Source organism: Vipera berus (assembly GCF_964194415.1).
Source record: "Vipera berus genome assembly, chromosome: 1".
Lineage (NCBI taxonomy): Eukaryota > Metazoa > Chordata > Lepidosauria > Squamata > Viperidae > Vipera > Vipera berus.
Genome location: NC_138202.1, coordinates 44,418,137 through 44,536,100, shown reverse-complemented (window position 1 = coordinate 44,536,100; position 117,964 = coordinate 44,418,137). Strand labels below are relative to the sequence as shown.

The following is a 117,964-nucleotide window of genomic DNA, read 5'->3' as shown; positions in this document are numbered from 1 at the left end:
AAATTGTGTGAAATCATCGTCTTTCCCTTGCATAGATTTAATTGCTTAAGGCTAGTGGGATGGTGAGGCATCTGTTTCAACATACACCACCATACAATATCAATTCTTTTGCCCCAAACTAACTTCCGGCACTACATCTTCATACCTTAGAAGAGCAGCATGGGAGTTGTTTTCTTGGACTTCAACCCATGTCTCTCCAGTATGGTAGGACATGAATGAATGATGTTCATGATCAGTTCCATTCCAAACAAATGCTGTTCAGTCCCTTGGAACAATTCTACTGGCGTGGGAATGTGCAGCATTGTTCATTTAGATTTATTTTTTTTAAAACCTGCCTTTATTATTTTTATAAATAAGACAGGGAACATACATTTCTTCCTGCTATTTTCCCCACAACAACCCTGTGAGGTGGGCTGGGCTGAGCGAGAATGGGCCAAAGTCACCCAGCCAACTTTTCATGCCCAAGGCAAGGCTAGAATTCACAATCTCCTGGTATCTAGCCTAGTGACTTAACCACTAGACCAAACTGGCTCTCATTTATCTTACCCAAGTAGTTTCTTGGCAGAAAAAAAGCAGAACTGAATAATTCAAAACAAATTCAATACTACTGTAGTAGCCTATGAATCCAAATTGTCTCACAGTAATTCAACTATGAGGCCAGACATGTTTTGGGTCCATGATGAATACAAGAAAACAGTATCATAAAGAAAGTTTGATATTGTTGATTTTATGTATTTTGTCTGTAAAAAAGTATGACCAGATTTGGTTATTTTTGTAGCTTTTTTTAAGATTGAATAGAAACATATTTTAGCGAACCTAACTGGACATTTTTATTCTGGAACCTGGAAGTTCATTTTAGATTGTTTCAAACTTCCTTCATATGTTTAAAGATGGTTCTAATAAAATAAAATGGCACATAATTTCTCTCGATATATTTAGGCATAATTTCTTCTCAATCTGTGCTCAAAAAATGAGGACAAAATATAGTGGAATTTTAAAAAGACATGCATTGTAATACACTAACCACAACGATGTGGTTGCTTCATCTATATTAAAGCAAATGCTGTTTTATTTAGCACCATGGGACTTCTTTGAGGGGAAAAAATCACAGTGGCACTGTCTTAATTTCATAACACAGCATCATGTCAACAGTGATTTTGGCCAAACAACATACTAGTTCATTTAGTAGTTTGTTCAAAACATAAAATTCAGTTTAAAGAAAATTATGCCCAAAAGATACATTCAGAATAGAACAACAATTGAGTTGGAAAGAACTAGATACCCCCAAAAGGCAAGAGAAAGGCAAAGAAACTGGTCCCTACAGTATTGTAGCAACAAGATCCTCAATTCAGAGAGGATTCTTCTCTCTTTCCAGTCTTTTACATTCTTCAAAATATTTCCCCTCCTGCTCATCGTAATGTGAGAGTTTATCTGCAGTAATTTGACCTACAATTACATTTTGCAGACTAGGAAGGAAAAGAGTATGCTTCACAAAAAAGGAGTAAACCCATAGTTCTCTGGCTTGTACATAAGATTGGACAGTGCAATATTGTGCCACTGATTTTTTTCACTCTCTCCTTCACTGGACTGGAATAGGTTATCCAAGATGTTTGCTTGTAAGTGTCATAGCTTATAAGTTTTATCTTCAGCTTAGATTTAAGAACATCAAACCACATACACAAACAGCAGGGCAACCATATAAATCACATTGCTTGCAACAGTCTATCCTTGTTCACATGAAAGTTAGCAAAATGCATGTAATTTAGATATTTAGAGGATGACTTCACTTTGCGGTACATTTTGCTCTGTAATGGATGCTAGTTGAGGCTATGGGTCATTCAAGCGCAGAACAGAGAAATCATTCTATTCTTTCTTACACCCCAGCCCTACCAAGTACAACTGGTAGAAGAGATCCCACCTGAGAAACAGACAAGAGCAGAATCCTTGAGCTCTGAGACCCGTTGTTGTTTCAACTCATTTCATAAACAGGTTCATCCATAATATTAAAATTCCACTTCTTCCTTTCTACCTTGTGCTGCACAAGCCAGGCCCAAATAAAGAGTTTCATTTTACAGAAAACATACACTAAATATTTTTTCACAGAACGTCAGAGAGCCAAAAGACAGAATTTAACTAAGCCTTAAAAATTAAAATTTGAATTTCAAAAACTATTTGGAACACACTTTTATAGACTTGGACTACCATTTCAAAAGTTAAAATCAATGCTTTAGGAACACCATTCTGCAAATTAGTGTACTGTACTGTAGCCACCAACACTTCCAAATGTATCTTCAGCCTTCCCTAATGCATGGCCCCATCCTTCCATTAAAGGTTTATGCCAAATATCTAACTTTCTGAAAAGCAATTTTGAAGAAGATAGTTTTTCAAAATGAAATGCTCGTTCAAGGAAGATAGGCAAAAGCCAACATCTTAAATGGATCATTTTCAAAAAAACAAAAACCCTGCTACTGTCACCTGGTAAAAATTGTATGGAAAACCGGTTCAGACACACAGCTCCCAAGTGGTGGAAAAAACAAGGAACATTGAGACTGCACACTGGAAATTAGCATCAAAGGTACCAACCCATCTGATTTTTCTGTTTGTTCTTTTTGCCATCTTGTTGATAGCTGCAGTCGTGTCCGACCCATCGCGACCCCATGGACAACATTCCTCCAGGCCTTCCTGTCCTCTACCATCTTCTGGAGTCCATTTAAGCTCACGCCTACTGCTTCAGTGACTCCATCCAGCCACCTCATTCTCTGTTGTCCCCTCCTTCTATTGCCCTCGATCTTTCCCAGCATTAGGCTCTTCTCCAGTGAGTCCTTCCTTCTCATAAGGTGGCCAAAGTATTTGAGTTTCAACTTCAGGATCTGGCCTTCTAAAGAGCAGTCAGGGTTGATCTCCTCTAGGACTGACCGGTTTGATCGCCTTGCAGTCCAAGGGACTCACAGGAGTCTTCTCCAGCACCATAGTTCAAAGGCTTAAATTCTTTGGCACTCAGCCTTTCTTATGGTCCAACTTTCACTGCTATACATTGCAACTGGGAAGACCATAGCCTTGATTATATGCACTTTTGTTGACAGTGTGCTGTCTAGATTTACCATGGCTTTCCTCCCCAGGAGCAAGCGTCTTTTAATGTTTTGGCTACAGTCCCCATCTGCGGTGATCTTGGAGCCCAGGAAAATAAAATCTGTCACTACCTCCATTTCTTCCCCATCTATTTGCCAGGAATTGAAAGGGCCGGATGCCATGATCTTGGTTTTCCTAATGTTAAGTTTCAACCCAACTTTTGCACTCTCCTTCTTCACCCGCAACAAGAGGCTCTTTAGTTCTTCTTCACTTTCTGCCATTAGAGTGGTATTATCTGCATATCTTAGGTTGTTGATATTTCTCCCGGCAATCTTAATTCCAACTTTTGATTCATCTAGCCCTGCCTTTCTCATGATGTGCTCTGCATATAAGTTAAATAGGCAGGGTGACAGTATACAGCCTTGCCGGACTCCTTTCCCAATTTTGAACCAATCAATGGTTCCTTGTCCAGTTCTCACTGTTGCTTCTTGACCCACATATAGGTTTCTCAAGAGACAAATAAGATGGTCTGGTACTCCCATCTCTTTAAGAAATTGCCACAGTTTGTTGTGATCCACACAATCAAATGCTTTAGCATAGTCAATGAAGCAGAAGTAGATGTTTTTCTGGAACTCCCTAGCTTTCTCTATGATCCAGTGTATGTTGGCAATTTGATCTCTAGTTCCTTTGCCTCTTCGAAATCCTGCCTGTACTTCTGGTAGTTCTCGATCCACATACTGCTGGAGTCTAGCTTGTAGGATTTTAAGCATAACTTTACTAGCATGTGAAATGAGTGCAATGGTGCAATAGTTTGAACATTCTTTGGCAGTGCCTTTCTTTGGAATTGGAATGCCATGAAGACCAATCAAATAATCTAAGCATCACAGAAACACTTTTTGACATCTCAACCAGAGAGTGTATAATGCAAAAACAGACATGACTAAAATTTAAAAGAAATATTTCTTAGAGTCTGCACCAAAAACACAGATCAATTTGACTTCTGGCTTAACAAAATATAATAATCTCAAAAGGACAAATAGTACTGCTTTGAAGAAATAGCTCCCATGTTGTTCAAAGTAGCATACTATGCTGTGTTGCATGACTGCCTGAAGCATGCATGCATCCATCCTTCCTTCCCTCCCTCCCTCCCTTTCTCTTTGGCACACTGTACAGCATAATGGAAAATACATAACTTTTTTGCTTTTCATATACACACTTTCCACCAGTCACTTCTGCTTTAATAAGCAAGCAGACTTTCTAATGTTAGCATAACGTTATTGGAGAGGCTGCTTTGGAGATGTTATCCAGAGGAAAAGAGAAATAAATCCGGTGACTCTAAAAAACATCCCTTTTTTCTTTTCTTTTTACTTTCTCGATAAGGGAATTAACAAAAGCAATTTTACAGCCACTTTGCTAAATTATGCAGACCAATTCCACATTCCACATTAAATCAAATTCTGTTTTACTCACTCCACATTCAATACCTTTTTTCTAAAATGAAAATTGCATGCTAAGCAGATAAACATACTGCTCCCCTAGATAAATAAAATATTTAAACAAGTGTTTAAATATTCATCTCTATTCACCTTGATTTCAACCAGAAGTAACAAACTGTTCCTTTAAAAAAATCATTCTGGAGTTACACTTCACAGATAACTACTTTCTGAAGTTTTGAGGAACTACATAAGATTTCCTACGATAACGTTTTCCTTTTACTGTACTATTTGACCTGGAATGTAACCCAACAATCATTTCCTACCGGAGGAGAATACAGCAACAGCTATAAATTTTGTCCTGGCTTCCACCATCTTATTTTCATTTTTTTTTCCCTTCAAAGATTTGCCAACTACTTGTTTAATGTACCACAAATTTTACCAGCCATTACCATCTTCCATTTAACTCTTTTCCCATTACAAATCTTAAACAAAATACTCAATTTATTTTATTGCCTGCTGTCTGTAGCCTGCAGTTTCTAGAGAAGGGCCCCACTTCTGGCAAAAAAAAAATAAAATAGCCCAACAGTCTCTTCTTTAAGTGCTTCCTTTAATGGCTTTTCTGATGCTGGTTCCAGTATAAAAATCAGCACACACACACACATTCACACACAGAGATTGAAATAAAAAACTCAAGCACAATGATGCCATTTATGACTACTCTATAGGCAGGGCACACTTCATTCACCACAGTCTATCTACAAGTATACATCAGTATAGCTTTCCACTCATAAAATTATGACCATCATGATTTTCAGCACAGCGCTGTAATGTCTTCCAAGGAACAGCAGTTGTATGCCTACAGTGAGCATAGTTTCATCGGAAGAACACAATGAATCATACCCAAATTTCCATTTCAAACCACCACCACCCCACATTTTCTTCCGCTTCGACATGAACTCTGCAAAAGCAATGTCCCGTTGTATACTGAATTTTTAAACTTCACAAGAAGCATGTAGTCCTGGAAGGCAAACCTCTGCTTCTGTAAACTCTTGCAAAGAAGTCGACTTTTGAAGTTGAGTGGAGAAAACTTATATAAGCCTCGAACTCTTAAGGAACTGGATGAGAACACCATAGACAAATGTGTATTGGCTTAGGGTTTGCACCATCATCATCCTTTGCTGCCTTAGCATTTCTAGCATCCTTGGAATATCCAGTGCCTAAAAAAACATACGCACAAGTTGGAAAATCATTTAAGTGGTGATAACAAGCCACAACAGATGTAGTGAACTGTGAGAATAATCGGGGAAGAACAGGAGGAGGAGCCGCAGCCTAGGCAACGATCAGAGAAGAGAAATCTCAGTCCAGAGGAGGCAGGAGGATGGAGAAAGCATCTCAAAAAGGCCCCTCCCTACTTGTCAGGAAAGTAAAGGGAAGGGAAGGGAAAAGTGCTTTCAGACGTGCAAGATTCTGCTACTGTGACAATACGGTAAAGGCAGTGTTAGCACTCATGGTTTTGGTTTCTTGTCTGAACTATCTTGAAGGGCTGACCACTATATAGACACTTATGTGACAAATCTGAGAGTTGAAGTCCACAAGTCACAAAAGAGCCAAGGTTCCCCACCCCTGCCCTAGAAGGTATCCCCGTTGACTCCCATAATCCCTAGTTTAAAAATTAAGAAATAACCTCATTGTGCTCCAGACAGGCAATCATGATTTCTGATAGGATGACCACTCCAGTTCTTCCTACGCCAGCACTGCAGTGCACCAGTAGAGGGGGATTGGGAATTGCAGGGTCTGTGGTACTGTTGGTATGGCGGCGTACGGACTGTATCTCTTCCAAATATGCTATTGGATCCAGAGGAAAAGAAGAAAGGAGAAAATATTTAAATTAGATATCACTGATATATTTTTTGGACTTTGCAGTAAGAGAAATGTATATCTGAATTCCAACTATGCATTGAACTATTCAACTTTTGACTTCAGAAATTAAACAAAACTAAGTTTAGTATTTGGATAGGAGATCTTAAAAAAAAACACAGGGCTGTAGATCTGGATAAGATGACGCAAAACATCCTGGAGAAAGATACTTCAAACCACTTCTACACTGCAGAAATGTATCTATCAAACTTTGATTCAAGAGAGAATTTAGCAGTGCTGCACACTAACGCTTATCTGGAATATATATCTACAGCTAATCCTCAAGTTATGACCGTGAATTGATCTTTTGTAAGTCATGCTGGTCATTCAACAGATCATCACGTGAGCAACCCTATTTGATGTCATTCTTTGCAGTGGTTGTTAAGGAAATCTGTGGTCCTTGAGTGAAGATCACAATTGTTAAGAGAACCCATTTTCCTCAATGGGTGTTTTTTTTTTGCCAGAAACTAGAAGCAAATGCAAGTTTCTAGCAAAATAATCATAAATCACAGTCACTTGATTGCAGATGCTGCAAATAGAAGTGCAGACTTACTGCTGAACACACAAATGTGATCATGTGACCATGAAGGGGGTATCAAAACTTCTAATCCAGGTTGCAAGTACCACCCAGAGAAGTCTACTGGATATTTGAATGATTGCTAAGTGACCAGTTGTAAGTCAAGGACTACCTGTATTCAGCAGGATGTAACATATAAATAAACATACATTTTGCCTTCTAACTAGGAATTTAAATAACTTATAATTTTATTCAATGAAATGTTGGTGTATTTCAGTAAATTTCAACCTTGCTTGCTCTTCACAACCTTCTGAAATGAGATGAATTTATTTACAGTACTTGTGTCTCCTTAACAACAATTCTCATTTTCTCCTAGGGGACAACTGTGATTAAAATGCAATGACCAATTTTTAATGACTAAAATTCCAAACAGAACAAAACAGCAGAAATGAAAACAAAAGTGCCTTATGGCAATGTGGGAGGAAGAGAGATTAAGGCTAACATACAAAATGCATGATTCTTTCATATTGCAATAAACTGTTTTAGCACAGAACCTAAACAACTATTTTTTATTTATTTTTTTTATTTTAATTCCATTTATATCCCGCCCTTCTCCGAAGACTCAGGGCGGCTTACAAGCTTAGCAGTATTGATGTTGTCCACGTATCATATAAACTGCATTTTCTCTCTTTCTTTCTCTCTCTCTCTCTCTCTCTCTCTCTCTCTCTCTCTCACACACACACACACACACACACACACACATACATACACACAAAGAAGCTGAAATCTTGTGAGGACATTAAAACTTACAAGATTTCAGTATTTTTACAATGTATTTCAGGACTGATTTGGCCTCTTTTTAAAAAAACATTAGGGTAACATTGGGTTAGGCTAACCTTACAATTGCACACAACAGGATTTAGATCACCATGCACATAGTGGAAGGTGTGCATTTAGACTTCATACATGGCCTGGGGAGCCATAGCTGTAAGGCAAAACTTAGCTATTCAAGGCTTTCTTTAGATATCCCCCATATCCCCAGCCTTTACAGACAGGCCTTTTAAAAATTTAAGTTGAAGGTAACCAATAGATTATATCCGTTTTCCATGCAGACAATTATCAGCCCCAGACCTATTTTGTTTCAGCAGGTTTCACATAATAGAAGAAATAATAGAAAATGAACAGTAAGTTAAAAAAGAAAAAAGAAGACGACAAGCACATACACAGAAACCCTTTTGTGTCTTCTGGGCAACCATGTTCTGGCCAGTCAGTATACTGAAGATGCCAAACTGTTCTCTCTTGTCCTGTGAGGAGGTGTTTGATCTTCAAACCTGTGGTGGCATAGCAACCAGAATCTGTCCGGAAGCGAGTGGTGATCTTGAATCTCCCATAGGTCACTGTGTTGTGCCTTGAACCAAGTCGTGGCCAGTATCGGAAGCTTTTCTCTCGGCCGCCTTCCTGCAAACATAAAGTCTATCAGCAAAAGAATAAAGAGGTAGCTGCAGAATGTTCCACAAGATTTACTTCTTAATATATTATTTATTATTACTTTTGGTCAAGGAGTTTACTAATTCTTCATCCCTTCATCTTCAAAGTATCTTTTCAAATATCTTGTAATCCAAATTGGGCTGGGAGTTGCACAGGCCAATGAGATACAAGCATCAGGAGACATCCGAATGTCTACTGTTTATTCCTAAAGCAGCTGCTTTCCAACTTGATGTCTTACAAATATATTGGAATGCAACTTCCCATATTTTCAGATAGAAAAAGGCAGACTGACAATTCAAGTAGTTACAGTCCTTAAACGTTTAAAAGGCACCAAACTAGCTGGTTTTGAAAGATTTTCCATACTAGTTTTCTATGTCATTTTCTAGAATCCAGTCAAGACAAAATCAGCTTAAACAGAAGGCTCATCCATACATTTGTTTCAAAATTATATTTTTGAGGGGTGAGATATGATTCAAGAAAATAGATTTACCTCTTCTGCTGTCACCATGGTTATAATGGCAACCCCTTGCTCCCATACCATCTGCCAGAAATCTTGGCATGTATTTTGCAAAGGACCTTGGGTTGCAATATAATCCCACTCCATGCCCCCGACACAGACCTGTAGAATAAGAAACAGGATATGGATGCCAAGATTATGAAAGCATACTGGTCCACAATGCAAGGGGGGGAAAACCCCAGCCATAGACATTTGTAAAACCTAAACGCTAAGAATGGAACAAAATAAATGTTTACTCTTTCCCTTAAACATGGTTCCCTCCATACCAATCAAGATGCTTTCTAGGACCATTACTTTAGGAGTGGGGACATGGGACAGGAAATGCCTTTTTTCAGTGGATTTTAGAGCGAAGATAAGGCTATGAAATCATTATATGCTTACATTCTTAAGCTGATATAGTGCCAGCTGCAATTCCCCAATCTATGCTTTTTGTTGTGTTGGACTGAAATTTTTAAAGCATGTTGAGCAATTAACTTATATACATATATCTATATCCATAACACTCTCTCTCTCTCTCTCTCTCTCTCTCTCTCTCTCTCTCTCTCTTTATATATATATATATATATATATATATATATATGTATGTATGTATGTATGTATGTATGTATGTATGTATATATATATATCCAGGGACGTGGTAGCTCAGTGGGTTAGGACGCTGAGCCTGTTGATCAGAAGGTCGGCAGTTTGGCAGGTTGAATCCCAAGTGCCGCGTAACAGAGTGAGCGCCTGTTACTCATCCAAGCTTCTGCCAACCTAGCAGTTCGAAAGCACGTAAAAATGTAAGTAGGAAAATAGGGACCACTACGGTGGGAAGGTAACAGCGTTCCGTGTGCCTTTGGCGTCTAGTCATGCCGTCCACATGACCACGGAGACGTCCTCGGACAAGCGCTGGCTCTTCGGCTTTGAAACGGAGATGAGCACCGGCCCCTAGAGTTGGAAACGACTACCACACATGTGCGGGGGAAACTTTACCTTTACCTTATATCTATATATCTATATATATCTATATCTATCTATATCTATCTATCTATCTATCTATCTATCTATATATATATATTTGTTTTCTGAGGTTTTCGCGGGTGTTTGTATGTGGATCTTTGGTCATTCAGAAACCTAACTACAGCTGCAACATCAGCCACTTTAAACCCCTCCAAACCACACAATAAGCAAACTGACACCCACTATAAAAACAGGGCACCACCACAAACACGAAGCCGAACAAAAGCAGCACAACTCACCAGCTCAGGTCTAAGGCTGGCAGCTGAGACCAGCCCATCCACTCAAAACACACCCCCACCCAATCAGAACACACCCACCATTCAAAACACACTCCCACCCAATCAGAACACACTTAATCCCCCACCCAATCAGAGCACACCTCCACCCACAGAACACACCCCCTCTGGCAGTTTAAAAAAGAGGAACAAACAGCCACATGCTTCTCCCAGAAGAAGGAAGCTGAAGCCACCAGCCTGATGATGATGGATGGGATTCCGTCGAAACGTTGCTCCTACACCTTTAGCTCTACGCGGGGAAAAAACCCGAATGACCAAAGATCCATATATATATATATATATATATATATATATATATATATATATATATATATATATATATATATATATATATATATATATATATATATATATATATATATATATATATATATATATATATATATATATATATATATATATATATATATATATATATATATATATATATATATATATATATATATATATATATATATATATATATATCTCCATATCCATATATATATCCATATATATATATATATATATATATATATATATATATATATATAGAGAGAGAGAGAGAGAGAGAGAGAGAGAGAGAGAGAATGAACTCAGATTTGGGGGAGGAGTGATATTTTAAGAAGTTTTTGAAATTTAAGTGGAAGATCTGTTTCTGAAGACATCTTATTTCTAACCTTACCTTAATGTGTGATGCATTGATATAACCTGTATTATTTTCCTTAGTAGGGACTAGCTCAACTCTGGTGTCATCATAAGGAAGCACATCCTGGAATCGGTTCCTCTCTGCATTTTCTGGGAGACAGGCTATTGAACAGTCGCCTTCTATCAGCCTTTTCTTTTGAATCCGTTCATATTCCGTAAACACCATCCCTTGGTCTAACCGTTGTTCCAAACCTTTAAACTAAAAATGTAGAAAAACAGATGGAATTAATAATTAATTAATAATAATTAAAATTATAAAATTCAAATAATTAAATTAATTAATAATTGATACAATGAATGAAGGTAAATATATATGTCTCAGGATAATGTTGCAGGATCTAGACCGAGGTTTAAGTCATCCGAGCTTTCAGACATGTGTTGGAGCCCATCCTCAGGGAACGTCTCTCTAGCCTGGATGCCAGCAAAAGTCCGAAAGCTCAGAAGACAAAACCTTGGATCCTGGTGACCGACCCAGATTGGATCCTGCAATTTCCCATTTTACATTTTCTGAGTTTGTCTAAAACATTCTTGCTTCTCCCCAGCCCTCCAGCCTGCCAAAACACTATCAGCTCTGGACCCAATAACCTTGGGTTCCCACAGCTGAGTTATTATTGTTATGACTAGCTGAACTCTCCTCCACATTCCCCCTCCCAGCATCAACTAATTCTAAAAGCAATAGAGAAAATGGCTGCATTTCCATCAGTTGTCAAAGCAAGAACATCCGATGTTAGCACTGTTGACACCAAAACAAATTAAACAATTTAGATGCACGTACAAATAAAACCTAGCAGTGAACTTCCAAACAGCCAATATCTGAAATGAGATGAAGCCAAGAATAATTTGGAAAGCTCAAGGCCATCATGGAACAGACCCTGAAATTTATTTAGGGCCACTGACCCCATTCTTACAGACACAGAACAAGGAATCAATATCAAAAGATTGTAATAATATAGTGGTTGGTATCTAGCATTTCTTTTAACAATTGTTTGCTGTATGAAGGCTGTCTAGGACAGAATCCCCCAACCTTTTCAGCTTTTCGAACTGGCGGGATGGGGAGGGTGTCCCGTGCACTCAGGGGGCAAGTGTCCATACATGCAGCTCCATTTGCATGAGCGGCATATGCACGTGCCTGTCGCTCACACAAATGAAGTGTGCATGCATGCAGTCGCCTGCTGCTTGAGGGGATGCACACACACAGGGTTGCCCACCACTTCCGCAATTCAATTCCAAAAGGCTCAAGGCCCGGTAGTGAGCTGCAGACCCCTGGTCTATCATTTTTTTTATTTATTTTATTTTTATTACATTTATATCCCGCCCTTCTCTGAAGACTCCGGGCGGCTTACAAGCTTAGCAGTAGCCTTCATTCTATGTATATGCCTGCTTATTAGGGCTTTCACACACACCCCAAGCGGCATTATTACAAAGTCAGCTTAATTGCCCCCAACAATCTGGGTCCTCATTTTACCTACCTCGGAAGGATGGAAGGCTGAGTCAACCTTGAGCCTGGTGGGATGCGAACCTGCACTAATTGCAGGCAGCTGGTGTTACTTAAGGAGGCATTAGCCCACTGCTCCACCAAGGCTCTTTCATATCATATCATATCATATCATATCATGGTATGTAAACATTTTAAAACCATTTTTAATGAAGAAACTATACAACTTGTGACTCGATCATCTTTTTAGAGATATTTCTTTATCTAAACAGAGAAATAGAATGACAAAGGACAGGCAAAAAAGCATTGGGAGTAGGGGGAATGTCCAACTTCCTGACAGCTTCCCCAGAGTTTTCCTGTGGGAATCTGGCAGAGACCAACATAAATTTCCCCTGCCCTGCCGGCAGATCAGTGGTTGCTGCTGGGAGGGTGAGGGACTAAGGGATCGTGAAACTGGCTGAAACTGTCACAGACATTGAAAATGAAGATTACATGTCCACAGTGGCAGTACAGCAGCAGCCAGTAATAGTAAACCAGCCACAATTTTTCTAAATTTTATTCTTTTGAGAGTCATGGGTTCTGGATTTTGGACACATTTTAAACATTAGCCCATTTGAAGCATGTTAGTTCAAAAATTGTTGCTCTATGATGCACTGTTTTGCCAAGTTAAAGAACATGGCAAGAGAGTTTTAGTAGTACATAGATAATTAAACTTAAATAAATAAAATATACATGTGCTCTAAGCAGTTAAAAGAAACTGCTGATTGACAAACTGATGACCAATCCTAATACTATTTTTGTGTCCAAACCCAAATTTGGATAGCCAAGTTTGAATAACTAAGCATTGGGGATGAATTTTCAAAACACAGACATATCCTAAGCAAACATCAGACCAACCCGTTCATCATTCGTTGCTCTGGGAGATTCTTCCTTCCCCTCGCTTGGCAGAGGAAGACGAGATAATGTTAGTCCGTTCAGAGCTGCTAACTTCAAAGGTCCCATTTTTTTAGCTTCAGCTCTGTTCTTTTTCATGACCTGCTGAAAGAAGACAATCTTTCCAAATACATTGTGATAGAAACCAGAGACAAACTGGAGGAGCAACAAAATTGTGGCTAAACAAGAATATGAACACTTCCCCATTCATGTCTGGTACTCTAAGGCTCTCTCTGTGTGTAGACATATAAATAATTTCTCCTCATGAAGTAATGAATCATAACATATTTTATATATATATATATCACACACACACTATCAGATATGTCAAACACAAGGCTGGATCCGGCTGGATCCGGCCCGGGAAGTGGTTTCATGTGGCCCGCGAAGCCATCCTGGAAACAGTGAGGGAACGGCCCCCACTGCCTTGGCCCTGGCCCAGAAACCCTCCTTCTGCCAGAGACCCTCAGATCTGTCCCACTCCTGCCCGGGCCCCCATAGGCACCCTTGATGCGAACGATGTAGAGCTGGCCACGCCCACCCAGTAGGCCATGCCCACCCCGGCCATACCCACCCAGCCCCCTGAGGGCAACCGCAATGCTGATGCGGCCCTCAATGAAATTGAGTTTGACACCCCTGCACTATATAAAGCTAAAGGTTTCCCTCTTTCCAGTCATACCATGTTTCCCTGAAAGTAAGACCTACCCCAAAAATAAGCCTTCGCTTGATTTTTGGGGATGGGCCTAATATAAGTCCTACCCCAAAAATAAACCCTAGGCCGTGTGTGCGTTCGTGTGTGTGTGTGTGTGTGTGCGTGTGCGTATCTGCCCCACGCACCCCACACCCTCTTACCATTGCAGCCTGCCTTTGCTCACCGGCCCACTTCTTCTGCGGTATCCCCCGGCCTGTATTTCACAGTCAGAGCCCTTTCCATTCTCAGCTACATCTGGGATGTTTGATATGTTTCAGTAGGACCGTTAAAAACAATTTCATGTGGATCTACTTCTATGTGAGAATTAATACGAGATCTCCATAAAGTTGACATGTACCGTATATACTAGCTTTCTCCAGGCCATGGAAGGGACCATAGCTTGAAAATAAACAATATTCTCTTCGTACCTTCAGTCCCATGTTCATTGCCTACAAATCCCATGCTGTCAAAAGGCAAACTCAGTAGAGACATATACTTACGATGCCACTGGGTCTCCTGCTTGGTTAATATGAAGAGCTTTTCAAATATGACATAAAAAGATGAAAAGAAGACAAATCTTGAGAAAACTCACCCCTAAAGGAGGCAGCCCTTCCACAATATTCTTCTTCCCTGACAGTAATTCAGACACTGGTCTCTTCTTTACAGAATCCTTCCGCACTCTATAGCGGGCAGAAATGGTTAAGTCAGACTCTGACACAGATGGAGTTAACAGCCCGTCTCCTCTCCTTACTGCCTGAGAGTCACCCATGATGTGTGTGGGGCTCACGTCTTTTACCCTCTTGTCAGTCTCAGTAATGTGCAATTTAGGCTCATGTATATGTAAAGGACCAGGAGATGAAGCAACGGAACTATAAGGGTAGTTCAATAAAGATTCAGTTGGATAACATGCCATTAGGGAAGAAAGCTGGGCTTTTCCATTGATGAATGGCAGGGCTGGATTAGCCTTACTTTCGTCTTCACATTCTTCCTCTTCTTCACTACTATGAATGAGCATTGTTGCATCTGAAAGAGATTTCTTATGCCCATAATTCACATTGTCCTCTTGCTCCTCGATTTCTTCTTGTTTTGCCTTTTCTAGGAATACAGAAGTCTGTGATCCAGACGGGATCGCCTTTGGATGAGCCACATCTGCAGTTGAGGCTGACATGGTTCTCTCTTTAATCCTCATGGCCTCAAAACTGTGCGCCAGGCCAGCAATTTCAATGCTGTTTCTCTTCTGCAACTGAGCATGCCGAGCTGATGTCAAAGGCTCACTCACTTCCTGAAGGGAATGGGCAACTGGCAGACTGTCCTCCTGGAACGTCTGAACAGAGTGATGGACCCGTCGGGTGATGAGATCAGGGTTACTATTACTGCTGTAGAAATGTCTGGATAGGTCTGGTGTGCTGTTAGCAGGTCGTGGATAAGGATAAGGAGGTGGAGGGCGGTATACTTGAGTCTTCATGATGTTTGGTGCAGGATATTCTTGAGCTTGCAATTGAACATTTGTTAATTCAGGAACGCTCACTGCTCCAACTACCAAGCGTCTTTCAGGGGGATAAGGATATGAGGACTGGCTGTGGAAGCTGTAATTCAGATTAAATGGGTAATGACCAGAATGGGGGGAAGCAAAGTTAGCATGTTCTCGGATTTCAGGCTGACTGTACACCAGGGCATCAGGCCTACTGTAAGCGTATGAATTGCCTATATTAAGGTTTCTCATGGAATGACTCTGTCTGTCTGAATTCATCATTCCTCGGTTTAGTTGCTTCATCACAGTCTCATAATCTGGGGTAGGCCGATAAGAAGGTGGTATTAGGGCACTATGTCGATGCGATGGGACATAATCTGAATGGAGGACATCACTGCCAGTAATGCTTGGGTTGGAGGACACAGGTGATGGCTGCATATAGTGCTGCAGGTTATTCAAGGAATTTGTGCTGTGAGCACTGTAGACACTGCCGTTGCGGATTCTACCATTATAGTCATGTGGCGCTCTGTCCAAGCTAGTCTGAGAATGGCAGTAATAGCCATTCTGGTTAGTCCCATAGAGATTATCTGGAATAGAAATGTTTGCATCTATTTATACCAACATGATGGTAGAAAGAGATAAAAAGCAGTTGCTATCACAATATCATTCTTTCGCTTCACCATTGTATTTTAAAATTAAAAATAAAGCTATGCCTTCATGGGTAAATAAATGACAACTTTCATTGTCAACACTTAAAATACTTAAAGTGCAAGATATCTAATTCCAGTCCACTAGCAAAAGCAGCTTCTACTTAATGAAATGTACAGATATTGAAATAAAACCAATATTGCAGATCCACCTACAATATTCTGTCTGCTCACTCCCCAGCCTTCCCATCCTGAGAAAGAAACCCTGGACTCTGTGTGTATCAGTGGTGGGATTCAGCCAGTTCGCACTGGTTCGGTAGAACCAGTAGCTAAATTTTGTTGAGTTCGGAGAACCGGCTGAACCCATGCTGCTTCTGGAAGTCCATTCTAGACCTGGTGGAGGCCTCCCATGCCTAGAATGGCCCACCGGAAGTGCATGGATGTCACTTCCAGAAGTCCATTCTAGGCCTTGGAGGCCGAGGCCTGCATCAATGCAGAGAACCGGATGTTCAGGTATTTGAATCCCACCACTGGTGTGTTTGTGTGTATGTGGGGAGGGCCACACGCACGCAGTCCTATGTGTGTGTGAGAGAGAGAGTACAGCAAGCAAAAGGCAGATGATATTTTCTTCCCAACATTCTCCTTATATTGTAATTAGCCACACAGAGTGCCCTTTTCAGCAGAACACAGTAAACTTGCTTAAAGACTTTTAATTGTCAACATTAGGAAACCTAAATGTTGCAAATACAGTATTCATAACAGCATACAACTTTAGTCTTTGACCCTCCACCCAGTGCTACTGTGCTAATGAGAAATCCTCCTCCCTACGTACCAGCTGAACAAGCTTTTAGTAATTAGTTCTTACTGTCCCTTTAAAATATGAACAGTATGACTATTAATTATAAAGTTCACTGATTCAATTTTGCTCTTGTATTTATTTTCCAGCTGGAAACTTAAAGTAATATGTAGCACAAAGAGAAACTCAGTGGTAGAATATAGATTTGATAAAAAGATCCAGGTTCAAACTCCAGAGTCTTCAGGTTTAAGGATGCAGATAGCACGTGATCAGGAGGAGTCTGATAGCAACTTTTCTAATTAACACATTTTATTGAAAGATATAGGGATGTAGTCACAAAAGGCACCAGCAGACTCCTCCAGATTTTTTTTCCACGATAGAAAACATGGCTCTCTTCCTACAATGTCTACAACAAGCTAGCACGTGATGGAATTTGAAGAATTTGGAGAACTTGGAAGGGTGTTGCCCATGTCAATAACCAACCGAATGAGACGAAAATTTGTTCTGAGACAAGGCAGCACCTTGTCTTCTTACATTAGAGCCATATAATCAGTTCCTTATTCAGGTACTAAGCAGTTTGCATGTTCTAAGCCAGGGGTCCTCAAACCCCGGGCCGCGGCCTGTTCAGAACTGGGCCATGGGAGAAATGACAAGCGTGCACACAAGTGGTGGGCAAGCGCACGAGAGCAACCTCCGCTCAAGTGGCCTCTGGTGACGCGAGTGGAGCTTCACGCACAAGCACAAGTGCCTGCTACTCGTATGAGTGGAGCTTCATGAGCAAGCGCAAGCACCCTTCACGTGCGCAAAGCTCCATTCGCATGAGTGGAGGCACCACCTACACAAATAGAGTTGTGCGCACACATGTGTGCCTGCCAATCATACGCCCCCATACCAGGCCCCCAAGTTGAAAAAGTTGGGGACCGCTGTTCTAAGTCATGTTTTATTTAACCACAGTTTACTGAATAAACTAGAGTTGTTGCATTTACATACTGTTTTATGTCTTTACATGAATCCAACCACTGATTACAGGTAGTCCTCAACTTACAACAGTTTATTTAATGACCGTTTAAAGTTACAACAACACTGAAAAAAGTAACATATGACTCTTTTTCACACTTACGACATTTCCAGCATCCCCTTGGCCAAGAGGTCAAAATTTGGATGTTTGGCCACTGGTTCATATTTATGACAGTTGCATTGTCCAGGGGACAGCTTTTATGACCTTCTAACAAGCAAAATCAATGGGGAAGCCAGATTCACTTAACAACTGTGGCAAGAAAGGTCATAAAATGGGGCAAATCTCATGTAACAAATGTTTCACTTAGCAATAAAAATGTTGGGCTCAGTTGTGGTAGTACGTCAAGGACTACCTGTATACCAAGAACTGTTTAACATTAACTATTAATGGTTCCCCAATAACATCATCCAAACGTTTTTCACATTTTCCAATTACGGTATTCCTTTGCGAAGTATTCCAGTTTCCTAAAAATGCTGAAATTTTACCTTGCGAGGTTGTATATGGTTCTGGGTAGTGTCCATTGTAGTGTAACTGAGGTGGTGGCGGCATCATATAAGGCTGTGGTTTGGGCTGCTAGAGACATATTGAAGTAGGCAAACATAGATAACAATTAGAAACAAACTTTACTCCAGTTCTAATATCCACATGCACTTTAAGTCTGAGCACAACAATATCAATTCAGACTAAATACTGTATTATAATTAAAAACTGCAAGAATGTTTTGCAGAAATGAAAGGGCTGGTACATATCATAGCTCCTGCCTATAAAAACAACTGAATCAGGATATCTGTATAACAAAATATAGAAATATGAATTTTATATAAAATATACTGCAAGCACCTTTCACTCTAGAACAGGGGTGTCAAAGTCGCCGCATCACGTGATGTGTCACAACGTATTGTGACTTTTTCCCTCTTGCCGGAGCTGGGGTGGGTGCGGCTTCTGTGTGACGCATCTGGCCCATGACCCGGCAGTTTGACATCCCTGCTCTAGAACTTGCAAAATTTCTATTAAGCCAAGCACAGACAAACAGGCCTTCCGGAGTTGTTGGATACAAGATGGGTGGCAAATAAATTTTATAAATAAATATACATTAATTAACTGTGGATTTGCTCAGGTGTGAAAAACCTGGATTGGTTAACAAAATCAGTACATTAGCAGTGTCCTCAGACATGAATTGCCAAGAAAGCCTAATTCAAGATTGGCTGGATAATGAATCATAGTTATGTGTGATTTTAGGAAGTGGATGTGAATTGCTTCTCCAGAAAAAGCAGCTTAGAAGAACCCATGCATCGTAAAAGGTATTAAGTTATATTGAAGAGAATTTTTAGAAAGAAAAGAATAATAACAGCTTGTTCCTTAGATTTTCTTCAGCATTAGAGATTTAAAATGAAATTTTATTAATTTATAAGTTAGATATCTGCTATATTCTTAGTTTCATTAATATAAGTGAGGCCACTTGAAAATATATTAAAGAGACTTTGAAATATGATAATTTTTATATTTTTTCCTATCCTATTGAAGCAATATTATATTGTCAGCGGAATGGATTGCCTACATGAAAGTCTTTCAAAATGTTTAGTCCTATGGTAAAATCCAAATTAGCATTTGTCTCATTTATTGCCAGATTTATTATCATCTCTCAATGTACTTAATTAGAGTAACTGACCAACTATGATTATCAACAGGTTAAATTCAAGGGATAAGGAAGAGATCAGGTGTGGAGTGCTTACCAGAGACAACCTGGAGGATGATCGCCTTCTAACTGGATTCACTGTCACTGTCTGAGCTTGTCTACAAAACACAATGACATAACACACATTTTGTAGTGACATCAATCACAGTGGAATCCTATTAATGTATAATCATAGATTAGTGCTTAGTGGCAATGTGTGTTTAGGACTGTAGTTTGCAATAATTCAAATTCATAAAATGATTCTTCTCCCACTTGCCACCACATTACATACGTTATACAGATTTAATCATCCACAGCTGGAAGCATCAAAATAATGTATGTTAGCTCTTCCAGTGGCAGTCAAAAAGACTGAATACTCATCAGATAACACAGCAACTTTTAATGCATTCATGTTAAAATACCTGGGGGAAAACCATTTAGATTTTCAGAAACACATCAGACTATGAAAAATGATATCCGAAACAATATTGTATTGTTGATGCTCAGAGTCACCTTATTGTATAGATGGGTGGTAAAATAAATAAATAAATGATATTGCTTAGACCTCAGCAGAGTACACCTGCTTGAACTGTTGCTAATTCAGCTACAACCTAACTACAAGTATGTGTTTAATCATAACTGGAGAATTTCTAAGCAAACTTCAAAATAATCTTCCCCTTTTCTTTGTTTGTTGATAGACTAAATTATGGGGATGGGAGATTTATTTTTGTCACATCACAATGCCATACGCAGTTTTATCAAACAGTGAACAGGACATACTGGTAAAGATGGGCAGCAGCATGCATGGCTAGATATGATACCCACTTTTTCAAGTAAGCCAGGCCTGCATTGATTGACATATCATAGCCCAGAGAAATCCAATCAACATAACTACAAATGGACCAATCTATTACAAATACATAGTAAGATATATAAGAATTTCATATAATGCTCCACATAGCCTGTTATAGCATTTGGAAAATAAAACAGTATTAACTCTAATCCTGTGATTTAAGCAACTTTGAAGAAAAATAGCAGGTATCATCTTTTAAGATTTCTATGTCATTAATTGCAATGTGTTTTTCTCTATAAAAAAAAATCCAAGGAGGAAAAGGAAATATATGTTTTTTGATTTGCAGCACTCAAACTCATCATCTGGAAGGAAACTATATCAATGTTCAAATGTGAAATGTAAGGTTTTTTTAATTAAGGCAGGTTAGACTGTTGTTACATGCACTCCAAAGTTCAGCTTACAGTCACTCACCTACACTCACAGGCCTGGAAATAGCCACCCTCATTGGATATTTGTTCTACACACATACACATATTCATCTACAGTTACATTCTCACCCACATTTACCCATGTCCTTCTTACCTAGGCTGGCAGGCACTAGCCAGAGAGTTAGAAGCCACCAAGTCTGGATCCAAAGACAACTCAAAGAATGGGAAAGCTTCAGGACCCTTTTTATCTCCCAAAAGCCTTGACAAGACTGGCAGCTACTCATGCCTTGTCCGGTAGGTAGGTGGAGATGGGATTATGGGGAGGGGTTTTCAGTGTGCTCAAGCCCCACTTCTTTTGTCTGCTTCAAGTGACAAATGTCCCTTTGTTTCTTTAACAACTTAGTTCCTTCTTATCTACCTCCCTTAAGCAATCTTTTAGAAAAAGATTCCTGGCTTTTGTGCACTCTGCTTACCATATCTTTAGGAAATGGCATCTTCAACCTAATGGATTATCAGTTGACTTCTCTCCCTTCCTCCAGAGATATGCAAATTGCTAACATTGTGATAATACAATATGTACTAGTACTGTATGGGGGAGGGCATCTGTGAAAATTATATTGTTTTAACAGAGTAACTATGGTTAAGATGTAGTTTATTTCTTGTCTAGCTTACAGCAACTATAATTTAGCAAGGCTCATTTTTGTGGTTTCTTTTTGTGCCATGTCCCAAACATGACAAGTACCATTAAAAAGAACATGCCAGGAATTTAAAACAGGAGCTATGGTTGTTCATTTAAAATCTACTGGTCTTGTTTATAGACTATTCCTCAGACCATGGCTAAAGTTGATTATAGCTTAAGACATGTGAATGGATGCATTCTAACTGAAATTCTTGGCTTTTGAACTTTCTCTGACTCAGCTCTGTTCTTACGTACAAAAGAAGGAATATATTGTTTTAAGGATTCCTGGAAAAAGTACAGAAGCTCATTCAAATATATATATTTTTTGCATATTTTGCATCCTGTATTAATTGGCCTTGTGACAGAGATCATTGGCTCATCAATAATGTTCTAATGTTTATCTACTCTTGCAAACATAAAGTTGCATTAAAAATTGGTCTAGCACGTTCAATTTATTCTGAAACCAAATGACAAACCTTTCACACCCACACCCACATTCTTCATTTGGGTAGGACACAGACAGATAGGGAAATGGTATATTTATTGGAATTCAATGTCCAAAGGGATAGCTTCTTTAAATCACATCACGGTGGCTGTACAAGTAAATGTGGGAGCACTATAAATATTAGACATGCAAAGTGTGCAAGAGGAAAGAAGAAAGAAAGAAAGATTTTGTGTTTTGGCTCACCCTTTGGGCAGAGAAGGACGAGAAAGGATTGGAAAGCGTGGAAAGGCAAGAATGAGAAAAGATTTCTGAGAGCCTTCTTCAGGCGAAGAATCTGGGGAGTCTCTAAAGACAAGGTACATGCAGACAAAACATAGGCAATGAAATAGCTCATTAAGAAAATGGACTATAAACAAATGTGACATCATAACAGGTTTTCAAGTTGGTTTCTTAAGGGTGTCATCTCTCAATGGTTAAGCCCCAACTCTTCTTAGGCAGCAAATATAAACTTGTTTTTACAGAAGAAGGGTTCTGTTAGACAGCAATGGAAACACATGTTCTGATTTTAACCAGTAGGCCTGAGTTAAAAGGAAAAGAATGATTACTGCTATTTTAAAATGTGAATTTTAAATTTACATAAAAGATAAAAACTCCCTTGAGTTGAACAACTCCTGTTGATTTCATGGACATGTTTATAAAGTTTTCCTGATAATAATACAGAATTATTTTGCCTCCTCATAACTAGAAATAACTAGAAATGCTAGCTGTGTGGATGAAGCAAATCAGGAGACAAAAACATCTCCTATAAAATAATTCAAATATTTACATGCTTAAATCCCAAATCCAATATTAGGCTGAGAAGAACTTTATTTGTTCATTTATTCTGAGAAGCAAACCTCACTACATCTAGCATATTAAGGTTTTATGAATCCTGTTCACGACCTGAAGCTCAGCGACATCTTTCATGAACAATTTTTTTTTCATAATTAACTTTGAACATTACATACAAATAGAGTGAATGTATGCAACTAGATCAAAAGCACCCTACAGACTCATTTTACAACCCATAGACTGATCAACACTGAAATTTTGGCAATTTTGGCTAGTACAATTAATCCTCCTTCTCTTTCTTTTACATTTTATGGCTTAAAATAGATGAATCCCCTCTCTCTGCAAAGGTTTTAAATGTTTCTAAAAGGAAATGGCAAAAAATGGGAAAAGATAGTCTATGAAGTTAAGGTTTTCTAGAACTAAGAGGTTTTACAAAGGTGCTTGATTATTTACACTATGGAGGGTTTTAGGTCACAGAAGGAAAAGAAAAAGCACTATAATAAGCATCACATCTGCTAACATGGCTGTCTCCATAGCTCCATTTCCATTTCTTAGCTATTCTTTGAAGCAGACTTCTTTCTTGTTTACATTTTTAAAAAAATGAATTTGAAAAATGTACTTAGTGCTGATACATTTTAACATGCCCGTAATGTTTATTACAAACTGTTTCCAGGATACCTATCTTTTATATGAAAAATGACATTCCATCATTCCTTGTAAAACATTTATTCACTACTTTGGCTTGTCATACAATTGATTTTATCAGAAACTTTATCAAAGCTATAGACCAAATGTCATTATGCATCTATCCATTGAAGAAATACCCTGATATATTCATTGTTTAAAAACAACAAATTTGACTGCAATAAATAAAACTTACTAGGGTTTGTTTATTTGTAATGTTCTTATTCTGGCCCTCAAATATGTGTGGCAAACTTACATTTGGGAGTGAACTGAATCTTTTTTTGCTTATATAAGATGTTTCTTTAAACACATTCTTCCAAAAAGAAGATACTGAGGAAGTAAAAAAAGATTAGCCGGGTGGAGATATGCAAGAATTAGTACCTAGGCAAAAGCAGCTGAAGCATTTAAAAAAAAAACCAAAAGTACAAAATGTTCAAATATGACTTAGGCAGAAGCCTTCCTAATTCACTGAATTATTTGGAAGATGAAGAGAGACAATCTTGTTACTACTTTTTTTCCCTCTGAACCTTCAGACCTAGTGGTATCCATCCTCATCCACACATCTTCCCTCCAGATTGATCCCTAAATATACATCTGGGAAAGAATCATTAAGTTATGTTACTATATAATCTAATCATTCTCAGCTGTCCCTAATGTCTCTACTTCAGAAGTTATTTTGTCTGATGCAATCTTCTGCAGAGGTATTCTACTATAATCTGGCAGAGATATTTTAAAACCCATTGGTTCTTTCATGTATATTTAATTTATTGCAAAGCACATATCCTGAAGACTTTACATTTTTTACTTATTCTAGAACAGACATGTCAAACACAAGGCCCGGGGGCCGGATCTGGCCCGTGAAGTGGTTTCATGCGGCCCGCGAAGCCATCCTGGAAACAGTGAGGGAACGGCCCCCACTGCCTTGGCCCTGGCCCAGAGACCCTCCTCCTGCCAGAGACTCTCAGATCTGTCCCACTCCTCCCCCATAGGCACCCTTGATGCGAATGATGTAGAGCTGGCCACGCCCACCCAGTAGGCCATACGTACTTTAGCCACGCCCACCCAGTAGGCCACACCCACCCAGGCCACACCCACCCAGCCCCCTGAGGGCAACCGCAATGCTGATGCAGCCCTCAATGAAATTGAGTTTGACACCCCTGTTCTAGAAGGAATTATATATAGATAGGCAGTTGATTATGGTGGGCTAAGGGACCAGCAAAGTTTCAGCATGTCATTTCCTACAGAGGCTAAGCCATGCTCATGGCATTTTTCTTTTGAAATCAGGCTGTCTGAAAGAAAACTATCTGGTAATGGGTTAAACAAGTAAAAACACAAATTCAAATTCTATATTGATTCAACTGTCTACCTTCTGTCTAGTCCTGATCTAAGGCAAATATGTTTCTGATACTGTATGCCCTTTCCCCCTCAAAAGGGAGGGCAAGCTAATAATATCTTTCCATCAGTGTTAGTCTCTGAACTGGTAAAGAAGTCAGAGAGTAAGAATGTTCTCACCCAAAATGCACTACACTTGGCTCTTCTTTATAAAAAACAGAACATGAAGAATGGATCAGCAGCATGATCCATCATTCTCTTTAAATTTATAAAGGGCTCACTAGAAGTATGATAATACAGAATGTGGCTCTTAAAATGGTGCTCAAACTGTCAGTTGGGAAACAGACACTGCTGTGAGGATTACCTTCTGATTTCATTAATTTATTTAGAAATCTAAGTAATGTGTCATTGGAGTTGATGGAATTTATTTGCAATTACACTATTGGATAATTTGTATAAGCCAGATAAAAAATAATTTTTATTAAATACATCACAGAATCAGCATTTTCTGTTAACAGAAGTGTATAGTATTGAGAAAAGGGATCCGAAATCCAGGGCAATGTCTTTACTTATAAAAGCTCAAGTTGTTCTTAAGATTTTTAATAGGCTACTAAAATACATGCTACACAGTATTCATTATTTACTTTTTTTTTCTAAAATCCCACAGAAACTGCTGCAAGAATTCTTCCTCTAGATTAGAGTTCAGCCTTTTTTCAGGAGGTGGGTGATGCTGTTTCATTTTAAGTGATAGCACAAGAAAGGAAAGGGGTTAAATTTTCACAAAGCTTTCAAATTTCATGGTATATTGGTGACAGTACTAGAAAATCACGGTGTCCTTTCTTTCAATTGAATTTTTTAAAATACATTCTGAGATTCTAGGAAAGCCATCTGACAATCTTGTAGGCATCTCAATGTTTATAGAGGTTATACTGCAAAACCATACACTAGTTCTTCTACAATAGTTCTAGTGTGTGCTACCTTAGTAATATTTTCTTACAGTTCAATCCAAGTCATTTAGTCAGCGCCTGCAGCAAGAAAACCTCTTTCACCATACACGGCTGCTTACATGAAAGCTGAAAGCAAAATGTCTAAGGTAATTAAGTCCCAACATCAGGAATATGCTTTCAAAAAGGAAATAAGTTAGCTATTTATAAATATCAAATGCAGTTAAGAAACTAAAAGATATGGTACTTACAAGCTACATTTATTTAATCTGTAAAATTTGTGTCTGGCTACACACATCCTCCACACGTATTTTGCTGTTTCCATATCTTCCTGTCAAACAGAAAAGATACACGTGAAACAAAGCAGGTTCTTGGGCATAAAAGTCATGCATAGCAGAGACAAGCAGAATCCTGCCTGGTACACATGCCTGCTGCCTCTGGAGCCTCGTGGAGACGCTTTCTTTATGATTCCCCCATATGAACAATCAAATGCAACAAGCTCAAAACATGTTCAGGTCATGAACGTCAGGTACAATACTATTATAGCAATATAAATTTATACTGGGCTTCTTCAGAATTCATTACAAAACAGTTATTATATCTGTGAGAGTTACTTCTCGCACAGATAGGTATAATGGTTATCCAAACAGGAAACAGATGCAGACTCTTCTTCCTTTACAAAATAGGCATATACCTTTTATCATATAAACGTAGGATTATGATAAATAATTTTTAAGAATGCAATGAAACTGATAAAATTGTTAAAATACATAAAAAGATAGCATTATGATTCACTATTAATAATGCAATATCAGCAAAACACAGAGAGAAGTAAACAATAATAGCATATCTTGTTTTGCCATAACCAGACCTACCAGTTTCTGGCAAGTACTTTATAAATAAAGAGGAAAAAATAGACCAAGAGGTAGAAAAAAATATGATGCTATCTATATCTCTGAATAAAGAATTATTTCATTATAAAAATCTGACTTAGAATCATCCTCTTAAAAGAACATGTAGGCAGTGCCCTGGAGTTCTCCTAAGAGAGATGTAAATAAGTATATTTTAATTCACTGAATGCTATAGTGACAGAGTGCAGAACATATGTATATGTATATGTATATGTACATGTACATGTATATGTATATTGGTAGGGAGAATATATGAATAGAATTGTTCCTACTCAACTATATTGATTGCTAATAGATTATATGACTTATGCTAATAACTGCTCTAATATCAAGATAATCAAGATAATATAAAATTAAGAGACCGTCACCCTTCAGTTACACAAACTTTCTCTCCCACATACATACAGACTCACATATTACACACCGACATATATATACTCTCATGTATAGAGAATCTGATTTCTTCCTCGTATCACAATAGTTTAAAATGTATTAAAATAAAAACTCACAGTTTGGAACTGGATTGTCTCTTCTTTATTGGCTAATTCTAATGCAAAAAAAGATTTGTTGTGGGTCATATTAGCAATATCATGCCACCTGCAAATAAAAAGAATAATGAGAAAAACTTAAGCACCCATAACTTTCACACATAATTATGGTTTAGTTCCCTGTGTAAAAAATACATTGATTTGGTATTATTTCTTATATATTTGCAGAAGTTGTTGGCTACCTTGCATGTTTCAACTTCAAATCTATAATCCTTTGGTTGGTTGCTTTTGCTTTAGTCTCCACACAACGGATTGCAAGAGCTGAACTAACAATACCTGAGGTCAGGGACAAAGATCTTATGCACCTATCCACAACGTTTAATTACAGGCAGGGAAGAAGGATCGGGAGAAGGGCGGTATATAAATAAAATTATTATTATTATTATTATTATTATTATTATTATTATTATTATTATTATTATTATTATTATTATTATTATTATTATTATTATTATTATTATCGGCATTTGCTACTCTTCCATTTCCTCTGCTCAGCAACTATGAAGGCTAGCGCTGGCAAGACCCAATAGGAATGTGGGAGGAAAAAACAGACAAGAGTTAGAAGTCTTTGGATCTCAATCCTCCTATCCAGCTGTGCTTGGAACCTTATTCTTTCTGTGTTCTTCTTCCTGAGACTTTCTCAGCTAGGGATTACCCAATTTCAGGAAGAGCTTCTCATTGAAGGCAGCTCATTTAAAGTCAAACCTGCCACTTGAATTTGGAAACCTATCCACTCACTTGGAAAGGAGAAATGAGCAATCATTTTCTATGATCAAAGGTTAGAGATCGCACACTACATAATCCTTATGGTGATTACTGAAAGATAAACAAGAATTTCATAGCCCAGATTAGACTCTGAAGAAGCAGAGTATTGATGCTTTTGAACTTTAATGTTAGAGAAGATCCCTGAGAATACAGTGCATAGCAAAGAAAACAAACCAATTAACCCAGAGTTCTCACTTGAGACACAAATAATCAGATCCAGGTTATCCTACTTCAGACACATTATGGGAAGATCTAGCTCTCTGGAGAAGGCTCTTATGCTGGGAAAGGTGGAGGGAAAGAGAAGAAGACAGTCAGCAGCAAGGTAGATAGCCTCACTTAAACTAGTGATGAGTGCATTTTTGAAAGATCTGAAATATCAGCTTAGGCACAGATTATTATGGAGGCAATCTATTTATCTGACTTGATGGCATGTCAATTAATCACAGTACAGATCTCATTACTTGTATATCTTGTATGCTTTAGCACAGCCAATATGTTTTTTGTTGTTGTTAGCTGTGAAGTCGTGTCCGACCCATCGCGACCCTATGGACAATGTTCCTCCAGGCCTTCCTGTCCTCTACCATCCTCTGGAGTCCATTTAGGCTCACGCCTACTGCTTCAGTGACTCCATCCAGCCACCTCATTCTCTGTCGTCCCCTTCTTCTATTGCCCTCAATCTTTCCCAGCATTAGGCTCTTCTCCAGTGAGTCCTTCCTTCTCATTAGGTGGCCAAAGTATTTGAGTTTTAGCTTCACGATCTGGCCTTCTAAAGAGCAGTCAGGGTTGATCTCCTCTAGGACTGACCAGTTTGATCGCCTTGCAGTCCAAGGGACTCGCAGGAGTCTTCTCCCGCACCATAGTTCAAAGGCCTCAATTCTTTGGCGCTCAGCCTTTTTTATGGTCCAACTTTCACTGCCATACATTGCAACTGGGAAGACCATAGCCTTGACTATACGCACTTTTGTTGACAGGGTGATTTCTCTGCTTTTTAGTGTGCTGTCTAGATTTGCCATGGCTTTCCTCCCCAGGAGCAAGCGCCTTTTAATTTCTTGGCTACAGTCCCCATCTGCGGTGATCTTGGAGCCCAGGAAAATAAAATCTGTAATATGTTTTTACTTAGCTCTAATTATCTAGAGATTGTTATGATTATGAAACATCATATTTTCCATCTTGCTTGGGGGGAAAAACTCACCTAAATATTACAGGAGGCCGACCATTTTTATGCTTGACAAAAATTCCATCAAGACAAGCTCCAATGAATATGTCACTTCCTTGGCTATCCTAGATAATAATAATGAAAAAACAAGTTGTTAATGTTAGTAGGGCAAATATTCAGCCACAGCTGGATGAAAATTTAAAGTATATTGCAAAAATGATATGCCAAAATGTTAACCTGATTATCTAACCAAGAAGGGATCGTGTATCAATTTGAGCATATTATTGAGGGCAATGCTTCCTAGAATAAGGAAATAGCTTTGTTTCCTTATACATCACTTCTCCTAAAATTCCCTACATAATTCATGCTTTCGACATTCAGTTATTACAAAAATATTATTCTTATCAGAGTAATTTATCAAACAGCAACATAAATAACATTAAATGATTAACCAATAATCTTGCCAACTAATCAATAGAAAAATTAATTAAAAGGTAATTTTAAAAAGTAATGTGCACACTGTGCAATCTCTGCAGGATTACACAAGAGTTCTATAAACCAATTATTGAACACTTCAGATTGCACACTGTGCATGAAAAAGTAACTACCATTTTTGCATACAAAAACAGTGACCCAGCCAGAGAACTCTGTTGTGGACCTGATGGAGATAATAACACAATATGGGAAGGTTTCTGGATTTAAAGTAAATACACAGAAAACTAAAATTTTGGCTAGAAATATGACAGTTTCACAGAAGGCTCTCTTAGAAGGATTAACTGGATTTGAGATTGTTAAGAGGGTTAAATATCTGGGGGTGATTTTGTCGCCCTCTAATACAAAGCTATATAAAAATAATTATGAAAAACTATGGGGGAAAATTCAAAAAGAATTGGAGAGTTGGCAAAAATTGCAATTGTCTTTGTTGGGACGGATTGCAGCAGTGAAAATGAATGTCCTGCCCAAATTTTTATTTTTGTTTCAAATGATACCGATTCTTAAGAAAGATTCTAATTTGGAGGAATGGCAACGTGGTATCAATAAATTTGTGTGGGCAGGGAAAAAACCACGAGTTAAACTTAAGATTATGCAGGATACTCGTGAGAGAGGTGGTCTTAAATTGCCTAATTTTAAATTATATTATGAAGCTGCTGCATTAGTAGGAATAAGTGATTGGATTAATTTGACGCAAGGGAGGTTATTAAATCTTGAGGGCCATGATTTGTGGTTTGGCTGGCATGCATATTTGTTGTATGATAAGAAGGTAGACAATGTGTTTAGGGTGCATATTTTAAGACAGGCATTGCTGAGAGTTTGGAAGAAGTATAGACATAAGTTGAGTTGCAAGATACCATTGTGGGCAATTCCAAAACACGCAATAGAAAATATACATGCTGGCTTCAAACATTATGTGACTACGTACAAGGAGATCCTAAGTTTGGAAAGAAATGTCTGGTGTTTGAAGTCATATAGCCTCTTGCGAGAAGAGAAGGTTGTTCAAAACTGGTTTCAATATACTCAGCTACGGGCCAGGTGGAAAGAAGACCAGAAAAATGGTTTTACAATGACTGATGAAAATTTGATAAAGCAAGTTAGAAATCAGGGACCAGCACATATCAAACGGATATATCTTGCATTGATAGAGATTGACTCAGAGACAGAGCTTGTTAAGGATTGTATGATAAAATGGGCCCAAAACATTCAGGAAGTTATCACAATGGACATGTGGGAAAAGATTTGGGTGAGGAACGTAAAATTTACTCAAGCTCAAAATCTAAGAGAGAACTTTTACAAAATGTTTTATAGATGGCATTTAGATCCTAAAAAGCTTGCAAGTATGTATCCGAATTACCAGCCTAAATGTTGGAGGTGTGGTGATGAAGATGCAACATATTTTCACATATGGTGGACATGTAAGAAGGTTAAGGCTTTTTGGATAAAGATCTGGTGGAATATGCAGAAGATTTTTAAACAGAGGATAAAGTTTTGTCCGCAACTTTTTTTGTTGGGAATAATTGCAGACGATACAGTTGTGGACACTAAGTTGATGTTGAACTTAATTACGGCAGCAAGACTTTTGATAGGCCAATATTGGAAGAAAGAGGAATTGCCGACCATAGAAGAGTGGACTTTAAAGGTTTCCGACCTGGCAGAGATGGCGAAGATTTCGGCCTATTTGAAAGATCATTCGCAAGAACGCTATATTATGGAATGGAGAAAATGGATTGAGTTTATCCAGAACAAGTATAGGGTTAAGAAGTTTTATGTAGCATTCGAATAAGTCTTCTTTCGTTTTTTTTTTCTTTTTTATTCTAGTTTTTTATATATAGTTAATATTGTTAAGGTGTGTCTTATCCTATATAAGCTAGAGAGTAATGGATTTTAGATTTTATAGTGGGTAGTATATGGTTGTTTATGATTGCCTTTTTATAGATATATACCTTGTATTTAGCTCTGGGAAGTCGGGGGGGGGAGGGGGGGATGGAGGGAGGGGAGGAGGGAGGGAGGTTGGGGGGAGGTAGGGGGGAGCAGGGAGGGGGAAGGGGGGTTTTTTAAAGGAAAACTGTATTTTAAAACTTTTCAATAAAAAAAAAAACATTGGTCATCCTCCTGAGCATAATACTGGAATGATACCAGTGTATCTTACCTGGGTATGCCTCTGCAATAGGAAATCTAAAACACAGATCCCACAGTACTGTTATTTTCTACCTGCCAGGCTGAATGGATAGATCTTTGTTATCTAATTGAAGATACCTTCTTGGCCACCCATATTTCCCTTTGAAGAGACTTCTTTAATTGAGAAACTACCACTGAAAAGACTCGGCACATTGTAAACCAAATCTATTTGTGGGGCTACTGGAAGGTCTTCTGTAGTATGATTTTATAGCTCTAGAGAAGCTCATGGTGGCCCGAGGGGTGGTAGCACAGTGGTTAGAATGCAGTATTGCAGGCTAATTCTGCTGACTTCCAGCAGTTCAATTCTCACTGGCTGGAGGTTGACTCAGCCTTCTATCCTTCCGAGGTCAGTAAAATGAGGTTTGTTGGAGGCAATTTGCTGACTCTGTAAACCGCTTAGAGAGGGCTGTAAAGCACTATGAAGCAGTATATAAGTGCTATTGCTAGGTGCTATTTTAATATTGGGGTTCTCAGCTATTTGGATTTTACAGACAAATGTCAGCACCTCAAATACAGCTATGGAACATTCCGGCAATGAGTGCAATATTTTTGGGACCAGTATTGTACAATCTCATTCACTAATCCATTTAGCAATCAGATACCTATGCTTTGTACCAATTGCAGCTTTCACAAGATAGCCCAGAAAAGGAAATTTCAGTAATCTAAATTTGAAGTTATTAGCGGATAGAGGATAGATGACTGAGGCCAGACTACCCTATTCCAGAAGAGTTGTACCCTGCAACCACCCAAAATTAGGCTTATCTTTTCATTACCACTGAGACCAATGATGGCTCTAGTGACAGTTGGAAATTGAGGTTAGTCCCCAAGCAATGAACCTGTTCCTCAGAGGGTAAGCTACCTATTCCAGAATAAGTCACCTACTTAATTCCTGGACTTGAGAACACATTATCCAAGTTTAGCTTAGTTTGTTTGCCCTCATCCAGCACATTACTACTTCCAGGAAGATCCTGCACAGCGTCTGCTGTTAGTTGTACACCGGTGACATCAAACTTTAATGTTTATCAAACTTTCCTAACTTTGGCAACTTCCAGATGTGTGTACTTAAACTCCCAGAATTCATAAGAATGTCCATGTTGGTTGCAGAATATTTGGAACTGAAGTCTACAAATCTGGAAGTATGAGATTGGAAGACCAGTTTGGTCTAGTAGTGCTTAAGGAATCATGCTAGCATTTCAGCCCCACCTTAGGCAAGGAAGCCAGATGGGTGACTTTGGACCAATCACTCTCTCTCAGTCCAACTCATCTCACAGAGGAGAGGAAGAAGTATGGTATTAGGTATATTCAACAACTCAGTTATTTATTAATAAAGGTAGGATATAAATAAATAAATAAAATACATAAATAAATAACAAACTGCCATAGTTGAGAAATAGTACACTACCAACTGCTGACAGTATTCTTACAGATAGAAATGGAATCACCATATATCAATTTCCAGCCCACCAATTCACTCCAGTGATCAGTGATATCAAAGACCACAAAGAGATTCAGAAGATACAATAGCATTCCTCTATTTCTCTCCCTGTAAAGGACATCTATTAGTGTAATCTTACTGTATCTGTACTATAATCAGATCTGAAGCAGATAGAAATTATAATTGTTTCCTTCTAAAAAAAATATGAAGATGAACATTTTAAAATAGTAACTTATTTATGAAGCTAGTTCAGAATAACATAAACTCTAGTCACTGTAACTCCGTGTTTTTGCTCAGAATCTAAGTTATTGATGTCAATATACTGAACTCATTTTGTTTATAAATTTCAAATTCTGCCTTTTAGGTTTACTAGATACAGAATATAATTTTTATGCATTACAAGACTATGCTTGCTATATTTATTGGTTAACATGAAATACAAAATATTTTCAGGGTAAATTTTCGCATTCTAAGTAGAAACTCCAATCCTATTTCTGGACTGGCATCCGAGTGTTTCTGCTAAAGGTGTTAACAGAAACATGATCAGTGTTATAACAAAATAAACGTATACTTTTAAAAAGAAAATTAGAAATACAGAAGGGAAATTAATTATTATATTTGTGCAACACTGACTGGCACAGGCCTTCAGTAAAATTAATTTACCTTAGCAGGGTAGGCCTCTTCACCATAACCTTCCATTCTCTCAACTTCTTGCATATATAACATTTCTGCATCAGGTGGTGTGAGGCCCCTTCAAACGGAGGAAAGAAAAAAAACCTTTATTAGCTAACTAGTTTCCTGGAACACTTAGTTTCCGCCTGTATCAGCAATACTTTTCGGAAGAGTAGATTGCTTGATGTTTACATAAATAAATTGCTTCAGAAATATTATTTTTCTCTAACAAAACACACAATAAAGCAGATCAGGGAAGATTAACAGATGTATACGTACTCACACACAGACAGACACACAACCATTCAGATGTACATATAGTAATTCACCATATCTTGTGAACTCAGACTACTGAGTTATTTTGATTCAATGTATTTTGCAAATTTAAAAAATAAAGATTCATTCAGTAAACAGTTTAAATAGGTTTTACGATTTATAAACCACAATAGTTGTCTTCATATAACACACTAACCTACAAACAAGGAAATCACAATACTGTCTTACTTAAATCCAATCGTAAAATAACACACAAAATACAAAAGATATAAGGAGCAAAAATGATATTTGTATTCACAGGTCTCTTGCAAATCTATCATAAGCAGAATTTAGTAGATCTGTTGCAGATTCCAAATATGGGGCCAATGCAAAGAACATGTTGGGTCTCTAAAAACTGTAGTTAATTATTCTAAGGCATACATGCTCCATATTTAAACAGTTTGTAAGTATAATAATATTATTAAAGCAAAACTCTTTCCCTTTAAACCAGAGTTGATTATCACTACTTATCACAATTTTCTGATCAATGGAAGCTAGTATTAAATGTTTACAACTATTAATAAACAGAGGTTTTCAGTAGCCAAAGGGCCACATCAAGCAGGGCAAAGATGCTGAAAAGATGAAATACTTTTTTCCCCTACATTCATTTGTCGGGATCACAGTTTAAAATACATGTTGAGCTTACAGTGTTTTTGATGTAGCTACTACTTCAAAAGAATGATAAATAGATTCACCAGATTTCAATCACAGGACCAGAAGAAAGATGTTGTGTTAACAAAGGGATTTCTGTTAACATAGGAACTGTATTTCTCATCATCAATCCTAATTTAAACAATTCCCTATTTTATAGCAACAATTCAGTATGCCACAATTTTCAGATTTGAAACAATGTCATTAATTCAGAACCGATACCTGTATGTTTGATGGAGTAGTGCCACTTTCTGAGTTGCTTCTTCTAACATCTTCTCATCTTGCAACCAACCCTTAAAAATGAAAAACAAAGCATTGTGCTTATTCCTGTATCCATTGTCGACATCCTAAACTCCTTTTGTTGTAAGGTGTTAATTAAAAATATGAACATATACTACTCCATCTGCCTTTCTTTCATCTATTTATATATGTATGTCATCAAACCAATATACTCATAGCAACTTGTATAAGATTCACTTGACAACTGTGTAACTAACTTAACAACTTCAGCGATTTAACAACTGTGGCAAGAAATGTCATAAAATGGACAAAATTCACTTAAGAACTGCCTTGCTTAGTAACAGAAATTTTGCTCTCAGTTGTGGTCATAAGTCAAGGACTACCTGCATCAGCATGCAGGACTGATTTCATTTTTTAAAATTAGTCTTTTAAATGACTCTAAACATGAGACAAAGGCAAGAAAAACTGGCCCATCCTTACCACAGGAAACAAGGCAAATCTCTGTAGAAATTCTTGTGATTCATACTGGTCATAATCCCCAAAATCAGCTGAGGAATTAAAAGGAAACAGGCAGAAATGAAATACTTAACAAACAATTCTGTTGGAAAGTAATTCTGTTAATAATGAAACATTATTTCACAGATGAGCAATAGACCACAAATAATTATTGCATGCATTGAGAAAATTCCTATCCAAACTCCCAGAAGTCATATAAACAATACAAATGGATACATTACAACTTCCAGTTTTCTTATCTAGAAACAGAAGTGTAGATGCAGAAGTAAATAGAAATTATTTACTGAATCTCTATAATTTGAGAGTCAGCTGGGGTAAATACAAAAGGTAGAATGTTTGTCACATAAATTATTGTGATGTATTTTTTCTATCACACTGACAAAATTAACATTCTATACAGCACAATATTATTGCTCTGAGCATATAAAGTATAACAGAAAATGAAATGAATATTCATGGCTCCCCATTCCCATGCCAACAATTCATCTTTTTTTGCCAATCTCTTCTATAATACATAACATCCATGCAAAAATATTATTGATTTAAAAGGAATCTTCATACCGCTAACAATTCAAAGATCAGAATCAGGGCATACTTGCAACATTATTATTACTATTAAAATTATGAGCTTCTTGAGGTACCAGGTGACTGAGCAGCTTGACAACATGGTGTTCTCAAACTAAAGCCCATTGACTCACACCAGAGTTAACCACTGGTAGCAAAGAGATACAAAAAGACATTTTATATTCTGACATCTAGTGGTCATCTAGATTTCTGCAGACCAGGTAGAGTATGTCTTATTTGTTCATTTATACAAGTGTTTTTGCTGCTTCACTCAAGTAAATCTAAACACACTACAAAACTATATAATAAAAAAAATCAATGACACAGAATAAAATCATACAGATACATAAACATGTACATTTAACTCAACAATAACAACAAAAGAACAATAAAAATGCCCACAAGTACTTCAGATAAATATTTTATCTATATTCTCCAAAACCTTAAGGAACCACTTTTCATACGTTTCCTAAAAGTAAGGAAGCTGATCTTATTTCTGGGGGGGGGGGAAATGGTTCCACAGGAGGGAGGTCTGGAAGAAAATGACTGCTTCAAATTTTCCTGCTGTGGTTCATGAGGAGCTCTTAGCAAGCTTTCTCAACCTGCATATCTTGGGATAGGCAGGAAGCAGTCTCAATAATATCCAATTCCTGAGTTGCATAGGAAAGTATAATTTATAATCAGCTGCTAAACTGCAGTAAGAAACAAACTGGCAACTAGTAGAGGGCTCATAATGGTGGTATTACATGAATATGTTGGAACATTCCTATTAGTACAAAGAGGGTTAGGGTTAGGCTGCATTCTGTACCATCTGAAGTTTACAGGTAGTCTTCAAGAGTAGTAGTCCTCGATTTACAACAATTCATTTAGTCACTATTCAAAGTTACAACGGCACTGAGAAAAGTGACTTATGACCATTTTTCACACTTACAACCGTTGCAGCATCCCCATGGTCACATGATCAAAATTCAAAAGCTAGGCAACTGGTTCATATTTATGACAGCTGCAGTGTCCCGGGGTCATGTAGCCAGCTTTTGTGACCTTCTGGCACTGTCATTCAAACAATGATACAAATCCCTTCCTCCAAAATAAGCTAAACATGATTGCAAGTGTGGAAATTACCTTGAACAGCTAACCCAGCAAGAGAAATTGCTTGTTCAAACGTGCAAGGTATGTTTCCTTCCAAGATGTCTTTCTTTAGTTGTAGGTAATACTGGTATCTATGGGGAAAAATGTTTTTCACATGCCTCCGATTCATGAAAATACATATAGTCAACAACATTCTGTGATTATACCTATATGCCTATACCTAAAGATGCCTCTATTTCTCAGCTATCATCAATTTAGGTTTTAAGCAAATTGGGGCCTGAAATTATCTATTTTGCTGATATGATTCTATGGAAGAAGTATGTATAACACTTTCAGTGTGTGGGGAAAAACAGGGTATATAAATAAAATGAATAATATTATATAAGCTGATATATGTACATGATATGATATATGGTAGGCCAGACATTGTAATTTAGTAGAGGAATATATGCAGAAGGTTCCAGATTCTGTCCATGGTTTTTCCATTTTAAAAAAATGAAGCAGCAGACAGTAAGAAAAAAATCAGTATGTGAGACTCCAGATAACTGCTTGACTGTCCAAGTTAGTAATTTTGGAATCAGCAGTGTGACTTTGCAGAAGTCAACTTCCCTTATATCTAAATAATAAATAAACCAGGGGAACTATTAAAGTAATGATCCCCATCTGACATTTTAATTCATATACCAGGTTCTCACTGCAGCAAACTTTTTCTCTACTCACAGATCCTCCGATAGTCACACATATTCTCTTTCCTTCTGATAATATCATTACACTGCTGCTAACTTACCAATTAGCCTACATTACCATTTCTTCCTTTGTACTTCCATTTTTAAGCCTTTTCTAATTCCATCCTTCCTTACTTTTCCCTTGAAGAAGAAGCATCACTTAAATCTGTTACTGCGCTTTGCTATTAAATTCTTCCGACAGATTCAGATTTCATGTCTGAGCTTGAACTAGATAAAGAGTTATATACATGGCCTACTATTCTATAAAATTGTTATATAATCTAAACTGGTGAACGGTGTCCCAGATCTGATGCTGAAGTCTCTTGATAGTAACAAAAAGTTCCCCCAAATCCCATAGATTCAGTTACTTGTATCATATTTACTAGCAACTAAACAATCCATGGCCTGGTGGGTCATCCTTCAGAGATATTTATTTGCTTACTTATTCAGGCATTCCTAGCCCTCGTGCCATCACTCACACCCACACACATCTCCAACCCGCACTGGACTGCTGTGCAACCACCCCAAGTGACATGGCACCTTTTATACACCCTCACACAACCTCCCTAAACCATGCTATGTCTCTTGTGCACCCACCCCAACCTATATGGTACCTTTCACGCACCCCAGCAAATACTCCCCAAGTTGCATGGCACTTTTCACACATTCTCTCTGACCTGCACAGTGCCACTTCCATGCATCCCCTCACTCACTCACTCCCCCCACCTGATAGCAGCTACTTACTTGTCTGCTGGCCTGGGACTTCAGTCTTCCTGCCAGCCTCCCCAATGGCTTTTCTTGTGAGAAGCTGGCAGGAAGCACCGGAAATAACCCTGGGGCATGGCAGCCACTGAAGTAGCCACAATTTTTCCAAATTTCAATCCCAGAGGAGTAATAGGTCCCAGATTTTGAAACATTCTGGAAATTAGCCCATTTGAATTACCTTGATTCAAAAATTGTTGCCTGATAACACACTGTTTTGCCCAATTGAAATGTACAAACACAAAAGTTTTAGTAGTATACAGATAATTTCCTACAGTGATCATCTCTCTCACTTTGCTCAATAGGAATAGCAGCCCATTTCTCCATGGTAAATTGCTTCAGTTCAAGCATACTTCCAACTGTTTATTTCTTTTTTCACACTGGCGCATCACAGGTTGGATGACTATGTTTGTGAAATAAATAGGGATTTCAAATTTTGGTACTGCTTGTTAACTCAGATCATCTCCCTTTCTCCTTTTGTGAAAAGAGCATCCATGAAATTGATGTTCAATGACAAAGTTATACAAAACTTGAAAAAACAAAACAAAAAACCAAAATAGTCAAATGCTTGTTCGCATTCAGTACTTGACATCTCTAAGTTAAGTCTGGGAAATAACTGACTTTGGATTCTTAAGCTGTCCCGTGCAGTGTAAACCAGTGTTTCCCAAATAGTGCCATCCCAGTATATTTTCTCCTACTTTGTAGGACAAAAAGCAACCAAGAACTTCAACATCAAATCTGAGACACCAGTCAGCAGCTTAGTAGGTAAACAACTATTATTACCTTCCAAAAGAAATCTATTTGTGCTTATCTGAGCTAAAATAACTTCCCATGAAAGAAATAATATATTCATCAGGAAGATTTCTGTTCAGATCCAGGAAGACTAGTCTATAGCAAAGATATGTAGAAACAACTGGTATCAGATTCAATAGGGCCATGTTTAAATTTAGTTACTTTACATTTAGAATTATTCCATGCAAGCTTACAAGATTCACCTGGTAATTTCCTGCTGAAGTTGAGAGACAGAAGGCACATAAAATACCACACCAAAGAATACAGTTGGCTCCAATGCATATTTATCCAGTTGCTTTTTGAGAGGCTTATCCAAGTCTATCCACCTGCGCTGGTTCTGCTTGTTGAAATACCAAAGGCTAAAATAGGTAATCTAAAAGGAAAACATGAAAAGGAACCATGTTACATGTTAAAAAAAATAAAAGAAGGTAAATCTTTTTAATATTGTTTTAATTGTTGGGCTTTAATTCATTTTAAATTAATTCATTTTAATTTTATATTATCTTTTTATATTGTCTTTTATATGCTGCCCTGTAAACTGCCCTGAGTCCTTCGGGAATAGGGTGGTATAGAAAACTAAATAAATAAATAAATAAATAAATAAATAAATAAATAAATAAATAAATAAATCACAAAGAGTAGAAATTGTCCTTTCAATCTTTTATATACAATAAACTAGACTAAGAAATCAGCATAGAACAATGCATATCTTTAATTCATGTTTATATATGCAGCATGATCATCATGTAAAACAAATCAATTCAAACACAGATCTTTATCATTTTTTTTATCCCATTTTAAAAAAGCCCCTTTAAAAAAAATTCTTGTCTTTACAAAATAGACATGGTACATACTCATTTCTCTTTATAGCAATCTAAAATTATAAAGGAAAAAGTATCAATTTTGGATGCTTAGATAATTCATAGCAGGACTTTCCACATGAATAAAATATGCTGTCTCTGGTACACATGCATAGCTGCAATTGTGTGTTTTGCTTCAGGTACTCTAATTGCATTTAAGAATTCTGCAGTGTGAAATATATTAAAAGGCAATAACATTTTAATCATGTCCAAACAAACTGCTAACATTAGCAGAAGACATATACCAGTCCTACAGAAACATGACATAACTCTAGACATATTTTCAGCATTCAAGAATAATGCTGTTGTCAGATCTTAATTTGAACAAGTTACTCTTCATTCAATTTCCAGGAAGTGAATCAACCCTAGACAGATTTTTACATAATTATGTTCCATTAATTGCAATTTTTCCTATCTGCTCAACAAATGGCATAGATGTTCAATCTAAGAATACTGGTGGTGGGAATGCTTAACAATGGACTGAACTAGTGCAAAATACATGAACACAGGAAAAAAAACAATGTGGAAAAACTAGTGGTACAATGTTATTTATTTCTTACGGAATATGTCAGAATAACAGAGTTGGAAGGTGCTGTGGAGGTCTTCTAGTCCAACCCTCTCCTTAATCAGGAAACCTTATACCATTTCAGACAATTGGTTGTCCATTTTTTTTCTTTAAAAGCTCCAGTATTGGAACACTCACAATTTCTGGAGGCAAGTCATTCCACTGATTAATTGTTCTAACTGTCAGGAAATTTATTCTTAGTTCTAGGTCCTTCAAAATCAAGAATAAATGTATATAATACTTTGAAAATTAAGCAAGATTTTTAGCACTCTGCTAATCTGTCAAGTTAATGAATATTTTGCATATAGAACTTCACCAATCGTTATACTTAAATCCTGTTGAAATGAATTCAGTTTAACCAAACCTAAAATGGGCAAAGCATGATACTACGTATGTATGATACTATGTAAATAATTACCTTGTGCAAATCACAACCTCATTGCCAGTAGTATGATTGTATAACTTACAGTATTCTAATTGACATGAATCTTCCTCCTCCAAAAAAGAAAGTACATGAAAAGTTCTCTTGCCTCATGACACTAGCAGCCAGTTTGTTATCATGATCTGTGTGAAATCCTTCTTCCACTTCAGAACTTTCTATAGACATAAATAGTTCAGTAATGAGCGTGACGGGATTAAGGGTTATGGCTCTCCACTTAATGCTGAAACTGTGTCAGACTTGCTTCTTGGCTGCTTCAAAACAATCAATTCAAGAAACAACCTCGGAGTTCTGTGAAACATGTTTATTGGAAGGAAGGTTAAAAGTTATGACCCCCAAATTCCAGTGATTACTTTCAAGTGAGGTACTTACATAGAGGCAGTTGAGACAAGCAAAACACTTGTTCACTTGTTCATGTTTATTTCAACGCAGTGGGATGGAAACTTTTCTCTTCCATGAAGAAGTCTGCACGTGTTCCCTGTTTTAGTACCTGCAGACTCTTTATCAGTGCGAGAAGAATCTCTCACAAATTCTTTAGCATTCCTCATAATTGGCAATGGCTAGCTGGAGCTACTAGGAGCTGTACTTCAACAAGTACAACTGAAAAAAATCACAATTCTGTCAAGTGAGTAAAAGGAATGATGCTTATATCTGTCTTATGTTTATATCTGCCTTGTACAAACATTTTTAGTGGGCAATGTTCATGAACAGATACATGGGGGGATGCCAAAAATGTTTGGAGTACAAGGTTTGCTCCCAATCAGTCAAGACAGGCATTTCTCCAGGCAGATCATCTGATCTGACAGGGCTTCAACATAGATCCATGGAGATCTAGCCTGCAGTGTATGCCTCCCAGCATACACAAAGGGACAGCACAGCAGGAGGCTGATGGTGCAGATCAGCAGAGGGGCTGGACAGCTCCAGGTGATAACTGCTCACTCAGGATAAGCCTAATGACTTAAGCTGTTGACAGCCCCAGGCATGGTCAGCCTGGTGGGAAGCCAGGATCTACACCCATTGTCACCTGCACTGGCAGGAAGCCCAGGTTTGAACTGATTGGATGCCATCCACCAGGGCAGGTACAAATAGACGCCAGGCTTCCCTGTTTCCCCAGTTCGTTCTGTTCAGAATAAACTCATCTTCACCCCAGCTCTGTGTCCGTCTCTATGTGAAGCACGCGACTTTACACTGGCGACGAAGGTGGGATCCTGCTCCGGAAAACGCTAGCCGCGGACGAACTCCCATCGGCAGTTCAGGAACCGACGCAGGACGACCCGGACCGAGGTAATGGCACAACTGGGACAATACCCCATCTTCAACAGCAACCGCCCTGAGGAGTGGGAGGCGTTGTAGGTCAGCTCGAGTGCTACCTACGGGCGAATGGGGTCAAGGACGACCGACAGAGAGCGGCGGCGCTACTCTGCAGCTGTGGCACGGAGACGTATCAGCTGGCGGTCGGTCTGTGCGCGCCCGACAACATTCACGCCGTCGGGTACAGCGAGCTAATATCCAAGCTAACGGAACACTTTAAGCCCGAAACATCAGAGATAGCTTGGCGGTACCATTTCGAGAAACGGGACCAACGTCCAGGCGAGACCGCGAAGCAGTACATGGCTGCCCTGCAACAAGCGGCGAGACTCTGCAACTTCGACAACCTCGAAGTCCGTCTGCGGGATCGGATCGTCTGCGGGCTAAGGGACCGGAAGCTGCGGCAGAAGATGTTTGCCAAGCAGAAGCTGACCCTTCGGGACGTCCAGGAGGAGTTCTTAGCCTGGGACATAGCGGAGGAGTCCGACGCAAGGGAGAACGGGGCCATCCATCAGCTGTCCGGCCACGATGACGCAGAAGGGAGAGACTTTGAGGTGGACGCCATCCACCGCCAGCAGCGATCGACCACCTACTCCCGGGACCGCGTGAAGGAGCAGCGCCCAGCGACAGCCGAGCAGCGGTACCAGGAGTGCGGATGCAGAACAAGCGGCCCCTGGTCTACCCAGTTCGCCGGCTGCAGCACCCATCGCTCCCGGTCTACCCAGCAGTGCGGCGGCAGCCCCAGGTCTACCCAGCCCGGCTCACTTGGGCATCACCGGTCTACCCCGTGCATCGGCTGCGGGTCTGGAAACTCCAACCGATCTACCCGTTGCACCAGCTGCGGAGGACAGCACCCCCGGTCTACCTGCCGGTTCAAGTCGGCGAAGTGCAGAGCGTGCGGGAAGACCGGCCACATCGCGGCGGTCTGTCGGAGCCGGCCGAGGGACAGTCTGCACGAGGTGGAGGCAGATTTCCAGCTGGCCACAGGTACAGGGGAGCGGCCGCCGAGGTTTACGGTTAGCCACACGGCAGGACGGTCGGCTGTTTGCGAAACCAGGGGACACCCACCCCTTATTCCAAAAATCAAACTGAGGGTTAAAATTCAAGGGGTCCCCTGCGTAATGGAACTTGACTCTGGGTCAGCCGTATCCATTATCTCCGCGCGGACTTTCAGCGAGATCTGCAAGCAGAGCGGCCAGCGGGTTCCCCTGAGGCCATCCAAACTGACCCTCTCAGACTTCCAGAACTCTCCGATTAAAGTCAGGGGGGAGGCGTTGGTGACGGTCCACTACAAAGGGTTTAAGGGGAAGTTGAGCGTGCTGGTCGTCGAAGGGCAACGGACCAGCCTTGTGGGGCTAGGATGGTTCAGGGCGTTGGGCATTGGGATCACCGGGATCCACCAAACGCAGAGCCACACCTCCCTGGAGGGCATCTGCAGGGAGTTCGCGGATGTCTTCAACGAACGGTTGGGGAAGTACACTGGGCCCCCGATTTCTTTTAAATTAAACCCCCTAGTCCCACCAGTCAGGATGAAGGCGAGGAGAGTTCCCTTTGCGCTCAAGCATAAGATTGAGCAGGAATTGGATAAGTTAGTGGAACAGGGGGTGCTGACGCCGGTAGATGGGGCGGACTGGGAGACCCCCATAGTTACCCCGTTAAAGGCAAATGGGGACATTAGAATCTGTGCAGATTATAAGGGGACAATTAACCGGGCGTTAAGTGCGCATTCGTACCCGGTTCCCGCCGTAAGCAGCATCCTGGCATCCCTGCAAGGTGGGGCGGTATTCGCGAAATAAGATCTTGCCCAGGCTTATCAGCAGCTGCCGGTAGACCCCGAGGCAGCAAGGGCCCAGACCATCATCACCCACAAAGGGGCGTTCCGGGTAAACCGACTGCAATTCGGGGTGAGCGTAGCTCCGGGGATTTTCCAGGAAGTCATGGAAAAAACGCTAAAGGGGATCCCCAGGGTTTGCCCGTATTTTGACGATGTCCTTATAGCGGCCAGCTCGGAGGACGTCCTGGCATCACGGCTAAGAGCGGTACTCGGTCGTTTTAGGGATGTGGGTCTAAGACTGAAAAGGGACAAGTGTAAAATTGGGGTTACAGAGACGGAGTTTCTGGGATTCAGGATAGACGCGCAGGGCATCCACCCGTCAGCCTCCAAGGTGAGGGCTATCAAGGAAGCCCCAATTCCCAAAAACAAAGCGGAGCTGCAAGCGTTCCTTGGTCTCTTAAATTTTTATCATACATTCCTGCCGCACAAGGCGACCATCGCGGAGCCCTTGCACAGGCTCCTGGACAAACAAACACCCTGGGACTGGACTGCCACACACAGCCACAGTCACAATCACCCAGAAGAACAGCAGGAAGGGTTTTGGGGCATCCATCTGCCTGGCAGGGAGCTGACAGGGAAAGTAGGCAAGAGCCTGAGGGCAGCAGGTCACAAAGAGCCAACACAGAAACACATGCACACACACAAATCAGACCAACACAACAAGACCAAGGAACAGGAAGCAGAACCGAAACCACTACAGAGCCAAGCCTGAGAAGATCAAACAGGACACACAGAGCCCCCAGCTACCTCAGTGATTATGTTCGCTCTTAAGCCTGGGGGGAGGAGGAATCTGGAGGGTTAAATGTAAAAATTGTAAATAAGCTGTATATAGTTAAGAAGGAACGACAGAGGATCATCCTCACTATGGGGGAAGGGGTGCAGTGTATGCCTCCGAGCATACACAAAGGGACAGCACAGCAGGAGGCTGATGGTGCAGATCAGCAGAGGGGCTGGACAGCTCCGGGTGATAACTGCTCACTCAGGATAAGCCTAATGACTTAAGCTGTTGACAGCCCCAGGCATGGTCAGCCTGGTGGGAAGCCAGGATCTACACCCATTGTCACCTGCACTGGCAGGAAGCCCAGGTTTGAACTGATTGGATGCCATCCACCTGGGCAGGTACAAATAGACGCCAGGCTTCCCTGTTTCCCCAGTTCGTTCTGTTCAGAATAAACTCATCTTCACCCCAGCTCTGTGTCCGTCTCTATGTGAAGCACGCGACTTTACATAGCCCTCCAAGCCCAAACTGACTGTGCTCATGGCTGGATCACTGTTAGGAAAGATGGCCTAGAAGGGCTCTGGCACAACACTGCAGGGATAGAGACTTGAGTGCCTTACAGCAGAGGTCCCCAACCTTTTGGGCACCAGGGACTGGTTCCGTGGAAAAAGGTTTTTCCACAGACTGGAGAGTGTGTGGTTTTGTGTGCTGCCTGCATTCCACCTATGGAGCTTTGTTTGTTTGTACGGACCGGTTGCTGGCATGCCGCGGCCCGGTACCGGTCCATGGACTGGAGGTTGGGGGTCCCTGCCTTATAGTATGCGCAGCTGGGATTGAATCACTGCCAGAGTTTGTTCCCACTCTGCTTGGACAGGTCAGGATCTTGCATAGCTGTTGCTGTAAAGATATTGTTCCAAAATAAGGGATAGGAGAAGGGAAGAGAATAGCTATCTTGAAAGCGCAACCTGAATTTCAGAAGTTGTACAGACTGGCAGGCTCATCCTATCCATTGAGTGGTACGGTTTTGAATTTAGTTGCTTTGTTTTTTACTTCAAATGGAAAGTGTTTGTTTTTTTGAGCTAGTTTTCAATTCCAGACAACTACCTGGAAAGTCCCTACAGTTTTCTAGGCAATATTTCAGAAGTGTTTGCATTGGCTGCTTCCTAGGGCTGAGAAAGAGTGACTGGCCCAAGGTTACCCAGCTGGCTTCATGCCTAAGGCAGGACTAGAATTCACTCTCTCTTGGTTTCTAGCATGATGCCTTAACCATTACAACAAAGTGCTCTGTTTTGTTAGGCAGCAGGGTTCTATAATTGTTTCATTTGCTATACAGATTGAAAAGAGGGTAGGTTTATTTCTTCTCACATGGATTCCTTTGTCCTTTTGGGGCATGGTGGTGCAGCAAAATTTGCAAACCCAACTTAATCTGTAACTGTCTACACTCTTTATCTATTTGACTTCACTTACATCTCTTCTGAATTCACTTAAATGATATGCAGGATGTTTTTTTTAGCATTTCTCAGCCATGTCTAGGTCCTGTAGAGTTTGTGTGTATCCACACTTGCTCTGCGTGAAGACAGTCAATTGTTCAAACAGAGATCATGATCTCTTACCATAGCAATCTGATTTTGCCTCTCTAAGAAGGATACAGATAGCACCATGTCTCTCTATATCTCATTACAGCTAGTCCTTGCTTAGCAATCACTAGTGGGACTAGCAACTTGGTCACTCAGCTGAAAATCATGTGACCATGACTGGGCTTACATCTTACTTCCCCTTTGATCATGAAGTGAAGCGATACAGTCACTAAGTGAACCATACCTGCGCTTACAATTTTTACCTAGTGAAATTGCATGCTGGCTGCAAAGCAGGTGAAGGGCAATGTGATTGAGGGACCCTGCAATGATCATAAATATAAGGATTGGCTACAAAGTTATTTCTTCAGCACTGCTGTATACTTTGGTCACACAAGCAAACTTTACATAAAAGTAAAAAAAAATGCACACCAGGTTCCAGACAAATGTTAAGGGGTAATAATAACTGTAGACAGGAAATATACTAGAAACAAGCAACATAGATGTATATATTTAAATGTGCTCTACGTATAGCATAATACTGTACCGACTCATTCTTTGATAATGGTATTAAGACTGTTACAATGGATTGACTTAATCCTGATAACTAAGAAGACTCAAACTAGATGGATTTTTTAAAAATTATCTTTCTTGAAACTGGGAACATAAAATATTTCCAAGTATGGTTAAGATATTTTCATGCCATCTAGACAGCTGAAACCTCATAACAAATTGCTTCACAAAAGTAATGCAAAACACCAGCTGCTGGGGATTGATTCAAGCAGCCTCAGATGAAGGAGGATTAGCAAAGACAAACCAAGGGGGAGCAAAACCTTAATTCCTACAACTAACTTTTAAGTTCAAATGACCACAGGAATCTGTTTATCTTTCAGCAAGGATTACCATGTGATGTAGTCCTAATATTCTAGATGCAAGTGTTTAGGATTGTATAATGCAAATTACTTTAAGCAGTAGTTCAAAAATGTCGGACTCAGTGTCTTGCTTACTTATAAGGCTATTAACTTTTCCAACTAATTAGAAACACATAATGTTGGATATAAATAGTCCAAGGTACTGGGCCTGCTAGAAATATCTGTTCCCAGAACATTTTTTAAAGCTCATAATAAGCAGTTGTAATAAAATAAGCCACACAGAGACAAAAAAATGAATTTTCTTGACTAGTTCCTGCCATATTCTTTTTTTACTAACTTGAACCAAAGTTCAAAACAGAGAATACAAATCTAGAAATAATTCTAGAAGCAGGAAATATTGACATACAATACAATGTGTCCTCTTCATAATATTTAAAATACCATGTTGTGAAGAGAGATTTGAACGGGCACCTAGAAGTACTAAGGTCTGCAAGCTCACAATACATTTATTAATAATGTGCCAAGGCAGGAGACCATCTCAACATCCCCATATTAGTCTTGATTTAGATTATACCCCATCTGCTGATAAACATGGTTTACATTTCTTATTTTACTTTTAGTATGCTATTCATGGGAATGGAATGAAAGATATGAGTACTATAATCAAAATAAAACAAGCAATCCTCCAACAAACTGGATTGTAACAAAATCTATAAATTGCAGACAAATGCTAGTATAAAATCATTTCAAATGTTTGGGTAAATAAATGTATCTTAATGTAACACCAAGAACATTTGATGTTAGTACCAGTTGAACTTCCTTTAAGTATTACCACAGAAAAAGCCCTTTCCTTTCCTTTATGGCTGTTTATGGGCCACAGAGCACCCAGTGCAAGAACATCGTGACTACAAACAGTCATTGGGCCATAAAAATGTCTTTGTAACATATCATATTTTTGTTTTTTTAAAAAGATGGGGATATGGAATATAAAGTGCAACTAAAATGTCTTACTTTCAAAAGTCCTAAGCTCCAACTTACTCAAATTCAAAGTAGAACAGTAAACTCTCTCCCAGTCAGATAATATATACTGCTCAAAAAAAATAAAGGGAACACAAGATAAGTCATCCTACTATTAAATACAGTACATTGTGTTGTTTTAAGTGTTCCCTTTATTTTTTTGAGCAGTATATAATATTTTAGTTGCAAGATAAACGATATCAACTTGCATGAATACTATTACAAAATGCTTGGGATTTTTCAGTAACAGTAATTTTCAATAATTTTTGAATCTATATCCAAACCTATTTGCATGCTGAAAATGGCAGAAAAATGGCAGAATGTCAAGCATTTTGTCAGTGAGATAGAATGTTTGTAGACCAGTTTTTTTCAACCTCAGCAACTTTTAAGATATGTGAATTAAATTCCCAGAATCCACCAGCCGGCATGGAGGCTTGTCAATTCTGGGAGGTGAAGTGCACACATCTACAAAGTTGCTGAAGTTGAGGAACACTGATGTAGACCATGAGCAAGCCATCCCTCTATCTATCTTTATTAGTCTGTTGTAGAACAGAATAGTCCAAGTAGACAAAGATGGGCAGGATGAACTGTCACTTCTTCTGTCAGTCAGGTCTCTAGTTCAGCTGTTTTCATCAATGTTGAAATAATAGATAATAGTCATTTTATCAGTTGGTGTTCTGGAATTAAAGATCAGGGTTTTGGAAGGGATCATCACTGATGTCATATTGACTTCCTTAGTTAGGCTGCAACCTGAAAGAGAGGCCATCCAACTATTTACCCTGTTTGTAGCCTCCCTGGCTTACTTAGTATTTCAATGTTCATTCCAAGGACATTATCCATGTCCCACTGTCTTCCATTTTCTATGCTCCAAAGAGGCTCCTAAAATTTCAGTATAGTGTCTTCCTGTTTGTCAAAAAGTGATAATGTTAATCAAGCTGCAATTGTCAACGATGGTTTAAGAATTAGTATTATATGTGAAGCTATGTAATGTATCATGTTTCAAAAAATTCAAAATTTAGCAGAATGTATGAACCTAGTCATTAAGTCATGAAGTTTACTGGATGACCTTAAGCCAATGCTTCTCCTCAGCCTAATCTATCTTATTTATTTATTTATTTATTTATTATGGGACTTATATGCCGCCCTATCTCCCGAAGGACTCAGGGCGGCTAACAACAATAAAATACAAAATACAAAATACAAATATTTTTTAAAAAATTATCACAAAGCCCCACTAAACCCAATAAAAACATTAAAAACATAATAAAAAACCTTTATCATCAGTCCAGGTCGGCCTGTTGGAAAAGGTATGTCTTGAGGTCACGATGAAAGGACCGGAGATCTGGGGCCATCCGGAGCTCCCGGGGGAGCTGATTCCGCAAGGCAGGTGCCCCAACAGAGAAGGCCCTCCCCCGGGGGGTCGCCAGCCGACATTGTCTAGTGGACGGCACCCTGAGGAGGCCCTCTCTGTGTGAGCACACAGGGCGATGGGAAGTCGTTCCTGGCAGCAGACGGTCCTGCAAGTAACCTGGGCCTAAGCCATGTAGGGCTTTATAGGTAAGAACCAGCACCTTGAATCTCACTCGGAGGGCAACCGGTAACCAATGCAACTCACACAGGAGGGGTGTAATATGGGAGTATCGGGATGCTCCCATCACAACCCGCGCGGCCGCATTCTGCACCAGCTGAAGCCTCCGAGTGGTTTTCAAGGGCAGCCCCATGTAGAGAGCATTGCAGTAATCTATGCGGGAGGTAACAAGCGCATGAGTGACCGTACGTAAAGCATCTCGGTCCAGATAGGGGCGCAACTGGCGCACCAGGTGAACCTGGGCAAATTCCCCCCTGGCCACGACTCCTATGTGATCTTCCAAACTGAGTCGTGCATCCAGGAGGACGCCTAAGTTGCATGCCCTATCAATGGGAGGCAACACCTCTCCCCCCATAACCAAAGATGGTAGATCTTGAACTGCACAAGATGCTGATACGTAAAGCCACTCAGTGTTGGCTGGGTTGAGTTGGAGCCTGTTCTTCCCCATCCAGATTCGTACCGCTTCCAGGCAACGGGACATCACATCGAGGGCATCACTGGGTTGGTTCGGGGTAGAGATGAAAAGCTGGGTATCATCAGCATATTGATGATACCTCACCCCGAAACCATGGATGATCTTGCCCAGTGGCTTCATATAGATGTTGAACAGGAGGGGAGAGAGGACCGACCCCTGAGGCACCCCACAATCGAGGGGCCTCGGGGTTGACCTCTGTCCTCCTGCCAACACCGTCTGCGAACAGCCCGAGAGGTAGGAGGAGAACCACCGTAAAATGGTGCCTCCCACTCCCAACCCCCAGAGACATCGCAGCAGGATACCATGGTCGATGGTATCAAAAGCCGCTGAGAGATCTAATAGGACCAGGACAGAGGAATAACCCCTATCCCGAACCCGCCAGAGATCATCCACCAGTGCAACCAATGCCGTCTCCATGCTGTACCCAGGCCTGAAACCCGATTGGTATGGATCCAGGTACTCAGTTTCCTCCAGGACCAATGGGAGCTGCCGTGCCACCACGCTCTCAACAACCTTCGCAAGAAAGCGGAGGTTGGAGACAGGACGAAAATTATTCAAAATAGCTGGGTCCAGAGCAGGTTTCTTGAGGAGGGGCCTCACCACCGCCTCCTTCAAGGCGGCAGGGAAGCACCCCTCACTCAAAGAAGCATTAATCACTGCCTGGAGCCAGCCTCATGTGACCTCCCGAGCCGCATAAACCAGCCAGGAGGGTCACGGGTCCAACAAACAAGTGGCGGCACTTAATCTACCCATGATCCTGTCCACTTCATCTGGAGTCACAGGGTCAAACTCTCCCAAATAATATTGGCCAGACCCGTCGCTTCTCCCTCGTCAGATACTGCCCAATTGGAGTCCAGACCGGTCCGAATCTCAGCAATTTTGTCCAGCAGATGCTGACTAAACTCCTTGGCCCGTCCCCGTAAGGGATCTTCCCCTGTCCCCTAATTTAAAAGGGAGCGGGTCACCCTAAACAGGGAGGCCGGGCAATTATCTGCGGACGCAATGAGGGTGGCGAAGTAAGCACGCTTACTTAATCTTCTAGTTTAAATGTATGCTTTCCTAGGCTCCTTAGGATAAAGTAGAAATAAAATGTAATTTAAAAACAAATCCCCTCAAACAGGCAAGATATCTGGTTATAATAGAAAACTAGACAACTCATGACTTGTTGGGCCATTGTTTCAGAGATATTTCCTTACAATAACATCAACAATGGCAAGAACTTTTAATGTACTGCCTTCACTTGAAAAGGTTTTAAAAATTCAGGGAGATATTCAGAGATGTTTTATGATAATTTTATGTCATGTTTTATCAAATTTACCAAATTTCAATTATACAGGAATCATGGATTCTGGATTTTGGACAATTCTGTAAGCTCATTTGAAGTACTTTGGTTGAAAAATTGTTGGTCAATAGTACACAGTTTCTCCCAATTAAAGATTACAGACACAAAGGTTTAGTGTACAGATACTGATCTGGAAAGTTTTCCTCAGGAACATCCAAGACTTGGAAGATTATCAAAATGTCTTCCAAATTATGTAATGTGGGAGAGTGATTAAAACAGAAAGCTTTTTTAAATGAACATAGATAATAGACATATTTTCAGTTTGAATGAATATTCGGAGGAATGTTGCTTATATATTTGTGGGTTGTCTATTTCCTTTTCCTATCCATACTTTGTTTCCAAAACAATCTCTGCAAGATTGCTTACTGAGGTGAAGGAGGGGAACCCTTTCAAATTTTATAGTCTGGTTTTAATACCCTAAATCTGGATTTTAACAGTGTAACAATTAGAATATTGTACTAGAACATGTGAGGTTCAAATTCAAATCTCTAATAAAACAATAAGCTCACATGACCTAGCACAGGGGTAGGCAACCTCGGCTCTTTTATGACTCATGGACTTCAACTCCCAGAATTCCTGACTCAGGAATTCTGGGAGTTGAAGTCCATGAGTCATAAAAGAGCCAAGGTTGCCTACCCCTGACCTAGCACCATCTCTTAGCCTGATGTTATAGTTTTATAACAAAATGGATCTACATGAGAATCATGAATGCTGCCTGAGAAAAAACAGAGAAAAGTAAAGAATTATTAACCCGTCCAACAGAAAATATGGACAATAACTTCTGCAGTAGATTCAGATTGCCCTCCAATTTCACCATGCATTTTATTTTTTTATTTTTTTATTTTAATTCCATTTATATCCCGCCCTTCTCCGAAGACTCAGGGCGGCTTACAAGCTTAGCAATAGCCTTCATTCTATGTATATGCCTGCTTATTAGGGCTTTCACACACACCCCAAGCGGCATTATTACAAAGTCAGCTTAATTGCCCCCAACAATCTGGGTCCATTGACCAAGGCTACCTAAAATTCATTTTTTTTAGTATGGAAAACATTTCTACACAAAGAAAGCATCCTGTCTGGAGACTGATACTAGTATTATGCCATATGCAGTTGATCTGGTCCATGTATTAATTTGTAACAAAACACTCCTGCCACACCAAGGGACTCCTGCTCAGCTTTATAAAGAGACCTAAATGAGACCTTTTGTTGTGAGTCAGCATATTTTCCTCCCACTGGAGTGAAGGGACAATGGAGACTGTGCAAATCCCACCCTTAATATGAAGAACTGAAAGCCATCTAAGCTTCTACATCATTATCCAAGAAATGAGCATCAAACTCAGATATGTCCAGAATTAGCTAATTAGCTAACAAAAAAAAAATTACTGAAAAACCAAGAGATAGATAACTCTAATATTTACCTTTACAAAAATAGAAAATCTTCAGAGGCAAATAAACCTAATGAACCACACCTGTTATATTGAACACATTTGGTGTTACCAACATCGGTCTATAATCTGTTCAGAGTGGGAGTTGAATATGCCGGAAAAAATGCAGGTGGCTCATTGGTTGAAAAACTGAATGGGATGCGAATGGGATACGTGCTACATTTTGTCCCATGGTTGGATTAATTTTTATTTATTTATTATTTTATTAGATTTATATACCGCCCTTTCCCGAAGGACTCAGGGCGGTTTACAGGGTATTTAAAAACCAAACCAATACAAAATACAAAAGTTAAAAAACAATTAAAAAAGATTAAATTATCCCTAAAAATAAAAACCCCACTTAAAAATTCTCAGCCTGGGCCGGAGAGCTCAAAGAGCCAGGTCTTCAGGTCCCGGCGGAATGAACGAAGGTCAGGGGCAGTCCTAAGCTCCACAGGCAGCTGGTTCCAGAGGGAAGGCGCACCCTGAGAAGACCCTCCCTGTGTGAGCGCACTGGGCGAAGGGAACTTGATGCTGGCAGCAGGTGTTCCCTCAAATATCCCGGACCCAAGCCATTAAGGGCTTTATAGGTCATCACCAGCACCTTGAATCTCACCCGGAGGGCGACCAGAAGCCAATGCAGCTCACGGAGTAGAGGTGTTACATGGGAGTATCGGAAAACCCCCATCACAACTCGCGCGGCCGCATTCTGCACCAGCTGAAGCCTCCGAGTGGTCCTCAAGGGCAACCCCATGTAGACAGCGTTGCAGTAGTCTAAACGGGAGGTCACGAGTGCATGAGTGACTGTGCGTAGGGCATATAGGTCCAGGTAGGGTCACAACTGGCGCACCAGGCGAACCTGGGCAAAAGCCCCCCTGGTCACGGTTCCTATATAGTCTTCAAAATTGAGCCGTGAATCCAGGAGGCACCCCCCATCGTTAGAGGTGGAATAGTCTGGTTAACCCGAGATGCCGATACGCACAGCCACTCAGTCTTGGCAGGATTGAGACGAAGCCTGTTTCTCCCCATCCAGACCTGGACCGCCTCCAAGCAACGGGACATCACGGAGAGGGCATCGCTGGGTTGGTTCGGGGTGGAGAAAAAAAGTTGGGTATCATCAGCATACTGCCTGGAACCAGCCTCGTGTCCCCTCCCAGGCCGCATAAACCAGCCAGGAGGGCCACTGATCCAACAAACAGGTGGTGGAGCTCAGCCTCCCCATGATCCTGTCCACATCATCAGTGGAAACAGGATCGAACTCAGTCCAGATAACATGCTCAAGACCGTCCGATTCCTCCACGTCAGACTCCGCCCAGTCAGAGTCCAAGCCAGCCCGGATCTGAGTGATTTTGTCCGTCAGATGATGACTAAACTCCTCGGCCCATCCCTGTAAGGGATCCTCCCTCACCTCCTGGTTAAGAAGGGAGCGAGTCACCCTAAACAGGGCGGCCGGGCAATTATCTGCGGATGCGATGAGAGCAGCGAAGTAATTAGCCCTCGCCGTCCTCATTGCAGCAAGATAAGACCTTATAAAGGTTCTTAGCCGCAATCGGTCAGATTCAGAACGGCTGGACCTCCAACCGCTCTCTAGACCCCGTCTCCGATGCTTCATCTCCCGGAGCTCCGCAGAAAACCATGGAGCCCAACGGGATCTGCGCTGGGTCAGAGGTCGCAAGGGTACGACACAGTTGAGTGCCTCAGTGGCCACCTTTTCCCAGGCATCCACCAAGGCATCAACTGGGCTATGAGTGAGGGCGATGGGTATAGACCCAAGCGCCATCTGGAACCGTTCAGGGTCCATTAGGCGCCTGGGGCGGAACCATCTAGTTGGTTCCGCCGCCCAGCAGCGGGGGTTGGCATGACGGAAGACCAGCCACAGGAGATGATGGTCGGACCATGACAGGGGAGTAATAACCGGTAAACCCCCTCCCAAATCATCCAACCATTGTCCAGACAGGAACACCAGGTCGAGAGTGTGACCCCCCACATGATAGTTATGTACTTATAATAACTAGCTTTTTCAATTTCCACAATCAGCTCAGGACAATACAAACAACCCTGTCAATGATTTTTCATTGGAGAGTATAAATATGAAGTAGAATCTTGCTAGATTTATATTATAATCACTACACGGGTAATATCTCTAGGCAATACTTACTTAATTTCAATGAAATTGCTCTTGCTAAAGTTAAGAATACTTTTATTTCTATTTCTCTGCTTGTTTTTCATATTATCTGTTCCTAGACTGTAACCTTGCTATTCCAGGCCATCTAAGTGTAATCTCTCAGGTATTTATAGCACAATCCGTTCTTAGTGAAGAATCTTCACAGCTTTTGCTACATGCTCTATGTGGGCACATTTGTAGAGATATTTTTTTTAATTTCCACAATCCAGTTTTGTTTATGTGAATGCTTTATTTATTTATTCAATTTTTATAGCTGACCAGCTCAATCCAATTGACTCTGGGCAACGAACAATGTCAAAACTCAATGCTAATGCTGGAGAAGCCGTTGTGCATAAAGATGATAGCGGAATTTTACATCACTGACTGAATACCCGCTTTGCTTTGTATATAAAAGGTCAGATTCACATTCTTGCTGCTTTCAGTCAAAAATAATTGTGTGACAGGTAACAAGATTGCTCTTTGTTCAATTCATTTGAATAACTGCTTCCAACCACAGCAGACAATAGTAATAGTAACAGGGTAAATGTAAAACTGAATCTGACCTACTACAATTTAGTTTTTAACCCTCTTATATTCCAACAGACACCTTTCCTACCTCTCGAAGTTCAAGTCTCTGTGCCACAGCTTCCAGACTTTCCTGCCCAGTGCTTTCCACCGATAGTGTGAACTCCACAAACTCATTGTTAAGTAGATGAATACGGGCTACCAAACAGCTCTTGCTAGATACTGTATAGCGTCGAGTTCGTTTCAACTTCAGCCCAAAAGGTAGAGGCATTTCTTCCTTCACTCATTCACAAAAAATCACAGAAAACCATCCGGCAATATTTTCTCTTCTATTAAGAGTTTCAGATGATCATCCAGCAGCGGCAGCAGCCGCCATTAAAAACTGGCAGGTTTTCTTCCAAGTTCTGAATAAAGGAAGCATCCACAAAAATTCTGAAAGAAAGGGGAGGAAACTGAGTTAATTAAAACAAGACTCGGAGGTATTTTCACATTTTAATAGCTTATAAGACTAATTTACACCAGTCACATATTATTCACTATAGTATAATTATTTTTATATAATATTCCCCAACTACTTAATTAGCACCTTCATAAGCTTTCCCTAACAATCTTAACAATCTTCATTTTACACAAATAACAAAAAAGAGAAAACAGATTAAATATGAAACCCCATCTCATAAAGTCATGGTTTAGATAAACTTTGAACCAAGATCTTCCCACCTCATGTTATGAACAAGTCTCTCACATTTTTCTGGGATATAATGTTACTATAATTTTTGTAACAATTCATTGTTAGAGAAGTAAACGTTTTATAATCAAATTTATAAGCAATTTGCTAATCAAATCTAAGTAGAAATTACATGTTTATATAATACAAAACCTTTGAGTCTGTTTGTTTGTACTGTTCAGCTGGGTAAATTTGGAAGTTATAGGGCAACAATGATTGAAGCAAGATAACTCAAATGAACTAACTTATGGAATTCCAAGGTTCATGACTCCTACAGAAATGAAATTTGGGAAAGTTGTGGCTGCTTTGGCACCACAGTGCCATCAGACTACATTTCTCAGAAACCCATAGATTGTGTGGCACAAGGGAAAATGGGAGGGCTGTATCCCTGCCTTCTTTCCTGCCTTCCTAGTTTTTGCATCCAGTCAACTGGTGGCAATTGGCTGCTTTGGAACTGAGGTTGAAATCTGAAATCTCTGAATGGGTGAGTCCTCTTTCTCTCTGTAGGGAGACGGCCCTTGGGGACAGACCCGGTTAGGGAGCAGCGTTAGTTTTTCTCATGCTTCATGACTCCCTTTGTTCCCCTTTCCCCCAGCAAAGTGGCATACAGTTCCGTGGGTCAGTAAAGGATGAGGAGGAGGTCTGATTTTTTACACTCCCTGCTGCTTCTCACAAGCAACATCAATGGAGAAGCTAGCAGAAAGGTGATAATTGCTCACACTCCCACTCCTTTTTGCCTGCCCATGGTCATTCTGTTTCTCTGTTTAGGTAAGGAAATATCTATGAAAGGTTATCCGATGGGTCATAGATTGTTTAACAGAAATATAAAACACTTCAGTATTTTATTTATTTATTTATTTGTTTCGATTTATATACCGCCCTTTTCCCGAGGGACTCAGGGCGGTTTACAGGGCAAATTAAAACAGTACAATATATACAGGTTAAAATTAAATTAAATTAAATAGCCCCAAAATAATTAAAAATTAAAACCTTAACCCAAAACCCTCAGTCCAGGCCGGCAAGCTTGAATAGCCAAGTTTTATATATATATAGGTAAATGTAAAGGTTCCCCCACACATGCGTGCTAGTCGTTTCCGACTCTAGGGACTGGTGCTCATCTCCGATTCAAAGCCGAAGAGCCAGCGCTTGTCCGAGGACGTTTCCATGGTCATGTGGCCGGCATGACTAGACACCAAAGGCGCACGGAACGCTGTTACCTTCCCACCGTAGTGGTCCCTATTTTTCTACCTGCATTTTTACATGCTTTTGAACTGCTAGGTTGGCAGAAGCTGGGACGAGTAACAGGCGCTCACTCTGCTACGCGGCACTCGGGATTCAACCCGCCAAACTGCCGACCTTCTGGTCAACAAGCTCAGCGTCCTAACCCACTGAGCCACCGCGTCCCTTTATATACACACACACACACACACACACACACACACACATATATATATCTTTATGTATAAAGCATTTAATATAGTATTGTGGGTTATCAACTCCATGAAGCTTCCAAACTCATATCCTATAGTATTTGTATTGAGGAGGCTGCCACAAAGAAGAGGGAGTCAAGCTATTCTCCAAAGCACCTGAAAGCAGGACAAGAAGCAATGGATGGAAACTAGTCAAGGAGAGAAGCAACCTAGAACTAAGGAGAAACTTCCTGACAGTTAGAAAAATTAGCCAGTGGAACAACCTGCCTCCAGAAGTGGTGAATGCTCCAACACTAGAAGTTTTTAAGAAGAGACTGGACAGCCATTTGCCTGAAATGGCATAGGGTTTCCTGCCTGAGCAGGGGGTTGGACTAGATGACCTCCAAGTTCCCTTCCAACTTATTATTATTATTATTATTATTATTATTATTATTATTATTATTATTATTATTATTATTATTATTATTATTATTATTATTATATGGTGATAAAATTTTCTATATATTTTCAATTGAAGAACAAAATAAATAGTGGATAAAACTTATTCAGGCTTCACATACCAAAAAAAAAGTAAGAAAATACGCCATCCTCTCAAAAAATGTGAAAAAAGAATCCACATCTGGACAGATGCTCCAACTTTGCATATTTCAATGGTCTCACTACATTATTACCCAGTTCCTATTGTCCTTACCTGCTCATTTTTAAAAAAACATGTACTCCAGGCTTCCTGAAGTATTTTATACAGTATAATGTGATGTGGCAACTTTCAAAATCACTCTGGAAAGCCCTGTGCTTCGGAAGGACAGAGATCTGTCCATTCTTGTCTGTTCTGTATATGTATCTAATGTACATTTGGTTTAAAAAACAAGAAATAAACCAAAATGTATAAGATGAAGTAGGCTAAATGGAAACCTCCCATTGATCCCAACATCTAAGGACATTTATTATTTCCATAATATTTCATGATGGTTAATTTATTTATTGCATTTTATATGTCTGCCCAACTCAACATGATTCTGGACAGCAAACAAAAATTATCAACAAGCACAAAATAAAGTAACTGATATGTTAAAAGAAACCTGCTGAAACAATAAAATAGTAAACATAACTATAATTTGCTATAGTTTATTCAGCTAGGAATACTGCTCCTGACGCAAAAGCCTGGGGAAACAGCCAGATCTTATGGCTTTTCTAAAAGCTTCAAGGATTGCAGCCACCTGTATCAAGATACTATTCCAAAAGCAGGGACATTCAGTAGAGGCCACAGAAAAGCCATGTTTTCAAAATTCCAAACAACCACATTGTTTCAATGGTTCATTCTCTCAATAAAAAGTGGAATAGATTTGAACGTGCTATCCTTGGCTTACAATTTCTCAGCCTTCTTCTCCATTATAAAAATATTGTCAGTTATGGTGAAAAGGAGACCACGATATTTATCAACCTTGTCTGGTTTTCAGAACATTTTCATCAAGGCAAAGAAATCTGCAATCAGTTTGAACAATCAGGATGTGCCTGTACCGTATTTTCCAGCGTATAAGACGACCCGGCGTATAAGACGACCCCCTACTTTTAAGAAGATTTTCAAGGTTTTGTCTTATACGCCGGAAAACACTTACATGCCCTGCCCGTCGCAGAGGAGGCGAAGGCCCGACTGGCCCCGCCGGCCCTCCCGCTGCTCCCGTGCTTCTGCTGGCCCCCGAGGCGCAGCGTTTCCCAGGCGGCAGGCAGCGCCGGAGGGCAGCCGCCACCCCGCCACGGCCGGCGCCCCTCCTGCTTCTCCCCCCCAGGCCTTGAACTTCTCCCATTGGGTGCAGGGCGGGGCAGCTCCGCCCGCAGCCTCTTTTTTAGAACTCGTGCGCTTCCCTCTCACCGTCGGCCAAGGCGCGCTCGGCCCGGGCTCCCGGTCCCTCTTCCCAGCCGGCTTCCCGCCCTGCCCCTCATGGAGCTGGACTGGGCGTGCATTGGAGTTGCAGCGCATTGGAGTAAGCGCCGGCAGAGGCTGCTCTTTGGTCACCCGCCGGGAAACTTGCCAAACCGGAAGAGCGACTGCCGCGCCCACGCCCCTCCTGGGATGCCGCGCCTGCCTGCCTCTTAAAGTGCCCACCCTGCATCCCTCTGCCCAAGGCAAAGGCGGCTGATGAGGACACCGACCTCGCTCCACGGGCGGCGGGAAGAGCTGCCATGTCTGGGGACTCCTCCTCCTCCTTCCCCCCTCCCACCGCCCTCTCGCCTCACGAAACGGCCTCTTAGTCCGGCGCGCAGCTCCGATCCCGGCTGCCTGCTGGCTCGTCTCGGTTGCGCTGATGCGCCCGAGCGGCTGCTTCTCCCTCCTCGGCGGCTCGCACTCCTAGTTGCAGCGCATTGGAGTAACCGCCGGCAGAGGCTGCTCTTCGGTCACCCGCCGGGAAACTTGCCAAACCGGGAGAGCGACTGCCGCGCCCACGCCCCGCCTGGGACGCCATGCCTGCCTGCCTCTTAAAGTGCCCACCCTGCATCCCTCTGGCCAAGGCAAAGGCGGCTGATGAGGACACCGACCTCGCTCCACGGGCAGCGGGAAGAGCTGCCACGTCTGGGGACTCCTCCTCCTTCCCCCCTCCCGCAGCCCTCTCGCCTCACGAAACGGCCTCTTAGTCCGGCGCGCAGCTCCGATCCCGGCCACCAGGCTGGCTCGTCTCCGACAGCACCGCCCGGCGGAAGCGCATCCCCGCGGGGGGGAGAGCGGTGCTGGTGACAGGTGAGTCCGGCGGGCGCAAGGCCCTCCCCTCGGGCCAAGAGCCAACGGGCAGTGCCACCTTCGCGTGGGGAGAGCCGCCCGACGCTCCCGCCCAGCCGTGTCCCGGAGCCGCGCCGGAGTTTTTTTCCGGCGTATAAGACGACCCAGCGTATAAGACGACCCCCCAACTTTTGAGAAGATTTTCAGGGGTTAAAAAGTCGTCTTATACGCCGGAAAATACGGTATTTCCTGTAAGAGGTACAGTATTATAATGGTTTCCTCATTTCCCCAGGGCCGTTCCAGTTGTGATGATGGGAAAGGGTATGGAAAGACTGAACACAAGACCCTGCTTCATGGGATTTCTTAGAGCTTTACCCTCTTCCTACTTTTAAAAAAATCTCTACATGAAGCCACTGAGCGAAGTCACCTTTAGACATAGGACAAGGCATCACCAGTACATTGACTATAGTCAATTATACATATCTGCCTCAGATCAGCCAAGTAATGTGGTTGAGGTTTTCTTCCTGATGTCTGGAGGCTCTGGGAATCTGGATGAGCAGTTTTTGAGCCTTCCTGGACTCACAGTCCTACCGAAACTCAGAGTTTCTTCTTGAGAAACTATTGTGCTGCTTTCTAGAGGTTAGACAACTGTAATACAGTACACTCTACACACTGAGTTGCCCTTGAAGAGAATTTGGAAGGTACAACTAGTCCAGAATGCAGTAACACGGGCAGTTTTGGGAGTTTCACAATACGCTTGTGTACTACTCTGCTCTGTGAGCTGCAGTGGCTCCCAGAAGGCTTTTGGGTGTAGTTTTAGGGGCTGATGATCATCCATAAAGCCCTACATAGCAGAGGGCCACATTACCTGTGGGATTGCTTGTTTCAATCATCTCTGCTCATAACAACAAAACTAGCAGAGTGGCCATGCACCAGAGCTTGTCTATTCAGCAGTGACATATTATGAGGCCTAGGAATCGTGTTTCTCTGCCACAACATCTGTCCTTTGAACAATGTCAGCCTAGAAATTGAGAATGGTCTTGACCCTGTTGGTCCTTCATAAGGCATTAAAGACCTAACTGTTTCTTCAGGATTTTGAATTGGAAGATTAAGCAGGGTTGAGAATTTGTGAGTTCCAGTATTTGGATTAGACATGGGATGATTTTAGTCCTTGTATATGTTTATTCTAGATATTCATTTGGTGGAGCAGTGGGCTAATGCCTCCTTAAGTAACACCAGCTGCCTGCAATTAGTGCAGGTTCGCGTCCCACCAGGCTCAAGGTTGACTCAGCCTTCCATCCTTCCAAGGTAGGTAAAATAAGGACCCAGATTGTTGGGGGCAATTAAGCTGACTTTGTAATAATGCCGCTTGGGGTGTGTGTGAAAGCCCTAATAAGCAGGCATATACATAGAATGAAGGCTACTGCTAAGCTTGTAAGCCGCCCTGAGTCTTTGGAGAAGGGCGGGATATAAATGGAATTAAAATAAAATAAAAATAAAATAAATAATGTGTTATTTGGTTTTCATCGTCTAGAGTCACTGTGATATGGGCAGCTATATGAATTGTTTAAATCAGTCAATAAAAATATGTTTAGCTGAAGTTTAGTAAGGTCATTACTCAAGAAAGTCCAGTTTCTTAACTAGGTAAGGAAAAGCAAGTAGAAGAAAGTTTGGGAGATTTATTGTATCTTAAGATATTCTGGGTTGTTTGTTTGTTTGTTTATGATAAATGGAGCAAAATCTGGCACAGACTTGTAGGAAAAGTAAGATGCAAGCAACCCAAGAAGGAAATGGGGATTCTTTCCCCACCTCCCCCTAATTCCCTTAATTTTATACCAGCAATTATATTAACACTTTTAATATGCTGATTGTTACATAACAGGCAATCATGCAATAGGTACAGCATGTCTCTTTGTATTATGGTGGCTAATTGACCAGGTTGTCTTGGTTGAAACTGATTTTCTAGATCCATTTCAAACCACTTGCAGACTTAGCAAGAAACTTAATAGTAACTGGTGTAGTCATCCTGTGAACTGTGTCAGGAAAAGAACAGGCTGAGTGTGACTCTGCTGATCCTCTTGAACCTGTCAGCAGCTTTTAATACCACTGACCATGATATCCTCCTGGCCTGGCTGTTTGAATTAGGATGCAGAAGCTTTATTTATTTATTCCATTCTATGGCTGCCCATCTCAACCTATGACTCTGGTGTTACTCCTACTTGGATGGTCATTTCCAGAAGAAGGTATTGGGAGGTTATTCTTCTGACTCATAGCGTTTGGGCTTTGGAGTCCCTTATGGACCCATGTTATCTTCTATGCTTTTTAACATCTATATGAAGCTGCTGGAAGTGGTTATCCGGAGATGTGAGCTGAGATGTTGTAATATTCAGTAAATAATAATAATAATAATAATAATAATAATAATAATAATAATAATAATAATAATAATAATAATAATAATAATAATAATAATAATAATAATTGGAAGGGACCTTGGAGGTCATCTAGTCCAACCCCCTGCTCAGGCAGGAAACCCTATACCACTTCAGACAAATGGCTGTCCAGTCTCTTCTTAAAAACTTCCAGGTTTGTGGCATTCACCACTTCTGGAGGCAGGTTGTTCCACTGGTTAATTGTTCTAACTGTCAGGAAGTTTCTCCTTAGTTCTAGGTTGCTTCTCTCCTTTGGAGAATAGGCTGACTCTCTCTTCTTTGTGGTAGCCCCTTAGATATTGGAAAACTGCTATCATGTCACCCCTAGCCCCTACTTTTCATTAAACAAACATAACCAATCCCTGCAACCGTTCTACATATGTTTTATTCTCCAGGCCATTAATCATCTTTTTGCTCTTCTCTTACTTGGAAAAAGATAGTCTTGCAATAGTTGTTCATGTTCAATTTCTCAACTGGATTATTACAATGCATTAAAAGAGGCTGTTTCTGAATATTCTCCAGAAACTTCAGTTGGTTCAAAGTAAAGTAGCTTACATGCTCACTGAAATTGGCTGATATGCACCTATTATGCCAGTACTTCGCCACCTACACTGCTTGCCAGTTTGTTCTGGGCCCAATTCAAAGTGCTATTGTTCATCTTTAAAACCATAAAAGTCTTGAGACCAGATTGTCTGAAGGAGCACTTTCTCCTATAAGTAGATACCTGAACCTTAAGATTTTCTATTGAGGTCTTTTTTTTAGATACCACCCAAGGGAGGTGAGATGTGCTTCTACAAAAGAGAGAGCTTCAGTAATAAATAAACACCAGGAAAATCTTGTATTAGAAAGATTTATTATAAATATTTACTAGCACCAATCTATAATAAATAAAATCATAGCAATTCAGCAATAGATGATGAACAGGTTGCACATATTTCAATAAATAAACTACACAGAAAAATACACCATTAATTCTCTATGACCCTAGACATTACAACTTAAAGAATATTCACACTAGGATATTGTTCAATGTGGTTCACAGATAATCCTATGTCAAAATATAATGTCTTCATTAAGGAATTGACTGCCTTCACAAGAATCACTAAGCCATAACATGTTTATTATAAACTATAAGACTATACATACACACACATACTGAAACAACATAGCACATAAAAACCAACAAAAATATTCCCAGTACTCTATAAAGCAACACATCACTCATATCCAGCAAACAATTTTTGTGAGCTTCAACCACATATTATCTAGTACTTATAGGACAAGCCATGTCTTCAAGGCTTATTGGAAGGCTAGGAGTTGGGGCTTGCTGATTCTGAGACAAAAGGGTGTTCCAAAGGTGAGGGACTACTAGTGAGAAGGCATCTTACCTAGGTCCCATTGGATGCAACAAGTTTATATTTACCGTATATAATGTGTGTGCACACAAAGATCCAACCATTGGCAGGCCAGAGATCTCACTTGATCTTTGATGCTATATCAGAGGCCATACTCCCAAAAGTACTGATGGACAAAATTAAATTAAACGTATATTTAATTGCATTAAATAATAGTTATGTATTCATTAATATTGATTATAATTGAACCTTTGTTAAAATAAGTAAATGTTATTATCCCATGTATTTGTTCATTTTTATCCCTAACGTAAGAACTTCTGGAGGACCCTATGTGCCATATCCAAGTCTTTGGGGGGGGTTCCAATTGTGCACCTCTATACTAAACTGTTCAGGTTAATGTAATGTAATTACTATTATATTAGGGGACGCGGTGGCTCAGTGGGTTAGGACGCTGAGCTTGTCGATCAGATGGTCGGCAGTTTGGCGGGTCGAATCCCGAGTGCTGCGTAACAGAGTGAGCGCCTGTTACTCGTCCCAGTTTCTGCCAACCTAGCAGTTCGAAAGCACGTAAAAATGCAAGTAGAAAAATAGGGACCACTGCGGTGGGAAGGTAACAGCGTTCCGTGTGCCTTTGGCATCTAGTCATGCCGGCCACATGACCACGGAAGACGTCCTCGGACAAATGCTGGCTCTTCGGCTTTGAAACGGAGATGAGCACCGGCCCCTAGAGTCGGAAACGACTAGCACGCATGTGCGGGGGAACCTTTACCTTTACCTTATACTAAACTGTTCAGGTTAATGTAATGTAATTACTATTATATTACTGTTCTGGTAATGTAAATAGCCTACATTATAGCTAGTGTGATAAATAATAATAATAATAATAATAATAATAATAATAATAATAATAATAATAATAATAAGAAGAAGAAGAAGAAGAAGAAGAAGAAGAAGAAGAAGAAGAAGAAGAAGAAGAAGAAGAAGAAGAAGAAGTTGGAAGGGAACTTGGAGGTCATCTAGTCCAACCCCCTGCTCAGGCAGGAAACCCTATACCATTTCAGACAAATGGCTGTCCAGTCTCTTCTTAAAAACTTCCAGTGTTGGAGCATTCACCACTTCTGGAGGCAGGTTGTTCCACTGGTTAATTGTTCTAACTGTCAGGAAGTTTCTCCTTAGTTCTAGGTTGCTTCTCTCCTTGACTAGTTTCCATCCATTGCTTCTTGTCCTGCCTTCAGGTGCTTTGGATAATAGCTTGACTCCCTCTTCTTTGTGGCAGCCCCTGAGATATTGGAACACTGCTATCATGTCACCCCTCACCCTTCTCTTTGTTAAACTACACATACCCAATTCCAGCAACCGTTCCCTATATGTTTTAGCCTCCAGTCCCCCAATCAACTTTGTTGCTCTTCTCTGTACCCTTTCTAGAGTCTCGACATCTTTTTTACATCGTGGTGACCAAAACTGGATGCAGTATTTCAGGTGTGGCCTTACCAAAGCATTGTAAAGTGGTATTAGTACTTCACTTGATCTTGATTCTATCCCTCTGTTAATGCAGCCTAGCACTGTGTTGGCTTTTTTGGCAGCTGCAGCACACTGCTGGCTCATTTTAACTATTAATGTTATACTAAACCTGAAAACATAAGCTAGAAATTGCATTTTATTCATGAAGTAGTAACATGTGCTACTACGTTACTTCTGTAATTCACCTCATTCAATCCAGGGCAACTACATTTATGACCATTATAGAGCAAATTATTTTAAGGAAGTGAAATTTAGTGCTTTCAATCATGGGACATATTTGCAACTATCACAGCTTTCCTTACAGTATTCATGAGAGAAAGTTAATTTCCAAAGAGAAGAAGCAATAAAAATATATGACAGCTTGCAAGTAGAAAATATACTTGAAGTTCAAATGTCTTCAACAGACAACAAACAAGCTGGACTGCTCATAAGTATTTCAAGGACATCATCAGGATGAATCTCACACCTGATTAACAGGTCAGGATGAACATTTTTCAGTTGCATTCCATCTAGGTAATTCCATGAATGCAACTGAAAAAAAATTCATCCTGACCTGTTAATCAGGTGTGAGATTCATCTTGATGATGTCACTGGAGTACATATGAGCAGTCCAACTTGTTTGTTGTCTATAGTCTGAGAAGAGAGTTTGGTGCTCCACTGCTGAATCTCAATCCTTTGTGAACACTACTAATGCTATTACTAGGGAAAGTTACATTTTTTATCTCATTAAAGGAAACATTAATAATTTTTAGAGTGTTGTCCTCTGTTTACTTCTTATTCAAGATGAGCAAAGCTCAATTCAAGATGATCCATATTCATATCCATGCCAACTATCAGACGCTCCAATACTAACCTTAGAAGTATTATAGTTGGACATAGAAACTATAGTCCTCCAGCTCTGTTCCTATTACTATGTTAAAAAACTCACCATGTTCATCTTTTAAACTTCTGTCATTCCCAATCATATTTCTTTTCAACTTCATTACAGCACAAAGCTATATATTCTGCCCAGATGCAAGTACCATATTGCAACATTCTACAAGACTTTCTTAATTATATATTGAATAAGCTATCTCATAAATACCCTTGAAGTTTGACATTTCACCATACTTCTCTAACCACATATACAAATATTAATTAATGCATGAAATTCTAAGGCTTCAATTTTTCCTTATACCATACTACATATTCTAAAAAATACTTTTAGCTCTAATATTCTCATTTAGAAACATTAAGCACATGCTTAAGGCTATAGTTGTATCCACATTTAATGTGACATTTCAATTACTGGGCCTCACTTTTGAATGAGTATGGACAAGATCTGTCTTCACCTCTCTTTCACTGAATTCAATGTATTGGTATACAACACTTACTTTTGGCTGGATTGTGCACTATGTTTCATATTATATCAGATTCATTCTTTATTAAACTGTTTTTGTATAAACATGCCAACATTTGACTTAGAAATATTCCTGACAATGAATCCTATTTTTACACTTCAGAAAAATCAGGGGGTAGAACATTTTAGAATATATCTTCCTAATCATTGTAACTTTCCAAAAATGAGCCACAGAGAATGCAGTCATATTACAGCAAGTCAATTAGAAAATGCCAGCGGATGGGTGGAGAAGGTATCATGCTTCAATCCTATTCAACAAGTTTCCACGCTAGCCAAGCACAATTCTTGCTAACACAGCACAACCAGTTTTGTTTAGCAGCTGTTATTTTCTGCTACCAGCTGCTGTCATGTTAGACCTTGCCATATTCGCCTATTTCAAATATTCTCCATTCTGCATAAAATAGACATATTAGTAAATCCAATGTTTGTTAAAACAGACATACTGGTAAATCCAATAAAACGTATGTTGAAATCATAGCAGTCCTAAAACTGTTTACATGGATCTATTTATTTTATCCTATTTGTTTTAATACGCAAAGTATAACCAGCAATGTTTCCAATCTAACTTATTTATCTTCAGATTGAATTGAATAAGGATTCCATAGACTAATAAAACAAGTGGGAAGTATCATATATGAACAGGAAAATGATAAATCCCCCTTCAGCTTAATTTTTCTTTCAAAAAATAAAACGTGGTGGAAATATATAAATATTCATTCTACTACAAAAGCAAGAGAACTAGAGAACATGTTAGTGTTATTTTGTTAAGAATGGGAGGTGCCAATATAGAATATGGTCTCAAACCATTTTTATCTTAATCCACAAATCAAATGCACTCTATAAAACACTGAAGATTAGTTTGTTTTTTTCCTTTTACTGGTGCTTAGCATTAGAATCAACAATGAGAGACTACTGGAAATGCAAAGCACTCTAACTGCCTGGCAAATCTCTGCGTACATAACTAAGAATAGTTTTCTATACAAAGATGCTTCATTTCTTTGCTGTCGTTTGTGAGATTTACTATGCAGATGAGGAGACAAACCTATTTGGGAAAAGATTCCCGCAGTTTAGTCAGAATCAACCAGATAAGAGATCAAAAGGGTTAAAAAGGCAGTGAGAAAGGAAAAGGTAAGGGAAAAAAGTGAACCATATTTCATTTACTTACAGAGCAGGTCGCAAAGCACTTTGCCATCCAAGACTGATTTTTACTGCGAAGTAACTTCCTTCCCTGCCCTCTCCTAATTATGTCAAGAAGAGAATCCACTTGCCGTTTATTCTTTACTGCAACCTTTCCGGAGTCTGAATGGGGACTTTTCCAAAGTGAGTGAAGAAACTACGAATCCTACTTTGGAAACGTTACCATCTTAAAATAAAACATCCCAAGGCAATCCCCCCCGTAGCCTTTGCCCAGCACCACCGTCGCCACCGGCTGGCTCACTTTACCTGTTGCGAAAACCCAAGGCAAAATAAAAAAAAGGGTCTCCTTTAGCTGCAAAATCCCGGGAGCAGCCCCGGGAGCGCTTCAGAGAAAGCCATTGCACTGGTTATTCCTTCTGGAAGTGGGGTGGGAGGGAGGTCGGTCCTGTCTAAGAGAGTCGCCTTCGGGTCTTCTCTCGGGCGCTCAGAGTGCGAACGCGCCTCACTTCCTGCCTCTCAACAACAACAGCAACAACAACAACATCAAAAATTGAGTCTGGATATCCTTTCACTCGGCGAAAAGTTAGGGAAAGGGGAAGGAGAAAGGAGGAGAACCGGCGCGGGTTGCCCCCTTCGCCAGCCAGCTTGTCTTGACAGAGGAAGGCTGCCGGAGCACAAGACGAGCTTTTTTTTTTTTTCTCTTTCTCGGAGCGCTGAAGGTTTTTCCCCTCCCTGCCCCCCCCCCCTCGTCCGCCCTTTCCTTCCTCGTTCCCCTTTCGGAGGCGTTCCCATTGGCTCCAGCCATGCGGAAGGATACGGTGTGGTCATTAAAGCACAGCCCTCTATGTTGGAAGCCCCATTACCTCAGAGGCCTGGAATGCTCGGCAGGGGGAATGTCAGCAATGGGACAGCTGCCGCCGCTGCCCTGGCTGGAAGGAGCGCGGAGGGGGAGGCGGTGGCGGGGGAGCTGGCAGGCAGGCAGGCAGGGCTGAGCGGGAGATGCCGAAGGCACACGTCAGTCCTTAACTTGCCGTTCCTCTTGGTCGTCTGCGCCCGCTGCAGCGAGAACAAAGCCTTTTGCCCGGGAAAACTCGTGCCCCAAGAATTCTGCCCTTTTTTTTACTGGACTCTTTACCATCCCTCTATCGCAGGGGTCTTCAAACTTGGCCCTTTTATGACTTGTGGACTTCAACTCCCAGAATTCCTCAGCCAGCTTTGCTGGCTGAGGAATTCTGGGAGTTGAAGTCCACAAGTCATAAAAGGGCCAAGTTTGAAGACCCCTGCTCTATCGTCAGAGGGTCGTTACGCGAGTTAAAAAAAAAGGACACTGGACGGATGAATAACAAACTACAGGCGTGATTGCAACCGCGTAATGTTTGGTTCTTTACTAGCTTATATTCAGGCAACCGACGATTTCATTGACAAGCGTTCCTGATTGAAGGAAGCACATCATCCAGCCATGCCTGATCAGGACCCATCTGATTTTCCAAACGATGATGCTCCAGAGGGCAAGTGCCATGATAGAATAGATTCTCCTGAGACCCACTAGTACGTAGTTGATACTTCTCTGCATATGGGATTTGGTGTATGCCCTTTCTGCTTGACCAGATAGGATGGGTAAAGTACAGAGTGTCAGTCGGTCCCTGCCCCTCATTGCTATATTTCACACTACGTGCTTCTTTTCTTAGTGCTTTGTGGAGATGTGCATAGGAGTATAATAGCTCTGCTTATCATTTTAGACCAGCATTTGGCTAACTAGATGCTCTGAAGCCCTTGCAAGCAGGAGCTAGAAACCTATCCCTTATCCACCATTGTTCCCTTGAAAGTTGGCATTTGGAAGCATGCTGCTCCTAATTGAGACCTATCCTTCAATTCTCTTTTAAAGCCATGTCACTACATTTTGTGGCAATGAATTCAAGTTAATTCTGCATTACGTGAGGAAGTGTTTTAATTATTCTACATCACCTTCCAATCAGCTTCACTCCATGGCCCTTAATCATAGCCTTTTAAGAAAAAGGAACTTTTTTGTGGACATCCATTGTCACACTAATTGTCAAAAGACTTCTAGCTGTGTCAGTCTGCACATGGGAGGATGCTGACAACTGTATGTTGGCTTGAAAAGCACTGTCTAAATTAGGGATTCTAGCTTAAATAGAACAGGGTCAGCATGTATGAGGAAACAATAGACTTGGTTGTTCTTGTGATATACTCAAGATATAGCCAAACCAACTGGCATTATCCTAACAATTATCAGAGTAGACCATATCTATAAATGGTATTCTGGATGTGACATACCATTAATTGATACAAGGACATTGAAAAATTGGTAATTTTATTATCAATTTTTTTGTGATCCCTAGCATAGAAATTGTCATTTTTATACATCTCCTATACTCTGGGTTGACATCTTCAGGGATTTCTCTTATAAGTCGTCTTGCTATGAGAGGAAAGGGGCAAAAGTACCAAGGTGACTGAAAAAGGAGAGGCTAACTGGAAGTCAAGAGACAAGAAAAGGAGGGAGGCAAGTTTTCATCAATAGGAACATTTTGATTATCTGCTTTCAAATCAATGTTGGCTCTTAATAATCACATAGACTTTGTCCAGATGACCTGTCCCTAACTGGATTTTCCAATACTTCATCCATCACTACTGTAACCAAGTCTATGCACTTTGCTGCTGATGATTCTCTTCCTTTTTTTTTTCCTGGCATCTTTCATAGTGTTAGAAACTTCTCCAGAGAACTAGGTCTTTGCATAATGTATCTGAAGCATGATAATTTCAGCTAGGTTATTTGTGCCTTGACTTAAGAATTCTGGACTGATTTGTTCAATGATCCATTTGTTGGTTTTCTGGTATTCTGACATCTTCTCCAATGCCAAATTTCAAAAATGCCAATACTCTTTCTAGCCTATTTCTCTAAAGTCCAATATTTGTTTCCATGGAGTATTACAGGGAATACTATTGCCTACATTAATCTGATCTTTTTAAGTATAGCTATATCATGGCATCTGAATATATTTTCCAAGGACTTCATGTCTATTTGTGCTAGACTAGTGTTTTTCTTCACTGCCTATTCCTTTACTGTTGATAGTTGAGCCTAAAAGGCAAAAATTATCTACTATTTAGAATTCACAATATCTTTATTCTGAATTCTAAGACTACCTGTTGTCATTAAGTTTCCTTTCTTTATATTTAACAGAATAATATTTAATGTAGTCCCATTTTGTTCACAATTGTCCTTAACTTTTATTTTTACAGCTTGCACATCCTTTGATTTTTTTGGCTATCAAAATAGTGTCATCAGTATAGAACAGATTGTTGACGTTTCTTCCTCTAATTTTAAAACCACACTCATCTCATTCCAATCCAGTTTACCTTAATATATATCCAGCACATATGTTGAATAAATAAGGGAAGAATATTAAGCTTTATAACACTCCTTTGCCAGCTGGAGCCAGTCTGTTACACCATGTTCTGTACATATTGTGGCTTCCTGACCTGTATATAGGTTTCACATGAAGACAATGAGATATACTGGTATTCCTGTTTTTCTGCAGTATTCACATTCCACAGCTTGATGTGATCAACACAATCAAAGGCCTTTCTATAATCGGTGAAACATACACTGACTTGTTTTTGGTATTCTTTGGTGCCTTTCATTCAATCCACAAATTCCAGAATCTGATTTTCAACTGCAGGCATCATAACTTAACAGCATTGGCCTAATTAATTCAGTAGGATTTTATCACTTCCTAGTGCCTGAGAAACGGGAAAGATGGCAAAGAACATATTTTGCATTTATCATAGTCTCCAAGTTTCCTGATGTTTTAAAATCAGTAGCAAAGATAAGTTGCTCCAAAGGAGCAATACTATGGGAAGCAAATCTTGTTTCCCTTCTGGAAGAGGAAAATAAGAAGATGAAGCCACTGTTAAATTGGAATAATGTATGCTTTTGATAGGGAAAATGTAATTATATTTAATGTGTATATAAGTGTGCAGATAGTGCGAAGTAATGTTCTTTCCATTTGTCTGTGATGAAATATAGGACTGCTCTGCGCAGTTTCCTCTCTACTACAACTCAACCATAGACTTTACTTTACTTTACTTTACTTTTATTAAATTTGTATACCGCCCTTCTCCCGAAGGACTCAGGGCGGTGAACAGGGCATATATAAATAGCAAATACAAAAATTAAAAAGGAATTAAACAAGTGCCCAGTTAAAAAATACAATAACAATAAAAAAACCCATTAAAAAAACCCTAACGTCCCCCATCAGGCCAGACCAGCTAGTTCAAACAAGTGGGTCTTCAGACCGCGCCGGAAGGAGCGAAGGTCCGATGCCATCCGGAGCTCAACCGGCAGTTGGTTCCATAGAGCCGGAGCGCCCACAGAGAAGGCCCTCCCCCTGGGGGCCACCAGTCGACATTCCCTGACCGGAGGCACCCTGAGGAGGCCCTCTCTGTGGGAACGCACAGGGCAGAGGGAAGTTGATGCCGGCAGCAGGTGGTCCTCGAGGTACCCCGGACCCATGCCATGTAAGGACTTGAAGATCATAACATATATCTATCCAACCAATTCAAATGTGAGAACCAATGTAAACACCATCATTAACTTAGAAAATAGTCAATCTTTCTTTTGTAATATTTTCAGTCCTGTGTTGCCTAACAGTCCAATCATTTCTCTGGCTTTTTCACTGTTTCTATTAATCTAAGATTTTTTAAAATATAAAAATGTAGTTTTTTCCCCTCAGGCCATCACTCTGGTGAACACCTAATTCTTACAGTACTATCTAATGCCTATGTGTATATATGGTTGTAGCATTATTATTTATCCTTATTATCCTTCTTACTCCCCGCACTTATTAGTATTATGATGATTATCATTATTCTGTTGCTTTGCATGTACACTTAAAGCTTCTGCACCAGAGACAAATTCCTTGTGTGTCTAATCACACTTGGTCAAATAAAGTATTCCATTCAATAATACTTCAATGCCAATTTATACTTGTTTGCTAATTTTTGTGCTACTTCTTGTTCTTCTTGCTTGGATAAGCTTTCTACATGTTATAATAAATATTTTTAGTTTTTAGTCTTTCTTGGCTGTCATGTAAATATCTCATTAAGCAAGCTACTATAACTGTTAATCTGTGGTACATGCTGTAGCCAAGCTTTTCTTTTTATTGTTTTAAATAATACCTCAGCATTTTAAAATAATTTAAACCCCAGTATTTCTTTCAGGGGCTACAACAGCATATTTATATTCTGTTATATGCAATTAAGTTAGAGATGATGATATCAAATATGAAAAACATTTACTGTGATCTAATACATTTCAACCTATTTTTCCTTCCATGATTATAAACAAAGTCTAAAGATTGGAGGAACCAGCACAGGGAACAAGTGTCTGACCAAAATGATCATACACACTGAACTTGTATATATTTACTCAGGACTAAGTCCAATTAGAACCAGTTTGGTGTAGTGATTATGGTCTCTTGATTTGTATCCCAGCATCTTTAACTGATTCACCACCTGCTCTAACTGTACTTAGTCCAATGAGACCCATACATAAATCTAGTCCCAGTGTAGGCACAAAGCCAGCTGATTGGGATTGGGCCAGTTACACTCTTTCTTGGCCCTAGAAAGGAGGCAATGGCAAACTACTTCCAAAAATCTTGCCAAGAATACTGCAGGGACTTGTCTAGGCAGTCACTGGGGATTTGAAGTAACAAAAAAGAAAATAAAAAGTCAATTCATTCAATAAGATTTACTTCCCAAAATGCTGGCAAATAGACAAATGGCTAAGTAAGTGATATAATCTTATATTAACTGTATGAACCAGAGCAAAGAATTGATTAAAACAGATCCCTGTTCAGTTTCTAAAGCTCTAGTTTCATCTCCTTGTCCCTTACCATCTGTAACAGGAAAGACCTCAAATTTCTTCTTCCTGGCAATGGTGAATTAATTCAGTATTGTTGGAGTCAAGCTGCTATCACAAGAGTGAATAGGGTCAATAGTTCATAAAATAAGAGAGCCTTACTCTTTGTTTTTCTCTAAGTTAATATCTGATGGGAGCGCTAGCCACTTGTGGCCAATTAAAAGCAAGAAACTGAAGAATGAAAAAGGACATATCTTTATTCTTCATTCATCCCATTCACCTTCTGGAAGCATTTTTTTTTCTCAAACAGGTTAACGAAGTAAACATTTATCTATAGAATCTACTTTGGTTCTCAGTCATTTGTGCTAAGTGAATAGTGAGACATATCATGGACTATTATGCAAACACAATGGCTTGGATCCAGAGTTACAAAATTGAATTTTTTGTCCTAGTGAAATGTAGTAATTAAAAATAATTTTGAAAGGTACTTTATGTAAACTGAAGTGGCAGACATCATTTTCACTCATCACAGAGTGATGTACATTTGCAGCCATTACCTTAGAAAGTTGAAACATTTAGCAGCAAGAATGTCAGCAATGGAGCAGCTGCTGCTTCGGCTAAAAGGCCATTGCAGAAATATATATGGAGTTTACAATAAATAGCAGCTGATCAGTTTTTCATTATGCTAAGCTTTTTTGATTAAAGTCAGACTTTCCAAAGGCCTTGGTCTTATTTTTAACAGTTCCCAGAAATATTTTAATCTTCTCTTAAATTAGGTTTACTCTCAATATATTCTAAATGGATCAATTTTAAAATGTCTGTAATCTGAAGCAAAAATAATTGTAATTTGTCAGCTGATAACAGTGTAAAGACATCTAGCTGCCCTCTTGCAGATACTTGCAGAGAAAGAAATATGAAGAAAAAAAACAAATGCAGCCACCTTAGGAAAAAAACAAATGTTTTTTATACAATAAGTACATGCCGACTATGTAAACTTCTTGAAAGCACTGACTGGGACAGGTCATAAAGAAAGTCAACATTTCTTTATGATCTGTATCATTGCTACAAGATTATTATACTCAGAATGGATCTTTTGCTCTTTTTGCATTGTTCCTTCCTTAAAATAGTCTTAAGTATTTGAGTGCTTTGTAACTTTTTAAGTTTCTGAAAATATATTTTAGTTTAAACTTCAACCCATTGTTTGCATAACAGAATCTAAGTAGAATAATAATTCCTGATGAAAATATGAATCATTACTCCACTACATAAATCTTCTGTGTGACTCCTCTTTTCACTGATAATTTCCCATTTGGCCTTAATAGGCATAACATAAAACAATATATTTATAAACTACCCTTGTTTTGATTTCCCCCACCCCCATGAAGTGTATTACTTGGTCTGTCCCTTCATCTCCACTGCATCCTTTTCAGTGAGATAACCTAAGGAAGCAATTAGAAAGAAATACCACCTTAGATCACAATAAGATTAATCAAAAAAGTAAATTATTTGTAACTGTTTTCCATTCATTATAACCAGTGGTGGGATTCAGCCAGTTCGCACAACTTCGGCAGAACCAGTAGCTAATTTTTTGTTACCCAGGCCCAGAATGGACTTCCAGAAGCGGCATCCACACAGAGAACCGGTTGTTCACATATTTGAATCCCACCACTGCTTATAACCAGTCCTCATACTTACAACCATCGGAACATTCTCGCTGTCATATCAAAATTGGGCACTTGGCAACTTGGCACCTGGCATGTATTTATGCTGAGGTCATGTGACCACCATTTGCGACCTTTCTAGTTGGCGTCTGATAAGCAAAGTCAATGGAGGGAGCTGTATTCAGTTAACAACCAAATGATTCACTTAAGAACTGCAGTGATTCACTCAACAACTGTGGCAAAAAGATTGTTAAACTGAACGTGACTTACCTTGCTGGTCCCAATTGTGATCGTTAAGTCAAGGACCTCCAATACATTTTTAAATACTCCATAATAAACTGTTAGGATTTTCAAGTTGCCTTGGGACTTTTTGCTTGTTTTAAAATTAGTATTAAATACACTAAAAACATAATAAAAGTGTATAAATATCAAGTTAAAAAGACTCAAACTGAGTTAAAGTTTCTTTCAAACGCTCCTACAGAACCTTATGGAGTGACATGTACAATAAATGTAAGAACAAGGCAATATAGTTCTCAAAACTGGATAAACTGCATGTTATTAAAAACTGTATTCATAATGCCTTTCAGTGTAAAATATCAGAGGAGTCTCCTCTTTTCCTTTAGCAAATGGGCTTCGATGTACCTTCACTGACACACCCTTTGGTGGCGAAGGTTGCCATAACAACCCACCAAAGGTGAATAGCTGCTCGGCTGACAATTATGTTTTTAATTCACCAGGAGACTTGAACAGGTTGCACAGTCAACCCACAAGACGACTGCCGCCCCAGAAAAAAGCATCAGCTCAGAGAAGCTTCTTGTGGTGAGCGCGCTAGTACCAGAGCCGCCGCCGCCGCCTTCCTCAAGTGGACGCTCCGCTTCGGCTAGAGTCCAGTAAGGCCCGCAAGGAGGAGCTTTCTTTCCTGAGTACTTGCCACTACCGCCTCACTACCAAAAGGAGGCGCTGCCAGCGGAGGCCTGTTTGGGTTTCGTCCCGTCTTTTTTTCCTGCCTCTCTTTCTCATTTTCTCTCTCTCTCTCTGCGTCTTCCAGCCTTTAACCGGATTGGGTTCGGGCCTAGCAGGCTTCGGGAAGAGTGGGGACTGAGGCCTTCGGCCAAGTCGGTGGGCATGGAAATCGGCACCGAGATCAGCCGGAAGATTCGGGTGAGAGACGCGAACCTCGGTGGGGTGGCGTATGGTGAGGGCTGCAGGAGACACCCCCCCCCTCACCAGAAGAGAAAGGCGGGCGAGGAAAATTTGGAGCGAGATGAAGCGTTTACCCCTCCCCCTCCCCACATTCCTTTTTCGCGGGGACCCCGACTGGCTCCCCTTCGTTCTCCCCGCAACCAATGGCAGGGCCGAACGTTGCTTTGTCCAAAACGGTTGCCGCGCGTGGGCCTCTTTTCCGGGGTTGCTCCGAGGTTTAAGTGTCACCTTCCCTCCTCCTCCTCCTCGCTTCATCCCTAGAAACTAATGGGCGCCACAAGCTGCGTGTCGCTAAAGGACAGTCAAAATGCAATTTTGTATACAAAAATAAAAATCTAGGAGGAGGAAGCTGTAGTTATTCATGTTGATGCACGTTCATTAGATTTAATCCTATAATCTCCTTTTCCTTTGTGGCTAGTTAGTGTCTTTCTCAATAAACGTATCTAGTGGAGCCTTGGTGGAGCCTTGGTGGAGCAGGGGGCTAATGCCTCCTTAAGTAACACCAGCTGCCTGCAATTAGTGTAGGTTCGCATCCTACCAGGCTCAAGGTTGACTCAGCCTTCCATCCTTCCCAGGTAGGTAAAATGAGGACCCAGATTGTTGGGGGCAATTAAGCTGACTTTGTAATAATGCCGCTTGGGGTGTGTGTGAAAGCCCTAATAAGCAGGCATATACATAGAATGAAGGCTACTGCTAAGCTTGTAAGCCGCCCTGAGTCTTTGGAGAAGGACGGGATATAAATGGAATTAAAATAAATAAAAAATAAAAAAATATTCTCTCTCCCAGCCCAAATCCCCGGTTGCTTCTGTGCCTAACTTGGGGCCAATCACTCTTTCTTAGTTTAACACATCTCATGGAGTGGTGGTGAGGAGAAAACACTGTATCATTTCATTCTCCTGAATGAAAAGTGGTATATAATCTAATAAATCTAAGGAGACACCATTTTTGACTTGTCAGTTCACTCAAAGTGAAGCAACTAAAGTAAGTAATCATAAAGTCTTAAAATCTGTTGGCTCAAATGTTGTTATAATGGGCACAGTTTTGATCCAAACTGCATGTCCTCAAATTGGAAAAAAAAACCTGCAGAAGAGGTGCTCCAGGTAATGAAAAGTATGGAACAACTGCACTATAAAGAAAATATTTGAGATCATTTAAAGAAATATTTTTAAAGATAAGATATACTAGTCTTTTTTTCCAGCAAAGGCATAAAAAGATTTCTGAGCAATATCATCACATTTCTGGAATTGTACTGGTTACAAAACTTCAGGACAATTCCTCCTTTTTGTTGATATGCTTAATAATTTTGTGGTTGTATGGATACTGTCCAGTTTTATTTTTGTGTACTAAATTATATTTTATTGTTTTTTATAATATTTACTAAAAAGAGATACACAGAATTATTTATGGTGCAAGGAGAGTAATCAAGGACAGTTTTTCTCATAGTAGCCTATAGTATTATTCACAGCCTTAAATAATAAACAATTCTTTAGTAAATATTATGAAAAACAATGCATGAAAGTATTGCTTCACTTACCCTGTAATGGAAATACAAAGATAACCACCACAAGAAGCAGTGTTATCTATGAATTTGGAGAGTTTTGAAAGAGAATACTAAGGTCAAATTCATGGAGGGGAGATAAAGATAATCAGTGCCCATTAGTCATGACTGTGGTTATGTACTTTTAATATCAGAAGCAATACACCTAACTATCATTGGCTGGGGAGCACAAACAGGTGGGTGTTGTCTTGCTTGCTGGCTTTTTCAAGGCATATGATTGGCGATTTATTGTAAGAATAGAATGTTTGACTTGTGGTCTGATTCAGGACAGTTCTTAAATTCATTAAATCTTGTGTTGCTCAATGATTTTGACTTCAGCTTAGGAAAGTGTTCCTTGCCATCAGCAGTCTTAATTAAGAATCTTCCATTTCTTCCTAAATAATTTGGAGCTTTCTTCATATATGATTCCACTGAACTCTGGTGTGAAAATGAAGGCCATCTCACAAATTCTTTCAAATATATAGGCACATGGGATTAGGGTGCGTGTATTTGTTCTTTCCACTGCACAAGCTTTGCCTTTTTACTTTTAAACTTCCATGGATTGTGCAAGGAAGTCCGAAGAGGAGTTGTACTCATATTTACTTGAATGTGAATCTGGTTCTTCATTCTGTATACTGAGATGGCTGTGTGTTCAAGCACATGAAAGTGCAGATCTTCAGCTCTTGTGCTTGACAGGAAGTTAGAAAATGAAAAAGCAGGGAGAATGTAGGGTCTTGGTGCACTGCACAATCAACTGTGCTTACATGCTAGTGATTCTTGGTGCTTGGAAAAGTTTGTGAAGAGGCTTAAATGTTTATAGGACTATAGCAGTTCCAGATAAATGAGCAAATTATAAGTTATTAAATTATTTTGATTTTTTAATTATGGATTGAAATAGTCATTATTCATAAAAATTTGAATGGATAACCAGTGTCTATAAAAGTAAATGTATAAAATCTGCTTTTTATTTAAAAATGTTTTGTAAATTGGAAATCCCCACATATTCAGCACTGATTTGGAAAATACTTCTGTTGATACAAATGTAGCTATGTAGAAAAATAGTGAAGGGATACATTTCTAGTCAAAATAAAGCTTTTGATTTTGTCACAGGCCAGAATTTCTGTTATAATGCTGTTGTGACAAGAAAAGCTCTATTTCATTTTCTCAAATTACCTAGCATAATTTTCTCTTCTATGCAATTCCTAGAGGTACAGAAATCATCTCAGCATGGTTACTATAGTAACGTGGAGAGCAGAGATCTTTGGTTTTGATTAGCTTTATTGTTAAAGAACAAAGTAGTCCATTTAGTGAAACTAGGTTTACTTGGTAAGAAATGGCAAAGTTTTTCAATTTTTATTTCACGGTGAAATAAATGTGCCTTAACATCTTTTTCCTTTTGTTCAATTGAATTCCTACAAAGTTATTTTTTTCTCTTACTATTTTTCTCTAGGTAGTATGCAAGAATGGGTATTTAATTCTGTCTCATTTGCTCAGCAAATTTGTTGAGTATGAACAATCAAAAACTTATCTAACAAAAACTTTTCATGAACAGATAATTTAGGATATTTGGCTCAATCAAGAAAGTGATTAGTTAACTCTTTACTTGGTTCTGCAGAAGTAACAATAGCCCACCATTTCATCATGGTCCACAACCCCAAAAATGTGTACTTCAGTTCAGTCATACAGATCCTTCTAGTCAGCTTATAAAACATTATGAAAGCTGTTTGCTTGAAATTAACTTCATATCAAATAGCTAACTAAGTATTAGGATTGTGCAGTGCTTTGGACTTGATCTTCAAAAAGTGCTTCAGAGAATGTAGAAGCACAGCTGCAGCACCATTCTTTAGTACTGGGGTCTTCAAACTTGGCCCTTTTATGACTTGTGGACTTCAACTCCCAGATTGGAGTGATTGGAAATGACTAGCACACATGTGCGGGGGAATCTTTACCTTAACCTTATTGTTAATATAGTGAATAGCATACAAGTCAGAACACAGGTAGTCCTTGACTTACTTCTACAATTGAGCCCAAAATTTCTGTAGCTAAACAAGATAATTGTTAAGTGATTGGCACCCAATTTTATGACCTTTATTGGCACAGTTGTTAAACGAATCATGTGGTTGTTAAGTGGGCCTGGCTTCCTTCATTGATTTGCTTCTTGGAAGCCAGTTGGGAAGATTGCAAATGGTGATCACACCATCCTGGGACAGCACAACTGCCATAAATACATGCCAGTTGCCAAGTACCTGAAATTTGATCATGTGACCATGGGGATGCTACAATGGTCATGTGTGAAAACCACTTGTCACTTTTCTCAGTGCTCTTGTAACTTTAAAGAGTCACAAAATGAATGATTGGAAGTCAAGTACTGTACTGTATTGTATTGTAGTATCTGAAAAAGTAACCTTGGGTAATTTCTCAAGCATTTAATTTAAGTAGGTGTGTAGAATATCCTGTTTTAGGGGTGGAAATTTTTGTCAGGAAAAATATGTAACAGTGAGATTCCTTGCATGATTTATTTATTCAATTTCATAGCCACCCATCTCAATCCAATTGACACTGATTACTTGAAAGAAAGGCTACATGCAGTCAGTTGAGATTTACTTTTATGTAAGGTTTGCAAGGAGCACAACCCACTTCTCATTTTTTAAATCATATACCGTAATCCTATGCTGGAGTTGTGTTTTCGGAACAGTTTAAAATATATAATTAAATGGATGTTTTATTTTTCCTTGGAATATGACCTAAATATGTGGATTATATAATAATAATAATAATAATAATAATAATAATAATAATAATAATAATAATAATAATAATAATAATAAATAATATAATAATAATAATAATAATTTTATTTATATACTGCCCTTCTCCCGAAGGACTCAGGGCGGTGAACAGGGCAGAGATATAAAAAATAGATTATATGCTTTTAGTATTGCAGATTTATGTCTACATAAAGCAAATTTGCAGTTATCTTCTACATGACCAAAGATCCTAGGCAAGACCTACAGAATGGGTAATAATAAGCATTTGCGTGCACATTTACTTGCTGGTTAATCCTATTGGACGAAGACTGCTGTGTAAATATTCAGAATTTCTAGAAGGGCATATAATATTGCCCTTATTAACCTTGATTTTAGTAGTTGCTTTTGGCTCTGTATTAGAAGACGAGGAAATAACTATAGGTTAGCACCCTTTCTATTTACCATCATGACCCCAGCTGGGGCTTCAGTGATGGATGGTGTAAAGAAAGTAAATGAAAAGCAAACATACGTGCAGTTGTCATTAAGATGCTCTATCTTAGTTTAAACTATGGTCTGAGTTTGAAAACATAATGCTAAATCTAATTATGCTGTGTCTCAGTACAATAATAAGCAATTTCCCCTGCTTATTCCCCTGGGTTGAAAGTCATAACTCAATTTTCTAACCTGCTGACAGGCCACAAAAGGCTTTCTGAAGATGTGATGATATCACTTGAAGGAGTAGAACTGGAAAGTTATGCTTTTTTATGTGTGTGGTCAATTTTAGATTTAGGGATGGGTCTGAGAATCGTCTGCCTTGTAAAAAGCCTTGCATTTCCATTACTATTTTCCCCCCACAGAAATTCAGCATGTGAACTCAACATATTTTAAGGGTTGCAAATGCAATTCTAGGGAGGGGTAGTTGGGGATGCCTGCATTCTATGACCCACTGTGGGTAAGTTGTACACAGTTTCTGTGTATGTTGCATATAGAGTTGTTAGGCACCAAGTTAAGGCAGAAATATATTTAACCAAACTGAACAATCCTACACTGCAGAATCTGTGAGAGATATTGAGCAATTCAAGGATGAGATCTACACTTATTATTTATTTATTTATTTATTTATTTATTTATTTATTTATTTATTTATTCGGTTTATATACTGCCCTACTCCCAAAGGACTCAGGGCGGTTTACAAGGCAAAATTTAAAAACAATACAATATAAAATTAAAATTAAATTAAGTCTAGCCGCAAAAATTAAAATCACAATTTAAAAACATTAAACCCCTCAGCCCAGACCAGATAGCTCAAAGAGGCAGTTAGTCATCTGAGTTTTATTTAGGATATTATTTATTATTTATTTATTTATGTTCCTTGTTGATAATTATATATAATCACTGATCAAGGAGGGTCTCACTCAGCCGGTGGAGTTTTTCAAAACTCAGACGTTTTGCAGTCTCTCTTGGTATTGGTCTGTTTACTCTGGGACTTGTCCATTAGCTGCTTATAACATAAGACATAAGCTTTATCTCACTTGCAAAACCTTTAGCTTGTAGATAACAATTGATTGTGTTATCTCTTTTGGTAGCTGAGAATCAATTCTGTTTTTAATTTTTCCTTCTTACCCCATTTCTATGTATTTCTTATAGTTCATGTTTTAAAGCCTAATTATGTAATTTGACTATTTTATAATTGATTTTTCCTAACTTTAAGGATACTCAGATGAAATATACTATATCTCCAAAGTATTATATCTGGTTATCATATGCAGTATAGCAGTCTATGAACCTACGACTCCGTTAAAGCTGTTTATCATTTAACTTTCTCTGCTTTTATAATTTATTATAGTTTAGATCATTATTTTCAGGGCATGTACAGTCCTATCACTTGCACTAATATACTTCATTAAGTTTTTAAAAATGTTTATTCGTGTGTAATTCCTTGAAAAAAATATTTAACATTTCATTTTTGAGATGTTTGAAACAACTTCAGAATATTTATGATTTGTAAGTAAGCATTCTTTGTTTCCCCCCCTTTTTGTCCTGTTCATATAGAGTGCTATAAAGGGAAAGTTACAGGAACTAGGAGCTTATGTTGGTAAGTTTGATAGAAATTTTACCTGTAAAAATAGAAAATATACAAAATATTGTATTGATATGTAGGCTGTTTAATTATTTGCTCAATTTGTATCATTTTCCTCTTCCATAAATCTGGCTTCTAGGACAGCTAGCAAATAATTATAAAAATAGAAAATAAAATCATATAAACTACGTTAACAGAATGCTAGACATTGAGATGCTAGCGTTAGCAGTTTTAAAAAGTGTAGGAAAATAAAAAATGAAAAGCATTTCATAGTTGGAAAAACTATCATTAAAAAGGAGTGACACTTGAGAAAGGCTTCAGATAATGATCTTGTTTGAGAGACAGATTGATGTGGAAAAAAATGGTCCAACTGTTATTTGAAGAGCAATTTTTTAAATAATAATTTTGTTGAAGTTTACAATACAATGGTAAAATACTAATAAAAACTAATAACAATATAAGAAATGAGAAAAGTACAGATAGGAAAAAGAAAATAAAAAGATATGTAAAAACTGACTCCCCTCTCCCTCCAGATAAGTTTAAACAGTTCTTAATAGCTCCTCTACTATTTCAATAAAAAATATAATCTCTTCCATCTCTTCCATCTTACCAATAATCAAATTATAAAAAAACCTCATTGCTCAGTCCTAATCAGCCACAGTCTATTAAGAGCTACCAAAATTAATGACACATATGTTTTGATCTTGATCAAATAAATCCATTTTGTTATTTGTACTTATCACTTTCTCTAAGAAATTAAGCAAAAAAATTACCTTCCCCTTTATAAACAGAAAGGGACGCGGTGGCTCAGTGGGTTAGGACGCTGAGCTTGTCGATCGGAAGGTCGGCAGTTTGGCGGGTCGAATCCTGAGTGCCGCGTAACAGAGTGAGCGCCTGTTACTCGTCCCAGCTTCTGCCAACCTAGCAGTTCGAAAGCACGTAAAAATGCAAGTAGAAAAATAGGGACCACTACGGTGGGAAGGTAACAGCATTCCGTGCGCCTTTGGCATCTAGTCATGCCGGCCACATGACCACGGAGACGTCCTCGGACAAGCGCTGGCTCTTCGGCTTTGAAACGGAGATGAACACCGACCCCTAGAGTTGGAATTCACTAGCACACATGTGCGGGGGAACCTTTACCTTTACCTTTACCTTATAAACAGATCTTTAATGTCTCGTCATTTAGTCCTAATAAAAAAGCAATTCCATTAATAGCTAGCAGGAACCACAGCATATTCATTTTAACTTTGGTCAGACAAATTCATTTTATATTCCCACAGTTTACGTTTATAAAGCTTGCTCTTTAATCCCATCAAATGTTTCACCTTAATTTCTTATCATTTTCTTTTTGGCTGCTTTCAGGAACAACTTCAGTAGTTTAACGCATCTATTTTGTAAATCCAAAATAAGAAACTTTTCAAATGATTCTTCCGATTTATTATTTATATGTCTCCTTTAGTTATTAAGACATCAGCTGTTCTCAAATCCTTTTCCATATCACTCTTGTAGTCTAGCATTTTCAAATCCACATTCAAATCTATATTGGTCTCTGTTTTATTCAGTAAAATTTGTTCTTGTATATTCTCTCGCATGCAATTCAGTTCAATTTTATTGCAGAATAAACCAATACAGATGCTAAACAAAATAAAGTTTAAGACAGAATTAAAATTCATTTGTAAAACAACCTAATTAACTTCTATAAGTGAGATTTAGGATACAGCCTAAATTAAATTATAATGTAAACATGAAAATTATATTAAATATGACAGCATCTAAAATTACATCAAAGTAATATCTAAAGCTGCTAGTATAAACCAAGTAATAATATATAAAATGTAAATGAATTATATTTACAAAGAATGCATTGTGAGAGATCAGTATCTCATGGATTTTCCATACTGCTGCACAATACTTAGCTGCCTCCTATATCTATTTTCATAGTATCAGACAAAGTTGTAGGTATTTCTACATTGTTCCCAAGCAGCCTTAATTTCTGTAGTCAAATAATATCGTTCCCTTGTATTAATGGCTCTCCTTCATTGTAATCTTTAATTCTTTTTGGATCCCTCTAATCAACTTTCAAGTTCCCCTCTTATTGTATGTCTATTTTCCAATCAGCAAAACTTTCCCACTGGATGATTTCTTACAACTTATTTTACAATTTCACATATTCTTTTTTAAAATTTTAAATATCCCATAAAAAATATTCCTAGAAGTCCATATAGCCCCTTTCCAAAAATCAACATTCTAGTCCTCCTCTTGCTGTTTTCCAAAAGCTAAGGTTTTTGTTTTTAAACCTTAAACTTAACATAAAACATTTTTATCCAGTAAAATTCCAGGTAGAAGGAAATTCTCCCGGTGTAATGAAACTTGCCCTTCAGAAGGTTCTTACAAGCAGAAAATTGTTAATAAGCAACCTTTTAAAGTAGTAATGAGAGGAAGCTGGCGAATCCACTGTCCATTTGAAAGTGACAAACTGCGGCTTAGGCAGGGTGATTTTATCCAGACTCTCCGAGCTATAAAAACTGGAGACAGCCTGTGGGTAATCCTGGCCCTTTTGATCAGGACAGACTTCCAAGAAACTGATCCATTCATCAGCTCCTTGGCCATCAGCTCCGCTGTTACAGAGTCGTCTTCAATTCACCATTGTTTCCTGAAAGTTGAAGACCAAGTTTTTCTTCCTGATCTCTGTGCATCACATTCATAGACTAAGAATGAAGGCAGGAAAATAGTTTGATTAACCTATTGGGAGACTAAGCGTTGTAAAGTAGATAAACCTTGGTCCCTTGGTGGAGCAGTGGGCTAATGCCTCCTTAAGTAACACCAGCTGCCTGCAATTAGTGCAGGTTCATATCCCACCAGGCTCAAGGTTGACTCAGCCTTCCATCCTTCCGAGGTAGGTAAAATGAGGACCCAGATTGTTGGGGGCAATTAAGCTGACTTTGTAATAATGCCGCTTGGGGTGTGTGTGAAAGCCCTAATAAGCAGGCATATACATAGAATGAAGGCTACTGCTAAGCTTGTAAGCCGCCCTGAGTCTTCGGAGAAGGGCGGGATATAAATGGAATTAAAATAAATAAATAAATAAATAAACCTATAGTTGCTGCTTTAACATTTAATTTTTAGATTTATTCTTTATTCTTTAAATCAGATGAGGAACTGCCGGATTACATTATGGTCATGGTGGCCAATAAGAAGAGCCAGGAGCAGATGACAGAGGATCTTTCCCTTTTTCTAGGAAACAACACTGTGAGATTTACTGTATGGTATGTATCTTCCATCTGTTCCAATATATGTCTTTATTATAAGGCACGCACATAATACAGCACTACAGCATTGTAAAAATAATCCTTAAAAATGAAAAGCCTTCTGGAGAAGGGAGGGGGACATTTTTCCTATTTTTTTTCCTCTGTAGGTCATTTTTTCCTATTGTTCTGCTGTAAATTTTGGAAACGTTGATTATAAAATGTTTTCTTCTAGAAAGAGAAAATCTTTAGGTTAAGAATTCTTACATTGAAATATTTTATTCTTCTCAGATTATCTTTGAAAAATGTACACCAATTTTTTTTTCTGAATGGGGATGTTATAATTTGCATGCTCAAGAAAAAAATGATACTTGCAAAAACAAGATAAACATCTCCCCCAGGGGCCACACAATTTTCAGTAGAGAAGATACAGGTTTATACTTTTTTAATATTTATAAATATTAAATAATAAATAATATTTATTCCTGTGCAGTTATAAATATTTTCTATTTCCCACACCAGTCTGAAAAGGTTGCAGTGCAGTGGACAGCAATCTACTTATTTTCATGGGTTAGAAAAATAAATGTTATCAAGGTAGGCAGAGGAAGTATAATGATTTTGGAGTTTAAAAATCAAAGCTTAAACAGACTTTCTTCCTGTAAATCTGTTTTAAGATGCACAGAACAACACAAGATTATTGAAAGGAAGTATTAGATACTAATTTAAACTTAAATTATCTTTAGAAAGCCCTTTTACACTGCCTTTCAAAACCTTAATTAAAACAAGAAGTGTGCATGTTTTGAGCAGCTGGGAACCATATTTCATCTTTGTGTGATATACTTGGATCCATATTCCAGAAAGTAGACAGGATTAGGATTAAAAAAAAAGTAAGGTCTGAATAAATTTAGTTTTGATTTCATATCAATTTATAATACCTTCCTATGTAATTACAAATAATATGATGACCCATTTTCCCACTTTATGATAAAAAAATACAGTTTGGTGACAGCTCGTCTGGGCTGCATTCAGGGCCTTCAGCAACTACATGTAACTCTGGGGTCTTGAATTGATTTGTTGTAATTTAAAATTTACTAAAATATTTTCTTATTTTTCAGGCTTCATGGTGTCTTAGATAAACTTCGGTCTGTAACTACAGGTAAGTAAGAGCTACATGACATCTTTGAGATAACTCTTGAGAAAAGAATCTGTGTGTACATACTTTCATATAATTTTTTTGGCATTCCTTAAAAATATTCATTTATTTAGACAAGGTTATAATGGTCTAGACAAGAAGAACAATAAAAAGTGTTATATAAAGTTGAAAAATTGTTTCTTGTACAGTATGAATAAAAGGAGGTTTATTTTTACTGAATCCATAGTGGAAGGCAATTTGCAATTCTGTATAAATACCACCCTTACTTTTGAGATGAAACAAATTTTATTTCTTTTCCCAGAGCCCACAAACCTAAAATCTTCTGACTCTAACATTTTTGAGAGCAGTCTCCCTTCTGGCAAAAGTGCATCAGGTGGGGATGAGGAGAGGACTGGAGAAGAAATCCTACAGCCTCTTACAGTCTCGAGCTCTCGACCTGAAAGGATTGACTTCCGAGTTTCTACAAGTTCTCAGGAACAGAGAGCTGCTGCTCTTCGGTAAGATTCTCACTGAATTATTAGGAGCTAGTGATACATTGCTGAAGAACTGTATTGTACATCACACATTTGTGGTTGAGATCTCGGCTACATGATAAAATTACTGAATAGTCTTACGGATAGCTGCTGTTGCCTGATTCCCTCAAGTATAATGCCCCAGGATAACTAAAGCTTTGTGCTGGTGTTTTCTCTTCTCCTCTTGTGTATTTTTCTGTCTGTTCTTATTTAGTGATAAACATTATTTTTCATTGCGACCAATCCAGAAAACAAATGATTCATGCGTACAATCACTTGTATATGTTTCAGGACTGCAAACATATTTTTAAATTCAATTTACAATCTTGAAAGCAGACAGATGGCTTTCTTTGAAATTGGAAATAAAAGGGAATCAAAAGACCTGAGATGCAAGAGAAGGAACATGGGACATAATAGCATATGAATAATCCATAAATCATTGTTGGCTGTTTAGCTTAAAATGAGGTGCACATCTGCATTATGGGGATATTAGTCTATGGTAAAGTACTGATGGAAGGATAACTGAAATAATGTAAGGTGCTGCAATTCAATGTAAACTTGTCTTTAAGGCTGAATTTCTTAAAAGGAGCAGTTGCCACATTTGACAGTTTGAGAATTCAAAAGGCTTGAGTGACAATTTGGGCACTCAAAAAAAAAAAAAGCAAGGAGATTCATTCTGATTGATGAAATTGCCCTTGAGCATCATCTCTGCTTTTTTAGATAGTTCATTTTTATTCCCCAGCTTACCTGTATCTCTTTCTGGCTAAATGACCACATTTATGAACAAAACACTGCATTAAAGCCTCTCATGGCTTTTTTTAAAAGAAAGCCAATAAAATCCATTTACGTGTGTGTGTGTGTGTGTGTGTGTGTGTGTGTGTGTGTGTGTGTGAGAGAGAGAGAGAGAGAGAGAGAGAGAGAGAAATTGTATGTGTGTTGTATTTATGAATGTTTTCCCCTCCCCAAATAATTACCTGTATAGGAGTGTTAAATTCACTGAAAATAATGGAAGATACAAGGTAAATGGATAAAAATGCAGAAGGATAAATAAAAGCCTTTGAAAATAAGCTTGAAGATTACCTGTTATTTGGTAATGGATGTTATTGTAATGGGACGACATTTTTATTTAACACATTTCTTTTAATATTTTCTATTTCTTTCCTGTTCAGTTAACTCTATTCCTCAACTTTATCAAGTTTTGTTCTCCCCCTTCTCTTTCCAGTTCAGCTATTACGTATTAAATGATTTGTTTTATTGGGAATTAATATTAACTAGTTGTTAGTCATTTAATATGATTTTTTTTGCCTTTGGCCCCGTTCAGTTCTTTTTGAGTTTGTGCTTTCTCATAGGTATATATACACAAATGTACATTTTGGCATATACATATGTAAATACTTCACATAAACCTTCATTTGGGAATGGATTTCAGCTGAAAACTGTCATGTAACAAAGAAAAGAGCCTGATCATTACAATCCTGTAGTGACTGCCTCGGACAGTGACTGTTCACACTTACGACAATGATAAAAAATAGCTTTGTGACCTGCATACAGGATGGTTGCAGCATGGCTCTCAGTCATGTGTTTGCTATTACAGTCAGTATTCTATGTAAATTCATAAGCACAGTCGTGGTCACATGATTTTTATGCTTCACTTAATCAAGTTGTCAATTGTCGTCACTAAACAATGAGTACCAGTATTTATTTCTATGCAGTCTTCCTTTTGGGTCAAGTGAAATTACCTTAAATTCGGGATCATCTGTCTTTCACTTTACACTAAATGTAAAGCTAAGAAATCTAATGAACATTATATAGCTACTTAAAGCACAGAAGGTTATCTTAAAAGCCCTAAAAATCTGGTGGGATTTGATTGTTTTGACTGTGTGGGAATTTCTTTAAATTTCTTTTACCAGGTTATCAAAAATTCACTACAAAGATAATCCATATGTAGCAGTCTATTCTGCTAAAATTGTACCATATAGTAGAATTTCTAGATTATGCTGATGTGATTATAAAGAATTGGTATCGATTGCCTAAACTTTATGCTTAAGGCTATGCTTAATAGAAAATGTTGTAAGAAATTGAGAAAATCACTCAGTAATTTTTCATAATGAATTCTGTTACTGATTTATTATCCATATGTTCTAAGGCATATAAATTGATACAACATAAAATATCGATTTGCCAGATATCAGTTTTCCAGATACTGGAAAACTAATAGATGTGTTTTATTGGATCTGTCTGAAAGTTCAATCAAATGTTTTGAAAATCCTACAGTGAAGATTAAATATGCTTAACCCTGTTCAGCATTTATTAGGGATGCTATGAATGGTTCTCCTCGAAATTTATTTTCATGTTTACAAAAGTTGTTATGGATAGAAGATACAGTAGGACAGCTATCTTTCCTGTATTTCTCTTTAAAATTACATAAATATTCATATGTATGTATGTATACTCTCGAGTGTGAAATTTGTGTTTTGTTTGCCTAGTTTTTCTCCTCACCTACTTACCCCAGCTTATTTTCCTTTTTAACTCTGCTACTTGTTTAATTTTTGCTTTTACATTTTTTTTCAATTAAAAGAGATATAAAAAATATGTTTGGCCTGGCAAGTTCCAGGGAAGCACCAGAAAATATTATGTTAGTCATTGCATCTTTAGAATAAATTAAGCTCAGTAGAACCTGCCTCTGTAAATATCATAGTTGTGAGAGCAGTTGGAATTAATTGAAAAATGGAGAATCCCCCTAATGTCAAGTCAAATAAATGCCATTTGCAGATGAGATTGTTGCCCTTTTACTCCTTATCAATAGCTAAGATGAACAAATGATGTACAGAATTTGTAAATTATATTTGTGCATATTTTACTATTGGCTTTCTCATTATTCTTATTGCAAAGCTGTTTCTTAAAAGATGGGAGACAAAGTTAATCTCCCTCTTTCTCCACAGGCAAGCCAGTCATGATGGGTCACCATCCCTGTTAATGTCAACTGTAAAACCTTTACGGGAGCTATCCTCCTTGGAAGCTGTGATTGACATTAAGCCTGAGCCAGATGATCTCATTGATGAAGATCTGAATTTTATACAGGAGAATCGGTTACCTCGGAAGAAGCCTCTGGTTACAGTAACATATGGCTCTTCACGCCCAACGGCTGAAATCTACCGTCCACCCGCTAGTCGAAATACCGAAGGGAGTGTTCACTTGCAGAGGTTGCCGCAGTCAAGCAACCTGCAGACTGGCAAGCAGCTTAATATACAGGGTGATAGGTCACAGGAAACCATCCAGCTCTGTGATCCAGATGCACTTGACAGCTTGGCCGAGAGTTACCAGCCCTCTTCAAAAGGGAATGCTGATAAAATTAGCAGTGAGGTAAGTATGTGAGTCCAAGCTATGCCAGTATTTAACATGCACTCAACAAACAGAGATCTCCATGGATACCTGAGGTCTCCTGTTCTAAACATAGTGATGTTGGTCAAAAATATCTCATGACTGGCATGTAAACTTTGTGGCATTCAGGCTCTAGATGCTTTATGGATTAGAGGTGAAAAGTGTCTGTGGATACGTGTTTTGGGTCTAAAAGGGCAAATAGATGTCGTAATTTTATTCTTCTGGTCATTGGCTTGATTGGACCAATGCGTTTACAACTCCAGCATGACAAACTCCACTGATTGATTGACTAGGACTAAATCAAATAGTTTCATATATTCTGCCATTGGGAAATGCTTTCCATGAACTCTCCTATAAAATCTTGGAGTACAGATAGTCAAGAGTGGACAATTCTTAGTCAGTGTGAGATATATAATTAGAGTTTTAGACACTTTTTTGGACATCTGAATTTAGTTCGTTCTCTCTCTCTCTCTCTCTCTCTCTCTCTCTCTCTCTCTCTCTCTCTCACTATTTTTGTGCACTGCTGCATTCCACTACTCCTGTCAGTGGTTCAGTTGTCTACATAGCCAGGAAGCCTTATGAATCACACTTTCTCAGCCTACCTCACAGGGTTGTTGTGAGGACAAAATGGAATCATGCACATCATATTGATGCTTTAGATGGGAAGTATAATACATATAAAGATAGGCATAGCTGCCACTCCTACTTGAATGGAAATGTGCTACTGAACATAGCCAGCTAGGTATGTGAAAAATAGTCCAGAGAACTCAGGAAACCATTATTTCTTCAAGCCATGATCATCTGACAGTTCCAGAAGTATCCCAGCAATTTTCTAAAGAGTTCTGATCCTAAATCAGATAGTTTGGGAGGGACAAAAGAAAAGGGGATGCTAGCTTAATTTCAGATGACAAGGGTTCAAAACTTGAGGATGCCACCAAGAAAGCTTTTCTTTATAAGAAGATGTGTGGTAATAGTGGTAGGTAGATTTTCTCCTGATGGTTTTAATAATAACAAATGGCTAATAATAAATGGCTTTATCATAGCCTCAGAAACAGACTAAAAGTGAGCGAAACTGTAATTTAACTCCTATGACCAGTCCCAACATTCTGGGCTAGTTGAAGTGTCAAAACTATTACAGTAACACAAATTGGGATATAACTAAAGCATGCATCACCACCTCAAGAAAAGGTGTAGTTGGTATTCTAGTGTTGGCAGTCCACAAATTTCATTGCTTATTGATCTATTCCAGCTTAGGTTCAAGGCCTTAGCCTCTAAATAGCATGGTCCTGACTTCTCTTAGAGGCTATTCCTCTACGTTAAAACTGAATTTGTCGATATATTTATTTATATTGTATATATATTTGTTTATATGTGCAATTGCTATTTAATTTCTAAGGTGCAATTGTTAAACTGGAATTAATACGAGGAAGGTGCATCAGCTTTGATTTTGATTCATTTCATGGGTATTTTTAGTTAGGATCTCCTAGTTGATACTTGTGTTTGCTACTGTCTACTGTGTATTTTCTGGTTGCTAATTGTTGCCGTTTACAGTCTGTACTTTACCTTATTTTCCTGTCATATGTTTTCATCTTTGTACATCAGTTTGAAACACTGAGAAACAAATCTGATCATTAATAAACAATATTCATCTCTTGACCCCCTTGCCTCTCCCTTTCTAATGTTTCTTGCTCTATCAAATTTAGATTGTAAGCCTTTTGGGCCTTTTATAAAATTCATCCAGCACATAGTGTCATGTTCTCAAATGTTCCCATTTGGGTAGTCCATGGTGGGATTGTAAGTAAATAGTACAAGTCCCCTCCCCACAAAATTTAAGTGACTAAATCATGTGAGAGTGATTCTTTTTATTTTTCTCATTTAAAATCCTGTGAGGTTTTGCCAATCTTTTAAAGTACTTTTAAGTGTGTGGGGTCTTTCAGAGGTTGTATGAAGGAAGGTCGTGGCCTACAGTATCCCCAAACACTGCATTGCTAACACCTGTCTTATATGGAGATCTTCAAAACATTTGATGACACTGTAGTCTTCACATAAAGGAAAAAATTGGTACTACTGATTTATTTGGAAAGGAACTGCTTGTGAGTCTACTATGTGATCTGTCAGATTGTCAGGTTTCATCTGTTATAGATGGGGTAATATGTTTTTTAGGAATCAAATTTCATTGTTGGTGGAATGGAATTCTAGCACAAAATTCAGACAGCAGCACTTTGTTCATAAAATATATGATTCCTGTATTTTTTCAAAACAAATTCGCTTAACAGCTATTTACCAAAGGAAATTAACCTCAGATTGTTTGGTCTGTCAGGATGGTAATTGTTGCTGCCTTTCCTTTATTAAGAATATACTGTTATTGAAGACTTCTGTACCTGCTTGATGTATAACCAGATGTCATGTTCTCAAGTTTTTCATGGGGCATTGATAATGGACAAATAATTGGGATATCAATAGAGCTTTTTACGATAACACATTTCACATTTCTAATCCTTTGGTTTTATATATATATATATATATATATATATATATATATATATATATATATATATATATATATATATATATATATGAAATATGCTCAAGGAAGATTTTCTGTATATTATATTTAGATTCTGATCTAAAAGCTTGCTAGCTAAGCTGCATTTTGTAATTTATACACAAAAATTTATACAAATCCAATCTTTTGCTGGCTCTTGTCTTTCCTAATTTTTATCTTTCCTCCTCTCCATTATAACCTGTTCAGACCGATAATAAATCATCCACAAAGATTTCTGGGAATTTTGGAACCCTGCATAAAATTTAAATCTATTCAATGTTATCTTATTGCCATTGTAGATATTTTGAGTATTGCATTTTTAAAGATTTGCTGTGAGTTATTTTTACAATGGAATTTACTCTCTTATAAACAAAACAAAACTTTTGTGATTTGTGTTTCAGACTGCATACATGTATTTATCTTATCTTATCTTAATCCCGTTTATGTTACATCCTTCCCAGCATTGTGCACACATAATACAGTGCTTGAATTTAAAGTATACTGATTGTGATTAGTTTGAATGAGGAAGACTCATTCAAATTCTTATTCAAATTCTGTTCTACAAAATATAGTGAGCAATCTTATCTTGGACATTATCTCACTCCTCAGTATACTGCATTGCTCTGCCTTGGAGATCAAATGCGATATTTATATATATGAATACATTAAAGAAAAAAGGAGCTACAAATGTACTGAATTTTGAAAGTCCAGCAAAGTAATGTTGTATGCCAAAAGATAACCTTGTCATTTTTTACCGTGAGCACATTGGCACACATTAAAAATGAAATTCTATTGCTTGCTCTCAAAAGAAAGCATACCCATACCCATACATAACACACATATACACAAGTTACATACATACATACAAATACCTACACCCGTACACACACACATACACACACACACATAATTGTCCCTTATTACAGTGAAATCTAGTTATTACCTTAACATCTGGAAAGATAAAACAGAAAAGAAAGAGCAATGGAAATATAATTTGTCTTGCCAATTATTTGGCATTGTTTTAAATATAAGCTGTGATATAAAGTATGGGGTAGAGAATTGAACTAATTGATCTGGGAATTATCCAGCTCGGAGATTCTAAATGTTTGAAACAAATATGTTGCCTTCCAGGTGCATCAGATTAAAATATCCATAATTGCTGAATGTGTGCTCAGAATATAGTTGGAAAAGGCTACTTAATACGTTGAATCCCAAAAATGCTTTTTCAAAAGGCAACTGGACTTTCTTGGTTTTTCTTTGAAGATGTTTCGCTTCTGATCCAAGAAGCTTCTTCAGTTCTGATAGATCAGAACTGAACTAAAGAAGCTTCTTGGATGAGAAAGGAAATGTGTTCAAGGAAAAACAAAGAAAGTCCAGTTGCCTTTTGAAAAAGCATTTTTGGGACAATCATGACCTGGATGACAGAATTTCCATAGATAAAGTTGAATCAAAAACATTTATGGAAAAATACCAGTAGTACTAGAATATTGAGGAATGCTTCTGTGAATCTGTTTATGTTCCTTCATTGTGATATTTTGTATGGAAACAGGAAGGGGTGGGGGTATAAAATAAATATGCAGAATCTGTCCTCCAAATGTGAACTGATATTGTCTTGAATAAGAAATTTTCATTCTATATGCTGCCTTGGGATAAAATACATGCCAGATGGGATAGAAATATTTAATTATCTAAACAAAATCAATAAACATTCCCCCCCCCCGCCTCCCAAAGTATAATCTAGTTTGTCATTTTTACTCTACTGTTACTGTATTGTTTATTATGCAAAACAGCTAGAATGTTTTTTCCTCTTCAAAAAGAAATGTAGCTTTGGACAAAGTTTTACTCTATCCAAATTTGATTTTATTGTTATTTTTATAATTGGATTAAAAATCTCCTCCTTCACATGTTTATAATTTAAAGTCCTGTCCTGACTTTTGTTACTTGATCAGGGCCAGCAACAGCCTTCAATAACAACAACAATAATAATAATGATGATGATGATGATGATGATGTTGGAAGGGACCTTGGAGGTCTTCTAGTCCAACCCCCTGCTCAGGCAGGAAACCCTATACCATTTCAGACAAATGGTTGTCCAGTCTCTTCTTAAAAACTTCCAGTGTTGGAGCATTCACCACTTCTGGAGGCAGGTTGTTCCACTGCTTAATTGTTCTAACTGTCAGGAAGTTTCTCCTTAGTTCTAGGTTGCTTCTCTCTTTGGTTAGTTTCCATCCATTGCTTCTTGTCCTGCCTTCTTGATGGCGATTACCACTGTTTCTTTAAAGGGAGCAAAAACTAAGCCAAGACTACATATAGCTCATTAGCATCCCTACCCTCACCCCAGAAAATCCTCACAATGAGGTGAGTGGAGTAAAAAAAAATCAGCCATTTTTGTATTTTGGACTTCTCAAGGGGCAAAAACATTTTCAGGCTTGCAGATGTTAAAGGCAGATGTTTAAGATTCTTTAAAACTTCTGAAATCATTTTATGAAGAGTAGCTGTCAACATGCTAAACACAGTCTTACGGGGGAACCAATATCCCATTCCCATGCTGCATTTTTTGTTGTTTTAAGCCACTTTATTCTCTTGTCTCTCTCTCTCTCCCCCACCTCTTCCTCTCCCTCCACACACACATACCCACATGTGCACATATTAAAACATCCTAAATAGACAATGTTCTCTACTATGTATCTCCCCTAAAACCTGGTCTAGGAAAACAGGGCATCTAAATCAAATGGCACAAATCAATTCATATTAGCATCATCTAGTTTTAAAAAAGGATTCAACAGAGGAGTTTTAAACTTTTCTTGTTTTCAATATGCATGGGACTGCTCTCAGAACATATTATTGTGTGATATTCTTTTATTTTGTCCTGCTGTGTGATCCCTTAGTAATTTGCAGGAAGGGAATACAAAAGGAAAGAAATAAAAAGTGCTGGTACTCCTGAAAAATCAGGAAATCTTTTACATAAATCTTCAAAGTAAAATGGACACGGAAGTTACCCTGGCCTGGAAATACATTGACTGGCAGATCAGATTTATCAAATAAAATATTATCCTATTATCTGCAGGAGGAAACTTTGAGGAAGAGAAAACTCCCAGTTGTAAGTTCAGTAGTCAAAGTGAAACGGTTCAGTAATGATGGAGAGGAAGAAGAAGAGGAAGATGACTATGGTCTGCGACTGGGAGGCATCTCCAGCAGTGTCTCTGTGCCTGCAAAACCTGAAAGAAGGTAGTGATCTCTCTCTTATTTTTTTTAAGTATTTTCTAATTATACTACCATTTATAACCAGTAGCTTTATGTTAGACAGCAATAAAGTCTAGATAGGCCTCTGGTGTGATCCTGTAGGGCCCATTTAGATTCATATATTCTGGTTCAGGCAGGTTCTATACTTGATTTTGCTGATAATAGTTTTGAGGCCCAGTTTATAAAGTGGCTGTGAAATGTAGCATACTTTGCAAGGTTGAATGCACAGATGAATAGAAGTATCTCCATGAGAAGGAGAAAAAGTGACCATTTAGCCACCATTGAGCTGAGTGACTGTTAATGTATCTCTATGGATTTCAATCCTTTTTTTGAAAATGATATGTGGCAAAAAATAAATATGTAATTAAAAAGGGAGGTTATTAATTAAACATCCTTATATCTGTTTTATTTCAATCATTTAGGCCTTCACTGCCACCTTCCAAACAAGCTAATAAGAATTTAATATTGAAAGCTATATCTGAAGCTCAGGAATCGGTTACAAAGACAACTAATTATGCTACAGGTAGATCAATTTGTGAATGATTTCTATGGAAGTGTGAATGTAGAATGATACTGTACACATCTGGTGAAAAGAACTTAGAGCAAAATGAGTTAGTTTTTATTTAGAGTGATACAAGCTTTTTGCTGCAACACATTAATATGATCCTCCTTTTGAATTTTTTTTAGCCCATATCCCTTATCCATAATAGCCCTTTTACAAGCAAAAATTTGCTTGTAAATTGGCACTTGTTAAATTTTTATTTTTTTTCTTTCCTATTACCTTTCTACCTTTTTTCACTAGCTGTGAGCCTGCTGAGGTGGTGGTGAATACTAAGGGGTCATTAAGGACCCTCTTTCCGTCTTACCAACTGACCTTGATAAGAAGTTCCCAAAACCAGACTTAAGTCTGTTTGGAACTAATCTAATCTCTCAGTAAACCAGATTATTTGTACAAAGCTTATCTCCTCTAACCGTGAACTAAATAAGTATGCTGTGTGAACAGTGACATTTCCTAGTAATCCCTGCCTATTTAACCAATGAGGAATGCTGGAAGTCAAAATTGCAAATTACCTGAATAATCCCATAGCACAATGCGTATGTGCACATTGGATAGCCCAATGTTTTATAATGAAAATTCAAAATACCTTGAAATTAGTAGTTTTCCTAGTTAGGAACTGAATTGTTTGGGTTAAATTTAACAGTATTTTTAAAAGATCACAATTTGGGATAAAATACCTGTTATTCTTTGCTTTTTTGTATAACATATTGTTTTGGTTTATGGAAAGTCCCACCAAAGCAGACAGTTCCTGTGGCTCCCAGAACTCGAACTTCTCATGAAGAAGCCCTCCTTGAAGTGATTCATGGCCAGAATCAACCAAGCCGAGTAAACTCTCAGATACAGGAAGAAGAACCAAGAGAACAGACATTAGGAAGAATTCCAGGTAGTGCTGAATATTCCATTATAGTCTCGAGTGAACAGAAAGCTCAATTACACCTGACTGATAATGAGATATTGTAGTGGAGCCTTGTCAGATGCACTCTTTGAAGAATGATATTTCAACCTTTTTCTCACATCCGGAATAATTCACACATACTTAGATGAGCACAGAAACACAGAAGGTGCCAAATGAGTTTTATATGTATATTGGAGAATATAAAAGAAGCTTCTTTAGATCGCACGTTGTTTCTCATTGCGAGCATCACTGTTCTGAGATAGTTCAACACAATTTTAAGACAATCCCCTTCCCTTCTCCTAATAATATTTCTGAGCGAGGAAATGGGATGGGGAGGAAATGAATTTTTACCGTATTTCAGCAGTCCCCAACCTTTTTGGCTTTGAATTGTGGCAGGGGTAGGGGATGGTTTCATGGATGTAACCCTATCCTGTGACTATGCAAATAAAGCTTTGTGTACTTTCCTACTGCTTGTGTGGCTCGTTTTCAAATAGATGTGATGACTCCCCCAGATGATTCCACAGATACCTCCCTAGATGTCAGCTCAGGGGAGGATGAGCCAGTTCTTGGCACATCAGGAGCTGAATTAATTGATGGCTTCAAGCAGCTGTCTGGAAGGGATTTGGCTGATGCTCCAGCTGAGGAAAACATGCAGTTGCAGATTGTCAGTGAGGAGGAGGAGGAGGAGGAGGAGGAGGAACTGCCTTCTGCACTTGATCCAAAAACATGCAGAGCAGAGAAAAGGCAGAAGCAGAGAAGGTCAGCCAGACTACTCGAGAGGAGAAAGCCTTGTCCTTCTTGATGGGCTGCCCTGGAAGCTAGCTACTTAGCACAGCAGACAGAGGGAGGAGTTGCTAGGAACAATGTGTTTGTTTCCTAGCTGTGTGTTTTCTGCCTTGATTTGAATTGTGTATTGGAAACTGGACTTTTCTTGACTCGTGAGCTCTCTTGTGTTATAGATTTAAGTTTGCCTGGAGAATTTATTTTGTTTGAGAAACTTTCAGGTGCTTTGTGGACTCTTTGGCCATTGCTCTCTGGACTAACATTGGTCTGCTTGTGGCTGGACTTAATTGGGACAATTCTGGGTTTTTTGGTGAAGGGAACTGCTGGGAAATATTAATAAACTCACTAAACCACAGTTACATGTGTGTGTGAGTGAGCAGGGCAGCACAACAAGTCGCCAATTGGTCCTGGTCCTTGGCCTGGCAGTTGGGGAGCCTTGCCGTATGTTTAAAGGAACCAACCTGCTTCATAGGAATTGAGACATGCAATTATTCCATTTTGATTATTTCTCCGTTTCTGAAGTACAATTCTTGTCTTGAAAAATAAATGCAAAATATGTTTATTAGGGAATAGTGCCTGTGAAAATAAATATTTTGTCAGATTTATTTAAAATTATAGCTTAATATATAAGATAGATAGAATTGTGCAAAGCTAATGTGGTCCAGAAATACACTGATTTGTGTGCTTTTACTGTAAATTTGAATGATTAGCTTCCTCCATGAATTTATCTATTTTTTTTTAAACTTAAAACAGTGTAATGTCCTGAATTTTGTGAGATGCAGTTATGAAAATAGAGATAGGGTGCAAGCCTAGTGGCTACATTCAGCTTCCTACCAAATAGAATTTGGGGGAGATTTCATTTGAACAGTCTCATAGAGATAGATGCAGAAAATAATAAGTTGTCAAAAATGGGGCAAGTTATTACAGTGTTGTTCCCTAAGTTGAATTGACGAAGAAGGAAACTTCATCTGCATTCTTAATTTATTTTAGGAACCCAACAGAGGCAACTCTTTTCCCGTCTCCAGATTGAGCCAGGCACTGAAGACATATTACAAAAAACTGAAGGTTAGTTGTGGCTGATATTTTTAAGCATTATCTTATATTTTTATACTCTTAGAAAAGAACTGCATTTCTTTTCTGAATTTTTTTAGTAGATAAAATTCCTGCTGCAGCAGGAATTATCAGTCCAACTTCTTATGAAACTTTTATTTATTTTATTTACTTATTTTACTTATAGCTTTGCAGAAAGAACACCATATTGTTACTGTTGGGCTTTGCTGTGTTATAACACTTATTATTTCTTTAGGGCTCCTGTGTTAAGAAGCTGCAGAATCCTTGGTTGTTTGAATAGCTTTGTCTGTTAAGCAGAGAGTAGTTTGCCACTTTTTTGATGATCGGTAGTCATGATTTATCTTTATTGAGTAGCTTTTTGCTTACTCTCCATTTACAGTATGTTGTTGATTTCAAGGCTCTATGAGACATCTGCCATTTTCTCTGATTTAGATTATTATGACTTGGAATCAGTGATCCACACAGATACAAGATCATTTATTTTGAAGAAGCCGAAGCTGTCTGAGGAGGTCACCATACCCAGAAATCTGGAAGTTGGGAACAAAACTACAGATGCCTTACAGGCACTTTCAGGACGGCTCATTCAGACACGGTAAAAAAAATATCACTCCTTTTAGTTCAATAGAGAAATAAACTTGGAAACTGGGCAAATTCATACTGCATATCTAAATAGTGAATTTGGTCATTGCTTGCCTTAACTGTGAAGGTAGCACACTTTATAGAGAGAGAAAGAGATTGTGGTAGACTTATTTCATATGTTTCCTTAAGTCCCTGATTAATCTATCTATGCCAGTAATTCACGTACTATAGTGTGTTGCACAAAATGAATATTAGGTTCCAGAACTAAGGACTGGTGGTTGTGGTTTTTGCTCTGTATGCAGTGAAATATTTTCAGTCTCTTCTAACTCTGTAGCTCAGAAGAATTTTCTGCCCTCAGAGATAGGTGGTTGGATGGATGATTCTACTAGTCATAACTTTTCTAGTCAAGAAGCATGCTCAGAACAGAATTATGAAGAGTGGATAGACTTCCTTCTTTGCCCAAACTAAGGATATGAGACACAAGTGTCATTTCCCTTTTAAGGATGTTGTACATTTTGGAGGGAAGTCGTTTCATCCATGAAATCTTTTAGGGCCTTAAAAAGTATTTTATAAATAATTATGTTGTATTGATTGCACGAATTATGTTTGATTGATTATATGTCATCAAGTCATTTTCAGCTTGAATTGTTGGTATCAATTACCATTCCTTTGATCTTGTTTCAGTAACTTAAACAATTCTTTATTGTTTTGTTATAGAGAGCAGCTTATGCTGTCAGAGAAGCCTGCTAGTCCCAAGTTCATAGTCACTTTGGATGGAGTCCCCAGCCCTCCTGGGTACTTATCCGATCAAGAGGAGGAAGAACTGAATCTTATGGAGGGAGTTAGGCCTATTCCATCCAAAACAACAGGCAGCAAGGGATTAAGAAACCTTCGCACACAACAGATGCACATTATATCCAGACAGCTGGACAGCACAGATGGTAACACTCTCATCCTCATTAATAAGGTCTTTATGGTAACTTGATTGCAAAATATCTTGGGGCAAGTGAAAATTAAACTACAGGCAGGAATGCAAAAACTAATATCTTAAGCCAAATTTCTTAGGATATATTATTTTTTTACAGAACGTTTTAAGTTTAAAAGAACATAATTTCATTTATCTCTTCTGCCTGATTGTAATTATGACTCCACACACTATGGCACATGGGAAAAGAGACAATGACCTTCCCTTGCTGAAGGGAGATTGAAAGCCTAAGGCCAGTCTCTGCTTCTATACTCCTTATCTCAAGAATTAAGTAGCAAGATCTTGTTATTGCCTAGGTTTTGGCTGTTTTTTGATATCTAATACGTCTCTTCTCATCCTCAACCTCATTATGGATGAACACAAACCTGCTTTTATTAATGAGACCTTCACCAGCAAGGAGGTTGATATATTCATCTTAGGGTTTTGCCCAGCCAGATTTCAGTGGTCGCATCAGCCATGAATCTATGCTAGAGGAGGAGAAATGGATTGTCATCAGGATTACTCTGCAGATGACAAGATACATTGTCCTGCAGATAACTGGATATGAGGTGCTTTTAGTGAGTTAAGCTTTCGCTGCTATGCATCTTCCCTATCTAAGTTGCTTAACTGCATCATCAGGATAATAACAGCGACTCCCTAGACTTCTGGCCTTGGGAGATTTTAAATTGAGTTTATTAAGAAGCAGTGATGCAGTTCATGAGTTTCATGGCCACCATGACAATTATGGACTTGTTCTTGGAATTATGGGCCCAACATCCATATGTGTTAGATGTGATTTTTGTCTGAACAAATGAACCTGATCTGATGTGGGGGAATTCTCTGTCAATTCTTTTCATGGTCAGCTTACTTGAGGGAGACCATGAAGGAATTTGTTGGTGCTGTGGATCTGCAGGGAGGAGGGATGTATTTGATAAGGTTATTCCAGAAGCCTAATGGTCCCTATTGATTTCCAAAGGGCACTTAGGAAGTTTTCCAAAGTGCTGGTGGACAGTTCTACTGAGTGCCTTGCTGAGCTTTGGAATAAAGGGTTAATTGTGGTACCTGACAGGATTCTTCCTAAGTGGCCTCTCTATGACCATTGATCCAAGGAATTTCCTTGGTTTACTGAGGAACTCCAGGCCAAGGGTATGGGACATTTATTTATTTATTTATTTATTTATTTATTTATTTATTTATTTATTTATTTATTTATTTATTTATTTTAATTCCATTTATATCCCGCCCTTCTCCGAAGACTCAGGGCGGCTTACAAGCTTAGCAGTAGCCTTCATTCTGTGTATATGCCTGCTTATTAGGGCTTTCACACACACCCCAAGCGGCATTATTACAAAGTCAGCTTAATTGCCCCCAACAATCTGGGTCCTCATTTTACCTACCTCGGAAGGATGGAAGGCTGAGTCAACCTTGAGCCTGGTGGGATGCGAACCTGCACTAATTGCAGGCAGCTGGTGTTACTTAAGGAGGCATTAGCCCACTGCTCCACCAAGGCTCTTGGTGGTTCTGGTTGATGTTCCTCGGTGGGAACAAGGGAGAGAGTAATATGAGTCTAGTGATCCTGCTTGATCCCTCAATAGTTTTTAGATACTGCTTGATCTCTCTCAATAGTTTTTCATGTAATAGGCTATGGTATCCTCACAATCTATTCAAGAGATTGTGAGAGGCACTACTTTGCGGTGGTTTATTATCCTGCTTCAGGTTTCAATCATAAACAGAAGTTTGCCCGAAGAGTTTGCTTTTAATAGGAACATGCAGAAGAATAGTCCAAATCCGAATCAGAGTTCCAAGAGTCATGTCAATGTTGTCAGCCATCTAGAAGTCAGAGGTTCAAGGTTTCGTAAACAGGATTCATAGGAATCTTATAAAAGAGATCAGACATTGTTTCCAGCAAAGGGAGGGTAAATCAGAGCTGCTTCTTTAATCAGGTTGGAACCAGCTGTCACTAATCAAGAGATTTATTCCCTTGCTTGGCAAGCATCCTCATGGAAATCTCTGCTCTGCTTTGTTCTCCTCTCTACTAACTGGATATGGGGGCTATGAGGTATTACATCATCCTCATCTGACTGCTCCAGTTGTCCTGGTGGTGCATATATTTGATCAGACTCATGTGATTCCTTGGCTTGGTGTCTCCTGAGACATTTCAGAGGTTGAGCTAGAGCAGCTTCTTCAGATTCAGACTGGGTCATGACAGATAGTTTCACTCAGTCAGTGGTAAAGGGCAGAGAGAAGTCAAGTCTGCTGGAGTAGGTTAGCCATCAGCCTGAGATGAAATATTATCAGTGTACAGATGGTACCCAGTAATATATCTCTACCCGTCTGAGCAGGAAATGTGCCAGAACCCCTGGCCCTATGCCTAGAACTTGTAAGGAGGTAGATAAAATGAATCCTAGCAAGATACAATGTCTCTGTGGATTCTTAAGTCAGCTTTTTCCAGACATAGTCCATCAATGCCTCTTGATATAATTTTATTCCCACACACCAAGCTTGCTCACAATCTGGACATTCTCCTGAACTCATGGTCCCTGCTTGAACAGCTAGTTCAAGAGGTTATAGGTGTGGGGACGCACAATTACATCTTGTATATGAGTAGCAGCCATTTCTGGAACACAAAGTTTTGTTTTTGATCACTTACTCCCTTGTTACCTCATGGCTAGGTTAGTGTAATTTGCATGGGGCTACTCATGAAAATCATTCAGAAGCTTTAGCTGTTTCAGCATGCAGCAACCTGAGTAATAATGTGAGTACATATCTAGCCTGTACCGCAAAGCTATGCTGGTTAGTCAGCATCTGCATATAATTCAAGATACTGGTTATCTTTAAAGCCCTATGTAGCTCAGAGCTTAAATATCTCCAAGACTACCTTTTCTGAGGGGTCATTGATGCTCTCTGAGTTGGTTGTTTTCTTGCAGATGTTTCACTAGCCAAACTTTGCAAATATTTCATTACCCAATCAATGCTGATGTGCAGTGATGATGTTACCTGGTTTGGGTAATTAAATATCTGCAAGAAAACAACCAAGCTCAGAAAGCATCAAGGAACCCTCATTTCAAAGAGCCCTGGTGGTGCAGTGTTAGAATGTAGTATTGTAAACTAACCTCACACAGCCTGGAGTTTGATATTGATGGGCTCAAGGTTGACTCAGCCTTCCATCCTTCCGAGGTTAATAAAATGGAGGCAATATGCTGACATTGTAAACAGCTCAGAGAGTGCTGTAAAACACTATGGAGAGGTATATAAGTCTAAGTGCTAATACTATTGCTAATTCAACCCTGAGCTATATTTTCCTTTATTGGTACTACCTTATCTGAACTGAATCTGTTCATTTAATAAGATCTAAAAGGAGCCTAAACTTGAGTGAATGCCATCTATGGGGACCTTGGCCTCTGGAAGCCTTAGATATTCAAATCACCATCTCCTTATTGCATTTTTGAAGACTTCTGAAAACATAGTTGCTTGGAGAGACATTTGGGGTTTGTTGGCCTCCTGAGGCAAAGCAGATAGGAATCATAACTAGATGAGCTAATTCTACTTTATTCTGGAGCTACAATGTTGCCCAGTTTAGCAAGGGCAAACTTTCCCACATACAGTTGCAAGGACACTTGAAGATACTGCTCCTCAAATCAGGGCCATGTCGTTTATTTTGTTATGTTACCAGTAGTCCTTGCTTAATGACCCCAACTGGTACCAGAATTTCCATTGCTAAGAGAGCTAGATGCTAGGCAAAACATCACTTGACAAAATTGCTTAACAACAGAAGCTTTGGTAGTCCAGGTTGCAGTCATTAGGCCAGGACCTCATGTTTCTCCTGCCTCTGCTTCAATTCGCCCACATATCCCCCCCATCTCTGCCCTTTTGGCCATTCTATGTTCCACTGCCCTGCTGCCATCTTTGTTGCCCTGTGCCCTACTGCCTCTGCTACCCTGGTTTCCACTGCCCCTTTCATCTCTTGTTACCCTGCGCTCCACCATTCCCAACTGACTCTTGTCTTCTTCCTCCACTGCTAAAGAGGTGTGTCTGGTGTGGTCTGGTCTGGCAAAGCAGCTGCTAGTCATGTGAGGCTTTCTTTCAAAGGCATCAGAAGGCTTCATGGGGCCTTAGGAAGGCTTCATGGGGCTTTGGGAAGAAGGTCTTACGGGTGCAGCAGCTGCCTTATGAAGGGCTAGGCCAGACATGCCTGCTCAAGAAATGGAGGAAGAAGATGGAGAAGGTCTGCTGGGGATGATGGAGCTCCAGGCGGCACGGGCTGCAGGAATGGTGGAAGGTAGGTCAACAGGGGTGACAGACTGCAGGGCTGCCTAAAAGGACAGAAATGGGGAGGGGAAAGATAACTGGGGAGAAGTTGAAGCACACCTGGCAGTTGTAAATTAAAGCTGACTATCAAAGCCCCCAAATTTTTGTCATGTAACTGCGGAGATGCTGCAACAGTCACATCTTCAAGGACTGGGGTGTAAGTACCATTTGTTCAGGGCCATCATAACTTTGAACAGGTCCTGAACAGATGGTTGTTCAGTGAGACTACTTTAAAAGTTTTAATATGATGTTGCTGCTACTTAGCTGCTCAAGGTCTTTGGAACTGAAAGATAAAGATTCTATTTGATGTGGCTTTCAGACAGTTCTAGAGAATGAAATTTATGAAATATTTGAGTATAACAGTAATAATTAAGGTTTAAACAATTACTGACATTCTTTATCCTCCATTCTACTGTTTCTACCACCAGTGCTATGAGAAAATGTAGGTAATAAAGAAACAACATTCCATTGTCTTTGATACTTGTATTTTCATCATGAATTTCTGAAAAACAGACTAACACGTCATTGGCCATTTTGATGAAGCAGCATTTATCATATTCTGAATATAAAAGAATCTACAGCAACAAATATGAATCACAATATTGGCTCTGCACATAAAGCCCACTTCATTAGTCATTCTTAGTAGTAGTTTAGGGATTCTGTAAAAAGGATGGGAAGGACCAGTTAATTAACAAACATGAAGATTTTATTTTGAATTTCTGTTTTAGTTGAAATATCTTTCAGCCAGTTCTGAAATAAAATTTGATTGCTGTTTGGTGGTGAAGTAAGGATTTGTGGTGAAAATATGTCTGAATCCTGTGTAACCCTAGAATGACTGACTGATTGACTGACTGAATGAATGAATTTACAGCATATATATAGCTACCCATCTTTCAACCAATTGTGGATGTTCTTGGTTCAATTAATTTGGGAGTTATACAAATTGCTTAGTGGCAAACTTATTCTGTCTTTGTGGATATTTTCACTTTTATGAATTTCCTTCTAAATTCTGTATATCTATATAGTTGTTTTGATCAAAGCTCTCTTCTACAATCCAGATGTCTAACTTTGCTTCTTTGGCTATTCTTCACAGTAGAGATGGACGAAATAGGCATCTTACAGAAGATGGAGAAAGTACCTGAGCGCTGCAAATACTGGCCTGCCTGCAAAAATGGAGATGAATGTGCCTTCCATCATCCTACACTTCCATGCAAGTAAGTGGCACTGAACTTCTCAATGGAGTTTCACCTAACTTGCCTTCCTAGCTTTCAGGCACACAGATTCGTGCAAAAAAAGTTTTGTTGCATCACTAGCACCAATGAGGAGGAGATGTTTGTGTTAAAACTGAATTTCATTGCCATGGATCATGGCTGCAGCCAGTAGCTAAAACGATAAACAGGGATTGGAGGATAATTGGTCATTATCTATATGTAGCTTCCAAAGTTTTATCAAGATGTTACCGAATATTTCTCATTACTAGGCATAAACAATTTGACTTGAATTGACAGGTAGTCACTACTATGCTTGCTACATAAGGGAAAACCAACTGACAGGGGGATTTGCACTGTGTTAGTTCCCCAGCATTACATCAACGGACAACTTAAACAAGGCCAAAACAAGATTGGAAATTCTGAACCTAGAGTGTTAAATTCTTTTCCAGGAAAAGATGGATGTTTATCTATTTATGTTAGGCACGTTTTGTGGAAAGTTGTGGAAAGGAGCCTAGAGCTGTGCCAGGTTCTTGAAATTTAAAAGAAGTGATAAAGATTTTCCACTGTGACTCTCCTGCATTGTGGGAAGAGTTCAGATGGAAGAGAGACCTGAGCACTATTTTGGCAATCAATGCTGAGTGACCCTAACCCATTTGATGGAACTCTGGATGTAAGGATAATTACCACATTTGATGATGATGGTGATGATGGTGGTGGTAATAATAATAATAATAATAATAATAATAATAATAATAATAATAATAATAATAATAATAATAATAATAATAATAAAATTTGGAAGGGACCTTGGAGGCCATCGAAACTGCGCGATTATGGATGAAACATGTAATAGTGATACCCATTGTCATCGGGGCACTGGGAACTATGTCCAAAAATTTTGTAAAATACATCAAGAAATTGCAGCTTCCTACAACAACTCCAGCAAAGTTACAAAAAAGGGCTACTCGGAACATCTTACATTTTAAGGAGATACCTGGTTGATACTTAGGATGCTGGCAGCAACCCGTGTCAACCATTAGTGCCAGTCAATTTGAGTGTTCAGTTGACTGAGTTTCATGTTTTGTGAGTAAAAGTTTTATAATAATCATGAAGTTGGAAGGGACCTTGGAGGTCTTCTAGTCCAACCCCCTACTCAGGCAGGAAACCTTATACCATTTCAGACAAATGGCTGTCCAGTCTCTTCTTAAAAACTTCCAGTATAGGAGCATTCACCGCTTCTGGAGGACAGGTTGTTCCATCGATTAATTGTTCTAAATTTTTCCTTAGTTCTAGGTTGCTTTGTGGCAACTGCTGTCATGTCACCCCCTAGTCCTATTTTATGGAGCTTAGTGCTAATATAAGGAATAAAAGAAAGCTAATGCCCTAAGAGCTTATGGTCTAAATTTCAACAAAGGTTTATCAGAGAGAAGTGTGAGCAGCAAGATACCAGGTTGTGTGAGGGGAAAAGACTTGGCATGATTTTTATTTGAGTAAAAGATAGGAGTTCAGACAGATTTTTATTTTGTTAAAGCATTTATCTTTAAGTAATTTGAACAATCAGCGATCAATCATTAATTTCTCTCTATTTCTATGTTGGAAGGATGGGGTGAAAATGCAGTTAATGCTGTCATTGTGTATGTGTATGTGTTTGCCTGTGAACCTTGTTCTAGGGAATTGCTGAATATCCAAAGGCACTGCAGCCTCTTTTTTACCATTCTTACACTGAAACTTTTGGAAATGTTTACAGTCTTCATTTTCTTTCATTTTTCATGGCTGTGCCTGATATGTTTCAGATTAGTGATAGGTTGCCTGCTCTCCATTTTTAATCTGGGAAATCAAATTCATTTATCATAAATGTGAAGATTCTTTTCTTTTTTACACACATTGGTGAAGGACTTTATGATATAATTGGGTACTTATTTATTTATCAAATATCGAAACTGCCCATCTTCCTCACAGAGGGACTCTGGGTGGTACACAAATAACTTCAACAAAATCCAAAGCCCTTGAGAACCCTTTGGGCCTTTGGTGGGGTTTTTTGGGTCATTTGGGACTTGGAGATTTTCTTTATGCATGCACACATAGAACAATCAAACTATACATTTTGGGTTAACCTCTATATATGGGAACATTTTCTGCTGCTTTGATTTTTTTCTCTGACTTCTATCCAATTTTAAATCAAAATATTTGGAGCTTGAGGCTTTTTTTTTAAATCCTCACTGATATCTTTCATGGCTTGACTTGAACCTGAAAATCCTATTTTCATGTTTTCTCATGTAAAACTGTACATCAGTAAACATAAGCAATTTTGAAAGGGTGAATCTTGTCAAGCTCGTTCTGAAGGAATAATAAGTATTTTTTAATTCATATTTCAGAGCCTTTCCAAGCTGTAAGTTTGCTGACAAATGTTTATTCATCCATCCAAACTGTAAATATGATGCCAAATGTACCAAATCAGATTGTCCTTATACTCATGCCAGTCGACGGGCACCGCTACCACCTCCTAAACAAGGCAAGATTTTCTTAATATTTTTTTTAAAAATGACCTTGCTTAGAATATGCCAGTGACAGCAAACTCAAATCCAAAAGTTCATTGATCTTTATAATAGCTAGTTGTATTGTTAAACTAATCTGCTGCCTAAGAACAGCCACTCAATTCCAGTTGGTTGTGAGCTGTCTGGTCATATCTAGTATGGCCAAAAGGAGCAAAGGATGTGAGTCCAGTTTCAATGCCTTGCTCATCAAATACTGACCCTAACTTGGAATAGGGCATAATGGAAACCCCACTTTCTTCATTTGCTGCAGTGTGATGGGGCCAGCTTCAGTCCTCAGCAAGAATTCCTCTGTATGCATGGAATGCTAGGATTCCTCCCTTTCTAAAGCAATTTCGGGCACAGCATTATTCATGCTACCCTTTCTCATGACTTACTCATAAAACTGGCAGAAATTATTATTATTTACTTTTGGGATATCACAGCAGTTCTTACTGAATGCCATAATTACCTCCTACTCTGCCAGTGGCTAGGTCAAAATTCAGTACCTTCAGCTATATGATTTTCCCATAAGTATACATTGGGAATTGTAGGAGCCACCAATTAAAATTACACACATATATGACAATATTCACAATTCTTTAATTAAATATTTAACTAAATGTAAAGCTTTGGAATACCTTAGGAATAACTGTTTCTTTCTCATTAATAGTTTCAGCTCCAGCCCCACCACCAACTACTTCTACCAGCCAGCTTTGCCGCTTTTTCCCTGCATGTAAGAAAATGGAATGTCCTTTCTACCATCCCAAAGTAAGTGTCATAGATTGAGAGGTGTGTGTGTGTGTGTGTGTATGCTGCTCAAAAAAATAAAGGGAACACAAGATAAGACATCCTACTATTAAATACAGTACATTGTGTTGTTTAAGTGGTCCCTTTATTTTTTTGAGCAGCATATATATATATAAAGGTAAAGGTTCCCCCGCAAATGCGTGCTAGTTGTTTCCAACTCTAGGGGCTGGTGCTCATCTCCGTTTCAAAGCTGAAGAGCCAGCGCTTGTCCGAGGACGTCTCCGTGGTCATGTGGCCGGCATGACTAGATGCCAAAGGCGCATGGAACGCTGTTACCTTCCCACCGTAGTAGTCCCTATTTTTCTACTTGCATTTTTACGTGCTTTCGAACTGCTAGGTTGGCAGAAGCTGGGACGAGTAACAGGCACTCACTCTGTTACGCAGAACTTGGGATTCAAACTGCCGACCTTCTGATCGACAAGCTCAGCGTCCTAATCCACTGAGCCACCACATCCCCATATATATATATATATATATATATATATATATATATATATATATATATATATATATATATATATATATATATATATATATATATATATATACCGTATATACTTGAGTACAGGGAGTGCAGAATTATTAGGCAAATGAGTATTTTGACCACATCATCCTCTTTATGCATGTTGTCTTACTCCAAGCTGTATAGGCTCGAAAGCCTACTACCAATTAAGCATATTAGGTGATGTGCATCTCTGTAATGAGAAGGGGTGTGGTCTAATGACATCAACACCCTGTATCAGGTGTGCATAATTATTAGGCAACTTCCTTTCCTTTGGCAAAATGGGTCAAAAGAAGGACTTGACAGGCTCAGAAAAGTCAAAAATAGTGAGATATCTTGCAGAGGGATGCAGCACTCCTAAAATTGCAAAGCTTCTGAAGCGTGATCATCGAACAATCAAGCGTTTCATTCAAAATAGTCAACAGGGTCGCAAGAAGCGTGTGGAGAAACCAAGGCGCAAAATAACTGCCCATGAACTGAGAAAAGTCAAGCGTGCAGCTGCCAAGATGCCACTTGCCACCAGTTTGGCCATATTTCAGAGCTGCAACATCACTGGAGTGCCCAAAAGCACAAGGTGTGCAATACTCAGAGACATGGCCAAGGTAAGAAAGGCTGAAAGACGACCACCACTGAACAAGACACACAAGCTGAAACGTCAAGACTGGGCCAAGAAATATCTCAAGACTGATTTTTCTAAGGGTTTATGGACTGATGAAATGAGAGTGAGTCTTGATGGGCCAGATGGATGGGCCCGTGGCTGGATTGGTAAAGGGCAGAGAGCTCCAGTCCGACTCAGACGCCAGCAAGGTGGAGGTGGAGTACTGGTTTGGGCTGGTATCATCAAAGATGAGCTTGTGGGGCCTTTTCAGGTTGAGGATGGAGTCAAGCTCAACTCCCAGTCCTACTGCCAGTTTCTGGAAGACACCTTCTTCAAGCAGTGGTACAGGAAGAAGTCTGCATCCTTCAAGAAAAACATGATTTTCATGCAGGACAATGCTCCATCACACGCGTCCAAGTACTCCACAGCGTGGCTGGCAAGAAAGGGTATAAAAGAAGGAAATCTAATGACATGGCCTCCTTGTTCACCTGATCTGAACCCCATTGAGAACCTGTGGTCCATCATCAAATGTGAGATTTACAAGGAGGGAAAACAGTACACCTCTCTGAACAGTGTCTGGGAGGCTGTGGTTGCTGCTGCACGCAATGTTGATGGTGAACAGATCAAAACACTGACAGAATCCATGGATGGCAGGCTTTTGAGTGTCCTTGCAAAGAAAGGTGGCTATATTGGTCACTGATTTGTTTTTGTTATGTTTTTGAATGTCAGAAATGTATATTTGTGAATGTTGAGATGTTATATTGGTTTCACTGGTAAAAATAAATAATTGAAATGGGTATATATTTGTTTTTTGTTAAGTTGCCTAATAATTATGCACAGTAATAGTCACCTGCACACACAGATATCCCCCTAAAATAGCTATAACTAAAAACAAACTAAAAACTACTTCCAAAAATATTCAGCTTTGATATTAATGAGTTTTTTGGGTTCATTGAGAACATGGTTGTTGTTCAATAATAAAATTAATCCTCACAAATACAACTTGCCTAATAATTCTGCACTCCCTGTATAAGCCGAATTTTTCAGCCCACTTTTTGGGCTGAAAAATTCCACTTCGGCTTATACTCCAGTCAACAAAAAAACTTACCGAGGACTTGTGCGCGGCCGAGGCTTTGGTGCTTCCGGGATCGCGCGCACCTCTCCCAAGCCACCGCCGGCCGAGACCTGCCGAAGTTTGGGGAGGTTTGGGGAGGTGCGCGCGCACCTCCCCAAACCTCCCCAAACGTCGGCAGGTCTCCGTTCCTCCGCGCCCTGCCTGCCTGCTTCTTTCCGCAGCGGAAAGAAGCAGGCAGGCAGGGCGCGGAGGAACGGAGATCTGCCGACGTTTGGGGAGGTTTGGGCGCCTCCCCAAACCTCCCCAAACGTCGGCAGGTCTCCGTTCCTCCTGCCGACGTTTGGGGAGGTTTGGGCGCCTCCCCAAACCTCCCCAGGTCTCCGTTCCTCCGCGCAGACCTGCCGACGTTTGGGGAGGTTTGGGCGCCTCCCCAAACCTCCCCAAACGTCGGCAGGTCTCCGTTCCTCCTGCCGACGTTTGGGGAGGTTTGGGCGCCTCCCCAAACCTCCCCAGGTCTCCGTTCCTCCGCGCAGACCTGCCGACGTTTGGGGAGGTTTGGGCGCCTCCCCAAACGTCGGCAGGTCTCCGTTCCTCCTGCCGACGTTTGGGGAGGTTTGGGCGCCTCCCCAAACCTCCCCAGGTCTCCGTTCCTCCGCGCAGACCTGCCGACGTTTGGGGAGGTTTGGGCGCCTCCCCAAACCTCCCCAGGTCTCCGTTCCTCCGCGCAGACCTGCCGACGTTTGGGGAGGTTTGGGCGCCTCCCCAAACCTCCCCAGGTCTCCGTTCCTCCGCGCAGACCTGCCGACGTTTGGGGAGGTTTGGGGAGGCGCCCAAACCTCCCCAAACGTCGGCAGGTCTCCGTTCCTCCGCGCCCTGCCTGCCTGCTTCTTTCCGCAGCGGAAACTCCCCAAACTTCGGCAGGTCTCCGGACGGCGGCGGCTTGGGAGAGGTGCGCGCGATCCTGGAAGCACCGAAGCCTCGGCCGCGCGCAAGTCCTCGGTAAGCTCCGGGCGGTCACTTGCTTCGCGTCTCCTGAGGGAAGGGGGGGGGCGACTGGAGCGGGCGTGTTTCCTCGCCTGCTGGGCGCCGCGATTTGCCCGGGGAACGCGCGGGCCCCGAATGGCAGCGTGGAGCGAGGAAGCGGACAGCCAGGGCTTCCCCGAGAGCCGCGGCCACACAGGGTATTCCTGTGTATTCAGGCTTGCAAAATGGCGGATCGAGCCTCTGCTGGCGGCAGAGGCTTGCAGAGCGCGGATCCAGCCTCCGCCGGTGGCGGAGGCTTGCAGAACGGCGGATCGGCTTATACTCGAGTCAACAACTTTTCCCAGTTTTGGGGGGTGAAATTGGGGGTCTCGGCTTATACTCGAGTCGGCTTATACTCAAGTATATACGGTATATATATATATATATATATATATATATATATATATATATATATATATATATATATATATATATAGAGAGAGAGAGAGAGAGAGAGAGAGAGAGAGAGAGAGAGAGAGAGAGAGAGAGAGAGAGAGAGAGAGAGAGAGAGAGAGAGAGAGAGAGAGAGAGAGAAAGAGAATTGGAGATGTAGGCTAAATATCTGCTGTTTTCTCTTAGAAATTTCATTTTGAACCCAGGGCATTTTATATAAAATAGCATATTTACTGAGTATATATACATGTTTGCATGTTTCTCTTGTCTGCACACTGAAAATCTGTAAGAAATAGATAGGACAGTGAAGGAAAATGGGCGATGAAACCTGGGAAGAATGATCCAAACAGAATACAAATGGACAATATGCACATAAGACATGAAACACACAAGACAGAGCAATCTGTGGGGAGAGGAAAGTTTTGCTGGTGGTGATGAAAGATATATTAAGTATGGGAAAGAAGAGATACATGAAACATTAGTCTGTGTATTAATACCGGAGTTTACAGTTTATATATAACATGCAGGATTTTGGTAACGAAGACTGGAATCTGGACCAGGAAACCAAGGTGGTATTCTGTGTTTAGAAAAACTGGCAAACATAATAAGCAATAGCAATTTATGTTAGCTTGTAACAACCTAGGCAAAATTCTATTGTTTGGTATTCTGTTATTATACAGAATCTTTCCTTTAGGACAACATATTTCCCATAAAATTTACATTTTTCAAATTCAGCATTTTGGTACTTCAAGTAATACAGTTTTATGTTAAACTGTAGGATTTGCATATTAGCATTTGTAGCTTCAGTGATGACTTTCGCATATGAATGCAAAATCAGTGATACCACAAATAGAAGTTTGCATCAAACTTATTTGATCTGACCTAGGAGTTAACTTTAAAAAAAAATCACAAAAAAATTCCAACTTTGGTTCAGTTGACTCAGTTTAGATACTACCACTACTACTACTACTACTACTACTACTACTACTACTACTACTACTACTACTAATAATAATAATAATAATAATAATAATAATAGAAGAGTTGGAAGGGACCTTGGAGGTCTTCTAGTCCAACTCCCTGCTCAGGTAGGAAACCAAATGGTTGTCCAGTCTCTTCTTAAAAACTTCCAGTGTTGGAGCATTCACAACTTCTGTAGGCAGGTTGTTCCACTGATTAATTGTTCTAACTGTCAGGAAGTTTCTCCTTAGTTCTAGGGTGCTTCTCTCTTTGGTTAGTTTCCATTCATTGCTTCTTGTCCTGCCTTCAGGTGGTTTGGAGAATAGCTTGCCTCCCTCTTCTTTATGGCAACCCCGAGATATTGAAACATTGCTATCATGTCACCCCTCGTTCTTCTCTTCATTAAACTAGACATACCCAATTCTAGCAACCATTTTTCATATGTTTTAGCCCTCAGTCCCCTAATCATTTTTGTTGCTCTTCTCTGTATTCTTTCTAGAGTCTGAACATTAACCATTGATTACTTGAATTACGTGAATGATCCCATTGGACAATTACATATTTTTAAAAGAAAAAGCATATACTAATAAATTAAAATGAGCCAAATTTAATTCCTGCAAGTTTTTAAGCCTTTCATTTATCTTGTTAGCACTGCAGGTTTAACACACATTGTACCAGAGTGGACTGCCCATTCTACCACCCTGCTGTTTCTGTACCACCACGTCATGCCTTGAAATGGACCCGAACACAAACTAGGTAACTGCTTCTTTTTACTAACTGTAATTACATCTCTTAATAGAACATGAAAATGTACAGTCAGGGATAAAACCTATGTAACTTCAGTTCTTAATTGTTTGCTGAACAATGTATACTTGAAACTTTCAATTTTGACACATTTGAAAGATGATTTTTAAGAATACCATTGAAATGAGAGAATGCTTGCTAATTTTCTCTATTTGTCTTTCAGTGAATAATCAGAGATCGTCATTCAATTTTCCTTATTGTACTATGATGGTGGCAGTATGCTGGCTGATGGTAAAAGAGGCTGTAAAAGTTTACCACCTACTCCAGACTTTGAATATGTTTTGTTTCATAAAATGAAATTGATTACACACTTGAAATATGTAATTTTCAACTGTTGTATATTTAATAACTGGTTTTACATATTTTTACTGTAAAATTGACTGTAGGAAAGAGGAAATTTGCTTTAATCCTTAATTAAAATACCAAGACAAGCTTTTTGTTCTACATATGTTGGCCTATTGTCTTTTTTACTACTGAAAAAGTAGATTTTTTTCCTTGAAAAATAGGTCGTAAGCTATATAGAATAGCTCATAGGTGCTCTTAGGAGAATGTCTTTTTTGGAAAGTTCTCTTTTCATAGGAAATGACAGGCAGCATTCTCTCCCCACAGACTCTTCTCTTGACTTTTCATTTCTTAACTTAGTGACTATATTCCGAACAGAAATCAGTATGAAGGCTAAAAGCAATCCTTTCTCATGGAACTGTATTTCAAATCATGAGTTAAAACTGGATAATTAAGACTGCAGTCCT

At 39.3% G+C, this 117,964-nt stretch overlaps 2 protein-coding genes across 7 annotated transcripts; one reads left to right on the top strand and one right to left on the bottom strand.

The window, feature by feature from the left end:
* Positions 1–3,640: 3,640 nt before the first annotated feature.
* PTPN21 (protein tyrosine phosphatase non-receptor type 21) lies at positions 3,641–69,221 on the bottom strand. 4 transcript variants are annotated; one of them, XM_081322101.1, is made up of 20 exons: positions 68,993–69,221; positions 56,342–56,682; positions 39,749–39,918; positions 37,300–37,397; positions 35,578–35,645; positions 35,080–35,150; positions 33,883–33,970; positions 29,148–29,236; positions 27,152–27,239; positions 25,983–26,062; positions 22,184–22,285; positions 19,654–19,714; positions 18,406–18,493; positions 14,581–16,046; positions 13,262–13,402; positions 10,907–11,128; positions 8,918–9,046; positions 8,163–8,397; positions 6,190–6,350; positions 3,641–5,722 (listed from the first exon to the last, which is right to left on the bottom strand). In XM_081322101.1, exons 2-20 carry the CDS (start codon positions 56,519–56,521, stop codon positions 5,594–5,596), a joined length of 3,666 nt encoding a protein of 1,221 aa, XP_081178227.1. In that variant the 5' UTR covers positions 56,522–56,682; positions 68,993–69,221; the 3' UTR covers positions 3,641–5,593. The 4 variants fall into 4 exon arrangements, with proteins under 4 accessions (XP_081178227.1, XP_081178228.1, XP_081178229.1 ...); XM_081322102.1 differs by lacking the exon at positions 22,184–22,285; XM_081322103.1 differs by lacking the exon at positions 22,184–22,285 and having other exon boundaries at positions 18,406–18,490.
* Positions 69,222–77,518: 8,297 nt separating this feature from the next.
* ZC3H14 (zinc finger CCCH-type containing 14) lies at positions 77,519–117,663 on the top strand. 3 transcript variants are annotated; one of them, XM_081317774.1, is made up of 17 exons: positions 77,519–77,664; positions 84,043–84,085; positions 87,222–87,336; positions 88,431–88,471; positions 88,770–88,965; positions 91,923–92,343; positions 97,974–98,134; positions 98,572–98,672; positions 99,436–99,591; positions 101,377–101,451; positions 101,890–102,049; positions 102,754–102,977; positions 108,405–108,522; positions 110,895–111,031; positions 111,724–111,821; positions 117,061–117,167; positions 117,379–117,663. In XM_081317774.1, the coding sequence occupies exons 1-17, from the start codon at positions 77,629–77,631 to the stop codon at positions 117,383–117,385; spliced, it is 2,196 nt and encodes a 731-aa protein (XP_081173900.1). In that variant the 5' UTR covers positions 77,519–77,628; the 3' UTR covers positions 117,386–117,663. The 3 variants fall into 3 exon arrangements, 2 of the variants coding, with proteins under 2 accessions (XP_081173900.1, XP_081173899.1); XM_081317773.1 differs by having other exon boundaries at positions 108,402–108,522; XR_014025131.1 differs by lacking the exons at positions 111,724–111,821; positions 117,061–117,167; positions 117,379–117,663 and having other exon boundaries at positions 102,754–103,012.
* Positions 117,664–117,964: the final 301 nt, after the last annotated feature.

Excerpts from the sequence above, each read along its gene's own strand:
- PTPN21 (XM_081322101.1), bottom strand. The coding sequence starts at position 56,521 with ATGCCTCTACCTTTTGGGCTGAAGTTGAAACGAACTCGACGCTATACA. Across the intron at positions 37,398-39,748 it reads CTTCAGCAGGAAATTACCAG|ATACCAGTATTACCTACAAC; the intron begins GTGAATCTTGTA and ends TTTTCCCCATAG. Across the intron at positions 6,351-8,162 it reads AGACACAAAAGGGTTTCTGT|CATATTTGGAAGAGATACAG; the intron begins GTATGTGCTTGT and ends TGGATCCAATAG.
- ZC3H14 (XM_081317773.1), top strand. The coding sequence starts at position 77,629 with ATGGAAATCGGCACCGAGATCAGCCGGAAGATTCGG. Across the intron at positions 92,344-97,973 it reads CTGATAAAATTAGCAGTGAG|GAGGAAACTTTGAGGAAGAG; the intron begins GTAAGTATGTGA and ends TATTATCTGCAG. Across the intron at positions 102,978-108,401 it reads ACAGCTGGACAGCACAGATG|TAGAGATGGACGAAATAGGC; the intron begins GTAACACTCTCA and ends TATTCTTCACAG.